At 49.2% G+C, this 133,330-nt stretch overlaps 1 protein-coding gene across 2 annotated transcripts; it reads left to right on the top strand.

Annotated features, from left to right (window-relative positions):
• The first annotated feature begins 12,605 nt into the window (after positions 1 to 12,605).
• Positions 12,606 to 96,126, top strand: twz (BTB/POZ domain-containing protein twz). 2 transcript variants are annotated; one of them, XM_075877734.1, is made up of 4 exons: positions 12,606 to 12,715; positions 70,221 to 70,307; positions 84,334 to 84,498; positions 94,946 to 96,126. In XM_075877734.1, exons 3-4 carry the CDS (start codon positions 84,341 to 84,343, stop codon positions 95,679 to 95,681), a joined length of 894 nt encoding a protein of 297 aa, XP_075733849.1. In that variant the 5' UTR covers positions 12,606 to 12,715; positions 70,221 to 70,307; positions 84,334 to 84,340; the 3' UTR covers positions 95,682 to 96,126. The 2 variants fall into 2 exon arrangements, with proteins under 2 accessions (XP_075733849.1, XP_037283677.2); XM_037427780.2 differs by lacking the exon at positions 12,606 to 12,715 and adding an exon at positions 15,110 to 15,640.
• Positions 96,127 to 133,330: the final 37,204 nt, after the last annotated feature.

The raw sequence follows: 133,330 nt of genomic DNA, 5'->3' as shown, positions 1-133,330 counted from the left end.
CCTTCAATTCCGCCTGATGAGGCTTGTCGCGCAGTGGTCAGGGTGTCGGAAGTCGCTAGAAGTGGTTTCAGTTTAAATACAAGTAGCCAAACATTTTCATTTTCTACGTAAGCGACAAAAAATAGAACATATCTATTAGCGCGATGTCGCCTCCGGAAGGGCGAAAAAAGTTCTTTTCGATATTGTCGCCATGCCTAAAACAAACGCAGCTTTTTCACTTTAGTGATTAGATGTACGTGGCCAGCGTATTTCGAAATTGTGGAAACAAGTGTTTTCAATCGACGAATTTCTCGGTGCGTGCAAAAGATAGTATAGTCTGCGTGCAGCCTGAAAAAATTCAAGCCACCCACTGTACACATATACACTATCAGAACAAGAGGTGCGTGAAAAGACAGAATTCCACGTAGTATGCTCCAGGTTTGAACGCAAGTCGGAATCGAAGAAACGGTTGCCTTTTTTCTCGCTGACGATGTAACAAGGGGCCGCAGAAAAAGGCGTGCCCGTGAAATCCGTGATTCATTTACCGGAGACCACACGTATCACAGCGTTTTCGCCGCTCGGGTGACCCGTGACCGTGGAGAGGTCGGGTCGTCGACCTGAACCACTGTTTTATCCCAGCGCCATTTCGGGTAGTCGAAGCCCAAAGGAGAGAACTGTGCAACTTCGCGGCATGCTGCTCTTCCAGTGCGAGCATTGAATATAATGCAGGAACAGTAATAATAAAATAAAGCGACCTTCGTCCCCATCACATAGATACACAAGAGTTGTAGGTGACCCAAGATGCCTAGTCAGCACGTAGAGGTCGCCCACTGTACCGCGAGACGCTTGTGAAATAAATATTTATTTCCCAACCACCAAGCAGCCTTGCCGCCTGCGTATACAAGAAATGGAAACATAATCGAAAAGAAAAACACGCCCAGCGTCGATAGGAGATGCTTTCCAGGGGATTCCGATTCCGAGGAAAAACAGCGATGCCGCCCAGCTCGCGGGGCGGCCTCCGGAAGAACAAAAGGGACACTTGATTGTGAACTCCACCTCGCAAGAAGTTGCGCCACTCCGGAAACAGTCTGAGAAACCTGCCGCGAGGTCGCTCAGAAAAAAAGCGCGCTTTTCTCTTCGGCCGTGGCGATGAAGCGCGAGGTCAAAGGCGAAAGCCCAACCCTCGACTCGTGGCAGCTGGCGCGAATTTATTTGATCACTCAGCGGAACTCGTGGCCGCATCTTTTTCAGGGAAGACCAGACGAATGCGTTCCGAGAAGCAGCGGCGACATTGCGGTGGCTGAGGCCCGATTTATTGAGCCTCAGTCCGCCAATCACTATCCCCTCCTTCACTCTCAAAACCTCACACAGACACATACACACCCCACACCTTTTTGCTGCACAGCCCCTTTCGAAGCGCCAGGTAGGGCGCTGCCGGAAGCATGCGCCAGACTTGCGCGATGTGCTCGCCGCTACAAGCTCGCTGCCGGTGAAGCCCCGAGAAACTAACGACACGGTGGAAGTGCGCGCTCACTGCGTGGAAGGGTAATGACATGCGGGTGCTGCGATGCAGCCGTCTCGCGCCGGCCACTTGACAGATATCCCGACGGCTCGCGGCCGCACCCTGCCCTCGGCGACCCCGGCCTGCGCTGCGACTAGCAATCGACGTTCGAGTTGTGGTTACAGTTATACACCGAATGGAATGGCTCCACCTGTTGGCCAAGCCTTAATAGCGGCACGTTGTGCCTTCTCACTTGGTCGCGTCCGCGGCTCATTTTGCATGCATGCCAAAACTCACGCAGCGCCTTCCCAACCTTCGGGCAGTTCTCGTTCTTTTGTTGAGTGCATATTTGATCGCCTTTGCATATGGGTTAAACGCTTTAACTTTATTTTCTCTCTGTCCTTAATCTCCTTCGTGTCAGACTTTACGCTCTCTTACAGAACATATCTGTATTTAACAGGACGTGTCTAAATATTAGTCACCACCTGCTGCATAGTGGAAAGTCCAGTTTGTCCCGGTGTTGCCTCGTGACTAAGTTGATTCATTCTTTTAATATGTATGTGTCACAACGAAGACTAGTTAGTAAACGTTACGTATACAGTCTTAATGTCTTAATGAAGTCCCGTTTAGAGTGCTGAATGTAGTCAGGAAACCAAACGTTTTTCGTATGGGTTACTGAATATAGCCAACATTTAACGAGACCTTATTAAGAGCGTAAGTAACTTTCAAAAAGCCCATTCTATCAACAACAGCACCAAAGAGAATAGTCTTGAAACAGTGTGGGCACAAGTTCGTTGATAATATTTTAGGTATCTCACAACAGGTCGAAGTCTCACTATTAACATGCAAGGAAAAGTCTCCATGATTTTGTGAACTGCGCTTCTCTGTGACTGCTTTTCACTATATGACCCCTATATTAGCACGACTTGCTCTCTAATGAATCGAAGCTACTGATATTTATGTCATGTGAGGTTCGCCTCATATATTCACCTTGGTCAAATCAGTTTCGGTCATCGGGGTATGCTGCTTATTTAATAAATATATCCTAGACGAAACGAATAAAGTTATTATCGTTGACAAAGATTCTCGCGCACGTATACCAACATGAATCAGTTCATGAGAGCGTTGTCTTTTGTTGCCCTTGCGTGCTAGTCTATTGAAATTCCACGGAGAAACGTGTAAGAGAACACATACAAGGGTTTTTAGACCACAGTAAGGTGTGCCCTAAGTGTGTCGCCAGACGCTGAACCTTTAGCATAGCATCGGAGCTCCGCCTCCGATTTAGGATTACGTCGTAACTGTCAGAAAAAAATACAAGTTCCGGTTTACTTCGTCTTGTCGTGGCTTCATGTCATGCGGCGTATGCGAACCAGACGCATACCAGCCGCATGAATGAACCGTTTTCAATGATAACAGCTTAAAACCTATTTTACTTCATTTTTAGTGATAATAAATGCAGAATACTAGGCACATATTCGCACCGACAGAGCCGCCATATTTGCATCCAGAGCGCCAATAACCGCGACATACTCCGCAGAAAAGGTAGCAACGACAAGTTCTATAATCCGCCATGCAAAAGGAACTGACAGTGGTGAGATTTGAGCTGCTAGTACACAGCTAAATAGATAATGCTAACATATATAACAACAGAAAGCTGACTGAAAAGAATTGCCAGTGCATAAGAGAACGCAATTCGAATTCACAGTCACTACAGAAAAGACGAAACGTCTTAGAGGGGTGTTCTTGTGCATATGTTTTCTCTTTTTTTTTACATGAACCTCAAAGAAAAACGCACCAGCAACGATTGTTGCAACATATAGTGCGCGAGATGCAGGTCTCATGCCAGGAATGTGTGGCCGGGATTCAACGTTTTCTGAGATAGCGCATCTGAAAGGCTGCACCTGGCTTCGATGTGTTGTACGCGCGGGGCTCAAGACATGTAAGACATTTTCACTCACTTGACTCGACCCCAGAACTGAATGTTTTTATCACAGTGACAGAAATGCAAAGCACAAGGTAACCTGCACAGTGATGCTTAGATTGTCCACGCTCCACAGCAACGTTGAGTGAAAGCAATTTTTAAAAAATCGATCCAGTGCGTAACGTTACGCTGTATTACTGCTATGCCCCTACACTTTTGAATTACAAAACGACAGTTTTTTGTTGCAGTGAAGTGTCAAGCTGTTGCGTTGGCTATTTTAGTTTGCCTCGAGGTTTGTGAACACAAGGAATAATTGTAGCCACCGGTATCGTAAGCACCGCAACTGACTCACCGCATGCCTAAATGAAAACCATTAGCTAACTTATCAATTCTTCCCTTACGTTCGTTCGGAGATCTGTCACCTTTACACTCCCCGCAAGACGCCTTGTAGTCGCCGCTCCGTAGCTATAGGTGACCAATAGGGCAAACACACGCGCGCATATCGAGATTCAAATGCGCATACTATGATATGCGTGACCTTGGATGACTTGGAGAGGAGGAGCCAGGATGCTCTACAGCAGCGCTGATGGCAAGGCGCCAGCAGCTGCGCGACCTTGGTTTAAGAAGTCTGGGCTGTCGTATTCAGCTACCGCTCTTAGCCGCCGCCACCTGCAGTCACGACTCGCTTATCCCACCGGCGCCACGCGTAGACCGAAGGCGGTCCCAACAGCCCGCCTTTTAGACCTTTGAGCTCTGAGAATCCACATGTGTTAAAGGGCCCGATTTGCTTCAGCTACGTCATTGCCGGAACAACTACAAGAGATCATGGGCTTTTAGAACCAGGATTATAGGGGTACTATCCTTCAAGCTTGAGCTTTACACACACGGACGTTCCATGTCATGTGTGTGTGTGTGTGTGTGTGTGTGTGTGTGTGTGTGTGTGTGTGTGTGTGTGTGTGTGTGTGTGTGTGTGTGTGTGTGTGTGTGTGTGTGTGTGTGTGTGTGTGTGTGTGTGTGTGTGTGTGTGTGTGTGTGTGTGTGTGTGTGTGTGTGTGTGTGTGTGTGTGTGTGTGTGTGTGTGTGTGTGTGTGTGTGTGTGTGTGTGTGTGTGTGTGTGTGTGTGTGTGTGTGTGTGTGTGTGTGTGTGTGTGCGCAAAATTGAGTTATATTCCACTCTATCTGACCGGCGCAGCAAAAACACTGTATTTCAATCCCGAAATTGACTCCGTTGATTGGTCGACCTTTGCCACCAAGCTGCGACAAATCTTCGGATGCTCATCGGGTTCTTCCGAAACCGCGCAACAAAAGCTGGCTGTGCGTGTTCAGTATGCAGACGAGTCCTACACGTCGTACATCGAGGATGTCTTGGCCCTCTGTCATGGAGCGAGCAGCGATATGACGGAAGCCTAGCGCGTTCGCCACATCCTTACAGGAATCAGCCCGATTGCATTCAACGCCATGGCTGTTAAGAATCCAACCACGGTTGAAGACATCATTTCGACATGCCAACGGATTGACCAGTTGCAGCCCCCTTCAACAAGACAGCGATCCTCTCCTCATGCCTCCCTCTGATTTACAAGCCCTTATCCGCTCAATCATCCATGAAGAACTGCGAGACTTGGAACAGCAGCAGTCCACTGTCGTCTCCCTTCCGTCTCCACCCTTCGACCGGCGGAATCTTATGAAGAGGAATGACGAAACCGACGTACGCTGTTGTGGCGTCCATGACGACACCGATAGCATATGTATTGTGAGACAACGTTCAAGCCGCCGAAATTCTTCTTTATCCACACTCGAGCCAAAGTCCCTCTGCCTAGACACAAGCGGTGATTATGGGTATTTACAGGGGAGAAGTGATTAATATGGATAGTGCTCACACTAATTGCCCCACGTGACGAAGCGGCCAACCTGGCCGCGGCTTAGAATTGTGAGATATGTCGCACAAAAAGGCTTTAGACGGGAAACATGGACTATCTCCGAACCACGAGCGACGATCGGGGGAAACATGAACGGGAGTGATACGATAGTTCACAGGGGATGTTTGTTCATTAATTATGTAGGGACCAAGGAATCGCGACTGAAAATTTACACACAATCCTGGAACACGAATATACGCGTCCAAATGAGGACTTCGCCACCAGGACGGAAAGAGACGTCACGATGAGAGATGTATAGCGCTGCTTGCGGTCGTATGGACTGGCTTCGGTACTAAGCCGAACAAGTTATCAACAGTTTGGAGTCTCGAAACAAGCTGGTCGGGTGTAGTCGAAGTGATGGTTGGTGTGCGGAAGAAGGAAGCGTCGATCGTGAATGTCGCTGAACGACCGTGAACAAGGTAGAAGAGAGTACCCAGTAGTGCGTTGGATGGCGGTGTTATAAGTGAACGTCACAATTAGTGAAATTTTGTCCCAATTGTCATGAGTTGCCCCAATATAATTGGATATCTTTTAAATTAGTGTGCGGTGGAAGCACTCTGTGATACCATTCGTTTTAGGATGGTATGCTGATGTGGTCTTGTGAACTGTGCCGCGATTTTTAAGCATCTCTTAAACTGACTGTGGACAGGAAAGTCTTGCCGCGATCGTTTAAGAGGACACGGGGCACAACGTGATGCTTCGAGAAAGAAGGTTGCTCCGTCAGACGCTGAACTGGAACGTAGAAAAGCGGTCTTCATGTGAGGTGGTCAATGGCTGTCACGATGTATCGATATTCTGCAGACGTTATTGGAAGAGGTCCGACCAGGTCTATTCCAACAACATCAAAATATTCCTCTGGACATGGCATTGGTTGCAACAAGCCAGCAGGAGGAGAAGGTGGTCGCTTGCGCCGTTGGCATAGTGCGCAAGAAGAGACGTACTTTGCAACAAAGGTGGAGAGGCCAGGCCAGAAGGAGCTCCTCTTAATGTGGCTGTACGTTTTGTTAAATCCTAAGTGGCCAGCTGTTGGGTCGTCCTGAAAGGCCTCAAGGACCCGGGGACGAGGCGAACGTGGAAGAGCGGTAACCCAACGGTGCCCATCATCATTAAAAACGTATCGGTGTATGACGTTGTTTTCAATTTTCAAGAGCCTGAGCTGTCGGTGCAGCCCATGGTATTAGGGGGTGTAGACTTGCCGCAGGCTCCTTCGGCGATGCGCTAGCAGTAGGAATCTTGCTGTTGACAGGAGGCCAACCAACAGAGTGAATCGAGTGGGAGACTGCGGCCCAGCAAGGGAGAGTTCCGATAACATTCGTTGACGCGATGCCTCATCATGATGTGACGAGGCATGAAGAGGCTTGCTCGGAGTAGATAGTAGCGGGAGAGGGCAACGAGAAAGGGCGTCGGCGTCTTGGTGTTTTGTCCCAGGTTTGTACACGACGTCAAATGTGTATTCGTGTAGCCGAAGAACCCAGTGACCGAGGCGTCTGGATAAATTCTTCAACGATGATAACGAGCACAACTCGTGGATATCCATAATTACGGTAAAATGGTGTCCGTAAAAATATGGGCGGAATTTCTGTTCGTCCCAAACTACAGAAAGGCATTCTTGTTCGGTGATCGAATAGTTTGGTTCAGGATCCGTAAGTGCGTGGCTGGCGTAGGCGATTACTCTTTCGTGACCAGTTGTGTCGCGCTGTAAGAGAACGGCACCGATGTCATGGCCCCTGGCGTCGGTTTAACAACAACCGATCTTGGAGACGGGCATTAGGTATGTCGTATTTTCCTTAAGTTTCTTCTTTTTAAAAAAATTGTGGTTCTTTTTCTGTATCCATCTTTCTATTCACTTTTATTCCCCTTATGCCCTTTCCCAAGCGCATGGTAGCCAGTCGGTCAAAATCTATAGCAAACCTCCGAGTCTTATTCATCTGTTGCTTCCTCTTGTCCTCCCCTCTGAAAGGGGAGCCCCCTCCCTCCCCTCTGTGCGACGGAAGACGATCAAGTATAGGTTTGCTCTCCACTTGAGCCGCCATCGTTGGCTGCCCTCGCATGCTTTCACTCGCGCATACAAAATACTCGAGAGGTGATGATGATGATGATAATAATAATGATAATAATATTAATACTAACTGATGTGCTTTAACTTCTCAAAACCACCATATATATTATTATGAGAGACGCCGTAGTGGACGGCTCTGAAAATTTCGAACATCTGGCGTTCTTTGTCGCGCGAAGCGTTGTCATCGCCCATGGACTTCATGCGGCATCCCATGGCGAGGCTGACGACAATGCCAAAGATGCCCCTGGAGCACCCATATAAGTGTTATTGCAGTAAAATTCTTGGAGCCCCTTAGGGAAGTGTTAGCAGCCGTAGTCATGAGGCGTAGCCAGGGCCTAGCACACTGCTGGGCCCGTCCGTTCCCTCCCCTCCCACCACCTTCGACATTTTTTCGACATTTTATATAGAGCGCAAAAGGACCATTTGCCTGCCCAGCCCCTCCATCAGATGATGAAAATGATTCACCCCCCCCCCCCGCAAAAAAAAACGAAAAAACCGCCAGGACGCGCAGCACTGTCACAGCGAAAGTTGCATGGAAGAGTGGCCTTTCAAAGCCCTTTTTTAACACTCTTTGGGTAGCTGCTGCAAGCACACTTGCCGGGTACCCCCTACGCTATAAATCATTGTGCGGAAGGCAGCCATTTACTATGCCATCTTTCGTCATTCTTCACAGAAGCGTGGTACTCGCTGCACACTTGCAAGAAATTTTGTACCATCTTTTATAATGTGACTGATGACGATGAAGAATATATCCAGGAGTTTTTGTAATCCTCCATAATCCCCCTCAGTAGGTATGCGCCTCAGTTAATATGTGAACGATATCAAGCTTTTGCAATGGGTTGGAGTATTCGACGACCCACTCGTTGTCCAATTCACATTGTGTGATGTCTGGTTGTTCCTTTCCTGTTCTATAGAACGCGGTATATACCGCGTTTTTCGTGCCGTTCGTGTATGTAGGATGCCTCGGTTTTGCTTTTCGTTGTAGGGGACACATATGTATCCCCATTTGTAGTATATATACAAATGAAAGACAACCATCAACACAATATTCTAGCATTCGTAATAAAAGAGTTTAACGCACAGGAAGTGCGAGATCGATGGAGAATGCAACTGCAAAGACGAAAATCGCCAGGGCCATTCGTGCCGGATAAAGAGAGCTTCGTGCCACTGGTCGTATGATGGATTGCTCGTGTATTGACTTGATCGCTTTGGCATCTTGTATATGTACGATTTTGAACCATTTAGGCATTACAGAACGCACGTCAAAGTGTTTGCATCGCACTCAAGTCATGCTACGCTCACAGGCAGCCCACCGAAATAACTGAAACATCTTTTTTGTGCCCACAGTTCGTTTTGGTGAGCTTCCTACTTTTCTGAAACGAGCTTGGCTTGAAAGAAGAAGTTTGCCAGGTCCTTGATTTTCCCGAAACCGCGCCTAAACACCTACTAAAGAGGAGAGCCTATTTATGACCGGCGCGACGATGGGGGCGCTGGAGGCGGCGTTTTTCGCATCGCCGCCTGGGCAGAGTCTATTCGCTGGGCAGAGCCCATTTCCTGCTGTCGCTCCCGCGTTGAAGCCCACCAAAGCGCATGCGTAGTTCGTACGTAGTCCGCGCCACGCGTTGCTCTTTTCTTTGTTCTCTTAGGAACTGCGCCGTGTCGCCTTATGGCTGATAGAAACTAGGTGCTTTTTTTCCTTCTTTAAGAATCACTAACACCAAAGTTTCTCGCCCTAAACTGCAGGTCTTTGATGGATATGAGGCTTAACGTCCCAAAACCACAATATCATTATGAGAGACGCCGTAGTGGAGGGCTCCAATATTTCGACCACCTGGGGTTTTTAACATGCACCCATATCTGAGCAAATGGCCCTACAGCATTTTTCCCTTCATCAAAAATGCAAGCAAGGACCACCACAGCTGGGATTCGATCCCATGACCTGCACGTCAGTAGCGGAGTACTTTAGCCACTAGAGCTCTGCGGTGGGTCCAGGTTGCGGGGCAACGTCCGCCACATGCCACATCATAGCCGCGCGCCGAAGAGAGGGCCGTGGCGCTTCGGTATGGTGGCGCCATCTACTTTTGCATTGACAAACTAGCTGTGGAAAATGGTCTATATGCACTAGTGTGTAAAGTGATGAGTTATGTGCGTGCGAGTTATCTCGTATAAGGGTCCGTTCATGAAGGCGATTTGACGTGGAATATTCGATAAACAATATAACTGTAGTAGGGACGTGAATTCTTTCAGTCTGAAATATAGAGCTTTCGTTCTGCGGTTATGTTTCCAGTAGGGCTCAATGAATATCCGAAAATTTTAGATAACGAATTGAATAGCGTAGGCTTGAGTTACCGTGTATTCTTCGAGTACTTTTCGAATTATCAGCACTGAAGGGAAGACCACAAAGGAATAACAAGCCTTGTCATTCCTTTGAGGAATAACAATGTTTTATTCTTCCGCTCTTTTAAGTTCAAAGAGGGAAGGATCATTTTTCTGATTTTTATTTTATGAGTGAATTACCTATATGCATGCAGTTGAATATTTTACAGAAACATAGAACATTCACTGGTAGGGGAATGAAGAATGTTTTCCGCTTTAAACTCCGATGTGCAATAAGTGAATGTGCTCTCAGTGCATCATATTGATCATACACTGTAAGCAAAAACTCTCCGAGTTTGGGGTTTTCGCGGCTCATGACCTCTGAAAACTCTCTCGCGTTTAAAATTACTACCTCGTGTAGGAGTAAAAGGTGGTACATGACATAGTTTTACCACCACCTCTCAAGCAAAAGTAAAAGGATGTCAAAATCCAGTTTTACCACGTAGGGAGTTTTCTATCACGTGATTTTTAACCTGCGTTTCAGAGTTTATTACCACGTGACTGCAAGGTGCAGCTGCTTCGGTGGCTTTTGCCCCATGCCCCCCATTATGACGCTCTCAGTGAATCATGAAGGTATATACGCGAAGACTACAGATCTTTTTTTTTTATCGCCATGCCTCAGGACTGACCTCGAGTCAACGCACTTTCACTGGAAGTGGGGGCAGCATAAGCACAACAAGCGAGAACAGCATTCTGTTCTCGCTTGTTGTGCAAAAAAAAAAATACGGGGGGGGGGGGGGAATCTCAAAAAAAGAAAAAAAAGAAAGAAAACCTGCTGTGGAAAGTTGTCCTGCATATTTTCGCAAATTGTTGGCTTTTGCTCAGCGGTGGCCTTGGAGACAGACGGTGCAAGAAGCTCGGTATCTGTGTGTCTGGTTGAGCTGATGGATCTCACGTGTTTCCTACATCATCGAGCGATTGTGCGCTTCCAAGCACCTCCGAACCTGCACGTCGCGGATGTCTCGCTTCCGAGCCAAATCGCGAAGATCTGCCAGTGGTAACAAAATCAATCTGGTGTCATCGTCCGTGCTTGCCTACTGGAGAAGCAATAAGCAAAATGCTTCACTCTGTCGTCGGCACCGAGCCGCGGCCGCCAGTGACCAGTGGGAGTGTGTCGCCGGGGCAGGTGAAAGAAGCATCGCATATACTTTGTTCCACAGTAGGCGATGTCTGCATGAGTAAAGTGCTGCCCGAATCGCCCACCTCATGCACCAACTGTTCTCAAACATGTAGCGCGAAGCCGATACGAGGCAGACGGAACCAACAAGCGGCTGCCGGTGAGCACGAAGAAAACCCGGACGGTGGTCTTTCGTTGCAAGTATGCATACACCGCCCCGTCCCCGTAAGATAGCGGTCACGTGTTCATTTGTGTCTGAAATGACGACGAAATTCGCACAAGATATGTGTTCTGTGATCGCCAGCTGTGTTTCATCGGATAGCCGTGCTCCTCGAAAAGGCCTAGTAGGCCGTAGGTAAGAAGCTTGTGTGCAGGCGTGCACCGCTCCTCTACGCCCGTTTTGATGAATACGTGCTGCTACTGTGTTTGTGCACCGTCGCTCAATGAAAATCATTGAGCTACCATGGTTTGTGCGTACTTGTGTATATTTTATGGACTTGTGCATCAGCAGTGCTAACACGCGTGGGGCCATGAGCCCGGTGTGCCAAGTAATTATTGGATACTCAAAAAGGTGAGACCGGGTAGATTTAAAATAAAAGGTCAGTGTGACATTTAGTGCCCTGCAGCCCACCTTATGTTTACGCTTGCACCTTCAACCATTGTTGTTAATCAATGCAAAAAAAGAGGTCTCCTACCGGTAATACAGGGCTGGTCAAAAAGTCATGCCTATATATACCGGATTGTCAAACTGTAGTTGAGCAACGCGTGCAGTCTGTTCTAGTGGTGTATTATTCTGAATTTGTTGTGTGTGCGTGTTTGTCGGTATGTGAATCTATGTGTCACCAATTCTGCCGTTTAATAAATTCAGTCAATTCTGCTATTTGATAAATTTGTCGACTCCAAGCGAATTCACCCGTCAATTTTTATTTCTTTACTACCGGAAATAACTCCCGGAAATCACCTCAAAAACCTTGTGAAGGCAGTAAAAATTTACTCTCTCTATACTCGCTCAAAACCTCACTGGGGTAAATAATTACTACTCTCCCTACGTTCAAAAAATCAGTTAGCACGAGAGTAAATTTTTACCTCGATAGTAGGTGGTAAAAAAAAACCCAGGAAAGGTAGTGCGCTAGAGGACAAATGGTTTACCCAGTTTTCGAGGTTATTTCAGGTCATTTTCGTTTAGTGTGTAAGCTCCGTGGTCCTTCATTATTTAAGTTGTAGGAACCAGTGTGATTTAAAAGCTGTAGTGACCAAGTACAACCTCGTACACTGAAATTACTGTTATATTGGTCCTTAAAAAAAAGAATACCTTGTAGGCATTATCGATACTGTATATGATCTTACCTCGGTTTACATAGTTGTGGTATCGTTTGTCGGTAAAAATGTTACGGTAGTGTTACTTTGTTAAATTTTGTGAATATTTATTTGAAAAAAGAAAGTGTCGCAATTATAGCTCTGTTTTTTACACGGTTGACTCGCTATTCGAAAAGTGTTCGAACAGTATTCCATTCGGTTTTAAGTTTTACTGTTCACGCGCCCCTATAGTGATAACGCCCGGTGACTAGGGCGCCTCAGAAAAAAAAAAAAGAAAATGCCTGATGCCAGCCACACATGTGTAGCTCATGAAGACACTTAGTAAGAAAATAACATATATAAAGCAAACATAAATTGGCTGCGCAGGCAGTCAAAATATGACCAGCTGCGTGCGGTACGAGTGTCGTGAGTTCGCGTCGGCGACGGGTGTGGGTTGATATGTAGAACTGCGCCATTCATGCTCATCACTATCATGGTCTTCGGCCGCAGTCCACAAGACCACCATTCGGGAAGGCTCCTCTGGGGAAAGGTAAACTGATGAACAACTTGTCGCTGCACAGATTTTTGTCTTTTAATTTCTTACATTTATTTTTCATCGCGGCTAAGTGTCATTGGACGAGCGCGCGCTGTGGTGTACCGGGTCTAAGTTTTACATATATACATAACGTGGCACAGCTGACTCTTGTTTAAGGTCGAAGGCCACGTATTCTGTCGCTATGCCTTTTCGTTCCTGCCCCACCGTGGGGTCTAGTGGCTAAGGTACTCGGCTGCTGACCCGCAGGTCGCGGGATCAATTCCCGGCTGCGGCGGCTGCATTTTCGATGGAGGCAAAAATGCAGTATGCGTGAGACAGACGTGCGATTTTCCGTGCGGTGTCGCATGGTGCTGCGTACCGCCTGCGACGTTTTTGGACACACGGCGGCGAAGGAGCTTTCAGCGGCGGGCTCCACCCCCATGCGGCTCCTCGGCATGCGCGGTCGGACGACTTTGTATCCCCGTAATTGAGCTCAAAACAAACAACATTGCACAGCCACGCTTCGTTGTTCCATAAAAATAATGAATAAAACGTCTTCGTGAATGACAAGCACGTCGCGACAGCGGTAACAGCTGATTATTGACGACTCTGACAGGTAGGCCTAAAGCGTGGCGGGCGCCGGCCGTCGCCTATACGCCATTCACACGTGAGCTCGTCATCGAGCGCTTGTTTTTGACAACACTATTAGGCATATGTAAGGCGTTTGTATACGCTATTACTTTCTCGATGCCATCGATGTGAAGAGTAAAGGTGGAAGTGAAGGTGACCATCGCAGAAACGCTGGTAGCCTTGTTTACCTGCGAAATGACCTTGCATCGCTGCTCACCATCTCCGGTCTCGCTAACGGTTTTAAAACAGGCGTTGTCGTGCAGAAGTGGCACACTTCAAACACCATTTTATTCAATCCGCAATAATATCACGTCACCAGGGAAATGTACTTGATGTTTGTCGTGATGTCAGCAAATCGGCAATGTCAGCAAATCCACGCTCTCACCGCTCCATCGACTCGCTTTAACTGGCCTTGATCACGGGTGATGGGAGCGGCTACAGAGAGATGGCGCCACTAGCGGCGTGACGTCACACGTCTGCTCGCGCTGTGATTGGCTGCTGCCATGCGGCGGTGTGATGTGGCGACGAAGATATCTGGCCGGTTTGATCATCGCACCGCACCAGCTACGCGGCGCTGCGATGATACGTCACGAAACGTCACGCAACGTCACCACTTCCAGCTGTCACATCGTCGCACCACACGCCGCATAGCACGAAAAATCGCACGTCTGTCTCGCGCTGTGAGGCCTGTGCTCAGATTTGGGTGCACATTAAGAAACGCAGGTGGTCGAAATTTCGGGAGCATTCCCCCACGGCGTCTCTCTAACCATATGGTGGTTTTGGGACGTTAAACCCCACATATCAATCAATTATCCTTTTCGTTCCGTATACCGGTGCAACGTTCTTTTTTCTAATTTTTATTGTGCATTTGGTTTTGCTTATCTATGTGCTGATCTCTTTGACCTGTGGTAGTAAATGTTTTTTCGCGCCTAAAACTTTCGCCTTGAGTACATCAATTTTCCTTGACACCGCCATGCTGCGTCGAATCAAATAACTTGTAAAGCACTCTGTGTCTGTTGAGGCAATCGCATGTCTAAGCTTCACTTGAAAGCTGACGTGTCTAGGCTTAGACGCAATCGCAGGATGCATGGGGTACCTCACGAAGTGTGTGGCACCAGACAAATAGACGAAGTCTGCCCAGGGAGGCTTTCTTGATTAAAGATCGATTCTCGAGTCTGCCGCGATCTTGCACCTTTGATCTAAAAGTTCAGCACTGACCCGCAAACAAAACCAACGAGATATTCAGAAAGCACTAGTACAGTAGTAAAAATGAGTATTTTTTTCTTTAATTGCGTTTTTTTACGGCACTACATCCATCTAAACATGTATGTCCCTCTTGTGAGCGTTTGTATAGACAATTTTAGAGTGCCTCTCAGGCGACAAATCCATTAAGACGTACTGTTACTCATTGTAAGTTACGCTAAAGGAGTAGCAATCAGTCGTGGCAGTTGCAGATACTTCAGCAGTTGGTTACCATTGTTTGATTCCACACGCCCAAAGAGGTGGTGGTAATGGTTCTAGAATGCACCTGATTTTTGTCTGCCATAAGGCGACACGGAAGACGGAGGAAGCATCCGATTCTTTTCGGTGCTGTTGAAGCGAGAGAGAAAATTGTCCCGGCGAAGGCCGGACGGCCGAAGGACGTACCCCGGAAGAGGGTGCACGGGCGAGGGGCGCACGTGGCGCGCTCCACGTGTCCGCGAGGTGGTGTGCGCAGCGGCGTGGGGGGCGGCAGGAGGAGGAGTCTCTCCCGAGGGGGAGCGCCCTATGGCGGCGGCACCGCCCGCGCCAGTCCCGCTCGGGCTGCCGGGCTGTAGCGTGCGTCGGTTGCAGTTGCTCTGCCGGTGTGGTGGCACGGCGGATTGAAGGTGGCAGGAGGAGCTGTGCGGCGGCGTGAGGACCGTCGACCTCAACGGTGGAGCCCGCGCTCTGCTACGCGCCGGCGGCGGCTCCGTGGACCTTGTCGGAGCGCGCGCGCGAACCCCTCAGCGTGCAAGTGTGCCACGATCAGGGCCGGTGGACGCCGTGGGAAGCTGTGCTGTTTTCCCGACGGGCCGAGCTGCCGTTGGCGGCCTCGGGCCGCGACGGCACCGAGCGGCCCCGGAGCGCGGTGCTGCGCGCCGAGCGCCGCCGCACTTCGCCCAGCGCCACGGCGAGCGCCGGCGAGCACGGCGCCGAGACGCTCGACCTGTCGCCTGCCGCCGCCGGCCGCAAGCGCGACGTGAACGGCGTCATGGCCGTGGCCCGCGCAGCCGGACAGCCGCCGCCGGCGTCGAGTCCCGTCTACGCTGGACGCTTCTCCGTCGCCAGGTGAGCGCGCGTCGCTGTCCACCAAGTCTGAGCAAAACGTGAACTTTTGCTCCCGCTTGGTCCGCGCGCACGTGCCACCCGCGGTCGTGCATTGACGCGCGCGAATTTCGTGAGTCCGCGACAACTCGCGCTGTTGCGTGAGCGGTGTGTATGTCAATGTAAGCGTGTTGAGCACGATTTTCATCAACCCCTTTGGGTGCATGGAGGGGAAACTTCGCTCACATGTCGTTCAGGCATCTAGAAGATGCGCGGCAATAGACGAAGTAAGTGACAGTGGATATGAAATCATGTTAGTTTAGTCGCGTCTGTGCATATGTTATTTAACATGGGATTTTGCGAACCCAGAATTTGAAGGTGCACACTGCCGGGCTTCAGAATTTGAAGGTGCACACAACGTAACCAGGCATGTGGTTTTGGGCGTCCATGTCGGTTCGCGAAATTGAAAAAAAAAAAAACAGCTCGTTACTGTATTATGGAGCGTGGCTCTTACGGTGTGAGAGAAGCACGTTGGTGCGCACGACAAACACTCATCTGTCTTTGTTTCGCGTCATCGAAAACGATGATCAAAATAGCTGCAACGAACCAGCGTGCATTTATATTATGATCTCTATAATGAATGAGAGTCCTTTGGTGGCACTTCCGTCTACTTACTATGATTGACGACTTGTTATAGTAGTAGAGTTTTGTTATAGTAGACACCCATCTTATTTGGAGCCGACAGCACAACGCTAAGTCCGCATATCTACATTGTTTCCTGTGACATGCGCAGTCCGTTGCTCGAAATACCGCTCGATTACTGCGAAAACATTCCATGGGTTTTGTTAGTCTCAGCATTGTGGAAAAAACCTGACACTGCCCTAGATGTGGTCTCATGCTCGCTTTCGCCTCCATTGTAATCCTCAAAAAGTTGCGCAGCCAGGTAACGGTAATCTGTAAATATGACACCCTCCTGTTCCCTCCCTTATAAAATAAATTATATGAGCTCACGGAAGCTTCATGTAGCTTTTGACTATTACGCATCACTATAGGAATGAGGTGCTACTTTCATATGCATTTAGCTCCCATCTGTACAAAAACTGTGAAAGATACCTCGATATTGTCGTCAGGAAATGGTTGTTAAAGAAGGACACATCCCAAGCCTCACTTAGCTAGGTGCCTTTCTAAACGAACGTATACATTATCGGTCCTTGAAAGGTTTTAAAGAAAGGTCGCTTCATCATGGCAATCACATCTGGTACGCTGGTCCACGTTGATGATCTTGTACCTCTGTTCCAAGAGTTGAGTAATGCGTGTCATCCAAGTGATTTCCTGCACGCACGTCATCTGCAATAGAAACCGCGTTTGTAACGGCATTCATGCGTAACGTGATGCAAAATTTCCTGTTTACACTGCAAAAAGCCGTTCTCCCCTCGAGAACAAAGGACATTTAAGGGTTGCAGTTAGGGCGTGTAAGTAGTTTATATGTTGGGTAGGCTGTCACGATGACAGTTACAAAGAAAAATCGAGGGGTGGGGAAGGGAGAGGAGGAGGTGGGATATGTTAAACTCAGCATCTTCGCGTTTGACATTGTATGTCACCATGAAAACTACTCTATACCTGCGAAGCGCTAAGGGCATTCTTGATCGGGCGTGGTCCGGCTCTAATAAAACTTCTTGGGCAGCTTGGTGAGATTTGGAAAAATATCATCTTGGGGCGCTAAACAGATGCGTGCAATGGACAAACACACAGATCACTTTGTGCAGTTGTGTGTGTTTCTCTTGTTTTATATACAGAAATCTACATTGAACGACTTCTACCATCGGTATGGACAAAGGGATCAGTTTATTGCTTTCTCTTTACACTGTTTCCAGAAGGCAGGTGTCTTGTGGCAAAGTTGCCTATATAGTGAAAATATTTTTCGCGTTGTCTCATTGTATTCGTTTGCCATATGCATAAAAAAGCGCGCAAACCATGAACTACCCTCCTCTAGCAGTTCTGAGCAACGTACATACACATTTTCTGAATGCTGCAGTGCCAAATAGGACAATGGTCTATGGATCGCGCATGGTATGCATGTCATCTATATAGATAAAATTTTCTTCACCCTTTTTTTCACGTAAGTTTGCACGTTTCAGACAAAAGAATTGTGTTTTACGTTCCCAGACATGGGGGAGGCTGAATTCGTGCCTTCGTATAAGGACAGGGTTATCAAACGCTCTTGTTTCACAGTGTCACTGCAATATATATAATATTGCCATACCTTTATGACCTGGCAATCGACACTCTCTATTGAGCAGTAGGCATTGGAGCACAATAGCCTTTGGCAATAGCGTCGCCCTAGTCTTATTCATCGATATCTTAGGGTTCAATCGTGTGCCTGGTTGAAGAGCTGCTGACTGTCCTTCAGCCATTTGAGCAAATGCATGACGCGGACTGAGCTTTTGTGCGGCTTTTCAAAGAACCTCGCAACGAAGACACGCATGTGCGCATCGATGCAATCACTGCATGGGCAGTTTCTTCGGTGTATACACCGCTGCAACAATCTCCTTTGCGTGACCACACGCAAAGACGGTTTCGGCCTGCCACTCCAACCTGTTCGACCGGGGTATTAGCACAACGTCGTGTGTCGCCAGACTGGAAATACTGCGTCGTCACATAGTAAAAGACATCGATCCTGTTGTATTTGTTTATATATAATTGCAACAAGCCGCGCCACTTGTGGCGAACCCCACGGCCGTGGACACGATGTTATCGATATACTCTCCAAGAACGCCGAAACGTACAAGCATCAACAGTGACTGGAATGGGCACGAGAAAGTCTGTCCCAGAAATGGACGTCAGCTCTTCTTTAGAAAATTTCCTGTTTTGTAAGAGATCACGCACATTTTTAGCATCACTGGCTATAGCGTGAGGCATGATCGGAGGCTACAGTACAAAGTTGGTTTCCCAGGAAGGAACTCAGCACTAAAGAGTGTGTACACCATGCAATCGACGCCATCGTGAGTTGTACCGAAGCAAGTGCAACAATGTCAAATAAAAAAGGAAGAAATGAGCTGTGAACAGTGACTATCAGGCATTTTCTCGCGGATGTTTTACTTTCCCATAAGCCCGCTTCACTATAGCATTCTCGGAGAGCAGCGGCGACTTTCCGACGTTTACGGTCCTCGGATAGCCGGCCGCCGCTGTCCATTCTTCAATCCACCGGCGAGTGTTTTTTTTTTTTTTTTACAAGTAGACTGAGTCAGCGCGAAACTTTTATAAATTCACTCTGACGCGCTCATGCCCATTAGTTCCGTGACCGTTGCCTCCTTCTGCGCATCGTCCTTCACTGACAAAGCCGGGGACGTACACACCCATTTCTTCGCTTCTAACGACTGAGCGAGGCAGGACCTGTGCCGGTTTAATCGCCCAACAGCCCTGGATTCTACGAAGAATTGCACAGCACCACTTATTCTTACTGCGCAAGAGTCATGAAACTTCAGTCATCTCTCGAACAGTGCCACCGAAACCAAAATAGTCATTCGCTCGGAGGATTTCAAGCTGGACGGTTGTGCCCTCGCGATCTCCGACTTCAGCGTAGCTCCCGCCGACTGGTTCGCCCTCCGCGGTCTCCTGATGCCGTGCAGCTCTCGCATTGTGGCACCCCGCCCTTGGACTGCTTCGACCGGATCCCCACTTTCCTATCTCCTTCTTTTTTCCTCTCGTTGGCTGGCGGCTTCTTCTCCGTCTATTTTCCTTCTATTCTTTTTATCCCTCCTTCATTCTCCCTATATCTTTTATTCCCCATATCCCATTCCTCTGCTGACCTGTTGAGGTGTCCTCGTAAGGAGAGACAGTTACGGGTCGGCACCTTCCTTTTCTTTTCTTCTGATATAACCACTTATATTTCTAGGCGCCCCCCCCCCCCTTCCTTTGCTCGCTCTCTCCTTTCTCTTTCCTCTCTTCGCTCAAGTCTATTATCCCCCATTCCCCTTCCCATGTGAACCACTGCTGAGGTGTCGCACTTAGCTGCAGACAGTTGCGGGGTTCACTTTTCTTTTCTTTTCCAATTTTAAGAACCACTTCCCCCCCCCCCCCCAAAATAGTATATGCCCGTTCCACAAACATTATATTGTGTGCGTGCGCCTTGTGTATTCGCATCTTTATTTTATTCCTATTTTTCTACCCCCACCTCACTTCAGTGAATAGTTGCCCTATTCACTTCATTGAATAGGGCAACTAATCATCCATATCAATCTCCCTACCTCCCTCATGACTCCCAGCTTCACCACAAAACACTTTTTCCTTCTATTATGGTGAATCATTAACAATCAATTAGCTAGGTTTTTGACGTTCTAAACTACCTGCTTATCAAACTGAAATCGATCCTGCGCTTCACCTCGTTCCAAGATCAAAAATCTGCTGCTCCGATATTGGTTGGTTGGACTATTTTCTTCGTTGAAAGCATATAACAATGCAAGCGTGCACCACTCCTTCAATTCATCGTTAAAGGCCTCTATAAAAATGTTGACTGCTATAGCAATGTCCAGCAATCATATAAAGCGCAGGTCTTAAGCTCAGCTCAGCTAGCGGGCCGCAATCAGAAAATTTATTTAGTCCGGGCCCGCATGGGTCGGGACAGAAGGTTGAAAGGAGGGGGTAAAATCCCTCAACGCTGCCTTTTGAAGCAATGCCTTTCCCCTATCTCATGCAGAGAATAATCCTGAAGGAGGTTTGGTGTGAGGCTTGGAGAAACATAACGGTGCTTTCCAAAATTGCTCAAATCAGGAGGATGGTTCTCAAATATAGAGATCTTGTTCCGAGGTATCGTTTCAACGCATGATGGCTGCGTAGAATACTTAAAAATGTTTGAGACCAGTCCCGTCTCTCTAGCTTACCCACCAGAACATTCATATTTGAAATAGGTGAGCAGGTAACGCGAATACCATTTAACTAGGTCAATGCCATTTTGTTCCCTATGCCGCGGGCCGTGTGTTGGAAACTTCCGATAGAGAGTGATTGAGGTATAAAGAACAACGTGTATAGTGCTTTCAGCTATTTGTTAGGAACCGCTCCAGTCCTGATTTGATTCCCCGCACCGCAAGTACTTTCGCGAAGAATTCGAAACTTCTAACAGCGAGGCTGTTCTAGCTCGGTGTAAATTATTGTGACCCGAAATTATGATCATCATGAGCTGGCATCGCTCTCTGTGTCGTCGTCTTCGTCTTCTGTTTCGTTCCGTGACAAATGCGCCAATTTGTCTGGCGTTATAGCAAGGGGGAAGCACAAAGCGAAGCAGTGTTTTGAGGGTGGGGAGGAGGGCGAAGAAAGAAAATGCGTCCCACTTCTTCCCACGGGGAGCAACTCGAGTAAATGCGTCACAGAGTGGTGGGAGTATCGCGTTAATGTTTCGTAAGGGGGTATGGTTTGGAAATGCTTAATTTTTATTTAGTCTTTATTACTCTTATTTATTGAATGAAGGTGCGTTGCCTTCAACGTCAAGCGAAAGCCAAGTAAAGACGCCCTTGACTGAGTTCCGAACGCGCGATTGATCCAGTGCCTATAGCTGAGGTCCGCTAGCTGAGCTGAGCTTAAGACCCGCGCTTTATGTGACTGTTGGCAATTGTTAGCGGCCAATATTTTTATAGAGGCCTTTAACGATGCTATAAAGGAGTGGTGGCCAGTGAATGGTTGTGCAGTGCCAGCAGTCGTTTTTTAAATGCAAAACGTTTCTCAGCAAACTTCGGCGGCTTTCAGATTATCTATCTATCTATCTATCTATCTATCTATCTATCTATCTATCTATCTATCTATCTATCTATCTATCTATCTATCTATCTATCTATCTATCTATCCGTGTACGTTTCGGTGCTTTCTTGGTCCCCCGCGTAACTTGGCGTGAACCAAAGTTAGCATAGGAGGATAAGATGGTTTGACGAATATGACGCGTTGGTCAAGACATGAATAATGTCTCAATCCCGTCGCGTACGTTGTCAAACACTTCCCGTCAGAGAATGGCACGTACCCACGGGCGGGTATGTGCCACAGGTGATAGACACTTTGTGTCTACCCAGGAACGACGAGAACATGCAAATTTGAACGCGTGAGCGTTAACAAAGCTCGACATGGGTATACCGACATGGGTAGCGTCTACCCGACGAATGCAGAGAATACATGTCAGGGTCCCAGCTGGAATCGAACCCAAGCATCCTGCGTGGAAATGAAGCATTCTACCACAGAGCTACGCCAGGTCTCGGAACTACTTTTCAAATAGACGATAATCTTCGTGAAACGTCAATATTGGTTGCAGTGCTGCCTACCCAATTTCATAGACATTACATATATACTCCTTTGGTACAGCCGTCACGTCGGGTTAACGTCAATCGTGGTTAGTTGTCATGCGCTGAATTTGATTTAGGCAGCAGTGTCCAGGGCCAGCATCCTCGCTATAGCATCAGCGCTTTATATCAGCTTCTAGTGTACGCATGCAAGTGCGAACTACTGGCTATATAAACATCTGCAACTCTTCAACATATGTCAGGGCGTGCAACATTTGTACATATATTTATCGTCATTTCATGACTTGTCGCTGATTTCGGCCTTGAGACGGCGCGCGTCTTGTGCGCTGGCCGCACTTGGAGTTCTACAGATACGAAACGTTGCCTCGGCTGTATACAGGTATCGACCTAGCCGGCGTGTGGGAACTAATTTAGACTACCTTTTTTTCCCCTTTTCGTTCACATTTTACATCCCTACATACAGGACAAGTACACTCACAGCCACATGTATTCATTTACGAGCTCTATTCATACATGTTTCGCCACAATGCATGACTGCATGAGACCGCTTAGCTCTATTTCGCACAACGCGTCGTGCACATAGTACAGCGATGCAAACCATGCACTCTAGTCTGGTGTAATCGTGATCGTCTGGCCAAACATTGTAGTGCTGAATAGTTTTCATCAGCAGCACTCGTTGGGCTCGATCACGTCGCAGTGGATTTGACGTGCCTGCCGGTGGTGCACTACGCGTCGAACGCGTAGCAGCGATGAGCAGTGCACTCGTGCACGCACTCATGTTTGTCTGACCATCCTAAGTGGTGCGGTGTGGCTCTGTCCGGCACCAGCTGGACTTACGGAGGGTGGTCAAGTTCATATAAATCACTTCATTTCATTTCATTTATTGCATCCTTAAAGGCCCGAGGGCATTACATAAGGGGGGGGGGGGCAAAAAATACGCTGTGAGTGTGTATAATTCAAGTTGAAGAAATTATTATAAACAATACAGTTCTAATATGGTAGTTTGGTCAAAAATGACAACAAAAATGAATCAAATAACACACAAAAGAAACGCTTTGGCTGGGAATTAGAGTACAAACAACTAGGCACAAGCAAATTATACATACAGTACGTTGGTAGAATATATTTACAGCCACGGGTTAATGGGTGGAATCAAAGTGGGATTCCAATTTTGCGCGGAATGATGTGCGGTCAGGTGTGGCAACAATGGTGTCGGGAAGGCGATTTCAAAGTGTTATTGCTTGGGGGAAAAAGGAGTCGTTCATTGCGGATGTACGGCCGTTGATTCGTGCAATGGGGTTTGAATGGTTAATGCGGGAAGAAGTTTTGTTTGGGGGCTGTACAAGTTCGTGTCTTGATTGGGGTCGGAAAAAGAAACTTCGAAGCTCACGAACAGCTTAGTACGTGGCCGCCACCCGCCTATTCTCGCCTGGTTGGGGTAAGCCTGCGCGCGTAGTGTGTGGGTGTAAATGCCCATTCCTCGCGAGTCACGCCCGGGGCGCGCGCGCTGAAGCGCTCGGGCAGCGTACGTGTGGTTCGGGCTTTAAAACACAGCCCCTTGATGACATCTGGTTTCGTCCACCGATGTGCCTTAAAGGGGCCCTTCAATACTATTGAAGCACCTATTTTTTATTTGTGGTTTGCCCAGTAGCTGGAGATAATTTTAGCGTAGGTCTAAACGCCGATATCAAATGATTAGTATTTTAACCACGAAATAAAGTCGCTACATCGCTGCCGACCACATCACCACGTAGTGGCGCTCGCTAGAACTTTGCGGGCGGAAGTGACGCTGGAAGGTTGCCGCTATATGATTGGATAAATGTAACGTTGTAAGTGATCTTAGTGTAAGATCACAACTGAGGTTACTAAGCTGTGACACCCTGGCTCCTCAGCGCGCTGCATTAACCATCAAAGCCACGCCGCTCATACTGTCTGCCTCACTAACGGCGAACTATGTATGAACCATTTACCACTGGCTTACTGTCAATTGACTTGAAAGCAACATTCTTGGACAAAGCATGTGCTCTGTTTCGACAAGACATGATTTCCCTAAACATTGACGTGTCCGACAGCTTGATCATTGTAGGGGTGGGTACACTGAAGCACATACAGTTGGATGAAAGTAACATTTCAAAACGGCTCTGGCTCCACTTTCACTCGGAAGTTTCACTCTGAAGTTTCACTCTGAAGCAACAGAAGAAATCGCTCGCATCAAGTCCAAAACTATTCGGAAAGTTGGTGGTCCTGTCGGGCCTGTGCATTTGGATCACATCGAAATGCGCACCGCCATTTTCACTTTAGACGATCAAACTGAACTCGCTGCCCCAGATGAGTTGTCGTGACGCTTGCACCGTTGAAACATCGCACGGTGTCATCGTCGCAACAGTGTACATCTCACCAAGAACCTTCGAAGACTGACGTTATGAACTTCCTGCTGCACAACTATCGTGCAGTGTGCCCACAGTATCTACCTGCGATGGTCACATGGAGACATCCACGTTAATGTACTTCGACTCGTGAAAACCAATGACTTGTCACGTTTCTCGACGCCGAGCTTGGACTTCGCCTCCTGTCGTATGTGACGCAGCCACCTATATATTCACAACACCTGTTTAGATGTGGTGGTTACTAAATTACTGTCAATTCAAGCACAATTGACCATGTTCACTACATTTCGTATTGTTTCCAAATCTCCTAGCCTTACTTCGTATAACACCCCGATGTATTGCTTTCGCATTCATTGCTTCAGCCGTGTTCCGACAATGACTTTTTCCTAATTAGTAATGAATTAGAGGCATAGCCAGAATTTTTTTTGGGAGGGGGGTTGGGTTCAAATATATCTTATGTCTGTTCGCTCATACGTCTCTATGTGTGCCTCTTTTTTGGGGGGGGAGGGGGGGAGTTGTATTCTCTCCAACACCGAAATTTTCTTGCTACGTCAGTTTAACGAGTCTACATTTCACAGAAACTGAGTGCAATTCAGCAAAGTATCAGTTCTGCTTGCATAGGAAATCTTTCATCAACCATATTCGTTCCGTGTTCTTTTAGTTCGAATCAGAGACGTGGTTCCTAAAGTGGACTTCTCATTGAGCCCGCTGTAAAACATTGCCGAGGTGCTAAAGAAAAGAACGCAACCAAAGGTATTCGCACCTTAGTAGCAGGTCTTCTATTTTTAAAAAAAAAGCTCGTTGGCCACTCTTCTCCTTGGGCGTGCGTGACAAGCAGGTCGCGGTCACAGTAAGCCGCAATTAGCTTCGCAGGAACGAAAGGGGAAAAGAAAGCGGCGATAAACTTTTCCAAGCGCAAACTTCATCAGCTGTATCCGTGACGGGGACTCGGCGGCTCGAGTTCTCGGAGGGCGCCTCGCTCTTTACTCGCGGACGCGGCGTAAAAAAAGGCAGTCCGCCTTTTGTCCTTTCCTTGTTTTGTTTTCCCTCCGCTTTGTTTCTCGTTAGCCGTGGCTCTATTTAAGCATGATTGACAGTTCTAATTACGGCACGCTTTTTAGCGTCCTTCGAATGCCCTGCCCACGGTTTCAGCGATGAGTTTTTTTTTTTTTTCGACAAGAGACCGTCATCTTCACACGTGCGTATATATAGTATTCAAGATGAAACGCCCCGGGCCTGTAATGGAGCGGCGCTGAACCGCCAATGTCGCCGCCTCGCTAGCTTCCTCTTCGTGATGATGATTCTGTCGGAAGCGTTCGAATCGGCCCCGGCGCGTTAAACGCTCGGCCCCCTTGTCAGCGTGAGGCGGAGAACGCATCAACGCCTATCACAAACCCGACATGAAGGTGCGTTCATGATGCGTCGGTAGAGCCTCCAGCAGGATCGCCTTCGCAGGCGGCACCCCTCAGAGGATAACCAGAATAAAGAAATGAGAATGTGCCCTTAGAAAGATATATCGTGCAAATCCCTTCGCAGCGTGAGCGTAGAGAAACCCGCCGATTACTGATACGCGAATTGCGTTCCGTATCTGCTCGGATGTTGGCTATACTCTTGGCAGTGTGGATGTGTACTACTATATGCTTGTTATACGCCTTCATCTCCTTTTCGATATCAAGCCTTGCAATTGTGACTGGTGAGCAAAGCGGGAGGCAACACAAAAAAAGCAAGAAATAACAGAAAGAAAAGAGGAGGGGGGTAGTTCTCCTGCGTCTTGTGCATTTTATTTCTGCTTTATTTCTTCGTTTTTTTTTAATGAATAGCATCTAGCTATGTTTCGGCCTGAACAAAGCTTGAAGGTCGACTGCCACTTATAAAGGAGTATTTCTGCACTATATGGGTGAAAAAGACGGTGAGCAGAAAGCACGTGCTTGTAATCACCTGTATATAGCTTTTTGCAGTTCTATAGGCACGTGTTACGGGAACAGGGAAGCAATGCTTTAGGGTGCTACATTGAGTATTGCGCACACGCATATCGTGGTAGGCCGATGGATAAGTTGCCTATATGCGCTTGGTGGTGTCCATCGCATTAATTCTCAAACTGAAAATATCAGCCGGTTTGCTATTTTTTCCCCCGAGTGCGGGCTCCTATCAGCCAGCTCGATAACAACGACGGAACCGCTTTCCGTTGAGCCGACTAGCTTCAAGACACACAGTAGACCTCATAAACTCAATAACCGTGGCAATTATTGCTTGTTCGTTGGGGTTTTCCGGAAGACTTGAGAAAGCGTGATCGGCTGCATCATTCGTACGTTAAACGAACATTCTGAGTGTCCAGACTGTGAAGATGAAGTGCAAACGTGAGAGACGTGGCTTTGATAGACGACTACACGTTTGCTGTAAGCAGCAGAGGGGAGTGCCGTTGCACAATGTAATAAAAATTTTGTTGGTGCAAAATCGTGATAAACTAGCAATGAGTACATCTTGCAACCATATACGATTACAAGAATTTGAACTATATATCATTCCAATTCAAGTTTGCCACAGGACTAAGAGGTTATATATATACTGCTTTCTTGTTGACCGCGCTAAGAAATGCTTCATGTACAGAAACCGCCAGTATACTGAGAGAATGGGTGAGGTGCCTGTTGTTCGACTTTTTAACAGTGGCTGTACAGCCAGGGACAAATGTTTCCAGAACGCAATTTTTTTATCATATGGTGTTTAGGTTATGTTGGCGCTTATAGGAAATGGGTGCAATTTAGGCTCTGCTAATGCATGCATGGCACCTGCAATTTCATGGCTAACTGTAGGTCGAGGGATCGAATCCCGGCTGCGGTGGCTACGTTTTTGATGGAGGTGGAGATGTTGTAGGTCCGTGTGCTCAGATTTGGGTGCACGTTAAAGAACCCCAGGTGGTCGAAATTTCCGGAGCCCTCCACTATACGGCGCCTCTCATAATCATATGGTGGCTTTGAGACGTTAATCCCCACATATCAATCAATCATGGCTAACTATATATGTTGCCAGACATTTTATGCACAGGGTGATTTTTTTTGTTAAGCATAATGTTGCCAGGGCAAACGTGAATCCGGCTTTTGCGCAAATTTCGTACCTCCTATTCATTTCTTGCTCGATGCACGTCGTATCACTGAACGCGTGCGCAAAAATGATGAAGGTCTGCTGCGCCAAGAGGTGCCCCTTATTAGTGTCTCCACAGTAAATTTATATATGCGCACACATATAGCAGGCGCGTAGCGATTCGGCTAAAGAGATCCTCCATAGATTTTGCGGATGCTGCCTTCGAGCAAGCGCCCCGACTTATGACTCGTTGTTGGTGTACGTTGACTGTTTTCTGTGCGCATCCGCGCCCGTTGATATCTTGCCGACACTTGCAGCCGGAGCAGCTGCAAAGTGAGAGCTGCACATCAGCGGGGCGCATTGCGTGTCTCGTTCTCGTGAACTGCATCCTTTCCTTTGAGTATAAATGTTCAGGAAAGCTCGCAAACAGCAAGTACTCCCATAGGTATATAACGCTATTTTCGGCAAACCAACGCGTCATATCGAACCTTGCGTAGATCAGGAAATTCAGATGGCCCGAACCATGCATTGCCTGATTGCCAGCAGGATGGGGTAAATTTTAAGCGGCAACAACGAATCAGTTCCGCAACAATGTTTCGCGCGCGTCCGTTTGTCCATGCACGCCATAACTTATTTCCTTAAAGTCTGTCAGCCCTAAACGTGGCGCGGCTCGCAAAACAGTCCTCACGCCGCATGTGTGCAGTTATTTTCTCGTGCGCCATTACATTCTCAGGCTCCAAAACGTGCCGGAGAGATGCACGAAGAGACCGGCCCGTGACGCGCGTGTGGCTTTCGATGTGGCGGCCAGTGCCAGCAGTAATTAGTGGCGGTTTCGCTGAAAAGCGTGACGAGTTTGCCTCCTCCGGTGAAAAATGGGCGAGCTCGCGGGACATCTTCGAGTAATGGCGGTTTTCAGAGCACGACAAGCTCGCGCGCCTGATCAGGGCCAGAGCGCGCGCGCGCTATCGCGTTTCCGCGCCTAACGAGCTCACCCAAGACAATGAGCCGCAATCGCCAGGGCCGCCAACAGCGGGGCACGGAGGGCCCACAGCAGCCACCGGGCGTTTTGCTAACCTCAGAGCCCGTGATGAGGGGGCACCCGTTGCCGCGATAAAGGCACCACTGCAATTTGTCCCATTGTTCGGACCACTTTTCGCCCCAAAAGCAGACGCCCCGCTCAGGAGGGGTAGTATGTGCGGAGGCCGCTCAGTTGAAGATGGGGTGAGCACGGTCACTGGAGCGAAATGGCCGCGCGATCGCTCGCTGCGGCGGCGCTCCTCTGGATGGAGCGGCAAGGACACGATCCATTTTGAGCCCCCTACTAGCCCGCTCTCTCTTACACACACATACTCACAATCATCCCATTGTGCGTATTCCACGGAGGATCGGCTGCCCCAAAACAATGCACCCGGATGCACACTGCTGCACGTGCCAGTAATGGGCGTTAAGCTTCGCGACCAATGACCTATGGAAAACGTGCTCGCGAAAGATGCGCCGCTCGGAGACGGGCGCTCGCCCATTACTCGCACCCACATTTGGACCAGAATGAGAGACCTCCTTCGGTGTGTGTTCAAGGTGTTTCCAGCGCGTAAATATAGCCGGCCGCGGCTGCTGCAGCCATGCCCGCCGAGTCTTGGACGTCGCCTTGTTCGGCTACGGTGGAACTACCGCTGAAGGTTGCAATTCCATCGGCCCAGCTCGTCAATATGTGACCACCGCTATTTTTTTCTGTCCTGCTTGCGCTCGTCTTCCTGTGGCAATGTTCGTCGGTCTAGCAGATTGCAGGCTAGTGCGAAGCACATGCGATGCTACCATAATAAAAGGCACGGACGGCTATAGTCTTGAGATCTGTAATTTGACGTCTCCGCAGCAGCATCCTTTTCGCAACTCGCAGCAGTTGGTGGTGTACATATACTGTGGCCCGCTAGCGCAGTGGTGGGTAAATAACAGTAGCCAAAAATTGTGCCCCCCCCCCCCCTCCCAACTCTATCGGTCTGCTTTCTTTCTGCTAACTGCTTCTATCGTTTATGTACACCGTGTCAAAATTTACGGATAAGTTTTGCTATCGTAGAATTTCTTGTTATAAAAACAGCGGTGGTCAAAACCTGCAAAAATGCCCTTGTGGCCCTCTATAGGTACTTGTATAAATGCACTAAAGTAAAGTTACGAGGTTCATTTCGCGTTTTCTTGTTTTACACTGGCGAAGCCTGAAAACTGGACAAGGGTATACTGGTTCCATCGTGGCAGGAAGATGCGGGGTGGAAGGATACATGTGGTACCCGACGGGTGTTGCGGACCGCAAGGTATAGAGCCGTGGTCACGGGCGGTCCCGATGGCCTCTTCTCAGCCGTCGGTGGCAGGTGTGAAAAGGCTGGCCAGCGTTGAGCGCGTAATTGCGCTCATCCATCACCGAGGAAGCGCACACAGCCGAGCCCAGAGAGTGGGCCGCCGCAGCTCGTTAGCCCGCGCGCAGGGCAGGCTCGCGGTTCTGCTGCTAAGTCCACGAGCAGTGCGGCAAAAGCGCCTCCCCTCCTCCCCTCATTGACAGCGCTATGATACGGGGACGTTGCGTGGCTGGTGTCAAAAACCCAAGTTGGAAGCGTGGATTGTTCCGGCGCGTGCTCACGTTGGCTGGGCGTTACCTAGCGAGTTTGGTGGGTGCTTCGTAATCGCCCAGAAAAAGGTCTTGGTCGGCATTCCTCTCTCTTTTCAATCTTTTAAGCTATGGACGGAAGGAAAAAAAAATGGTGTTGTTAACGCTTTCAGCGATATATTGATGTTATATAATACACTTGCTGTCTATTCAGTCAAACTTCCCTCAACTTATAAAATTCACAGAATCATGTGGACGAATGCATGAACCGGATGACCTGCAAAAACATGAATACGTTGTTAAAATGGCGAGGTTTAGAACTTGATTGCGCGGATGGGTGGGTGTGACTAATGTCAATGACACTTCATATGTATGCTGACAGAAACTCGACTTCAGTTTGTATGCATGGTGGATGATGCACGCACTTGAAATGGACATTCGAACTGTATCAGTATATATACAGCTATATACTTTACAGTACATACATACATACATACATACATACATACATACATACATACATACATACATACATACATACATACATACATACATACATACATACATACATACATACATACATACATACATACATACATACATACATACATACATACATACATACATACATACATACATACGTATGTATGTATGTATGTACTGGCGCGAGCTGCAGAAATTTTCTTATTGGCTCCACTTTGAGGTGTATACCCTCAAAATGTGGCAAGAAATAGATTGTGTGTTGCAGTTCGCGGTTCATCATACACGTCCATCTAACACTTCGCGCGAATTTTGATTACAATGCCACTGTATTTCTTGAGCACATGATAGATACCTTGACAGTATCTGTTAATATCGCAATGGAGAATTATTGGCTCGCCAATCCTCGGAACGATTTTGCCACCAGAGCGGCTTGATAGTCTTTTCACTTTTAGAAGTTGGACAAACGCAAATTCCCGAGTACCGGCCGAAAACAACGAAGCGGGTGCGGCCTTAAACGCGCTTTATGTCTGCAAAAAGACTGAACAGGTTGTTATGACATGCTTTTTTGCCAGAAAGGGAACCGCTGGTGCCTGTGCGAAATGTGCCTGACGTTTTTTGGGCTTTCTGGCACAGCTGCTTCACCTTGTCGGAGGACGTTTTCCAGAGATATCTGGGAAGGAGCCTCGTTTTTACTTGACCGCTATGACCGATTCTAGTGGCACGAGCACGCAAGAGTCAGGTAGAATTTATACGGCCAATCGAAAGGACGGCGAAACCGGAGTGGAAAACAGCAACTGCAGCTTCAAGAGAATGACAGAGGACGAGCGCCCTTGATATATGTCTCTGTTGCAATTTCTGGCCGCATTGATTTCAAGTGCGTGCTCTACTACGTTTTTATACTTTTCATCTTCATCCCTCTTCAGAGCCGTCATTGGGGTCTGGTAATGGTGCTCAGCTGCTGACCCGCAGGGATTGAATACTGGCCGTGGCGCCCGTGATGGAGGCGAAAATCCTTGAGCTCCTCGTGCTTAGATTTGATTGACTGATTGATATGTGGGGTTTAACGTCCCAAAACCATATATACACACACGGGCCTACAACATTTCCGCCTCCGTCGGAAATGCAGCCGCCGCAGCCGGGATTTGATCCCACGACCTGCGGGTCAGCAGCCGAGTACCTTAGCCACTAGACCACCGCGGCGGGGCGTGCTTTGATTGATTGATTGATTGATTGATTGATATGTGGGGTTTAACGTCCCAAAACCATACATACACGGGCCTACAATATTTCCGCCTCCATCGTAAATGCAGCCGCCGCAGCCGGGATTTCATCCCACGACCTGCGGGTCAGCAGCCGAGTACCTTAGCCACTATACCACTGCGGCGGGGCGTGCTTAGATTTGAGTGTATACGTTAAAGAAGACCATGTCGAAACTTCCGGATCCCTCCACTACGGTGTCTCTCATAAACATATGGTGGTGTTAGGACGTTAAAGCTCTGAAATGATTATTATTATTATTATTATTATTATTATTATTATTATTATTATTATTATTATTATTATTATTATTATTATTATTATTATTATTATTATTATTATTATTATTATTATTATTATTATTGTTGTAACCCTCTTGATCTTGGCCTATTCTCTGTTTTTTTTTTTTCAAGTTTTATCGCTTTTCAGGCGTCGAGCGCAGGGTCTTGACCACACTTGAGCGTCGGTGGGGCACGAGCGACTATTAATTAGGCGCAAAACGCTTCTGGCTGCTGACTGTTTCGTACACTAAAGATTTTCTCTTTTTCTCTGTAGACAGCTTCTCGCAAGGGAAGATCCCTAATATTGGCGCCAAAAGCTGTATTCCTCCCAGTAATCAGCGTGCGCTCATAACTGGGAAAAATACGCTCCCCAGAGTCCCGCGAAAAAAAAAAATGGCAACAAATTAAAGTTCTAGATTGGCTCCACCTTACAATGTCTCGTCGGTGCAAGTGCGCAATATATCTTGGCAGCTACGTAAATGACACGTACTAATCATGTACCTGCCGGGTAAACGAGATTCTCGGAATAAACTGCACAGAATATTTCATATTGCAAATACCGTACCAAATAATTCCTGTGTTTTTCGCCTTGCTCGCTTTTTTTTTCTTTTCTTCTTTCACCTCTCAGTCGGCTGTTCACTTGCGAGTCGTCGAAAGTGGAGCCTGTCCCTTCTTTTCAGTCTTTCATTCTGCCACAAATACAGTCGACCCTACCAGACCCACATTCCCTGATGCCAGCTTCTCTTCGCCATTTATGAACCGCCTTTGTTAATGATGCACGCAGCGTCAGCATAAGCTTTTTTTTTCTTTTACAAACAATGATTGACAAACGTGCCTCTCTTTTGTCCGTCCTCGTCTTCGCGACTTTGACATTTGACATCAGGTCATATATAGTCTGGTAAATGTGGACTCGGGAGTCCAGTAGCCTTTCCGATTTCGTCGTTCGTCCGTAGTCAGAGACGGGGTACGCGCGGAAGCCGTTTTATGTGTTTTGCATTGTTCTATAGGTGCTCACCGCCACGGAGTTTCTATTTGTAAGCATTCGTTAGAATGTTTATATAATGCTTTTAAATATATTTTAGCAGTTCCTATTTGTTTCGTAGTTGAGTACCTAATTCGCCGTATTGGATTAGTCGGCTCTCACTTAGCCTACGTCCCCCCCCCCCCCTGTTTTCGCATCTAAAAAATGCTAAAGCGAAGTTCGTCTATAGCGGGCTGAATTTCACCGCGTGTTGAATTGGGCTAGTTGGTGCATATATGCTGGCTTTGAATGAAGGAACAGCGCTGAAACAGGACGGAGACGAGATTGTGTCTCGTCTCTGTCCGTGTTTGTGTCTTCTCGTCTCCGTCCTGTTTCAACGTTGTTTCTTCATTCAAAGCCAGTATGAATTTCAGAGCTTTAACAGGCAATGAAGTTTATTCGCAATCGGACGCCTATTACATTTCTTTTTTTTTTTTGGTTTTTCGTCCGTGCCAAAATTTGTGGTTTTCATAAGAAACGTTCGCGGCGCGGCCCTCCTTATCAGCGGCATGAGTGGTGTAAAGCCGCCGCAGCATGTGTATTTCTCCGTTTGCTGCGACCGCGGCCTTCTATACGTGACTTACCAGCGCTCGTGTATCGCAAAGACTCCCAAGAAAGGGGGAAAAAACAGACAAATAAAGGGAAACGTTTGCGACCGTGGTGACACGTATAATGCTGCCTCCCCCCCCCCTCTTTTTTTTTTTTTTTTTACGTCGCGGGCCAGCATGGCACACAGAGCGCGCGCGCCCGATTCCCACGCACCGATTTCGGGCGACAGGGGCGGCGCCGGCTCTTCAATTCTTTTTTTAATTCCTCCGCGTCGGTGGGAAGGAAAACAAGATCGAGCTCGGAAACTTGGTTCGTTCGGTATCGCTGGAACGCCGCGAAAAAGAAAAAAAAACAAAAACTGCGCAGCGTGTTTTTTTGTACACTCGGCGGGTGATTAAACCTCCATCGATCTGAAAATGGATTAAACGCCGGCGAAAAAGAGCCGTCTCGCGCTCCTTTCGACGCCCTCGTGCCTCTCTCCTTCATAGTGCGCCTCCTGCTCTGTGTGCGCGTCCAGGGGCTTTTTTTTTTTTTTTAATTTTCTTTCCTCTCCTTTTCGGAGACTGCACCGAGCAATTTGCGCCGAGAAAGAAACACGCCAATTGCAAGCGTGTATGGAAGCGCGAAATCATCCGCGCGCTGCGCAAGAAGCTTTCCCTTTTTTATTAATACTATTTCATCACATTTTCGATCATTTTTTATCCTCGCTTTCGTGTTATTGCTTGTATTTGCGGACCGCGTAACCGTTTCGCTTCACGCGCCATTTATCGACACAAAGCCCATCGCGCTGTGTCCTTTCTCCGGTGTTGTGAGCGCGCGTATGCTTAAAAGCGGGGCTTCCAAAGAAGCGCATCTTTCTTCGATCAGCGTCGACCGGTCTGAAAGTGACAACTGTAATTACAATGCACAAATGGTTTGGGAGGATTGCGAGTTTCCAACCGTGCTGGTTTTGCGCGAGGTAAACTTTTCTTTCTTTTTTTTCCGTTTACATTTGTCTCATTCGAACCCTTTCGCTCGGCCAATAACGAAAAGGCTGGGATGTCTTCGCCGATTCTGACAGAACTGACAGCACTGTTTCTGCATCGCAATTATTCAAAATTATATGTGACGTATTCATGCACTGCTTCATGCACGAACTGGAAATGATACGAAACAAAAGGCAAATCTTTCGATGTGTCCAACCATGTGCTCGGAGAGAATCGTGACGTTCGTTAAAGTGGTGCGAGAAAGCATTCCGCATATATATCGCCGACTTCACCGTACCGACGTTTGACCATTTTCCGCTGTAGCATTTAAGATATATCGACTTGACATTATTATTATGCACCGAAGATATATTACATCCTATTCCAGTGTCCAGTTCCGACCTGGCGTATAACTCGCCAGTTGCAATATATTGCTGTTTTAGTCTTAATGGTTGACGGTCGCGTTTACGTATGCATTACGAGGTCGCAATGTGGCGTTCTTCTCTGCACTACCTGTGCTGAGCCTTGTCCTACTTTCCGTGTTTATGCATATTCCACACGCATTAAAGAACCAATTACTTGGGATTAGGACAAACGTATTTCCCATCAGATGTATACGAATGCATTTGCATCTGAATGTTATGGCTGTAGAGCATCACATTTTACTAGCAGATTTAACGTATAATGCTGAAATTAATTGCGATAGTAGCAAACTCGTGCATTTTCACGAGTTTGCTACCAGTCAATCGCAGTGCTCGATATTCTAATCATTGTTATTAACACAAAAAAAAACGGTCAGCCAATGCTAAACAGCCCTGTTACTTGCGAAAAGCTTCGTTAAATTTGGCCCCAGTGTCCGATCTTCAACGTGTTTTTAAACGGTTGCGTGAACACGACAGGCTTTAAGATCACGTTGCCTTCTAACGTACGCGCTGTTTTTTGTCTGTGCACCCGCCTGCCTATTGCGTGCCAACTCGTGAGTGGGCCCTCATCGGTATGAGTTGGAGAATCCTGATGGCAGCTACATCCGGTACAAGTCATTCGCATTGTGTTGAGACGATAGAAACGGTAACTGCTTTCACGACGATGGACCAGTAGTTTGTAAGCAATCATTGGGGTTATCGAAATGTCTCAAGAAGACATCGTGATGTTCATAAGAGGGCGCACCGTTACCCGTTCAATGGGGAGGGGGCAGCCTGTTTGTAGAGTACGAGAGAAAAAATCTTGTATGCTAAAATGAAAAGGAATCGATAACGTGCTTCTCATGGCCTGTCATTGCTCATCGGCTTTCCGGAGACTAAGCGGCCGCGGAATGCAACGTCAGCTGACTTTATTGTCGGAAAAATTTGTGAGGCCTTGTCACTGAACTTGAAAATTTGGCGCCCTCCTTGGGCGGTTACGGGGGTCGCCAGGCAGTTTCTTTCGGTTGGGCTAAAGGGACGTCAAAGTATAGGTGCTTATCAGTGATATTTTTTGTGTGTACACAGGCCTTGCCTTATATTTCCTGTGGCCAGCATACAAACATTAATCGCTCGCCATCTCCACCGTTTACAGTGTGAGAAAGTCACACAGTACGCCGCTGTTGTGTGTACATGGTGCTTTTGATTGCTTCTTTTGTTCCTTTCTTTTCTTCTTTGTTGATTCGGCATCATTCTGGTTCATCCCATTCCAGCAGCAGCAGCAGCCGTCACATTTCTATGAAGGCATAATGCAGCAGATCAATATACTATCAGCGTGAAATGAAACCCTAGCAGCGGCAAGCCTTCGAGATGGTATAGTGCGCACCGTTCAGTTATCACGATTGACAGACGCGCGCATCCCATTCGGTGGCTCTGTGCATATATAGGCGTACCGGCCCATAGTGATAAGTGAATGGCGCGCACCATACTATATCGCGAAGTCTTGACGCTGTTCGGGTTTCATTTGATGCAGATAGTACTTAGATTTATTTGTACCTTAAAGAACCCCGGGTGGTCGAAATTTTCCGGGACCTTCCACTACGACATTCCAGGGTATCATATCGTATCTTTAGCACCTAACTTCTTGTAATTCTTATTCGATATCAGTTTCATGACGTAGTGATAACCAGCTCTAACCGAATTTATCTTCCCGGACTTTCACGTTTCAATAAACAGAGGCAGACGCAACAGTCCATTCGATCGTAAATTCTGCCCCTGCACCCGCAACTCAAGAGCACCGATAAACAAATGCGAAGCGCTGCTTCGTGACTGCACTCGAAACCTGTCTTATCAGCAATAACGCGTCGCAACAGTCATCGATGCAGGTGCTGCGCCTGCGCACTTTCCTGCCTGATAATACGCGCGCACGCATGTCAAAGCACGTCCATGAAGCGCGCGCCTTCAAAATCGAAGCCATGCATGCATGCAGGTGCGAGTCGTGAAAAAGATACAGCGGCGGCCAATTTCAGCGGATGTTTCGACAGATGCGGCAGCGATTTGTCGAGCGCAGTCCCAGCTCGGGGGCCCGCGGCAGAAAACCTTCCAGGTGCTGGCAGATTACAGTCCGCCTAATTGGCTGCGACCGGACGGGTGTCGTTATAGGACGCAGCTGGGCATATCATTATCCCGTGTCCGGGCGTGATGATGTGATTGTGGAGGTGTTGGTGCGCAATGTGAGCTCCATCGACAGTTTCAAGCGTAGACCGGCACCTCATTATTCGAGCGCACATATCGCGCCACGTTGCCGAGGCCCGCCCCAAACGCCACGCGACGTGGAGTAACCGCTAAACGGCAAAAGTGGTAGCGCCACCTTGCGTCCGCTGTTTCAAAAGTGCCCGGGCGGCACCAGCGCTTCTCGCCGACCGACGCTCCAAGCGAAACGTGCCGCGGCAATCAAAGAAACGAGACTCATTTGTGGCCGGGATCCCTTCATTGCGCTCAGCTTCTTCTACGGCGTCCGCTGTCAGCGCGGGGAAGCCGGCCTGCCGCGGTGCGGGCGTTCTTCGCGTTCCCCTGGGCGACTCTGCCCGCGACCTTTCCCTGTCGGATTGTCAGGGTACGGTGGGATTGCGAAAGTGATAGAATCTACTGTGGCTAGCCGTAGCATATAACAGTGCGAGGTTCGTGAGTTCACAACAGAAGACTGGAGTGTTCTCATTTTAGGATTTGGTTCCCGCCGGAATTACGAAATAATTGCAAAGATGTTGCGTCTCGTTTGTTAGGGCCCCGCCGCGGTGGTCTAGTGGCTAAGGTACTTGGCTGCTGACCCGCAGGTCGCGGGTTCGATTCCCGGCTGCGGCGGCTGCATTTCCAATGGAGGCGGAAATGTTGTAGGCCCGTGTGCTCAGATTTGGGCGCACGTTAAAGAACCCCAGGTGGTCGAAATTTCCGGAGCCCTCCACTACGGCGTCTCTCATAATCACGTTAAACCCCACAAATCAATCAATCATCGTTTGTTAGGCAAACGTGCTTCTCTAAAGATGTGAAACCGCGTTTGTCTATTTTCTTTTTCCGCAAACGCTGCAGACCAAAGCTTCTGGCACGTGACCCGACGCCGGCCTAACAGGATGACCTGTCCGCTGTAGATATACTGGTGTGCCGTTAAATATATTTTAGACCCTTTTCATCTTGCAAACCACTTCATGGAAGCGATGGTTCACCGATGATTACCAAAGGGTGACATGGTCCTACGTTTGCCAGCAGTCATGCCTGTAGAAGCGTGGAATGAGGCGCCTGCATCACCCAAGACAACCCAGCCTAAACAGTCGCCTTCGATGCTATTCGACACTCGCGGTTACTGTTGTGGTTACGTGGGGCAACAAACGACATTCAGGTGTATTCGTGCTGTGCGTCTTCGGCACCTACGCTGAACTGTGGTCGTGTAGCTGATATCTGTGCATCATGCTAGCGAAACGATGAGCACCTTTAGATAAAGTGTGCTGCAGAGCGCTGTTTCTGCTGCTTCCAGTCTGCACCGAATTCACTTTCAATGCCTCCAATGTTCGCTGCGGGCACCACCTGCGCCTTCTGGCATCCCTGAGCGCATTTGTGAGTCCGGCTGCTGGTGCGTCGCTGTCTTCTAGCCGCCGGCACGCCAGGAGCCTGGCCGCGTCACGACGGCCACCTATCCCATCTTCCTGCTCCCCTTGAATGGATGGGGCGTGCGTGAAATGGGCCAGGGCACTCGACCCGATGGATGGCGTGAGCGTGCGATACTGACCCCCCTCCCTCTTTTGATTTATGGTGTGACAGGCAGTGGTCGTGTCTCGGAACGCACGGTTCTCGTCTTGTCGGGTGCATTGCCAGCGAGAAAGCCAGAGCGCAGTGACGCATAAAACCCGGATAGCGCGCATGTTAACTTGCATAGTTTATACCGGTAGCAGTTCGCAGCCGTGCCCTTTGAACTATGTGGATGTTGCCTTCAAATTGTGTAGCGCTCCTGTTAAAACGACTTCAGAAGACGCCATGGTCCACCGCGGTGGTGCAGCAGTCACGCTCCTCAGCGGCCCACCCGAAGGGCGTAGGTTATATCCATGCCGTGGTGGTCGCATTTTGATGCAGGTGAAATGCTAGACGCCTGTGTGTTGTGCGCTGCCGGTGCATGTTCAAGAACTCCAAATGGTAAAACACTTACGGAGCTCTCTACTATAAACCGCGTCCCTCATAATCATATCGTATGTGTTCAGACGTAAAACCCTAGCTATTTTTAAAACGGCTATGGTTTGTCCGACGTTGTATCTTTTAATGGCATTTCTTTTAGACTGTCCAGCTTTGCCAACGAAGTATTCGCAAAGAATCCAGAAATTCCATGTGGTTGTGGCATTTGAAATAGTTTAAAGATTGATTTATTAATATGTGGGGTTTAACGTCCCAAAACCAGCATATGGTTGGTTATGAGAGATGCCGTAGGGGAGGGCTGCGGAAATTTCGATTACCTGTGGTTCTTCAACTTGCACCCAAACGTGGGCACACGGACAAACAGCATTTTCGCCCCCATCGAAAAATGCAGCCGCCACAGCCGGGATTCGATCCCGCGATCTGCGGGTCATCAGCCGAGTACTTTAACCACTAGACCAGCGCTGCGGGGCAAATAGTTTAGAGATATAAAATGGGCTGAGACTTCGCTGCTAACGGTATGGTTGACGATCTCTTGTATATGTGGCGCATGACCAGAAAGAGTGCTTGGCTATGTAGTGTGCTCGAGGATGTGAGTTAGGTTCCCGACCATGGCAGCCGCATTCCGATGGCCGAGAAACGAACACCCGTGCATGCATAGGTGAACCGTAAAGCCTGCACCTGATCAAAATCTATGAGCAGTTCCCCGCTGTTATGATTTTGTTGCATATAAGATCTGTGAATTTAATTATGCTTGCATTATATATATTGATATAGACTGAGTTGTGTATCGATATGCGTTGAAACGCGCGAATTTTCGTCGACGTATAATTATCTGAAAATCAACTGGGTGGGAAACTGAGGCACACTCTTTTCGCCCGGAGAAACATACGAAAGACTACAAAGGTATAAAGCTAACATATTGTTACGAGGCAGTGGGCTTGACCCAGCCGTCGCTGCAGACGAATCGACGAAGGCCGACTCGCCGCGCGCTGGCAGCCTTTGAGTGACACAGCTACTTGTAAATGTTGTAAATATACTCGCTTTGGTCTTCCGTGCATTCGTGATCCGCGTGACAATATACCATTTTCCCCAGGTACGTCTGTGTATTATATGCGGTCGCTTGCGTAGCCGATGCTTTGTTTCGACTCAATGGAACTCGACTCTTTCATAGTACCGCATGTAGAAGGGATCGTCGCAACTGGGCCCGTCCCCGGATACGGCATCGATCAGCTTCGCATTGCCTTGCGGGTCGCCACTTCGCAGTACATGTAGTACGCGGGAGCAAATCGGTATGCATCCGCACTGCGCAGCTGCCGTCTCCTGGTTCTAATCGCCCATGCGTTAGGCGCATAGTAAGCAGAGAACTATGCGACCTTTGAAAAAGAACGGCGAGCATGAAAAGTTCGGCTCTGATTGCCGACGCAGGCGAGAACGAGCGGCCCGCGAAAGCCCGGTGCCATGCGCACGGAACCGACGATTCCGTCTCGATTTATTCCCGCCTACCCAATCACTCATCGCGCTGGGACAGAGAGAAATGCGCCCGCAGAGGCGTACACAGCAGACTGCGCGCTTTTCTTTTCTCTCTCCCTCTTCGCTAATTCCCGAAATGGATTGATGCCCAACGGAGATCGTGCATGGCGCGCTCGATCCAGATTTCAGTCACGCATCTGGAATTGATTGGCTCGCTCTCTTTAAGGAGACAGTGGTTGCACAAGGGGCGATAAGGGATTTGGCCCCATCGCTTCTACCTGCCGCTCGTGGCTCGTATCGCTGGAGACGGACGTGAGAGTATCGAAAACAGCAACTTAAATGCGAGATTTGTGCCCCGTGATCGTACACGATACGCGTCGCTTCGTCGGAGCACAACTTAAGCGCCGAAAAAGAAGAAAAGCTTTTCCTTCGTCTTCGGGCAGATAACTGGAGCGATTGGTGTAACAGGACTTTTTTTTTTTTTTAGCAACCGCGTACTCACGCTGGCGATCCTGTCACCTAACCTCACTGGCCGATCTTCGTTTCGTCCGATCAAGAGAGTCAAATCTGCTCGCCTTTTCCCGGCATGCCCAGCCCCTTCTGCGCGTGACACCATTCCATCCATTCAAATGCCCATTACAAGCCGGATTACTCTATTATACGGCTCGCCTAACGCAGCTGGCAGAGCACTTGCGAATGCTGGCTTTTATGTTCGCATTGCAACCTATTCGTCTTACTTCGTTACAATGACTTTCTGTTTGGTCCGAAAGGCGTGGAGACTAAACGGCCGGATTTTAGGACGGGCTCGTTGCTTATTCACCACCAACTAAATTAGCGGTAGTGAGAGCAGGGAAGGAGGGGGGGGGGACGCCGATCGCTTTTATGATATGGCCGTATTCTTGGGACTGTAAATATCGATAGCTTCTAAGCGCACGTAAATGCGAAAATTTTGGCTGGCGCCGAAAATGAACGGGCGCGGCTGGTGATCTGTGCGCGGTCGTATGCAGCGGAGGCCGCGGGGAATCCGAAACAAAGGGTGGCACTCTGTGCACGTGCGTGGCGTGTGTTCAGTGGTGCGGAAAATCAAAGAATAGCCGGTGTGTATATACGTGGCGACGAAGCGAGGCTCCTTTTTTTTTTTTTTTTTTTTGCAGATAGGCAGCCGGCGTTCTTTTGAATGCCTCGCTATACAGAGTGAGCCCTCGTCACCTGGGGCACGGCCGAGTACGCGAGCTCGAGGGACCGAGATGAGCGCCGGGCGGCTTATCGCGCCCGTTGTAGCCTCGCGATGCCAGGATCTCATTCGGCAAGCACGCAAAAAGCCTCCGCGCTTCGTGTCGGCTCTTCTTCCCTTAACCTAGCTTCCGCACGTCCCGCTGGCCGTCGTCGTTTTGGCGGCAGATGCTGGTCAAAGCGGCGCGATGTGGCCGGCCCGCATTGCTTGAGTGCATTGTACGCTCGCAAAAGAAGAAGCTAACGAAACGGCCCGGCTACCGCAGCCGATAGAGGCAGATAAGAAGAGAAAGAATAGGGGCGATTCCGCGCTGATCGTGAGGGGGGTCGAGTATACCCAATAATGCCGTTTGACCCTCTATGGTGTGGGGCAATGACTGAATAAGGCAATTGCGGTTCTATTTGGGCAGTTATTTCGCGCTAATCTGTCCGAATTTACGGCTCGCTTTCCTACTCGCGCACTGGTTGCAGCCGTCTATCTATTGTTTGCCACGGCACGATTCGCTGTGGCTAGTTCGATAGAATCAATACCTTTCAGGTTTCGTAAGTGGAATTTTTTTCTTTCATCGCGATAGCGTTAAAGAGCTCAATTCGCAGAAATGGCGGTGTCGGCGTCGTTTTTGGCGAACAATAAATCAGCGTTGTCCGTGATCGAAAAATCGAGAAAGACGACAAATACGTAATTCCAATGTTCGAGTGAGAATTGGCCCCAGGCCTTGTGCTTGTGAAGCAGGCATTCTGCTGCAGAGGCGGGCGATCACTTAAAACTGCTTAGGAAAATAAACACTATGTATGGCTGTCATGCAGTGAGGTGGGGGGGGGGGGTCTTTTTAACGCATGCAATACTGCGTGGCAGGAGCGTGAAATGGCGCCATGCGTCAAAACATGTAAATTGCGATACGAGTGTGTGTTTCAAAGGCCCACCCAATACGAGACGCTCTAATATATTTATAATCATCACAGCAAAAGCATGAAAGAAGTAAAGAGCTGCGTATATAGGTTCATGTGTTGCCTGACAGACGCGTAATGGGCCATTCTTTGATGTGCAGAAGGAAGGACCATGGCTTATAGTGGGAACGGCTGAACTGCACATGGACATTCAAGTATAGTTTGAAAGGGCCAATGACCCAAGCAGAGATAGTCGTTTTTTGCGGCACAATGAGGTGCGCACGCACCGAGAACTGAAGCGAGAAATTGGTACGGCGATGTCGATTACACTATCGCGTTTATACCGTTGAAGGCGAAGCTCAAGTTTCGTCCAAGTTTTTGTTTTTAGGTGCATAAAGTATCATGACTAAACACGTCAGCGAAATTTATATTTATTGTTAACGGAACGATCAGACACGTCATTGCTGAAGGCTCGAAAGTGAGAATAAAAGCCTGACCGGCACTTGTTCATGCAATGTCACTGCAAAGAAACATCGCAGGCAGGGCTACAACTTATATTCCATGGAGAAATTCAGCTAAGTGCACTTCCTCCATCATCATACTGTGCGCCTCTGGACATAACGTACATAGCGGGCAAGTCATTGCTCCGTGGAAGACAATGATCCTTGCGCATATATATAGCATAAAACAAGGGTTAACACGTTTCTGGGCAGCTTGCCCCCCTGCTCTTGCTATTTTTATTACTATAGCGATACCATCTTCTCACTGCCACTCTTTGCAGCAACAATGAACTTCGAATGAGCTGCAGCAACCAATAGCGCTTTGTTGCAACGTGAACGAGAAAGAGAGGCGTCGGCGGTTCGGCATGGGCTGTGGCCAACACGGAGGCATATCTATAGAAGACAGCCCACGCGGGACGCAGACGGTGCTCCCATGAATATGATCTCGAGCGTGACTGCGCCAAGCGGAACCTGCCGAGCGTTCTTCTCGCGGGCGTGTTCACCGCTGGCCGTTTGCTTTTGAACTTGTTCCGGAGATTAATGAGTCCCCGGTGGTCGAGCCTCGGCGCATGCGGCGGCCGAAGAAGCTGCCCGTAAGACATTAAGAACTCAACGTGGCCAATTACTCTCGACTTGGCTCTTTCTCTATCTTCATCAGCCCGACGTGCGAACAGAGGCGTTGGTTTGGGAACTGGGTGTCGATTCGAAAACGATGCCACTCCAAGGCGGTGGTGGGTCGGCAATCAAATAGCTCCTTAGCAAAGAGAAAATCATTCGCGCCTCCGCGGTCTTTGGCGCTGTTTGTCGACTACCCCTGTTTGCCGACCCTCGCTTTACCACTTGATGGGGGTCGAGTGTCATTTGTATACTGCCGCGAAGCTTGCCGTGGCACCTTTGCACGATGAGCGGCTCGTTTTCTGAGCGTGGCGCAATGGCCGCTGGCCTGCCTGTCATATATATGCGTACTTGAATTCTCGTCATTTGGAGCTCATATTACACGGCCGCATGCGTTTCAATCTCATCTGGCAGATGGCGCTGACTCTTCTTCATTCATTAGACGGATGATTGGTTCAATTATTCAATATGTTTTAAAAAGGGGGTCACGCGTCATTTATTTAGAAATCCGCACATGCGATTTATCGCCTTTTGATTAATGAAAATACGTCAACCACATTATATCACCTTAGCTAAAACGGCCGCTTGGGCGAGCTGATTATTTTTCTTACTTAAGCGTTATATGAGCAAATTACAAATGAAAGCTCTATGAATACGAGATTTGAAATTTCGTCTACTGGACTGACTCCGAGTCAAAATTACCAAAACATTACTCATCTGGACTAGCACAGACTCAGACTCATGGCCCAATCAGAATCCGAGTGAGTCTGAGTGAATGGACTCATGATCGAGGGAGTTTTCCTATCTATAGTATATGAGTCGAGGTATGATACGCCGCGCCTGATGGAACCTCAGGATGAGCTTCGTGTGGTGATGGAGTAAGTGCTCCTGCATCTCCTTTCAAGCTCTCCCACGAATGCGTCGCGCATGGGAAAACACATGTAGAGAAGTATAATAGGATTGTCGCTTGTCCCTTTTGGGGGCCTCACGTTTTTCGCCTTTTCTATTAACGTGTTCATTTGGCTGATGCCCCCCCCGGCCGGATGATTTCTTCTCTCAACGGGAGTCAACTCCCCGCAGCCGCGCACGTGCATGGCCTGCGGCGATGGCGCCCCGCTGCCCCGACGCCAAATCCAGGTGACCAAAGTGGCCATCGGAAGACTGCTTGACCTTCAACGAGATAGCCGACTCGTCTTCAGTTCTGAGGCCTATGCGCTAGAAGGAAAGGGACGTTTCGCTGAAAATTGCGCCCCAGCGGAATGCGGCTTCCGGGCTGCCACATGACAACAAGTGTCTTCACTCGCCCACCCTGGTCCAGGCACCGGAGGGGTTTCGTCATTTCGCGCTCCCCGCGGCGCGTTCGTAAACGCTTTCGCAAATGGAAGCGCCTCCGCGGGGGAGGAAAGGCAGTGTTTCTTTTTTCATTTCTTTATTATCATTGGTTCACTACCCGCGGCGGGGAGCACCAGCAGTGCGACTGCGACGAGCCCCCATGCCATGTCCTCATCATCCGACTGGTCCAGGTAAGAGGGACGCCCGGTCTTTTTGTCACGATTCTGCTCGCCTGCCTCGCCTCGTATATGCTCGACGGCCTCGGCTTTTCGGGGCCCCGATTCGAAGAAGCGGCATTCAGGGCTCGCTCGTGGTTATTATCGTTTTGGTGCTTTTGCGCGCATGCGTATTACACGTATGTTACCGCTGGGGCGTATTTTATTTGGCCGGAGCGCTCGCATTTACCCGTGGGATCCGCAGGAGTCGGCGCCTCTACTCGGCCTGTCGTTAACTGCCAAGCGGGCCAGCCTTGCTGCACCCGGATAATCCGATCATGCCGGGCGACGCCGTCGCCTTATCGTAACCGGAAGGTTATTCGGAGCCGCGGCGACATTGAGGCGTGGATCGTGTCCGATAAGAGCCCTTTTTTTCCCCTCGGACCTCCACGCAATGTTATCGACCAGCGATCCGCCCTAATGCATGTAAGAGCCGCGGCATTTGCGTTTATGTATACAACCACCTGTTGCTTGTTTGCCTCTATGAATCCGGATTCATGCAGAACGTCGCACAGTTTCGAGGCTTGCATGCACCCCGAGTTCTACCCGATGCATTCCAAAGCTTGCTTTTGGCCGCAGCTACTGTATCCTCCGGGCGTGCCTCCCGCAATGTTTTTCAGTGCACGCGCAAGCGTGGGATGGAGCCACTCTTTGTATAAGCGACCTCTCGGACGACCGACCGCACGCGTTATGGCTAAAGGCCTCGGGCCTTGTTTTCGGCTGCGCAAGATGGTCACAAAAGACGCTATTTGCTTCACTCTTTCCCGGTAAAAGCAAAATATTCCAGCGATCACCCCATTGGAACCTTATATATGATTACCAGAAAGAAGCGCTTCAGAAAAGCGCCAGCTATTCGCAGTGGTCGACGCGCTTCCTTACCTTTTATATTGCTGCAAGCATCGCGCTTTGCTGGAGACGTCAGTGGGGGAGCCGACGTTCATAGTTAACCCGGCGCAGTAACTTCTCGTGCGTGATTTCTCCGTCGGCCCCGCGGCTATAGCAACTCGAGTTGTCAGTGTACTGAATTATAACCAACGTGTATAGCGTATACGTGAAATTTCCTTGCTGTATGCCTTTATTTCGAGTAGCACTAAACAGGCGAATAAGCTTAAATTGTTAACATTCTACCGTACATGAAAAAAAAAAATGCCAGGCCTGCGCGGTATGCGCTCAGCGCAGTCACAGCGAAAGCTATAGAAGAGCGGCCTTTCAGAGCCTTTTCAAAACACTCATTGGGTAACTACTGCAAGCACACTTGCTTGATACCCACTAGCGTATTACTAATAAACTTTTGGGTAGTAGGTTAGCACTCGCTATGCTATTTTTTTCGTCATTCTTTTGAGAAGCGTAGTATCCGCCAAACGCTTGCAAGGAATTTTGTGCCAACTGTCCATGCAGTGGCTGACGACGATGAGGAATCATGACTGAAGTGGGTATGCGCCACAGTTAATAGGGGAGCAAGAACAAGCTTTTGTGATGGTTTGGAGCATTGGACGGCCCACTCGTTATACGCTATTCGCAACTGGTTGTTCTTTCGCTGTTGCAAAACGCTTTGTAAGGCGCATTAACGCGATTGCTTTCCCGACATCAAGCCAACCTAAGGCAAGTTTGACAACAAGTCACAAGAACAGGTGTAGCTCAGTAAACCTAGGTTCGAGCCCCACTGGGCCATTGGTACTCGGTCATGCCTGCCTAAGGCAAGTTTGACAGCAAGTTAGAAGCACCGGCGCAATCTCAGTGCTAAAATATTAGGCTGGCACCCAGTGGACCAGGGTTCAAGCCCCACTGTGTCATTGGTGCAGGGTTTTTTTTTTCGCGCAATGTGGTTACGGACACCGGCGGTGGCGGCGGCGGACAACAACTGTGCGTGACCCTAAAAGTGATCTCACAACAGCTTTCGCTGTAAAATAAAGAAACTATGCAGTTTTTTTTTTCTCACGTGTAGTTTCCTTTATATTGTGTTCCGTTTCGGAAATAAACATCAGTTCAGCGCTCGTCTATGTTTCTTCCTAGTCCCTCATCTCTTCGCAGTGCTCTGTTTTCAATATAACGGACCACCAACTTGCTCAAAGATGTGCACTGATAAACCGGTGCAAATTCACAACGTAGACAACAACACTACATACCTGTGGTGGTGTCTATTCTTTCTCAATGTCGCTCAAAGAAGCGCTAAATTTTCATTCGGTCGTTTGCGACAGCATAAGCCATTGCAGATAGGCGTGTCCAGCTTTCTGTTCGTGCGTTTATTTACATGATTCCGCAGCACGTATTAATAGGTAAATCATAAATAGTATAGTCTGGGTGTGGCACTAGTACTTCTACCTAATATAAATATGAGCGTCTCGCTTGTCTTAATTTTTTCTTACAGCAAATTTTTATCACTAATTTGTATTTTCTGTTACAACGGTGAACGGACGGCACAAACAGCGCTTCGTGGACGGTGTGCCTCTTCTGCGTTCCGCCGCTTTGGCGCCGCTTTTGTTGTCAAAAACCCCTCGATTAGCTATTTCCTCTCTTTCTTTCTTTCTTTCTTTCTTTCTTTCTTTCTTTCTTTCTTTCTTTCTTTCTTTCTGTCTAGTTTTTCCGTCGTTGTCGACGTCAGAAAAATTGCGAATCTGCGAGGAGACATCTTATATCGTTTATTGTGCATAACGCTCGCTCGACGAGCTATTATAGTATACCAACATGCAACTTTCACCAATTTCTTCAACCAACTTGTGTTTCCCAATCCAAAAAACTGGGGATATCATCGCGTTCTCGCCGCTTTTTGCTCTCTGAATCAGTGGACGTTTTTGCAGGAACTTCGCAACTGCTCTCAACCACAGACTATACCATCTTTTCTTTTAAACATACTGCTGTAGCGCTACTTGGCCGTCTTCGTGGCATGTTTATATATAACGTTTTCTTTTTTCACTGCACATCTTTTCTCTGTATAAGTCTACATAGTTTTTCTGCAGCCATTCCTCCTATCTTGTTCAATAAGCAGCGAGAAATGATCAGTGAGTTTATATAGGTTTATATATGTTCCTTAAGTTTCCAAGAATTACGTTTCAAAGTCGCATTTCGCTTGCTCCGTTCGAGCTAACGTTGCGGTCCACGATTAGTGCCGGCATGCCCGAAATAGCCAGCAAGGCGCGCTCTGCAGTTGACAAGAGAAGCTTTGCGACACGGCCGCCACTTCGTGTTTCTCTATTTTTCTTCCTGTGCGGGTTTTGCCTTATTGAAATGCGCGGCCGGAGGACGGCTGCCGTCAAGACACCCCGAGGCGCGGCAAACACAACCGCGGCAAGCAAACCCCGTCGCGGCAAATGTGGTGCCTGCGGCCGTGCGGTTTCTCCGCCGGGCCGCCTCCGCAGTCGGGGTTTTCAACCCGCGGGCGTCGGAGTCCCATCCTGGCGGGTCTCCATGGAAACGGCTCAAGTGCCGCCTCGAGCTATTTGTTCGCCGGCGCTGCTGGCTTGGCACTCCGAGAGCATCTCTTGCCGCCCCCGGCCCGTTTCAGTCATTTCCAGCCCCGGCCGAACGCGCGAGCTGTCCGACGTGAGGAGCCCCCTGCTGGCTGCGACAGCGCGCGCAACCAGTTGCTGGCCGCTGGGGGGAACACTGGCGTCACAGCGCCGTGGGTCCTCGGGTTGGAGGGAAATGCGTCACACACTCTTTTTCAGGTCACTCTCGACGCGTGAACTCCTCTGGGATGTGCCGCTAGAGGCGGCCTGCAGCCACCCAAGTTCGCGGTCGCAGCGGTTTGAGTCGTCCGCGAACTTGTTGTCGGCCCGCTGCCAGTTTCTATCGCGATCCCTCATAATTTTCCGTGGTGAACAAAGCAGTACAAATTGAATCTACGCTTTTCCCGTAGCTCGTGGTCATTGTTTAATGGCATGGCTGCCGCCGGCCGAAGCGTAAATGACGCCAGCAGAGTCGCTGATCGTCATCCTGAATGTCCGGAAGAAGATTAACCGGGCCGTGGGGGTCGCCTCCTATTGTTGGAGCTCCGCTTAACGACTCTCGCGCCGTTGTTGCGCGGGAACGCCATCCGTCTGGCTAAAAGGCCCCATCTTCCCAGGCGACAGCGCGGGAGCCACCTGACCCAGTCTAATTCGAATCGACACCGAGGTCGTGCCCTTGGCGGCGACTCTGGAGTGCCGGCCAGTGCGTGAGTTGTTCCTCGGCACGTGACGCCGACTCGCTGTCCGGGCGGCTGAATCGCTAAGAGGTCCATTCATCGTCATGACTCCGGGGCAACGGCATCCGCCGAGCGAAGAAACTGACCCAGTTTGCACTGGGAACACCAGCACGCAGAAGACACCGGACAATTATTCACTGGCCATGTTGCTCCGTGGAGCCAAGCGTCGTTTCGTTGTCGTCGCGGCTCGTCTTAGCTACGGTCGATGACACTGCGCAGCAGCGTAGCCTAATTCGCTTCACTGGAAAGACAATTGCCGCGTGCGCTCATTTATGAAGGCAGCTCCAGTCACGGCATAAGGCCCGCGGGCAACGGGGACGGAAACGGTTAACCGGGTGCTCTATCCCTATAGCACTAGTTTGACTGGAACGAAGCCGGAGTGGAACTTCACTGGGTTGTTGGGCCTATTCATTCTTAGCTTTGCGGCGGCGTGTTTAGGATGACGCAGCGGAAAGGAACCACATAACTAACCATGTGCTGAGTTCTAAGTAATGTCTATAATAAAACATTTAGCGAGTATATATCTCGCAAACAATATTTGACTCATTGACACACCCGCCTTGTTCATTAAACTGCATAGTTCGACTTTAGCTGCTGTCCTATACTGAAAGTTTTTGCCTATATGTTGTTACATTTGTTGTTTACGTGATTTGTTAGTGAAGCTAGAAGATTTTTCGTGGGGGAGTTGAACTATACTTTATGTTTGTACATGCATTTGTACGTGTGCGAGTATATACATGTATGTGAAACTACTTTTTGGAAGAGGGGGTGGGGGGTGTCATGCCCCCTTCCTCTTTCTGGCAATACGTCACTGGCGTGATTTACCGATTTGTCTATATCCTGCCTTATCGGGCACCTGTTCAGTTCTGTTGATCGTAGGCTACGACGAGGCTATGGACAGAAGTCCTGCTTATTTCCGACAGCGGAGCCAAAAATGCTGTACATAACGCATCCCTTTTTTCTCCGAGTGGTTACGTGAATCATTTCATACCAACATGGCGTACGCTCATGACACCTCAGACAGCGTCGCTGTTCCACTTCTGTTCTTCTACCACATGCACAGGCCATTCCTTCTTTCGCGATGTTTGAGTACATAAAAAAATAATTTAAAGTGAAAAAAAAAAGAATGGAGAGGAGTTCCATCTTACGCGTGGAAGGCGCATTTCTTTTTAGTCCACACCTTCCTGCCATCAGGAACGGCAGGAAAATTCCGCATTCTGTTGCATCGTGACGCAGCGCTCGCGCATAAACGCAGCGGTGTTTGCTTACACCGTCAGAAACAGGCGACGCATGCGGCTTTATATGCGGGGAGTGATTGTTTCGCCTTCAAACGTTCATATGAAAAAGCATGCAAACTCGGTGTTAGAGTCCAACACCCGTAAAGCATAAAGCGCATTTCTGGGCGGGGCTTTGCGCGGTTATCAGCGCTTGTGTTTATTGAGAGAAACTGCCCTCTCCGTTTCAGCCGTGACGTATTACACCACGTTGTCAACTGATAAAAGATATCGCAAGGCGCGTAATTTGCTACAAGAAAAAGTGTTAGCTCAGGTTTCGTCTTTCGCGTGCTGAGCTATAGCTTGTATAGCAGACATATATTTAGGCACCCACTAATTATGTCTCGAGTCTTACGTGCCAGAGCAACTATATGATTAGGAGAAACGCCGTAGTGAACGGCTCTGGAATTTTTGGTTTCCTCGAATCATTTAAAGTGCATAGCAAATTACACGCCTATTTTAGTTCGCCACCATCGATAAGCAGCGGCCGCTGCCGGAATCGACCTCGCGTCTCATGGGGCAGCGAAGCACTGAAAGCAGTGCAGCCAATATATACCACCGCGGCTGCCATTTACGTATGCCCATGAAAAAGGTATTTTCTGTCGTGTGTGTGTGTGGAGGTAGCTACAGCTTGATAAGCAATAAATGATTTCCTTCGTCTTATTCAAGATAATCAATCATAAATGAGTTACAGAGTACACACTGACATGTAAGGGACAGAGCAGGCAAAAAGGATAATTAATTCCTGACCAGGTACCGTCACCCGTCCCAGTCAATAAGGCACACGGGGAGCTGGAATGTACATGCGTTAAAACACTATTAAACAGACAAGTAGTGACAGTTTCACACTTTTCATATGAGCTCATGAAACATTGTGAGCAAAACACTGATGCTTTGAGACCTGTTGGTGAGACCTAATTTGTAGTAAAGGTATAGTTCAATATTTTTTTTCAGACAATAAAACAAGAAATGTGTAGAAATACCCAGACTTCTTAAATAACAACATGCAATTACATCTCACCAAAGTAAAATGCAACGATATTTATACACGTCAATTTCAACAAAAAAATACACCTTGTGTGGTTTCGTAGGTAGAGGAAATTTTTAAAGCATTATTAGATATGCGTGTATTTTCTTCATAAACGCAATTACAGAGCGGCTCTATTTTAATATATGGTGGTAATTGCGGAATGTGCATTCAACAGTTCTCGGATCATATGCTGTAGCCTTTGTGTACCGTAGTTTGTTCGTATTCTTTTGCTGCAGTATGTTATGCGTCTAAAGTTGTATGTATTCTGTCTTCGAGAATATGTGTCGTGAAATGCGACAGTGTTAGATTTTAATTTATCATATGTGATCGTCGATATCTTTTTTTTTTTGCTTAGGACGTTCTCGAACGTTAATATTCTGTGTTTGTGAAAGAGTGGGGCAGAATGCGTTCTAGAATGAACCCCTTCAATTATTGGTACTACTTTTATTTGTAGTTTATGAATGCATGCTTTGTTTGTCTTGGTAGCATTACTCCATATTAATAAACAATAATGAATACGTGAATATACTAAATAATAATACAGTTTCTTCGTTACCCAAATAGGTAAAGAACATATGAATTTTTCCGATTAGCCCAATTGAGCGGGAAAGACTAGTGCGAAATTTGTTTGCGTGATATGCTCAGTCGAGTGTTTTCATGAAAAATAACACCAAGAAACTTTTAGCACGTGATCATTTCAATCAAATCCTCTCGAAATTTTACTTCAATGACATGGGGTATAAATTCATATTTTTGGCCGCAGAATAACATATTTTTTCGTTGTTTTTTGTTGTTGTTTAGTTCAAGCCTATCTGATAATAACCATACACTAGCTTGAGCCACCCGTTTGCTTGTTCTTCCAAGCTGTCATTGTCTCACGTACAACCGACATCACACAGCGGTGGCCGTTTCCGACCGACGAGTGATGCCACGGCAAATGAGGCTTCGCGGCAGCAGAGGCTGGCCGCGTCATCGCTATTTCATCTTTGCGCGAGAGGCGCGTGTCGTTGAGGCGCGGCGACCTTGGCAGCGGGTCACGGCGACCGTCTCTCGTTGAGATGACAGGCGCGCCTGCTGGCGACGGCTTGAGTGGCACGCCGTGGGGTCGCCACCTGGTCGGTTCTCAGGGAGCTGACGTCGTCGCACTACGCCTCTGCTTGGATGCGGATCCTCTACGAGCGAGCGTTATGTTTGTATGCGCGCTCCCTCAATGACTGAGCATTTGCTCGGAAGCGTGGTGTCGGGTTTCTTTGGCGATTCGGCGCATTTTTAACGGCTCATTGAAGCTGATATATATCAGGTCATGAGTGCAGCGCGATGTAACAACTGTAGATCTCAGGAAGCGGGCACAAAATGAGACGGTTCTTGCCGGAAACGTTCAAAATTTGGTCCAAATATCCAGGAAAATTATCAAGGCACATCACGAGTCGAAAAATACGTCGTCGGCAGCACGAACGTCACCAATAATACATCACACTACGGAAACAATGGCATCATTTTGTGATGCCATAAGGACCACCAAAATGTGTGATGTCATCATTTACGCGTCTCCTGCTCCTCTGCACCAGACATTGTCGCTTGATTGATTGATTGATTGATTAATTAATTGATTGATTGATTGATTGATATGTCGGGTTTAACGTACCACTATATGATTATGAGAGACACCGTAGTGGAGGGCTCCGGAAATTTCGGTCGCCTGAGGTTCTTTAACGTGCACCCAAATCTGAGTACACGGGCCTACAACATTTCCGCCTCCATCGGAAATGCAGCCGCCGCAGCCGGGATTCGTTCCCGCGACCTGCAGGTCAGCAGCCGAGTGTACCCTTAGCCATTAGACCACCGCGGATGGATGGACGGACGAACGGATGGACGCACGGACGGACGCACGGACGGACGGACGGACGGACGGATGGATGGATGGATGGATGGATGGATGGATGGATGGATGGATGGATGGATGGATGGATGGATGGATGGATGGATGGAATACAGAAAGAAAAACTCAGGAAAATCAGTGAACATACAGAAACGTGAGAAACGTGTTGCGACACAAGAATTCGCCGAGGTGGTTGGAAATGTTCAAGACGTGCTATAGGGATTTGTCAGCACTGTCAGAGTTTCGACGGGACTGAAAAAGCTGGACGCCGATTACAGTGGCAAAATATCTCGCTTGCTCTTAGTGCCGACCAACTGCGTGTGGGAACGTAACATCTTTGCCCGCTTTGAACCAAACAACTGTAGTTGGCAATCGATGACTCCATAACGTTTAATCAAACAGTGCAAAACAAATTATCTTCTACCAGTAGCTTTCTCCGTGCCCCACCTTATTGACTATACGTACCATTGTCAGAAGAAGAGAAACTCATTGCCTTCATCGCTTCATTCAGTGTTGGTTATTATTATTATTATTATTATTATTATTATTATTATTATTATTATTTCGCGTTTTACGTCATAAAAGCGCGATATATGGTTATGAGGTACGCCGTAATGGAGGAAATTTTGACCAGTTCTTTAACAAGCCCTGACATCGCGCAGTCCATAATTTGCGTGGCCGGGATCGTACCGGTGACCTTCGGGTCAGCAGCTGGGCACCATAACCACTGATGTACAGCGGCAGACTTCAATCACTGCCTGTTCGTCGGCAGGCTGAAGTTGCATTACGCCGCGCTCGTACAAGTACACTGGATGTTGTACGTCCAGTACTTTCAAGCTCTCAGCAGGCTCCATGACTCGACGATCTTCCGTGGAGCGTGTTATATCTGACCTCTTGCGTCCACTGCAGTCGAACACAGCGCTGTGTAAACTCGCGTGTATCTTTTTGTATGCTCCCTTCTTTCTTCCATCTCCCTGTCTTTTTATCCCTCAATATTCTTCCCCCAGTGTAGGATGGCAAACCGGAAGCTCGTATGGTTGACCTTCCTGCCTTTACTTCCTCCTCCTCCGCTATTAATGCGAAATGTCAAATATTGGGCGTTATCGCTAGCGCAAAACATACGCGCTCGCAAGATTGGGAGGATCGATCCGTGTCCTTTTGCCATTCAATGCATATCGAAGCATGCCTATTACGAAACTTGATGATGTCGCCCTTAACGCTGCGATTTCCCATTTATCCCTGCATCTAGACAACCGCAGTTTGTATTCCCAACTTGCTTCTTTTTTTTTTCTTCTGGAAGTACGCTCTAAAGCTTCGCGCTTTCCCCACTCGGTGTTCGAGCCTTGAGCAGCCCACACCCGTGCGTCCACATGCAGCAACTGCTACAAAGGCAATGAGGCAGTTTCGCATCTCGTATATCGAACCGGACTCGAGGCCCGAGGAGCAAGGGACGTCACGATAGGCCGAGGTCAACTACGGAGCAAGCGCTCGTAAGCACGGATGGGTCGCTCTGCGTCCGAAAGCGTCGATCAACACCGGCTAATGGCTGGGTTTTACAGATGCCAGTGAGCGTGTCTCAGCGACTGCCTTTCCGTTTTGCGGACGGTGTGTGCTCGCGGTGAACAAGTCGACTGCATGCGTCTTGCCGAGCTGGCTGGACGTGGCGACGCTCTCCCCAGCGTGGCGTCCTTTTTTTTCTCGTTGCCGCCGGCATTTGTGCGGCGGTGATCCGGTTGATGTATGGCGGCGGGTCAGCGGCGAACCACTCGGCGCCGCCGCGCGCACCCATCCGCCACGCCCGAGTCCGCCTGGCAGCGCGCGTTGAAAAACGCGCGGCGGAAGACTGCTCCCACCGCTGCATCCATAAAGCGCGCACCCCGCTGGCACCTCGTCTCAACGCGCGTCCTCTTGCTTTACGGTTATGCGAGAAAGGAGGCTGAGATCGCGACATTACTTACGTTGACGCGTCAGTCCGCATAAACTACAGGCGGCGCTTATTTTGCGCGCCCTTTGATCGGCGCCCCCTGGGAAGACCACCGCGTTATGGACGAGCCTCTGGCCAGGCTTTATTATGCCTTTTTTTTTTTTGTTCGCGCTTGCGCTGTAAAAAACTCGTTGGTACGGGTAGGAGGGTTCTTGAGATTTTTCGTGTGGCTGACAGGTGTGATAACAGAGGGGAAGGCGCGAGCTGTGCTGGTCGCGTGACCCAGTTCTAAAAATACGCAATTTCTAGCACCCTGTCAACCTTAGAGAACGCCCAGACCTTATTAATTCGTAGCCCACTTGTGTCTCGGTATTCAGGCGCGTGTATCTCACAAGACTATGGGGACACTCCCTTGCTCTGCGAAGAGTTCCGTCCTATACTGAGGCTCTTTTCTTCCCTATACAAAAGCACGTTTATGGGTACCCACTTGGCAACTGCAATTGTTGCCAACTCGGCATGCACAGAATCCACGGTGCTCATAATATAAGTGTTGTAATAGTTCATATTCTTTCCTGGCTGTATGTCGAAGTCTATACTGCTGGCCGTGTTATTGAGGGGCTCAAATATCACGGGAGCTCCCCTTCGTCGGGTTGTTTATATATAGTTACGCTCTACATAATCGCTTTCACGCCAGACTTCAGCTCGGTTGCGGCAAGCATTATACAAGTGGCCTCCGTGAATTTGCGGCATTCGCGCATCACTTTGTCCATCGCCACTTGTGTTGTTTCGTTTTCCGCGGGCCCGGACATACGGCACCAAAAGGTTTCACTGTACAGACTCGCGCGTGCTACCTATGCCTCCATCGCAAAGCGTATGCTGTACTGCCGCAGAAATATTCTTTCCTGTGTCCATATGGAGAGTAGTCTGGAGTGGGCAGGGCAGACGAGCGGGAAAAAGCTTTACGGGGCACACAGCCTCCCAGGAAGTGGCAGCGCATGGCCGCAGGCAGGCCTGTCTGCATGACTCCCGCCACGTCTAGCCGGTGCCACCGCGTCTGAAGACAGTATATAATACACGCTCGCTTCCCTCGGTGCCACGACGTAATCCGGTGCGGCCGGTGTATAGGAGTAGCTGTCACGCGCGACAGAGCATGCTTGCTGCCCGCTCTTCCACGGGCAGCGACAGATTCCCTCTCGGGTGCGCCGTCACGTACTGAAAAGATCACCTGATGCATTCCTGGAAAACGGTGATTCAAGGGCCACTTGGGCTGAGGAGCAGGATGCTTGTTGGAGAACTTCACCTGGCCAAGTCAGGTGGCCTGCGCTACTTTTTCGGCCTAAACTCGCGGCTTTTTTTCTCTTGGCCCTGTCGATGGACGGCCGCGGTGAGGGCACGCCCGTGCGATGAGCACGCCCTGTGCAGCCTCGTCAAGCGCGTGCCGGCCGAGCCCGTACGACCACCAACAGCGCCGCAGGCAGCGCGTATTTCAGCGCTCCTGCGGTCCCGGATGTGGGCGCCCCAGGGCTCCCCGCAGGGCCTCCGCCTCGGGCTCTCGACGGCATCTTTACGGTCGCGAGTCTAGATTGTCATCTGCTGTGGCCGGACCGTGACGTCTTTAGAGTGCCGCTCGTGGTCGGCGCTTTATTTACGGCGCAGGCACTCACCAGTGTCTCCTTGCGACCTGAGACGAATCCGTGTCCGGCTAGACCGGCAGAAACACGGCATTGTTGCGTTTTCAGAAAGGACGACCGATGAAATCTTTTTGTCCACAAAATGCATTTGTGTCAAGACCATCCGATTTGTCGTATACAATGGATGATCCTGCTGTTGAACATTATACCAACAACACAAAGAAGTCAGAACAATAATTTGTTCCGACGCATCTTCTGACAAATTAGGCCTGTCTGTTCAGGACGTTGTAAGTCGTTTGAATTTAGGCTAAGTCATCTCATTTTGTTTATTAGGTTTTATGGTTGGCCTGCAAATTCTCACCACCTTGCCGTATAGTACCAGTAGAACTCCAGATGGCGGTGCCTGTAAGTTGGATGCCTTTAAGGGGATTAAACTTGTTTCTGCTTCTTTTTTCGTTGTTGTTTCGTGGGCCCTCGGGAAGGAGCGTATATGATTGGAATAGGCACAATTCATTTCTTCTGATCCACGTGTTAGCGTAATATTATGCAGCTCTTCAGCTGGGAGGTGCGGAACGCGGGTACACTTCATCGCGGAAACCACGTGGGAAAACCGAACAGATACTGCGGTGACTAGCACGGCTGCGCGAAGATCGTTCAGTGCCGCGAAATAGATATTTTCGGCGCCTGTCTAGAGGCTGCTCCTCAGCTACGCGTCTTTTGTTCTTGGAATCTCGTTTCCCAGACGAAGCGACCGCCGCAGGCGGCGTCGGCCGAGACGCTCTCCGAGACCCCGCGGCTTCTGCGGCGCCTGCACGACTCGAAGCGCCCGCGGCGGTGGTTTAGCTGTATCGACTCGGCGTGTTCTCCGGGCACGCGCGCATGTTTCGCCGCAGAGTACTACAGGAAAAAAAACTTTCCAGCGCTCCAAATTGTGTCCCGCAGGCAGCTGTCCCGCGGCGGACGTGCGTGCTCGCCCTCCCCGGTATAAACTAGCCCAACATGACACACGGCGCCAGGGGGGTGGCACTCGCGCCGTGGCGTCGCCTGCGTTGCCCGGGGGCAGTCGTCAGAATGATCTCCCCTTCGCCTCCCCCAACTGCGGGAGCCCCGCGGGTAAAGACACGGCTCGCTATAACCAAACGCCGTATATACACTCGGCTGTCTTCTTCTTGCGACGTCTCGCACTCCTTATTTCGTGCAACGATCGCCCGCGGCCCACCGCAGAATTCTGGAAAAGAGTGAGAGGCGACTGAGCCCTTGGGCGTCCGTTGCCGATAGCCCCGGGTGCGTTCCCGGCTAATGGACGCCGGAGGCGCTGCAGCCCCCTTCGAACGACACGGCTAATTGCGAGAAATGGCCCGCGTGTCGCGTCTCATCCGGGGACGCCTTGGAGGGCTTTAATTGGGAGCGTGTCTCCTTTGTGCGCCTCGAACGCTGGCTCCGATCCTGAGAAAGCGCTCCCTTATCGCTCCGTCTCATCTCGCGCCGAGTGTCGCGCTCTTCGGGACTCGTCCACGTATTAGCATAATCTGTTCATAAGGATCCCCGAGCCCTGGGTGGTTCTTTTTTACTACCGCCCGCCGCGCTGCTCCTTCAGACCGGCGCGCGCTGTATGGCATAGCGAGGTGCGCGCCTTCGTGCTTTGCCCGAGACGCGGCGAATGTGCCACTCGGGAGACAATGTCTGCGCCGTCTCCGGGCAAGCTTGGTCGAAGTGGTGGACCGCAGACATTGTGACCGGGGTATATATATATATATATATATATCTAGTTCCTCCGTGAGCGGTCACAACGTGGTTTATATTGACGTTTCGGCCTAGAGTCTGGCCTTCAACAGGATCAGATATATATATATATATATATATATATATATATATATATATATATATATATATATATATATATATATATATATATATATATATATTGTAGGCATCTATTATTATTATAATGGACCCAATCTAGTCGAAGCTCAGGGGAACGCTATCCGCCCTTTTGCTCTTTGTACTGCTCGTGTGTTTATTGATGACATTTTGCATTACATCGAGTTCACTGTGCTTACCCAGCACCTCCGCCACGTATGACGACTCGGTTGTAACGAGGTTTATTCGTCGTGAACTCGGGAACGAACAAGCGCAACGGACCCGACAAAGAAGCGCTCGTGCCAAGAAGGTGATGATTGACTGCTGTTCAGATGAGGATGAAGCGCATAATAGATGCCTACAATATATATATATATATATATATATATATATATATATATATATATATATATATATATATATATATATATATATATATATATATATATATACACACTTGCATCGTATTTGTCTACAAAGGGGCAAAGGGGTTAGAAAAACTCATGATGAAAGCGTTAAATAATAATCAGGCCGCATGCTAGTAGACACTAAATTGTGAGTAGAAAAGTGTTGATCACGAAATTTTATCTCGATGTCTAAAAAGGGCAGACTATATTTCCAGCATTCACGAGTGCATGCATTGTAAATAAGGGTTTTCCGCAGAGCACCGACTAAGCAGCTAAGAAATTCTGGCAGTGCAGTGCCGTATAGGCGCGGTCGGCTGATATGCGAATAGGGTTCGGTTGCTCTAAGCAACCCTTGAAAACTACAATTCCCCGGATGCCTCCCGATGTATATGCTATATATAGGCCGACTTGCTACACTCCGAAACAAGGGTGTGCGGTTCAGAGCGTATATCTTGCAGTACGTGTATGGGACTCTGAGGGGCTTTCCGCCGGCGCTGTATCTTAGCGCCCAGGAGAAACTTGTCAGACAGGCCGTCGGCGGCTATTGGCCGCGTTATTTTGTATATCGTGTTGCATTCATTTTGTGCGCGTTGTTTTCGTCGCCTAACTTTTGGTGTGCGATAAACGAAGTGAGAGTGCTCAGTCGTGGACCTATATCGTTCATTTTCGCGCTGAGAAGTGATACAGCTCACCATTCCTTCACCTTCATGACCAGCGACAACTTGCGAGTATAGGGCGAGGCAAGCAGCCAGGTCAAATGGTCACCTGCTTTGTTTTTTAGAGGCGTCCATGTGAACGACACCTCGGTGATTTGAGACGGAGTTATCCTTTGACTGCGGTGAGTCAATGACTAGAGGGTACGACTCAAAGCGGAACGGTTCTTGGCTGAATCCTAGCGCCGCCTTGCATCCACCTGTTTTTGACACTGAAGAGAAAGTTGCTACGGTCTGCAGCTCGGTGTTGTTGGTACGCGTTTCCAGCGAACTTGGCTTCTCTATAAACTCTTATTGCATTCCCCTTTCCACAACGACGCTGTGCCGTACTATTGCAACTACCTGTACTACGGTAGTCAGTGTAGTAGTAGTAGTAGTAGTAGTAGTAGTAGTCGACTTCATTCAGCATTCCTATTACCCTTATGTCGCCTCATGTTTATATTCATTCTCCCTGCCCACACATCAATGCCGTAGCGTTCATATACGCAGGGGTGTAAGTGCTGCACCAATTGCGCCATTCTGCTTCAATCTGACCTCCTGCGCCTAAAGGGCAATTTACGCGTGTGACGCGAAATTCAACCGGGTCTTATGATTGCCGGAGCAAAACACGTTGGATACACAAATCTGTTTTCCCGGCCAAGCGATCAATGCAATAGCAACAAATTGCGATGACGCACTGGTACTGCCGCAGGTGCCCCTTTCTTTATATTTTTGTTACTGCCCCATTATATGTGTCACGCTACCTTGCGCGAACCGCGCCCGGATGACTGGGAACCATCTAGATAGTCTTCTGTTGAGAGTACGCGTACAACGCGCACATCAGTTTGTTCTGGAACTTACGCGGCCGCTAGCGATAACGCCTGAATCTTCGATGGCGTGCCGAAACGCTTCATTGCTTGGCAGATTATTGACGGCCGACGCTCTATGTTCCCTGCTATCACTCTGTACAACGTGTATTGCTTGTAGAGTGACGTTTCGTTTTACAGGCTCAGGTTCGCCCAAATAAAAAGTCATGACAGTCATAAAAACGGCGACTACTGCCTTCGTCAACGTGACGGCCCCGTTAAAATACGAAGCTGACAGGTTACTCTTTTTGACGCGAAATCGCGTAACTTTACAAAACGCTGCTGTAAGAGAGCATACCCACGTAAGCCTACCCACGGAGTGAATGACGATGAGGGAAGCCAAGCTTCGGAGGGTTTTATCGGTTAACCGTGAATTCCCCCTCCGTCCGTCTGTCGGACTGCCTGCCTGTCTGTCTGTCCATCTGTCTGTCTGTTCGTCCGCCCGTCTGTGTCTGTCCGTCCGTCTGCACCTGCTGAGTGAGTCATAGAACTAGGCGGTCACGTACCAAGAGAGACATGCATGTACAGACCCACGGCTTGAGGAGCTTCGTTCCTAAAAGTGCGGTTGCTCCATTGAGAGATGCTCTTTTCGCACAATGAGTGGATGAATGCTATGAATGACCCCTCTATAACGGGGCGGTGACATTTGTTCCACCAGGCTTGCAACATAAAAGGAAAACTTTCTTTTTATGGTGGCTTTATGCCTTACCTACTTCAAATAAATCGATCTTAATGTAACAAAGAAAATATGCACTCATGGTTCATCCCTCTGCCTCTTCAGGCAGAGTTACTTAATTGTTTCAAGTATTTCCGTCCTTTATCTCTACTTTTCTGCCACGAATACCCAACCAGTTGTATATACGAGCTCCAAGCAGGCAGTTCGAGAGTTTCGAAAAGTGACCAGCTCCCTGGATATAGCATCTTATACCTGTGTCACACGGGCGCGCAAAAAGTCTTTTAAGTAAGCGGTCTTTTACGAAGTTGAAAGACTTTTAACAAAGAGGTGTTTGCGGCGCAGACACACGGCAGCAACGATCTCCTTTTAGTGTTTTCGTTCGAAGACGCTAGCGAAAGCGTGGCGCTAGCAGTTAAAAAAGAAGCAATGAAAGTTAAACGATGTATCACGATGTACAAATTAAAGACTTGTTGCACTGCTCGTTTCTTCAAATAAGTTTAAGAATAAGAGATGAAGAAACACCATTGTGAATGTTTTCTGCACTAGATAAGGGAGCATTCCCATAACTAGCGACGTGCACAAGTCCGTCTGGCACCACTGTGCTTTTATTTAATGTATTTGTTTTTCGCTGCTCTCGACTGCTCTCGACACGTTATGGGCGACCGTACGGGAGAAAAAGCGAGGATCGCAAGCCTCACGGCCTGCCTTCTCGCTCTGGAAAGCAAGGCAGACGCTGCAAAAGCCGCCAAGGAGAGGATAAAGCAGCGCAAGACCGAGCGTCACCACGTGATATTGCCGACGCGTTGTAGCCGCTTGCGAGACTAGAAAAGGAAATAACCATTAAAAGAGTTCATTACACCTTCTGCAGGATATGAAATTTGTTTTTACGAAAAGTTTTGATGCCAGAAAAATTAGCATTTTCTCTTTTTTTTCCCACCACTCGAAAATTGCTGGTGCCCACTGGTTTCGAGGCTACTCATTCGGAGCCGTAAAAGAGATCGACGAACGCCGTTTACGAAAAAGACCGCTTCTGAAAATGAGTTCGCTCTGTGCTGTGTGTCTGCTGTCAGGAACTCCTTTTCGGAAAAAGACCGCTTACTTAAAAGACTTTTAAGTGCCCGTGTGACAGGGGTATTATATACACCGACTGATTCACTCATGCGCCTGTCCTGTCCGCGTACTGTGGACCCACCGGTCTGCACCGGCTCAATTGGAAGCAGATGCCGCTTGCCATCCAGCGGCTGTTCAACACCCACTGCCTCTACTTCGCTTGTCCTCAAAGGACAGCTTGCTTGCGCACAAAGAAACTCTCCGGCGCTCCACGCGTGCACTCGTTCCTCCACGTGGATCAGACCTTCCCGGTGGCTTAACTCGCCGAGAGGAGGCTGCGCCCAGGAGGATTCGTGTGGGCGCCGCCTTGACTCCTGCAATCCGGGCTACATGGGCACTCAGTACATAGCCTCCCCCAACGACATGCCAATTCTGCGTTGCCCCAGCCACAGAGGCAACGCTCCATCACCTATTGGGAACTTGTCCGGGCCTTTACTAGGCTCGCACTCGCCACTTAAGCGGCCTTCACCACCACCCCGGCCGACCACCTGACTTGACGCGCTGGACGCGCGGTCCACTGCAACGACCGCTTCTGGCCTTCATACAGGAAACAGAACTATTTATTTAAGTGATGCCATATGGCATACTGGCGCCAATAAAAAAATGGTTGTCCCTAAAACCCAAGGCCTCATGTATAAGCTCGTATCCACACGTACCTGGGTGGATATCGCCACATTAAATCAGAACATGTTCCATCGTTTCCCTAGTTCCCCCAGAGCATGTACAGTGTTCTTTTTCTTTATTGACTCTTTCTTTATGACTACGCGTTCTAAGGCAACCCGACCTCGCTTCGAACAGTAGAGCGCTTCCCCTTGAATTATCATAAAACCTCTCCCTCGTTATTTTGTTTTTGCCCTTTCGGTAGTTACCATCTCTTCCCGTTGAAAGTGCACCACGTGGAAGGGTGTAAAAGCCGTGCTCTGAAGCTGCCCAGATAGCGCTCGCGCCCCTTGAAATCAAGTTCACAGCAGCTACTCGACCGATCCCCGCTCCCCTCCTCCGCATCTTATCATCCTCGTTCAAGACCGGTGGTGTGCTCAGCATTTCACCGCAGGCGTAAGCGACGGAGATCGGCCGCCTCGTTGCTTGAGCAGCGCTCGTCTCCCTCGCTCGCGTGAGTTTACCAGTGCCTAAAACATACGATGCCCGGAGAATGTCTCACCAACTTGGAGTTTACGTGGCACATGACGACTCTCTCTCTCTCTCTCTCTCTCTCTCTCTCTCTATATATATATATATATATATATATATATATATATATATATATATATATATATATATATATATATATATATATATATAATCAATTTGTGTCAAGTCTGGTTGCGTCATCAGCATTGTATGTTTAGTTAAAAAAAACACTGAATTTTTTTCGGCCTACAAGAAAGCGAAGACTGACAGTAATGTTTCAGCCTAGAAATCTCCCCCAAAACTAAATTTCATTGCTTCAAAACACACCTTTTACTGCTCCAAAGCTGCTGCAAAACCACTTTATTCCTGCTCCCTGAGCTGCTCCAAGAGACTGAAGCCCGCTTCCACCCCTATATGCACCAGCTCAATATCATTTGAACAGATGCGTGAGTTACGAATAGGGAGGTTTCTTCTGCCCCCACCCCACCCCCCCTCCTCGTTTTCTTTCAAACGAAGGCCTTGTGAAAAACTATCTCATGTGAGTCATCACTTTCCATTAAAATGTCCTTAGTGGATTTCAACCACTTATAAGCTCGTACAATCATCAATGTGCATATCGGGGCACTGAAGTCTAGAACCTATATGCTATAGTGTTGACATGGCCGCTACAACTTCGTTGTCATTGTAAAGTAAGAAGAGTGGTTTTTTTTTTTTGGCTAAATAAGTTGTAAATGTGGCAGAGTGCGCTTTAGATTACATTTTCGAATCTCCGCGCAGTTGTCTCCTTTCATTCTTTTGTATAAATGTGGGGCGCTGAATACAGAGGGAGATTACCGTAATGGTCAGAGCAGAGGAAGTAGTTTGGTCGTCCTTCTGGCCGGTGGTCCTCTTAGTCCGAAGACCTGGTTGGCCTTTCTCACCACCCGTCGATGGTCATCCAGGTAGAGGCTGGTGAGCTGGACCTCCCATTCGTCAAGTACTAGATAGAGAAAGTGGGATGGTATGTGGGCGCATTTTTATACCGCGTGCACCAGGTTGTGTGGTTTGTGGAAGAACTTGCAGCCGTAATCACGAAGTGATGTCGGCCGAATTAGGTGACAATTTGTACGTTGTTGGTCAGTGTTTGTAACTTTCTAAAGTTATCATGTCCGCTGGAAAGACAAAAAATAAATCGAAATCATGATTGCATTGCCTTGCGCAAAATAACCCCAAATTGGCAATGCCATGCTAGAGCGACAGTGCATGGTCGGCTGCTGACCCGCAGGTCGCGGGTTCAAATCCCGGCTGCGGCGGCTGCATTTCCGATGGAGGCGGAAATGTTGCAGGCCCGTGTACTCAGATTTTGGTGCACGTTAAAGAACCCCAGGTGGGCGAAATTTCCGGAGCCCTCCACTACGGCGTCTCTCATAATCATATGGTGGTTCTGGGACGTTAAACCCCACATATCAATCAATCAATCAAGTGACAGTGCATGGGTGTGTTGTGCTCTTCTTTTATATACTCACGAATTCATTCACCCACGTAATGCTTACGCGGTCACACGTAGGTCCTAATTCCATATATATATATATATATATATATATATATATATATATATAAAGCAGGGTTGCCAAGACAATAGCGTGTGACGCATGTGCAATTACGACAAACGTTCGCAATAAATTGCGTACGCTGTTCTAATACTGTCGAATATCGAAGCACAGGTTGCACACGTTCATAGCATTCAGCCGCTACCGTCCTGCGGCTGCAGCATCGATGTGTTGACTCTGCGCAGTATGCAGCAGGATATCTCTTCAGCGAACTCTGCCGAATATCACCCCGTACACTATTGGTGCACCGCGGGTATACTGGTCCTGTTAAGAAGTGGATGTGCCCTTACTTGTTTGCTTTCCTCTCTTCGCGCCCCTCTCGCATACGGCATGACGCGCGGGGGAGGCTTTGCGCACTCCGGAAGCTGAGATGGGCGGCTGCGGTGGGTCTTTTAATTACAGCCGTCGGCGGGACGCTTCGTTGGTGAAGCGGAAAACCGTCTTCATCGGCTTCCTTTGTACACGGCCGTCTCATGGTCTACTTTCGCGCGAATAATGGACGCCCTGGGCGACAAAGAGCGCAAACGAGCGGACGCACTGATGAAAGCGTCGTCGCCCCTCGGGCCCCCGTGGCCGATTCGCTGATTGCACGCGCCGGACTTTCATTAGCTTCCCAAGGAACGGTGTACTGCTTGTGGGAGAATCTTCCGCTCGCGTCGACTCCCGTTTGATTTTTTTACGTGTTTTTTTTTTTTCTTTTCAGCTTACTCGGCACACCGCGTCGTGACGGGAGGGCGGGGGGAATGTGTGAGAAGCTGACGTCTATTGGGTCGACCCTCAAAAACTCTATTCGAGAGCGTTGCGTCAAATGGGGGATGGTGATCGTTTTGCAGCGCAACGCTCTCGATTTTGCAGGTGGTGCCTCTTTATCGGCGCGTCTGTGCTTGAGCGCGCGCACGCTTGCCACACCGCGCGAAGGTGTTTGCTTTCGACTGCTCAGGCCTCTGAAGGCGCCTACGAGTGGCTGTGGGGAAAGGAGAGGTGGACCTGCTGGTGAGATTGTGGAACGTTTCCTGCTCCATAGAGCGACTCAGTGCATGACACTGAATCGGGACTTTTTGAGAGGTTATTAATTTTTTCTCGCCGTAGACCTGCACTGGTCCGCTGAGCGTATGGGCTGACACAAACCCCTGTATTATATAGTGTTTCTTAACTTAAACACTCCGTCTGTACTCGAGAGAAGTTGATAGCCGCGCCACCCCGTGGTGAAAGCAGTCAGTCACGACAGTACGGGAAAAGCGTCTTTTGACAGTGAAGCTTTTTCAGCTATTGGTAGCTCGTACTCCGTCGTTCGAAACCCCGAAGGTGGTTTATGCGCCACAGGAATTGGGTAAGTCCCGCTACGGAGTACAGCAGGTGCGATCGTTTTACGAAAACTGCTCAGTGAAGTGGAACACATCAAAGAGAGAGAGAAAGAGATTGAAAGAAATAGATGGACAAATAAGATATATAAAAAAGAAAGAAAGAGAGAAAAAGCCAAGGAAGTAATGGGATTGAAACAAAAATAAAGAGAAAGGTGCAAATCGAAACGTTCAGTGCAGTGCTCAAAACAAAAAAACGCACGAAAAAGAGCACACACAGGACGAGCTCACAACGTTCTGCAGCTCAACATTCAACGCGGCTACGCAAACTTAAAGGACGCGCGAAACGTATACGAACAAGTATACACAGTATGAACGCGAACTAAGTAGTGTCACAGTTGTCACATCGCTGTGTTTGAAAAGCGTGCTTTTTTCGTAAGCGGGGATCCTGTAGCGAGCGAAGTGACCTTCGTCTACTTTTTTACTAAACGCAGTCGTCTTGGTGAAAGCCCAAGACGTACACTGATTGATTGATTGATTGATTGATTGATTGATTGATTGATCGATTGATTGATATGTGGTGTTTACCGTCCCAAAATCACTATATGATTATGAGAGACGCCGTAGTGGAGGGCTCCGGAAATTTTGACCACCTGGTGTTCTTTAACGTGCACCCAAATCTGAGCACACGGGCCCACAACATTTCCGCCTCCATCGGAAATGCAGCCGCCGCAGCCGGGATTCGATCCCGCGACCTGCGGGTCAGCAGCCGAGTACCTTAGGCACTAGATCACCGCGGTGGCGCAGACGTACACTGTCGATGTATACGAAAAGAAACATGGAAGCGCCAGGACTGCGTGCTCCGGTTGCTGCTGGTTGCGCATTCAAGTGCGAGAGCAACTACCGTCTCTTTTAGCCTCATCTCGGGGTGAGCAAAACAAGCAGTCATTGATGATATGGAACCGCTGGCAAGATTGCAACCCCCTCTGCTTCAAGGCGATTACGCAAGAGGCTGGTAATCACCGGGGTGTGTGGATGAGCTACCTTGCTTCGAAAGCCCGCCAACAGGACACACTTTCGGACACTTGCAGCGTGCTGCAAGGACACGCACAGCTACGACACGTGTAATTTCGCGGAGGTCGTAATTCTGGCACGTAGGATTGACCGCACTGCTGGAAATGCGAATTAGATTATGGGTGCACCTTCTCGTCGTATACTTTCCTTACACCCCAACAATCGGACGTGAGGATGCTCTTTTTCCCGAAAGCGTTTACTGGCCTGCACTGCCAAGCTCGAGAAATCAACGGATGGAACAGGTGCTTCGTGTCACCGAAACTTACGGCAACGTCTCACACGATTGCTTTGGTCAATAAAGGTCTCCACGGTGCGGTGGAAACTTCTATCGAAATGCATGCATCTTGTCGAGTCCTCGCGCAGCGCATACGCACGAGGATAGACGTTCTCTGGGCTACCACCATGCGTGCGCCTCTCGTGTGCAGCCATTACTTGTGCGGCGGTGAAAGGAAAACGCGCGCCGCTGGCCGACCCGATCTGGTCAAAGAAAGGTGCGCCGGTCTCCTCGCGGCCGAGCCGTAAAACACGGTCAGTTCCCCCTCCTTTCCTTCGGGGGAAGCTGCTCCGGAACAGGACGCTGCTGTGGCCGCGGGAGCGGACCACGATGAAATATGGACTGCGCTGGCTGTTCCGCTCTTCGAGGATGTGCACCTTCGACGCTGGCCCGAGAGGCGCGTGCTGAACGGCCCCGTCCTTCAATGGCAACGCGGATATTGCCGTTTTTACACCTCTCGATTTTGCCTTCTTTTTCTTCGTTTCTCAAGATGCTCTCACAGTGAGAGCTATACTACAGATGGAGGGCGCATGCGAAGTTAAATATATGCGCGCGTTGCAATTGCTGTTGTGCGTCACCACCGCGCGATGGTGAGTGCGGTAATATGCCAATAGCGTCAGCTACAGTCACGGTGGCTGCAATGCTGCCTCGCGAATCTGGTGCCCTAATTGGCCTGGCTCGGCTGCGCATCTTCGGTTCACAGAACAGCGCGGAAGACGGGACGATAAGCACACATGGACGTAGCGCTGATTTTCAAGCTTTGTTCGAAGTCAGTGGAGTGTCCTGTGCGCTCATTGTCCCCTTTTCTGCGCTGTTCTGCCGCGAACTTCTTGTAAAGTTTTCTCGCTTACAGCGCCTCTTGTCATCAACCAACACGCTTGTCATTCACAAAATGTCATTCAAGAGTGACTTGATATTCACATTCCGTTGTTCCTTTGATGTATCGTCCAGGGGGCCATGTTGCTGCTACAAGTCACGCATATATGGCCGCAGAGCGCATCGCAAAACGGTGCAGCTTCAATTAGTTTTTTTTTTTGGTATGTACCTATACAAACACGCCGACAAAACAGAGGTCTTTCAAGATGGTTTAAAAATGAAGCTGCAAGAACAGCTTTCAGATTTTGTTGCTGTACACGCCACTGACTCCGAACAGATGCCCCCTCCACAGCGTCTGCGTAATCATCGTGACCACAAGTTGGACGAATGACACGGTTGTCGCCGTGTGGAAGGCTGTCGTCGTTCCCGCCATACACGAATGGCGGCCGTGGTGTTGTGACAGTCGGCCGTGGCGAAGGGGCGTGCCTCAAGTCTCCGGCCAGGTGCTCGCGCGGACGTTGTACTATACGCGCGTCGTGAGGGTCTTCCTCTTGTCCTGATAGTTCGGCGATAATCCGCGATGGCAGCTGACCTTCGCGCACTTTCGGTCTCCTCGCAAGGCGTGTCGATTTGCCTCCTCCGAGCGCCATGGAGACGAGACAGCGCCGCGCAATAGAATTTGTTTGGCGGTGAGCGAATCTTTCTTCCTCGAAATTTCGCACAAAAAAAAAGGAACTGCTTATGAGCAAAATGTGTTGCACAGAGTGCTGCAGTTGCCGGGTTAGAGGAGATTATTTGACAGCGCAATACCGATATCGTATTCTGCAAGCTGCAAGTCAGCTTCCGCCTTGAATTTGCGGGAAGTTTGTTGAAGTGTTTGTGTCATTGCCACTTTAATGCGCGTGACGCTTTCAAAACTTCTTTTTTTATGTTTCACTTTGATGTGGCTGTTGAATGAAATGGTGCCGTGAGTAACACCAAAAGTCTACCGAGTGGCGATGTTGGCCTCCTCGTATTCGATAGAATATATGGGAGATTTGAATGAGCTGACCATTATGAGGTTCGTGTAAAGGTTGTCTGTATTCGTGCAATTTCAACTGGCTTCGCCAAGCGAAAATTCATTTTTAACACCTGGCGTTTTTGTCTCTTTCGATTTTCGCAGCCCCCTCCAGGACGTTCCTAAAGATGGGCTTACAGACTTCATTCCAAAAAAGAGCCTGAGGAGAAGCGTTGCAAACGAAAGTCCAAGGTGAGAATCTGTCTTCTGTCTCAAGCATTTATCCTGTGACGCGTGAACACTGCTCACATTTTGTTGCTCTATATCTGAAAAAGAAGCCAAGAGTAAAGGCCAACTAGCCTTCATTCAAAAAGCCTTTTCTCCGGACTCTTTGTATAAAATGTAACAGGTTGAGCAGAAACAGAAGCACTTAATTCTAATGTTTTAGTCTTCGAGCATCGCGTCAGTGCCACTTCGTCCGGGATACCTCAGTGCAAACGCGTGCACTGATTTAAATTATGTTTTTTGCAGTGTGGCCGTTACGACTTAAGTAAATGTTCTCGAAGTTTTCTCTGTACAGCTTGACCCGATTAAAGTACAGCAAATATCGAAAGAAAAAAAAACAGACCTTAACCGAAGTCATAAAATTCTATGACGTCATGGTGACTTGCAGTGTATCAGGGATGGCAGCAGTATCATAATGAAGATTTTGTTCTTGCTTTTCTGGCTGCGCCTTGTCACAGTAAGAGTGTGTGTGTGTGTGTGTGTGTGTGTGTGTGTGTGTGTGTGTGTGTGTGTGTGCGTGTGCGTGTGCGTGTGCGTGTGCGTGTGCGTGCGTGTGTGTGTGTGTGTGTGTGTGTGTGTGTGTGTGTGTGTGTGTGTGTGTGTGTGTGTGTGTGTGTGTGTGTGTGTGTGTGTGTGTGTGTGTGCTGAGGAAACGTTATTTTTACTAATACAGTTTTGGTGTCTCATTAAAAAGGCATTCGCCGAACACGTTCGATTGGTACCAAATACGTGCAGCAACAATCGCCGCATGTTTCACGAACGGACGCACGAGAGCACTCATTAATCGATGGTGTGGATAGCGCATGCTTGGTCCCTGTCGAGGTTAGCGTCAGCAGTTCGGCCGATAGCGGCCTAAATGTAGACAGCCAAGCCCACGCTCAGCTCCATCATTCCACACCACTGGCCACGAGGATGCGTATAGCTATTTCTTTTTTCGTGGCAGGGACAAACGGTTCCGCCAGCAGTCGGATGAAAATAGCCGCGATGGTTTGCCGCCCGGTGCGCGAAAAGGCGCCGCCCTCCGCCCCGAGGTGCGCCGCCGTCGCTGCAGGTGATAGCGGGAAAGGCTTGACGGAGGACCCGTCCGGAACAAGGAGAACTGGACCCGGGGGCGACGGCTTGTGGGAGGGTGCCGCCTTGAGCAACTCTTCTCGGCCCGGGCGCGGCTAATAGGCGGTTTCTCGGCGCGTCGTTGCCTCGGTGATCGACCGCGCGGGCCGCTTCGCTTTTGGCCAGATCCAGTTCATTAGAGAGAGCGGCCGACCAAAAAAACGGCCAGCGGCCACTCGGCAAGTCTATACAAACACCCCTCGTTTATCGGCCATTGCTGAAATTGCGGCTTCCTTTCGCCGCTATAGGCGAGGCGGTCCAGGAAGAGCGTGCCCATAGAACTTGCGCTGTTTAAAGTTCACGCGAGGAAGATTCGTATTGGTCCTTGTATTTGTTTTCTTTGTTTCTGAGTCCGCTACAACTTCTCCGCTGCGTCCCTTGGTGAACCAACAAAATACACGCGTTCGTATACGTACTAACCGAATGACAATAGCGACTTACAAATGTTTTAGCGCCCGCCTCGGTGGATCAGTGGTAAGGACGCTCGCTGCTGACACGAAGCTCGCGAGTTTCGATGCCGGCCACGGCGGTCGCGTTTCGACGGAGGGGAAACAGTAGAGGCCCGTGTGTGATGTCACTGCACGTTAAATAACTACAGACGGTAACAATTTCCGGAGCCACCCACTGCGGCGTCTCTCATAATCAGATCTTGGTTTTTGGACGTGAAGCTCCAAATAATATGAGATGCGAAATGTTTTAGGGGGCTGCCTGCATCAGCAAACGTAATCCTGCTTTTGCCAGAACATTAGTCGGTGACCGGTGATCATCCATGCTGATTTAACCGTCTCTTCTTCGCAAAGACGCGGCGTCAAAACTATAGGACAGCCGGTGGAACGAGCGCAAACCCGTGACAACGATACGCACGCCTCCAGGTGTTTGGAAAGACAGTGTTTCAACCGGGGGCGATGAGCGCTTCACTGGTGCTTCGTGGGCGTCGCATGGCCGTTGGCCGCGAATGAACCATCGCGATACAAGCGTGGGAGGGATGGCTGCGGTGAATGCAGATGTGTGGCCGGCATCGCAGCCCTCCACAACTTCGGTATGCAACTCGGCGAGGAGCTCACTTCGCGCTCTAATCAGTGCCGCGCGCACGGCCGCTTACTTCGCGCCGCTCCTGATATGCATGCATGCATCGCCCACGACCGCTGGCACGGGCTGCTCGAAGGCCCCTGATTTCGGTAGCTAGCGGTGTGGTATTTCCTCTGGCTGGTGCTGGCGAGACCGTCCTTATCGCATTTTGCTGGGCCAAACAATGGCGGTTCACTTGTAGGTCAAGTCGCCAGTGTCGGTTCGCGAAGTTACGGCAACTGTAGCGTTGCATGCAGATGTGTTCGCGATTTTGGGGGAATCTAGCGGGCGTGCATGGCATCAATTACGTAAGCAAAATAGTCTGCCTCATGGCGAGCGCGTGGGGGCTGACACCTTGCCTATAATATACGGGAGTGTGGTTGCACAGGGTCAGCCCATGATATAATTGTCGGGGTTTTTCGTCTCCAAAACCGCGACACGATTATAAGAGACGCCATAGCCGAGCGCTCCGGAAAATTTCCACTCCCGGAGGTTCTCTAGCGTGCACCTAATTAAAAACACATGGTCCTCAAGCTTTTCGCCTCCGTCGAAAATGCGGCCGGGAGTCGACCCCGCGACCTGCGATCAGGGTCAGCCCACGTACATACTTGTCTGCTACTGTGTACCTCACTTGTCCCTTAAATGCCCGACTTTATGCGTGGGTCAAATAGATGGGTGAATAGTCCTCAGGCGCGCGATTCGGGGCGCAGTGGACCGCTCCCTTAAATATCGGACAGTCAGGCCAAGTGCGACAGCTCCATCGTGGTTTAATAACAGATACACTATTCAGGTGCTCGAGCCGTGTTCTGTACAATGTGTACTATTGCAGGCGCGAAGGGTTGAGACGTGGAGGGGCACCTCCTCGCTGCCCGAGCGGACGTCAGCATCGGCCTAATTGTTTTCTCTCCGCGGAGGTCGCCGTCTCGCCCGATGTCTCGCCCGTGCGTGAAGCGGCGGCGCGATGCCCAGACGACTTCCCGCGGTGGGCGGAAAGGGGGGTCGTCTGGGGCCGCCGGGGCGCCACAGAGGCGTCCATGCTGCTGATAAGGGGACAACCCGGTGGGACTTGACCTGCGACCAAAGAATGATCGCGTACGCTGACTGCGCTTCGCCGCTTGCTGTTGGCCCATCCAGCGGACGCCCACCGCGCATAGAGTCGTGTATACCGGGAACCGTTAAGTTGGCGAACCGGCACAGATAAGCCATCTATATATATTTTACTAACTTGGGGGAATGATTTTATTTTTTTTCTAGTTCGAATAGACCCGAAAGGCTTCAGATGTGCGCGGTTAATTTTAAAATTTTGTATAGCTTGTACAACTTCCAAGCCGAGAAGCGTGTAGGAAGTGCACTGCGTCGAACATTCATGTCTCACTTTTTAGCGCACCAACGGACCAGGACGAAAATCGACGCGGACACATCCCTTTTCATCGTCGTCAGTTTGTGCGCTAAGGAGTTAGACATGTTACCAATATGCTCAAGCAAAGGCTCTTTCAAATGAACATTCGTAGTGTGGTGATACATGGCCACAATTTCAACTGACTTGCATAATGCCATTGTGATAGTCATGACGATGATTACTGTAATGATTCATAGGTATTCTTCGCGGAGGGGCCACTTTTGGCCAAAGAGCTCCAGGCACATGGTGGGAATGAGCTTACTGCAATATGACACGTTAGTGTATTAATGGCTGAATAATTAGGTCTAAAATCGCTCGGCTAGTAAAACATAACATATAAAAATGCATTAGAATGATGCAGTTGGTGAGTGAGTGTCGCCATCATAGTAAAATGGACGTGACAATAATCAAGACAAGCATAATTTGTAAGTATAAATGCGCCTTTATAAGCAGCTCTAACGCCTCGTTTGCGCCCTTGAAAGCAAGGGTCGGGAGGTAATTGCCGTAATGATCAGAGTCGCCGTGGCAGTACCTTTAAAGACGTGGTGATATAGATCTCTTTGAAGTAATTTTAGCAAAAAGAGCGCATCATCCAGAAACCCAACTTATCTCATGCCTTAGAACTGACATAGTCTGTCGTTTTTCTTCACACACTGCATTTCACAATCGTATGCGTAATACTAGAAGCATATAGCATATGCAGTGCATAAAACCGAATTATTTGACGGGACAGATAAAAAATACCTACCAATTGTGCACTTCAGTATCGACGTCATTCGTCAAAAGATTGATGTGGTGATCTAAACATTTAAGAGCCTAATAGGATGCTAACTGGAAAACAATTTAGACCGAAGGCTGCGTGTTATTTCGCAACGAGAACTCGTGCAGATATGTCAGATGCTCATGTCGTAGAACGACGTGGCTCTTCAAATGGCTGAAATATTGTGTAGAAGAACCCGCCCGTTGGTCTAGTGGCTAAGATACTTGGCTGCTGACCCGCAGGTCGCGGGTTCGAATCCCGGCTGCGGCGGCTGCATTTCCGATGGAGGCGGAAATGTTGTAGGCCCGTGTGCTCAGATTTGGGTGCACGTTACAGAACCCCAGGTGGTCAAAATTTCCGGAGCCCTTTACTACGGCGTCACTCATAATCATATGGTAGTTTTAAGACGTTAAACTTCACATATCAATCAATACCGTGTCGAAGATCAATTCAACACCGTTGTTTTATACTTGTTTTATAGTGATTCGTGTGTCACACTGGCGGAACACCCATACAGTGCTTGACGTCGTGCATTCGTCCCTTCTGGCATAAATCTAATAGGAAGTGTTTGTTCGGCACTGAGGACCGCTTCGCGGGCTCTGTTCTCCTGTATAGCTTTATTCCCCGCAGACAGTTGCGCCATTTCGTGGAGCAAAAACAAATTCGAGTGCTCGCAGTGGCGGCGCGCCCCTCAAGCTTCCGACTGATGAAGGATAACGCGGCCGCCAAAAGTGACGTGTTAATTAGAGAGAGCGAGGTTTGTTTTCGAGGTAATGAAGAAAAACAAGAGGATCTGTAGAGGTTAGCCCTACCCAGCAGATTCTCGGTTGAAAGTGCAGTTGATGAAGCAGCGATGAAGTGAATGGAGAGACAGGGCAAAGGGAAAAGAGTGGCTATGTATACGCGCGTGCGCGCCCTTCTACGAAGTCCTCCAAGCAGGGCGTCGCATCACAATCCCCGCACTTGAGGACTTACGTGGCAATCATGAAGTCTTATGAAGCAAAAAAGAAAATATCGGGCTTATATTTAAGGCACCCTACGAATATGAAGCGTGCCGTAGAGGGGAAATCCGGAACAGTTGCAACCACTTGGGTTTATTTAACTTGCTTCTAAATTAGGTGCACGGGTGTCTTTTTGCAATTCGCTGGCACTGAAACGCGGCCGTTGTGCCACCGGCAATCGAACCCGCGTCCTCCAGCTTAGCAGAAAAAATATCTTATCTGATAGGCTATACGATATGAGATATTATGTCACACGAAATTAAGCTAATTAAGACTGATAAGGTTTCGTGAATAAATTCAAGCAATAACTTTTTTAAAGTGTACGTCAAACCGGTATAAATCGGCAAATCCCATAGAAATGTTTATGTCGGGACGAGAGCGCGTCCACGCACTTTATAAAAACGCGACTGCCAGTAGCGCCCGCCTTGAGGCAGCGGGTTAAGCAACGCAGCAATTAGAATTTTGCAATACTTAAAAAAGCATTAGTGCATCATCTTTATCAACGTGGACATGACTTTTCGGCAACGAAGGTGGTCCACCCACCCCTCAGCTATTCTCGGAGCTGTCCCTCTCAAAAACTGAGTGAGCCGAAATGGAGGACTAGCTTCAACCATGTAGCAGAGCCGGTGTAATCAGTATTACATGACCAAATACCGACGGCAAAAGATTGCGCCGTCTGTCAGCGTTAACGTCAGTCTTTTTCGGCATTACGTTATTGCCGGCTCCTCCTGAAAGACTGTGAGCATGCGCTGGTTGATAAAAGCAAAGATGACACTTCGCATTCCCGTGAATTTGTTTAGACGCTTATAGTTGTAAGCATTTTACCCACGCTTCACAGTATACTATAGAACAATGGGGCACGTACCGCCTGCATGGGACATGACATTATGCCCTCATCGTCACCTGTTCGCTCATCGTGGCGAGCTATGTTGGACTTCAAACATGAACGTTTATTCTGCCCTCTAATTGACCTTTTCATATATTCAAACAGGCCCAGTTCTTTCTCCCCACGCCCCACAAAGCACTGCCTCGGCGCTCTGCGTTTCTTTCAAGTCGGCCTTTCCTATCCGCAAGGGGCTGCCCCGTGGATATCTTCATCGGTTCTTTTTCGCCTTTTTTTTTCATCGTTCGCCGTTCCATCCCGGCCCGCAGCACAATTTACGAGAGGGAGGCAAAAGCAGCCCACGAGCGATGGCCGCGCGCCGATTGCGTGGTCGCAAGCCTGCTCGAGAGCGTAAAAGCGAATCTGCCCTCGGGCGGCCGACATACGCTTGCATTCCGCGCCGGGGCCGCCCGGGGCGCATTCCGAGTCGGCCGAAGCGAACAAACATGCTCCGGCCGACGCGCCCCGGGGCGGGCAACTGCCGACCGGCTGTGCCTCCGAGCAAGGGTTTCATTTGCGGGCCGCCCGCCGAATAGTGCGTCTCATGTCCGCGGGACCCCCGCGAGCCGGAGGCGCACTTTCTCCCCCCGCCGGCTCTGTACGACGGGGTCGCAGCGGAGAGGCCTGTTTTTGGCAGCATATGGGTTCGAAACCGCTCTCGACCCCCGACGATGACCAAGGCTACGAAGGGCCAGCGAACCCGGGACCGCACGCCGTATACCCTCTCTCGGAGTGGGCGACTCCCATTCTCGTTATATAGTGGCGTGGGCGAGCAGAGAAGCGCGTCGCCTAACCAGCTCTCAACAGAGGCTCGTCTGATGGTATCATGCGGAGGCAGTAAGGCCCTTGTTACGCCGGGCGACGTCCCTCCCCATGCTATGGGTTGGAGTGGTTCTTACGATGACGAGCACAGAAGTGGCCGTTGGCTTGGTAGCTGACGTTACGCTTGTAAAGTCGCGGAAGTGGTTAGAACCCTAGGGCAATTAATGCTCTTCTAGAATTTCTCGACTGCCGGAAACTTGGCGAATGGTTCCCATCCGTGTGCCTGCGAAGTTTATTTTGACTGTGGTATCGCCGGGCCATGCTATTCGGGTTAGACTTTCATAAAGTGGAGCAGTGATAAATAAATAGGAGAGTGTAGTCGGGCCCCGCCGAGGTGGTTTGTTTAGTGGCGAAGGTACTCAGGTGCGGACTCGCAGGTCGCGGGATCGAATCCCGGCTGCAGTGGCTGCACTTCCGATGGAATTGAAAATGCTGTCGGCCCGTGTGCTCAGATTTTGGTGCACTTTAAAGAATCCCAGGTGGTCTAAATTTCCGGAGCTCTCCACTGCGGCGTCTCTCATAATCATATGGTGGTTTTGGGACGTTAAACCGTATATCAATCAATGAGTGCAGTCGGAATAAATTGTGGTTGGTATAAAAAAGAGCAGCGTAGATCAGAAAAGGAAACGGCAATGGGAACTATACATGGCACGGACAATGACAAACACTTGCACACACTTTGGCGTATACACTTCTGAACCTGGTAACTAGAACTTTTTTCTTCTTTTTCATCCCCAAAAGACAAGTGTACACGTGTGACGTAGAAATATGCTTCGCATCTAAAACGCTCAAGCCGATGTAGGTTGTAATCGGCGTCCAACAATTCTCTTCTCCTGTTCGGTTGCCGAAAGCGTCCAGCGCGGTGCATCAACAGTCTCCTTCACTCGCTGAAGCGATGGCAAGCACGGAGCAACGATATTCGCCACCAATGTGGAGATGCTTCTCAAGGGATAGAACGCGATAGGCAAACACATCATGCCTTCGGGACGCGTGAAAATGGACCACACGAAGCTCTATCGATCAGCTCCGTCTTTACAAACCCGCTTTCCACGCGTTGGCAACAGTGGTGTGAACGGATCATTCGATTCGTTACGTCTGCTTAGCCGAACCCTCTGCACGGCATAAAGCAATTTATCCGCCCTAGGTATAGGACGTGTCGCAATGATGGTGATTGTTCAAATGGTCCTGTCAACTATCGTTGCCACTTATTGTGAGTATTTTTGAAAGCTAAGCTCCTCTCGCTTAGCACAACGCTAAAACCTAGCCCCATTTTAGACCAATCACTGAAACAAAACGTAGGAAAGGGTAAATTTGAGGGCTCGTTTTCGTTGTTAGAAGCTGTATTAATGAGTTCTCATGAAACAAATGGTAAATTTTTTGGGGACTTGAACTGCTGACTTCATTGAGGCAGATTTCAAACGAGCTATCTCAGTTCGTCTTCATAAAATTTATAGTTATATCGAATCGCAGTCTTTGCATCAAGGAAAGACATCTAGTCAGACGTATCTGTACAGACATCAATGTATCTTTCACTGTTCCTTTGTGGTCATATATCAGAATGTCGGTCTTGGCCTCGCGTTTTTCGCTTTGCGCGCGACTATGTTCGTTACTGCTAATGTTCGTCACTCTGTTTTCATTGTCTTTTAACCATATTTTATATACTTGCGAACAATCGAATTCACCCGCCGTTCATTTCATTTATCTGCTACCACTGTTCGTCAGGTCGAGTGACTGTTCCCAGTTAAAACGGCTCGTGAAGAGTCATCTTGAATGAATGTCCTACAAAATGAGGAATGAAAAGTGTATCTCCATAATACCACCAGGAGGTCACATTTACCTCATTTTAAATCGAAGCAGCGCAAACAGCAAAGACGCAGACGGACGCAACACACCGTACTTTTCCCGTTGAATGCTTTACCATTTATGTTTTTGCGCATGAAATATTGCGATGCTAGCGATGTCGTAGCGATGTCGTGTACTCGTTTCGCGGAAGAAAAATGCGTGTATTTCTCGAGATAGCGTGCGTGTAAGCGTTCGGCTTTGACGTCGAGAACTCTATCAAATCCGTAGAATGGAGTGTGTATACACGTATAATAAGATTCGTTCCTGCCGTAAACGGCAAGGTATGCAGTGACGGACGGGGCAAGAGAACGGCTACATCCGCGTCTCGTGCAACCCCGTACACGTTTCTCGCTGTCCCCCTTTCTTGGTAACAGCATGCGGTGGCGAACTGAAAAGCTTCAGGCGTGCCCATACTCTTCCGTGCCGGATTACGATTGCAGATCGGAGTGTTAGGGCGCGTGGTGTGCACAAGAAAGCCCCGACTTGTCTTCAGTTTTCTTTTCTTTCTCTCTGTCTTCGTGCAGTGTCGTTTCCTGCCACCTCCTTGCCCGAATCGTCGAAGAATGTTTATCGCTGCTTATGCAGAGCAAGACGAATGCGACATTTCTCGGAACGAAAAGCCAGCTCGCACGAACGCGCTGTCTGACGGCGTGCGCAGCGGAGGCTGTTCGTGAGAGCCCCGAGAACGGGGCCGACGGGCGGGACTACGATTTCTTTTTTTATTCTTGGCCGTCGACGATACTGTACGCGATCTCGCGCCGCACAACAGCAGCACGTCTTGAAATCAGGGTTTCGCAGAGTTCCGTGAAACCGCGACATCGGTCAGGCGTGTGTGCATGCTGCAGTTTGTTCGCGACGGAAAAGATCAAGAGAAAAAAAAAGAGCAGCAAGAGAAACCTGTTTTCGTACTCGGCGTCTCACCCCCGTCAGCCGCATCCATCTTCGAGCCATTATGCATACAGAGGGAAAGCGGCGAGTGATCGTCACCGAGCACACACGGTCTTCGAGGCGCGTGCGAAATCCCGCCGACGCGGCCTCGTCGTCGACCGGCTCATTCGTCAAGGCGCCCGTCGCTATTCTTCGTCATGATTAGCGATACTCTATCCAAAACAAGGCTTCCGCGCGCACGCAATGGTGACTTACGCCTGACTTCGCATCCGCCTGGCGGCGACCCCGCAGTGAGTAGTCGACGCCGCTGTATACACACACCGCAGCGGCTTCGCCGAGACGAGCTGCCACGAATCTTTTACGCTGATTGCGGCATTGTCTGCTGCTCGCTATGCCTCTCCGGGTACGCGTTTTCGCGCGCCAGAAAAAAGAAAACAGAAGGAAAGCTACTTTCGCTTCCCTAAGCTGCGTATCGCTTGCATCGCGCTGTGACCATGAAGGGATCGAGTCTGTACACTGTATGCGGTGCTTGTAGGCGCTGCCGTGCAACAAGCAAAAGTCGTTAATCTGTTTCCACTGTTCACTTTTATACTCGGGACATAACAAATGAATATTCGCATGGTTCGTGGAACGTGTGGTATTAACCTGACGTTGCTCATCGCCTATAAGAAACTATGCAGGTTTTTTGTGCGCCGGTCACGTGGTGATAATCAGTCAGGCAGCAAGAGATAATATTTGGGTTTTTACGTCCCAAGACTACAATATTGTGGGCATTCGTTATGAGCTTCTTCTCATATACGCATTATTATAATCATCATCCGTCTGGGTCCCTGTCCTCATCTTCACTGGGTGTCACCACAATCATCATCGTGTGTGTGCTATGCTCGGTCTCAGACTGCCCGTTCGCTGCTGAGCCCTTGGCTGAATAAATGCTGTCTCAACCCAGTTGCCTTACGTGGTGGAGGGTCTTCTCATAATATGATTATTAGAGACGCAGCAGTGGAGGGTCCCGGAAATGTGGACTATCTGCTGTTCTTTAAAGTGCCCTGATATCGCACAGTCCGCGGGCCTCTACCATTTCGCCTCCTTTGAAATCCGACCGCCGGAATCGAACCCATGACCTTCGCGTCCGCAGCCGAGCACTCTTGCCACTGATCCACTGATGATGATGATATGTGGGGCCTAACGTCCCAAAATCACCATATGCTTATGAGAGACGCCGTAGTGGAGGGCTCCGCAAATTTCGACCACCGCAAATTTCGACCACCTGGGGTTCTTTAACGTGCACCCAAATCTGAGCACACGGGCCTACAGCGTTTTCGCCTCCATCGATAATGCAGCCGCCGCAGCTGGGATTCGATCCCGCGACCTGCGGGTCAGCAGCCGAGTATTTTAGCCACTAGACCACCGTGGCGAGGCACTGATACACTGAGGCGGCAGACATTGCGGAACCTGACAATAAGGACTGGTTCCCGTCGTTTGTCAGAGACAACCTTGCAGTTGCATGACACAGCGATTCTAATTGACCACCGACGCGGTAAAAAAAAAATCATGTTCGCATTCGGTCTAAGCCTCGGGTGTAGCGAGAGGGGTCGCGGGAACTATCACGGTGTACCACAGCGACCGCAAAGCTGGCGCAAGTATTCACTTCCGCGGGAACGGGATGAACATTTGTGAAAACTTATCGTTCCGTGATGACGTCATGAAACGACGTAATCATGACGTCACAGATGTGCCACGCTTGTGACGTAATCACATGAAATGGTCCCTTGGTAAAAGATGTGGCGATCACGGAGGCCATGCCAAACCACGTAAGGTGCACAAAGCTTTCGGAGTGTGAAGGCGGGGGAGTATTAGTTCATCAAGAGAGGAAAAAAAAAGAACAAGATGGTTTACGCTTTAAAGGCTTCTTAGACAAATGAATTTAAGGGACCCTGAGACTTCTAATTATGTGATCTATCTATTTTAACAACCTACGCCTCACAACCTTGGCCAATCTCTCGCTGGCTTTTGGCATTGTGATCCTGTTGGTCGAAGCGACCGCCCTTGACTCCTGAGTTCTTCACAGCACCAGAAGAGGTTCATACATATATGGACATTGTCAGAGGTGTACGGTATGGCTAAATAGCATATTGAAAATCAAACTTTTGACTCTCCAAAGTGAAAGGATTTACGTTTCCAGCAGAGGCTCTGTGATGAAGAACACAATGCTAAAGGGGTAAAAAGTTTGAATGGGTTGGCGATATTTGCCTCCAAGAAATGACGGATTATAAATTAATATGCTGCAATTTTCTTCAGCCCCAAGTGGGCGAAGCAAGCGTGTAGATCCAAAAACCAATTGGGCTTAAAAGCCGTCTCGGAGAGATTAATATGCAAGCAATAGATATAGTCGGGACAAGGTAGGATGATTGATAAAGAATGATTGGAGCAGAAACCGTTAAGGCTAGCAATGTAATTTTTTTTTTGTTTTTTCGTGTAGGATATATATATATATATACACTGAGGGGCTGTCCAGTACCTGTTGCCGGAGCATTTTTTTTAATTGGGCACCTTATTAGCGCAACGTTACAAGCGCCGCTTTGAAGGCTGCTCAACTTAAACGTGCTAGACCTACGTGTAGAGATATTCTTGGGTAGTCTGTCCGCCCGTTACAACTTCTCTGAAAAATATCTACACGAGCAAGGACCTTGCAGGTAATTTGCCTGGAGGTCGACTTTGCTGCTGACAAGTGAGTCGTGCGGAGAAAGACGCACTGTGGCAATAAAGGCATACTAAAGAGAAACAATGACTTGGTTGAGATTGAAAAACCGCACTCCGAGATTTATAATGCCGTAAGTTTCACTATCATGAGTTTATTATGAGTGGATAAAATCTAGGTTGAAGTTTTATTGTTAAATACCGTGCCGAAATCTCCGATTGTGACGTCAAAAATTTTAAAATATATATTTTTTTTATTTTCGGGACATTGGCTCGATGAAATTTTCGGAAACTTCGTATGAGAGGTCCATGACATGTACTTCATCTTAATCGATTAGAAGCTACGTGGGACTCAGTAGACGTTTTCAAAATTTATGACGTCATTAATCTCAAGGTGGCGTCCGAATTTTCTCTTCGCGCGTTTTCTCGCTTTCGAAGCGTCATCTCAGGGTAATTCGGGATTGCGAAGGTGTACTTTGCTAATACATGAAAAATCGTTTTTCTCTTTATTGTCCCTTTAGGACGCCGAGATGAATGGCGAGCACGGCCGTCGCAGCACGCGTTCTCCTTCGAAAGGAAGCGTCAACAGTAGTTGCATGCATTGATTCAGACCTAAAATAAAAGTTATTCTGCATTTTTCCCTCGCTGAATGAAAGGGGGGGGCGGGGAGATGTGCAAGGGTCAGAGCTAAGTGCTGTTGCATTAGCAGATCGACGAGGCCACATCTTCTTCGGCATTGAAATATGCAAAACACACATGCTGAGCATCGGGGCATTGTTATAACTGAACGCTGGTCAGTGACATAGCGCTGTAAGTTTGGCGTTCAGTCTTTTCGCGTGGCCGGCGGCTTTCTACAGCAATTGCTCGCGCATCAAACAAGCGCACGGACTTATGGATGATAAATGACTCAATTATGATCAACTTGTTAATTCTCACGAGTTACAGAAACCACAGGTATTGCCACTGAATGTGGTGATTAACAAGTCACCCGACGTGGTAGCCATGGTGTCGCGCTGCTAAGATCGAGGGTGCGGGTTCGATTCCTGGCCTTGACGGTCACACTCCCATGGGGTAGTTAAAAATAGAACTGCTCATTTACTTGGATTTCGATGCGTCTTAAGCAAATCCAGGTGGTGGAAACTAATTAGGAGTATCGCTGCACTACAGTGTGCGTGCCGCATTATCATATCTTGGTTTTCACGTGAGAAACTTCGGAATTGATTTTAGTAACTAATCGAACTATAATAGTCAGTATCGCTACGCAAGCGACACGAGAAGCGCGCAATAAGGAAGCGCACTGACGCAAGTACGCCATCATCTAAATGTCGCTGGCTCGAAATGATGGCGGCTAACGTAATACCAAGGTCTTGGCGTGACCATTCCTTTCACGGCATCAGTCGATTTTCTCGAGCAAATGACCTACCGTCGCTGCCAGGGAGATCATGCGGTGTACTATATATACATGCTTGCGCCTGTTCTCGGAAGCGTGTGCCAAGCCCTTTTGTGCGGTCACTTTTGTGCAGGAGTTGGATGGACCCGAAGCTGATGCTGTCCGCCTCGCCGGACACCAACTTCAGTCCCAAGATTTCCGGCATTCCTTGCGTCGCCGCGGCGTCTCGCTACACGGCGCCCGTGCACATCGATGTCGGGGGCACCATCTACACCTCGTCGCTGGAGACGCTCACAAAGTACGCTTTTTTTTTTTTTTCCTTCGTGATGACAGACCGCTGCGGTCTGTCATCTACTACAGGGAACTAACTGTCTCCAAAACCTCATTGCGAACGAAGAAAATTTAGTTACGTACCGTGGCAGGTTTTTTTAGGAGAAGCGGAAGCACAAATCAGGAGGATATGTGCACCTATCAACCATGTCAAGCTATTTTAAAAAAAAATTAAGAAAACAAACAGCTCCCATTTAGTGTGCGAAAGAGTGATGAAAGCGGGAAGGAAGGAAAATATATTTATTGTAATTAAACTGAGTTGTAAAACACTTGTCATTCACTTGCCAATTTTTCGTTTTTCTTGTTTTTTTTCTTCAGTAAGTCTTACGTGTTTGGTTGATTTTTTTTACGTATCATGGGTGCTCATGATTGAAACTATCCTGCTACATCTCGCAGTAGGTTTTGTTTGTTTGTTTGTTTGTTTGTTTGTTTGTTTGTTTGTTTGTTTGTTTGTTTGTTTGTTTGTGTATAACGCTGTGTGTGTAAAATAACACTCGATGTTTTGTGTTTTCACCGTAAGAGAACACGCAAGCATAAAGCACATTCTTGTCGATTTTGCACGGCGGCTTGCCACATGACGGGTACCGTGATGAATGCCAAATTCTAACGGTGATTAGGAATCGTTCAATAAAGAGGTTCCTACTATGACTTCGTATATATCTTTATCCATTGAAAATGAATCGTTCCCATAGCGGCTGCATGTGCAAAGACGACAAAAGTATGCGTACTAGCGTCACGGGCAATGACGGCACGAGGTCATGGTTGCGTGATGCCTTCACTCCTCCAAGAGGTGTGACGCAATAAGCTGAGTGACAAATGCCCTGCATTTTTAAAAAGAAAAATAACAAATGTCTTCCCGATTTCGGTCTTAATAAAAAAAAGGTTGCGTGCAATCTGCTTGCGTTTGTTTTTGGTTGTTTATCAGTTTTTTTTGTTCGCTTTGTTTGTCTTTCTGTTTTCTCAGCCTTTGCATGCACTTTGCATTCCCGAGTAAATATTTTCGTTTATTGTGTGTGTACGCATGCATCAAAATGCTATTGACAAACGCAACGTACAGTACAGGAGAGTTGTAGCAGTCATGACGACACAGTATGTCAAAGTAACAAGAACGGCGAAATGCCTACAGGGAAAAGGGCGCTATACGACAGCTACAGCAGTGTGAGGAGAAAATGGTGGCACCGCCCGCGTTTGAACTGAGAGAGCGAGGTTTTATCTCTCCTCCACTCATGACAGGCAATCTCATCACAGGCCGCCGTAGACGGCAGACGGGGTCACAAACTTTCGTCGGAGTGAAGGGTCGCCCCTGGTCAGCTCGGACAGATGAGTTCGATTACGTGCGGTGGAACGTTTGAACCGGCTTTGACAAACGAGCGATCATCAGGGCAGAGTTCAGGGTCGCCCGAGAATTATCAATGAATAGCTCAGGCCACTGCGAGGTAAGAGGAAAAAGAGTCGCGCCTGGTCGCTCCGGGGCGAAGCCGCATACCATGTCTTCCATTCTGCATTAACACGAGGCAAATAAAAAAGTGGGCTTGCTTTCGCGGCGATGGTGGCAGCCCCTCGAACTCGGCAGCCCCCAGGGCGAGCCGCAGAGGCCGACCGCATTCATTAACAGCAGCGCAGCTCCGATTGCCGCGGGCGAAGCGGCCGTCGCCCGCCAGGACCGGATTAGGAGATGTCTCCGCGGGGTGTCTCCACCAGCGCCGCTTTGATCCCGCGGCGGCTGGGACCACGAGGTGTTCTCAACCCCGGCCCACATTTCCTTCCGGTGACCGTATGCCGGTGCCGCTGTGTATGCCCCCTGTCTGACTCGTCCGTGCCTCGGAGCTTGCAAGACGCGGTTCACGTTTCACAATGGATTCGACAGAGGCGAAGCTGTCGTAACCACCGGTAGCGCAGTACGAAAAGAAAAATTTTTTTTTCTTCGAAAGAAATGGCATTGTTCTTCCATCCGGTCTCCTTTTTTTTAATTCTGTCTTTCTTTATTTACCATGTGGGCGTGTTTCTCTTCCTTCCACGTGTTCCCGCCCTGTAGCGCTTCCCCCAGATGCAAATTATGCGCGAGGCATTGGCCGCTTGCGCAACAGCCAGGGACGCTTGTCGACCGCTCGTACACTTCCTGTGTGCTGGCTTCAGGGGGATCATTTGGACTTCGCATAAAGGACGGGCCTCATTCTTATCGCGATGGAGAACTTTTGAGCTGATCTTGAGTTATGAAATTTGGTAATTGAGAAGGTGGGAGGGTTTTCATTCCGTGGGAATGTAAGATCGCTGCGAAATGTGAATCTCAATCTAAAGAGGACAGGCTCGTATATATGGAAATCACGCGCCGAAGTTCAGACAGTTGGGGGATGTAGGTATAGTCCTTCCTGATTCTAAATATTTTCGGCTACTGATTGAATGATCTCGCACGTTTGTGTATCAAAGCAACATGGGTGATCGTGGGGCTGAAGTCAATTCTGAAATATTTGGATCACTGTAGGTTCTTTGTTGTGCAGGTAAGCTCTTTGTGTACGCAGGTACGCTGTTGTGCAGCACGAGATCTTTTTCCGCATATTCCTTATTTAAATTAATTAAACCATCAATGTATTCAAAGGTCCTGAACGCTGTATATCTCTTGTCACAATCCGTTCAGCTTTCACGGGCTTCGTGCTTTTAACATGGCACATTAAATGGTCGTACTGCGCGCAGCCCGTACTGACGGTGCGTTCAGTATTTTGATCTCGTATACATTGCTAACGAGCTATTGTACAGCGCTACCGTGCTATCTCAGACTACAGTTACTTTAGCGACGAGGGTGCTTAATCGAACCCGCAGCTTAGCACTTTTTTTTATGTTACAGTTCGCATGCATGCGTAGATGTGGCATCTGACGGCTAATGCGTGAACGACTAAACTGAGTTACAATCCTCCAGCAGCACTTGAACCTGGCTCCTAATTCTCTTTTTCGTTCTCTTTGCTGACGATTTTTACAGAATTTATTTAGCACTAATCGTTTGGCACCGTTCCGACGCGTAAGGGTCGATTCTACGCAATGCCATCGCCTCGAGGTATACCATTTTTCTCCATCCAAGCGCTTTCTCTGTGATTACCGATTTAACCGAACAGCCACGTGATCCCAACATCAGACGTGATAATAGCCTCGCTATCATCACGCTGCGTAAAATCGACGCGCAGACTCCACACGACTCGCCGAAGATGCGTCGTAAATGCGCGCCCATATGGATGCCCGTTTCGAGCGTGCTTCAGGGGTGCGGATCGAGCTGCCAGCAGCAGCAGCCTGGTGGCGCGTGCTGGGCAGCAGCAGACCGCCCATCTTTGAAAGGCTGCAATCAGCCGCGGCGCTCCGAAAGCGGTCATGATCGCTCGCGCGCGCACCCTGTCGCGGGCCGCGCTCTCTTTCACGCACCGAAGAGCGCCGACGTTGCGCGGCCGGTCGCCGGGGCAATTGCCTTCGCCACCTGACAACCGTGTCCCGACGGGCGAGCCAGTCGTCACCTTGCCCCACTCCTGGCTGTATAGAATGTAACTTCCTATACGACAAAATAAAGCGCGAGCACGCGTTGCGTGTGCGGGAGGTTAGAAAGGGTATATTTCTCTCCACTAATGGCGAACCTTTTTGTGTCGATATAGCTTTAGATGCGAAGCAGCTTAGGGTCGAGCTCGATCCAGGGTGCGGCGTGGCCACCCATTCTGCGAGTCCGCTCCCCCCTTTTTCTTCACCTACGCTGCCCCTCTTTCACTTCGCAAGGCCGACGCAGCAAACGCTTGCTACCCTACACTCGCTCTCACCTCTCTCTCCTCTGAGCATCCCTCCACGCGGCAGTTACCCCTACATTTCGCCTCTCTTCTACGCTGCCCCCTCTCTCGCCTCGCAACGCCGACGCAAGCAGTGTCTGCTAGCAAGTTTCTTGATTGAAAGACCAACTGCTCGCGCTGCGCAACCGTTCAATAAGCAACCCCGCATACGTAGGCACTGAATCTTGGTTGATCATCATCATCATCATCATCCTGACTGCGTTCACTGCAGGACAAAGGCCTCTCCCATGTTCTGCATATATCACCCTACATATCAACCAAGATGTCGGAACATCTTGGTTGGTATGTGGGGTTTAATCCCAAAACCAGCATATGATTATGAGAGACGCCATAGTGGAGGGCTCCGGAAATTTCGACCACCTGGCGTTCTTTAACGTGCACCCAAATCTGAGCACATGGGCCTACAACATTTCCGCCTCCATCAGAAACGCAGCCGCCGCAACCGGGATTCGATCCCGTGACCCGCGGGTCAGCAGCCGAGTACCTTAGCCACCAGACCACCGCGGTGGGGCTAGGCACTGAATTTTGGCATTCAAGGTAGTGCCGGTGGAAGGTCTCTCTTGTGTGTTGTTAAACAATAAAAAAATCGCAGCGTGTGCGTCAACTAAAAGCGGACTGCGCGTCTCTCTGTCTAACCGGAGTGTTCTGTCTCTCATTGCCCATCAGCAGCGATTGGCATGTTCTAGTAGGAAACAGTGGCCCATCACTGCGTGCTTTGCGCCTCCCCAGGTTTCTCTCTTGGGCGACACCGCGATGAGCGCTAGCGTCAGCGTCACTGTCAGTGTAAGCGTTAGTTCCCGCTGCTTCACATGTAGCGGAGGATGGTGTAACGTTTGTTTTGTTTTTTAAGAAGGAGGGGGACGAGAATAAGGAGAACAGAAAGGCCCATGATCAGCCAGGGCTGAGCCCCGGTAGGCTACCCTGCACTGAGGAAGAGGAAGAAAAGTTGGAGGAGAGAAAAGTCACGTTTGCCGCCGACGTAACAGTTCCGCGTATGATATCATAGACGTTGAATCAGGCTGGTGTCTTTAGGAAAACGCAGTAGCCTTTTTGTTGCCTTGCAGAACTACGATGGGGAGTCTCGTAATCCAGCTGGCCTTTCTATTTAGTGGTCTTCTGAAGCATGTCCTTCGTGTTAATCGAAGAAACGTATACCGTGTATGTTTAGGGGCATTTTGTCTCAATTCCGTGTCATTTCTGAAGCCTGGAAAGTTCTCAGAAGGCGATCGAAGCCCGGTGAGCTGAAGTGATCTGTCACGCACGCTTCCTGTGGCGCGTATGCACGGCAGCCTTGACATCTTGAGATACGGGCCACACGCCTCGGGCAGGGTCGTAGCGCTGCAATTGAGCGGTTCGAATGATCGACGACAAGGCGACTGGCATGCCCGCGTGGCAGAGACGGGTGCGGTCAATCTCTGATCATCGCGCGAGCTGGGTCCGTCGCTGCAGGCGCCGGCTTTCGTCGTGCGCCGCCGTTGTACGCAGCGCGGCAGCTCGACTGCGTGTCTCAAGGGCGCACAGGGCACGTGACGTTGCAATCGCCGCACCTTGACTTTTGAACGCCGAGAGACCACTTCGCTATGTAGCTACGACCACGAAATATTCGTTGCGACAATAGTCTCCTTTCGCGAGCATTATCGCCTGGTTTGCACATAGACGTCCGTGCAAGTGGAGTTGATAAATGTTAAAATAGACGCTATGCTGCTTCTTCCATGACTGCTGGACGTGGTTTGTTCTAAACCCACTGCCTGATAGCGATCGCCCATTGGGTATGGCAACCACCGCTCCATCGCAGGAAATTGACAGTTGTGTTCTACAGCCCGTTTCGGCGGTTCAGTCTCTCTTCTGATCTCCTCATTACTCTCATGCACAATAATATAATCTTTTATTCATAATTACGGGGCTTAACTCGCGCGTAACCCCTTTTTTGAAACTATACCAATTCAAACTCCGTTGTGGCCCAAATCATGTTTTCCCCGAAGCGCCGTCGCAGTGATACGTGGTATCACACCTAAGGCATTGCCAGCTAATTTGAGGGCTACACGCGCCAGTTCGAAAAGCGCGCCATCCGCCGCAGTCGGGTGCTGCATGCGGCCGCATCTGTGAACGCTTCGCACCAGGCTAATTACTTAATAGGCGTCCTATTGCGCGCGCAAGCTCCGGCAGCCCGGCGAGATTAATGGCGGCCATTTTGCTTGTCTCGCCATTCCTCGGCGGGATCCACGTGTCCGGCCGGCGCCCTGAGACGCGCCCGAGGCGCGCCAGTGTGGTTGGGGTGCCCCTTCGCGCCGGAGAAATTTCGTGATGATGACCGGGGCCATCGGAAGATGACTTTCCGCGACTCCACGGGTGCGAGCCCTCCAGCGGACGTTTCCATCGTGACGAATGCAGTGCGAAAGCGTAGAATGAAAGTAATGCAATCTTCAACGCAACGACAGCACTGCGTTCTTTTGCCTTTCCGTTCGCGTGCGCTGTTTTTGTTCCAACTGACCATGCACCGTAACCAGCCCAACAACGAAAGACGTACAGTTCATTTCTACAACAGGCCTCCTATCACTTACGTGTGTTCGGGACTTTCCATTCCATGTCCTTTAATGAATGCACACTTGCAATTTGCGATCAATAGGGTCAACTTCCTGTGACGTCCTCGTTAGTGTTCGGTGATTTTGATCTAATGACTTTGTATACGTAAATGGCAATATCCCCCGAAGCCTTTCCGGGTTCTCTTCAGTCCATGTCTGTGTCGTGCGTGACTAACACGGAGAAGAGCGAGTGATGCTTGGGTGGCACTCAGCTTCCACTTGGTCGCCTTTGAGAGTGAGCGCTTTCACGCCGCTCATTGCTAACTTGTAGGAGGACGGAAGTAGACAATATCTTCCTTTCAAATGTCGCGCCAACTAGTTCCATAATGCGTTTGACTTGAGTTCACTCATTGCTAGTTCATCGTTCATGAATAACGTGCTGAGTAACTAAGTGCTGAAACGGGCTTCCCATCGAGAGACTTCCTCGAAGTTGCGCATCTGAGCAGTAGGCCATTACAATAGCTCCGTCAAAGGAGTTACAATAGGATTATCGTAAACGTATGAGCGGTCATGTGATTTACCTGCAGCAAAACAGATAGTTAAGCTAGTTGGTTTGCGTCGATATTGGAACAGCGCAAAGACAAAGCACAAAGAAAGACTAGACAGCACGAGAGCTGACACAACTGGTTGCTTTTTTCTTATTTGAGTGTAACAGAAAAAGAAAGGGAAGAAAGAACAACACATGCGCACGCAACCTATTCTGCACGTGACAAAAACTACACACGTATGTCTTCCTTAAGTAACTCACAATCAAGTATAACTCAATCGATGGTGCGCTAACACACGCGTCATTATTTTCGCAAATGGCAAAGGCTTTAGCTATCTCTCTATATAATGCGAGGATCCGTGTGTCTATAAACGGCGGTCAGACTGCAGAATTATCCGAAGGGGGCGCCGTTCTCCCACTTGTCTGCCCACTGTGCCGTCTGCGGTTGCATTCCAGAATTCTTCCGCGTGACCACCGTTTATAGACACAAGGACTCTCGCATAAGAGAAATAGCTGAAGCTGATTTGATTGATGGTGTTTAACGTCTCAACACCATCATATGATTATGAAGACGCCGTAGTGGAATGCTCCGGAAATTTCTACCTACTGGGGTTCTTTAACGTGCACCCAAATCTGAGCACATGGGCCTACAGAATTTTCGCCGTCATCGAAAATGCGGCCGCCGCAGCTGCGATTCGATCCCGCGACCTACGGGTCAGCAGCCGAGTACCTTGGCCACTAGACCACCACGGCGGGGCAGATAGATCAAGCCTTTGCTATCTGCAAAATTGGTGACCTTACAAAAGCACTATCGTTTTTGACATATCGCAGTGTGACGTCATGGAGAGACAGAAACTCGTAAAAGGTCTGTCATCCGTTCGTGGGGCACGACGAATGAATTACTGCCAAGTGGCCCTGAGAGTGATTTCTGTGATGTATATATGCTGCAAGCCTGCATGCAGGACCCACTGTGTTTGCAAACTTCGTGGAACTGCGTTGACTGGTTGGGATGATGTTCATAGTGGTTCATATGCTGCGACGAAAAAATTAGCATTGTAGTAAAATGTTTTGTACGTGTTGCCGGCACCAGTGCGTGGAGAGTGTCAGCGTTGCATGCCGAGGAAACCAAAAAAGGTGTCCCTCTTACGGTGTCTCAAAACCACGTCACTACTCCTTCAAGCCACCAAGTTGTACGCGACTGACCTGTCCTGCGTACAACTTCCTCTCGTATGCGCACATGTTTCCGTCTTCTCCTTACTCGTTTGAGATAAACACCACTCACAATAAAGCATTAGATGTACTTTACCACAAAAACCTGCATAAACTTTCCGGTAGCCGCCACGGTGGTCTATACTAGTTCTGTTACTCGACTGCCGACCCGCAGATCGTGGAATCGAGTTCCGGTCGCGGCGGCCGTATTTTCGATGGACGCGAAAATACTCGAGGCCCGAGCGCTTAGATTTAGGTGAACGCTACAAAACCTCGGGTGGTCGAAATTTCCGGAGCCCTCCACGACGGCATCTATCATAATCATGCTTTGCACGTTAATCGCCATCAATCATTACTATAAATGTTCTCGCTTTTTCGCTAGCTTTTAATAAAAATCAATTTATGTGTAATTTGTACGCTGTGTACGTTCAACCAGAAATCTTTAAACAACGTTCTTCCAGGCTGAAAAAGTTTAACTGAAAAACGTCAGGCCTGCGCGAAAAACACGCCACAGTCTCAGCGAAAGCTGGAGGAGAAGGCCTCTCTAGAGGCCCGTTGTAAGCTCTCTTGTGGGGTTTACAGCAGGTAATGTTGCAAGGAAGCAGATAAACCGACCCTAACGGAGAGATAACAAGGCTTCGGTATTCATTTTGGAAGTGGTTCGGCGCCGTAATGAAGTCCAATCGGTGCTTCAGAGCATCTGTGCAGCGATGAATCCACAATATTGGAAAGTTTACGGGCACAAATGCTTCAACTGCACACGCGGAGCTCCAGCATGCTTAGCTACGCAAAATTGAGTGGAGGTGTCACAGTCGATATTACTGCGAACAGGTATCAAGCACGAGCCCCGTTTTTTTTTTTTTTTTTTCATCAGTCCATTTTCAACGCTTCCTGACGCTTTGCACATCGTGTTACTGGGTACCGCAGTAGCCCCGCCGCGGTGGTCTAGTGGCTAAGGTACTCGGCTGCTGACCCGCAGGTCGCGGGTTCAAATCCCGGCTGCGGCGGCTGCATTTCCGATGGAGGCGGAAATGTCGAGGCCCGTGTGCTCAGATTTGGGTGCACGTTAAAGAACCCCAGGTGGTCAAAATTTCCGGAGCCCTTCACTACGGCGTCTCTCATAATCATATGGTGGTTTTGGGACGTTAAACCCCACAAATCAATCATGGGTACCGCAGTATAGTTGACTATATATACTGACAATTGTTCTCTTCCGTAATCTCCAAAAACACCCTAAATTAATACGCCGGGACCAAACGAAAAATGAAAACGCGTCCAGATTTTGTGCTCTGCCTTGCGGCTTTTATTGTTTTGACGCGTGCGGCTGATGAACGCGGCACTAATGTGCCGTGCTGTCGTTCCCATGCTCTGCTATTGCGAAAAGCGACGTGGGTAGCCGTCTCTCGAGGCTAACGCTTCCCAAGTCTCACGTTTGTTCGTTGCAAGCTTCTCGTTTAAACATTATCGCGTCACAGGGAGAAACTAGTGTCGCAAACTATCTCGCCCCTTTTATTTTCTTTTTCTGTGCCTCTTTCGCTGGAGTGAAGTCCTTTTTAATAGCCATCTGGCGTCTCACGCGGTCCGCAGAAGAGGAGTGGCAAGCGCGCTCGATGCATGCTGAGCGGGGCCATACCGAATTCTCGTGCGCCGTTTAACGTCTTGTTTTTTTGTTCTTAGGGTAAATCGCTGCTACGACTCATTAATAGAGCTTGCTAATTTGGACTCATGGCAAGGCCAGCAGCATCGTGTGTAAGGCGGCGCTTCCCATGCACCCGCTCATTACGCGATCGTCGACGCGCCAGTCCCTAGCGGAATTCGCTGCTCCGAACGGCAGCATCCCCCCTGAACCCCGTGGGAACGGCAGAGCCCGCCTTGGTCAGACTCTCTCGAGAATGCCCAGCGGTGACACAGGCCCCCATTTCAGATACAAAAGCCGTCAGTGAACGAGCAGGGGCCCTCAGCGAGACTAGCACAGCCGGTATTGTCGTCTAGCTATGAAGCAGTAAAGTTCGTGATATAGTACATCGGTTTACCGCTGCGCAGAGTCATGAAAAAGCGGCAATCAATGACCTAACATGAAGCATAAAACAATTAAGAGATGTGATGCTGCGTGTGTATTCGTTGTCCGCAAAGTTGGATGATTGTCTGCAAGGTTGGATGATAAAAATTGAGCGTTCCGCAATCGTGTCCGTGAATAAGTTTGTAGACAAGCCCGTTTTTCATTGCATTTTAGTAGGCGTAGCCTTTTTTTCCTCCTTGAGGAGGTAGGAGATGTGGGCGTCGTGAGTAATAATGAACGTATACTCCTTGCGCTTGCAGGCACCCGGAGTCCCGACTGGCGCGTATGTTCAACGGCAGCATCCCAATCGTGTTGGACAGTCTGAAGCAGCACTACTTCATCGACCGGGACGGCAAGATGTTCCGGCACGTGCTCAACTTCCTGCGCACCAACACGCTGGCCGTGCCGGACAACTTCGCCGAGCTCGAGCTGTTGTACGAGGAGGCACGCTACTACGACATCCCGGCTCTGACGCGGCAGCTGGAGGCGCTGCGCGCCCAGCGGCAGCGGCGCGCCGCCCAGCAGCAGCCGCCGGGTGGTGCCGTGGCCAGCACGACGAGCACGTCACCGTCGCAGCTGAGTCCGGCGTCGGCACAGCCCAGGCGGCCCGACCAGACGAACCACTGCGACGGCCTGGTGGCACCCTCGGAACCAGACGCCGAGCGCTTCCACGACTCGGCCTTCCAGTGCCTGGCGCTCAACATCAGCCCCGAAATGGGCGAGCGCATCGTGATCAGCGGCGAGCGGTCGCTCGTCGAGCACGTCTTCCCCGAGATCTCGCAGGCACTGATGGACGTGCGCAGCGGAGTCGCCTGGAACCAGGACACCAAGCACGTGATCCGGTTCCCGCTCAACGGCTACTGCAAGCTCAACTCGCTGCAGACCATCACGAGGCTGCTGAACGCCGGCTTCCGCGTGATGGCCTCCAACGGCGGCGGGGTTGAAGGACAGCAGTTCAGCGAGTACCTCTTTGTGCGCAAGAACCTGCCCGCCTGACGAGTGCGCGAAAGAACGGGGACGCTGCCGCCGGCCGGCGCCCCGGCCTAGTGAACTGTTCCGATGGCTTTTACTTTCTACCCGCGCCTGAAAAAAAGAAAGGGGTTCTCGTGGGAGCGGTGTGCCTCTCTGTGCCACACACACATACACACACACACATACGCACCCTGGCCGCTCTCCGCGGGCTTCGGGTGCACGCGCTCTATATTACATGCTTCATCGCTGGAACACATGCCTGTGTATCTTCGCTGTCATATGGCGGGCCACTCTGCAATAAAGATCTCAGACCGCATCACCTGGATTCGCAAGTGGTATGCATCGGAGGTGAGCCTCCCGGAAAGTGGCGCGGGTAGGGCACCTTAATGAGGTACATTTTCACCTGCTATTAAGTATATGTACTCATTGCATCTGTGTACATAAATAAAATGGCGGTTGTAAAGATGTATGAGCGGACTTGGTTTGAAAAAAACACGAGCAATTATATTCTTCACATGGCAGCATTATTTCGGGTGTGAAGCAGTACAAAGCCAGTATTATGGCTTTGTGCTCCGCTTAGTCAAACCCCTCAAATCTCAAGAGGAAAAGTCGACAGAATGGGAGACTGTAAACATACCGAGAACAGCTGCAGACTCAATGCAACATTTTAAATTGCCGCTGTTCGAAGGACTTCTGTACAGCAGACCTATTCCATGATTGTAAACCCATCGTCATACTAAGGCGCTTGTAGCAACGTCATCGCACGCGTGCTGCGCGCAGCCCACAGCTCGCCACCGCCCTCTATAATCCCTTGACAACTGGCACAATAGCTGCAAAGTTGCCTTTGAGCAGAGTGCAAAGCTACCTCCGACGCGCTGTGCTCAGAAGCAGCTTTGCAGCTGTTATGCCCGTTTTCAAATGAGCAAGCAGCCCGCGCGCTGTGATGTCGATACAAGCACTTCAGTATGGCGACGGCGTCTACAAACATAGAATAAATAGGTTCATAAGATTGTATCGTCGCATGTCATGTGCCAGGTTACATAGTGCTTCTGTGGGGTGGAAGTAAACTTGAAATGTATCGTTCCTCCAGTTAATGATTTTCCGGATAATGATTTTCTAGTTCTAAACAATCACTGGAACATCAACGCCTTTTTCCCCACCATTGTGTTCGGGAGAGGGTTGCTAAGGGAACATCCCAGCTGTTCGCGTTACTTCATTACTGATATGTCATTCCATGGTTGGCACATGCGCCACATAACGCTTACAAGTATACCTGCTTATTAACTAACGCCTCATTCAGATTTGCCACTAGTAATGTCTCGCTTTCTCAAGCAGTCTGGCTGACGTGACGGAATTTCGCTATCTATACCACCAAGCGATAAGTGAGTTCCCACATTCTACGGTGTTTGCAAGGAGAAATGTTTTGGGAAACCAGCAGCAACCTAGCCACCTGTATAGTGTTAGCCGTCGGCTGAAGCTTGATCTGCGGTGGAGCGGACGAAAAATGCTGGTGAAAGATGATGAGCCATATTGGGCGAAGTGAGATACAGGGCAACCTTCTAGGTATTTTGCATTTTGAGTGTGCGCATTGCAGAATTTCCCCGCTCTTATTGAACGGCCATTGGGGTCCGGTGCTGCGGCTCATGTGAAACGATTAGGATATCGTATGGTCTTTTCTTTTACCGCATTCTTGCCGCCAGTGTTAGCTCTACATTAGCTGTGACCTGTCCCCGTGCTGGCAACGTCGATGGAGTAGTAAGACGCGCGGTTCTTTTAAAGTCGGACGCGAGAGCAAATGAATGTGACAGCAACATTATGATGGAGGCCTGAGCGGAATCCCTGACCGGCTACGCAACGTTGACCTGCAAAAACGGAGAAAGGCTTGAGCGGGTGAGCATAAACTTAGTGTTCTAATGGGCATGACCGCCAAAAATACTTGGGAAGCTCAAATGTATCCATGTTATGGAGAACACTTTCGTGCGGGAATTCGGCGCCATGCCCTTCTCGATGAATCACGGTGGCTACAAGTTTATAACGTCTGGCCAATTAGGGTTAAGGAACTTTTTGGGCTAAGGTTGATTGTTTAGCTTCGACACAAGCTGTTAAACGGAGAGGCGCCACACACGCGTTCCGTACCCAGACGTATGTCATGAGTCTCGCACTCTGGAATGAGAACGACCGATGATATGTAGGTACCGAAGAGCGGCGCACAGGCGGACACCCAGGCGCTGGGGAAGGAGGATGAACTCTTGCGAGGCTTCTTGCTCACATAAAGGACAAACGATTTATTTACATATTTACAGAACTTGATAGGCGACCAGACGCGCCTTTACATGATCAACGCCATGATACACGACTGGCCGTAACGAAGGCCAGAGAGAGAGAGCGGTTTGGGGTGGTGCTCGCTCTACTTTTTAGTGTAGAGCGAGCACCGCCCCTAACCGTAATCCGCGGAGCAGATGCGCGTTACCTTCTTTGATGGCGGTTGTTAATTTCACTTATGTGTGGCTTGAACACGTGAGAATGGCTTCGATGGTGACTCGGCTGCACTTAGTATTTCCGTCGGTGTCTCGCAATAATCACATTCTTGGAGTTGACATACGATGTAGTGGAGGGTCCCAAAAAGTTTGATCATCTGGTGTTCTTTAACGTGCACCCAAATAGAAGTGCACGGGCCTCCAGTATTTTGCTTCCCTCGGATGATGTCCGCCGGGGCGGCCGGGATTCGATCCCGCGACCTTCGAGCACCATAACTACTAGACTAACGGAATGTATAGCAGTGTCTTGTCGATAAAATTGAATAGTCGCGGGTCAGCCTTGCCTTATTTCGCGAGCTTTTTTGTGCCTTAACCGGAGTGTATACTACGGTAAAGAAGAGGTCTCAGTGGTGAACGTAATAGCAATACTATGATTTTGGCTACAGCGTAACGCTGTTGACGATCAACATGTGCATTCTGAGACGGCCAGTTGATCGTATCTATGAACCTGGTATACAGTTACTGCGGTTCGCGTCTATATGGCCAGCACATAAATATGCGGAGCAACGGCCTGAAAGTTCAATACAGAGCTATATACTTCTCGCTAATTATGGCGCGCATTCCTATCGTATATATGAGAGTATATATGCTTGACAGCATATTCCTTAACTGATTTGGAATATTCGTACACAAAATCTGCTAGGCAGCACATAATATGAATAGTTTAGTCGGCATACTATACGCTTGCCGATAGAAAACTAAAGTAGAATACCAACATATCTAGCTGGAAGTATCGTGACGGAGTTGATTCATCTTGTAGAGGGCTGGTTGCGTGTACGCCAATGTATGAGATCTAACAGGGTAAATGCATTCATCCATGTGACTAATTCCTAATCTTCACAATTATCGTACGAGTTTTGGCGTCAGCGACAGCTGTAAATGTGTGCCAGTAATGATTATGGCTCTGCGCTGAATTCCCCTCAGAAGTGGTCATCGCTGCAATGCCTCACGTATGCATCCATGATTTCACTCAATGGCGCGAAAGAACGCGTGGAAAATCAACATGGACGCTAAAGGTATTTTGCACGTGCGCACACGTAACGTGTGGTGGTCGGCGCTTTGTCGTAATGCCTGTGCTATAAGCTGCATTCATTTTTTTTTTTTGATGCTGTGCACAGAACATTGCGCACCCTGTGACAGTATCGTCACTGCATCCAAAGAAAGCTAAGTGGCCAAACTACTTTATAGAGCGCTCCAAAAAGCACGGTAGCCGTTTATGAAATATATTAATGATAACACTGTTCTTTATTCACTTTACCATCTACAACGTTTACGGCAGACTTCAGACTGTTGAGTCCAGCGTGTTAAAAGCGATATAGCTTATTGCGACAAAATTCTTAGGGTGGAACTCTAGATAAATTACTTACACGAGCAGTTTCTTTTTCTCCTATTACTTTTTTCGCTTCATCCAAATGGTGTCGCCACTGCTGATATTGAACCCACAGAGAGACCTTGAAGATCAGCAGCACAGAGAACATGGCCACTGGTCTAACGCGGCGAGCAACCGGAACATAAGTTGCACCACACGCGGTGTCCAAGATATCACCCAGAATTATTGAAAAGAAAGAGGAACGTCGTTAGCTTAACACACATCGAGGGCATACTGTTCACAGTACACTGGGAACAATATGCTACGACGTCCAAGTGGCTCACGTTCCGACACGAAAGCTCCGAGGCCGTCTTACAAATGTCAAAGATAAGTTGGACAGATATGACTTTCCCGGCGTGGTGTATAAAATTCCCTGCAAAGACTGTGAATACGGATACATTGGCGAAACGGGTAATTACAAAAGAAGGCTCCGGGAACATTTCAATGACGTCAAGAACAAGAAAGTAGCTTCTAATGCCCTCGCAGAACATGTTGCGTTTACTGGGCACGCTATCGACTGGGATAAAGCCTGCATCATTGCCACGGAAAGAAAGTTGTTACCACGATTGCACATGGAATCTCTGGCCATTCAAACTACTGCGCTTACGTTGAACAGAAATATTGGGACACTCCCGCCTGTTTACGCGCGATGTCTGCAACACGTGATGAAACATGCATAAGAAGAGCGCACTACGCCATTTGCCGTCACTGTGAACAAGGCTCCCGTGTGGGGAGCCGAAACGTCTCTAAGTTTTTGTGTATTTCACCTTGGTCGGCGTTTTTTTTATTTGCACTATGTTTGTCCCCGACCAGACGGGATTCCATCGGACTCTTGACAAAATATGAATGATGCATAAAAACAAGATCACTGTGAGGTAGCAAACATAACACTACGCTCCCACCTTTTTCGGGTGGGAGGGTATAGTTACGTGCTAATCTTCATATTTCGGATGCTTTCTTTACCACCTAGTACGGTAAAATGAGCACGTCATCAGTACGTTGCTGAAAATAGCGCAGTTAGATGTCATTTTAGCATGCTTACATGTGCGTCATTGACATCTTAATGATTACGTGAGCACTTGTCGACTTAGAAGCATAATTATGACTGATCAACTAAACCTAATTAACCCAAATTAACATTAGTGGCTAATACAGTATACAGGGAACAATATTCACAAGGTGTACTTCGTGTAACGGCGCTCCTGTTTTTGTTAATCATGCTGAATGACATTTGGGACACCCTGTATAGAACACTCGTGTTTTTCGCCCCGCCGCGGTGGTCTAGTGGCTAAGGTACTCGGCTCCTGACCCGCAGGGCGCGGGTTCGAATCCCGGCTGCGGCGGCTGCATTTCCGATGGAGGCGGAAATGTTGTAGGCCCGTGTACTCAGATTTGGGTGCACGTTAAAGAACCCCAGGTGGTCGAAATTTCCGGAGCCCTCCACTACGGCGTCTCTCATAATCATATAGTGGTTTTGGGACGTTAAACCCCACATATCAATCAAGAACACTCGTGTTTGAGAGGGGTTTCAAAACTAAATTGGTAGGAAAGAAGGTTATCCGCGTGGCGTCACTGATGACACCAGGATTAGTTGCCATCTATAGAGTAGTTACTATTAGTAGCGATCTTTTGAGGCACCCGCATGCAGGACACCCGCGAGTGAGGCGAGAGGCGAGTTAAGTATGGCACTGACTGGTAGAGCGCGTGCTTAAGGTATCGCAACGGGATTGCCAGCAGAGAAGCGGAAATTCGAGTGGAAGCAACGAGCCACAACTCGAAGATGTCCCGAGGCCTTCCTGGAGCGACTGCACGCGCGCCGTCTGCGTGGAGGAAGATTCTCTTCTCCGCGGCGGAGGTTATATGAACAAGTGGCAAAGTTGCCCACGCCTCCGATTACTTGGATCAGTGTTGCGGAAACGCCGTGGGCCTCGTTGGCAGAGTCTTCACCTCTCTGCTGGCGGGCTCGGGGCTCCGACGGTGTTGCTGCGCGACCTGCACAACAGCCCGCCGCGCAGCGATGCAGACACCGAGCGAGCGGCGTTTCCCGTCTGGGCCCGTGGGCGGCCGGGCAAAAGCGGCCGACGCCTAATTAACGCTCGGGGTCTCGGCAACAGCCCTCCCGGATGACCCCGGGCGGCCCCCGAGGGTGGGCGGGAGCCTCAATCAGCGGCACGGTGCCGCCGTGGGGCGCGGGTAGCGCCTCATGCACGTCGGCTGCGTGATGATTCCCCTGGTGGCGGCCGAAGAGGCGGTCACGAGTGTCAGAAAGAGGATTCATGCGCATATATTTAAGGCACGAGCCCCGTACTATCGGGTCGAAATGAAATGCGAATGATTACGCCCAGCGGAACACGCACGTTGACCGACTGCGGCCATCGGCGCGGTCGACGTCCCGACCTAAAGGCTTCGTGCGAATTCTAGGAGCGCTTACGCATACATTCCGCCACACCAAACGCGAGTAGTAGCACGTAATATCGTCTTTCTTGCCAATACGACCCATAAGTGCATCGTCAAATTCTACGTCCTCCATTTAGAGGAGTTCCGAGTGTGAGCCTGATATGCCGTCCTGTTGTTTGGTCACGGAAATGCCACGGTAGTTTCAAAGCTAAGGGATGTGTTGGTGCTTTAATCAGATGCGTGCATTCATTATTTGTGCATGGCCGTTCCAAGTTTCAAGAGTTCATGCTTTTCTAGGTTTTATCACAGTGAGAGGACAGCTAGGGGGCGTTTCCCACCACTGCTGCAGCTCACGTTGGCTCCGCGAACTTTCGGCGTTCACGCTGGTACTTCACGCTGTATCCAGATAATTGTCTCGTGAATGGGTAGAACAAACTTTCAGGATCATTTCAATACCAGTTTTGTTCTGATCCTCTTTTGGGGTGGCCCAGAAGAGCCTTCGGAAATCCCAACCGAGCCACGTGCCAACGTAGGCCTACTCAAGCCTATAGCTTGAGTGTAGGCTCCTACCACTTCATCGCCACTCGTCTCCTGTCTGCCCACTACCATGGAGTACGCTCTCAACAGACAAGAAGTGTCTCCCGAAGAACTATCGGGCGGTACTTCAAGTCACCAGGCCTTCGCACTCAAGAGCAACGCCACGCAGCATTGCGCCACGCCGCTGCCACGAAAACTACGCCCATCAACATGTCAGCCGCCTCACCACCATCTTCGTCACAATTGAACTTACCAGTGCTTCACCACCATGGCCTCTCCGTCATGCTCCGATTTCTCGCCTCCCAGCCGGCACCAACCATGTTGTTGGCCATCCTAAAACGTATGTAGACCCTAACAAGCTTCAGCCTTAGGACTTATATTCCGCCTTACTGCAAGCAGCGAACTTGCAGGATTTCCCATCCGCATCTCGGCACACTGTGAATCCACCGTGTCAACAATACTCTCACGCTCAGCGTCGCAGACTCGGCTCGAGCCCGAGTCTATACCTCCGCATCACATCTCTCACGGTGTCCGGCACTAACTTCACTGTGCACCTTTACGCTCCGACACTGGACGACGTCCTGCGAGGCATTCTATACCATGCGTTCGACAACTGGACGGGTGAAGTCATCCTCGCCGATTTACAGGCTAGTAACCTTATTCTTGTTATTGTGGCAAGCCACCGAATGGACAAAACTCCCCATATTCTTGTCGCGCTCACCGAAACCAAGGTACTGTGGCGGAGTTTCTACCATGATGTCCAGCTTCGCCTTCTTCCTTTCCGCAACAAGGTGGAAGCTTGTTTCAAATTTCGCTCGACCGGCCACCTAACCGACGTGTGCCCCATGCTACGAAAGGATAGGTACCACCGTTGCCGTGCGACACATCCCCCGCTCCCCGAGAACTCACCACCCACATGCACACTTCGCTGCATCGTGCGTAACGGGGATCAATCAACGCACAGCTCTAAGTGCAAGCATCGCTATGGACAGAGGCCACAACGCTGGAAGACCCTGCCACCGACTTATTGCTCCTCGCCCCAGCAGCCCGAAGAGCCGCCACTCAGCCCACTCACTCAGCACAGTGCGTTCCCGCTGCCCCACCATGCGCTCCCCTCGTCGCAGGTCGCCGCACTGCAACAGGAAAACGCCTCTCTCTGTGACAGCAACTCGCCTCTCAAGGTTCTCTGCTAGGCACAGACGGCCAAAATCAAGTCTCTGCAAGCCCAGCTGAGCATGCTTGAACAGAAGCTCGAGGCGGTCCTCGACCGCTTATCTGCTTTTCCCTCATCTACCCTCCGCTTCGCACATGGACACTGAACATGTCGACGGGTGTATCGGCAAGCGGAAAAGGCACACCACACCGCCCAAGTATCTACACCTTTCTGGGGAGATCCAAACAGCCATTAAAATGGCCCAAGTGGATTTCGAGAAGCAGCTAGATAGCCACTTCAACTCAGTTCACCAGCAACTAACGACACAGCACGAGGCTCTCAACACATTTCGCATGGACCTTGCTTCCTTTCTCTCAACAACGTCCCTTCAATCACTTCAGGAGGCAGTCGACACCCTGCACGCTTTCATGCTCGAGAGCGTCCGAGCAAAGCCACCACTTCACACCCGCGTTTCACACACCACCTCCACTACCCGGCCCTCGCAATCGTGAGCTTAGGAAACCTCTGTTAATTATAATCATTGCTGACCGGTATAGTTAACTATTTGGCAGTGGAACTGCCGTGGTTTTCACTCCAAGCGCAGCCGCATACTCTTACACCTTCAACAACTTGACCCTTCGGATACACCTGACGCCCTCATCCTCCAAGAAACGAATATGATTGTTTCCCTGCCGGGCTACGTTGCCCACGATCAAGAGGCTCATCATCCCGTTACGTCCATCCCCATCCGGCGTACGCTCACTGTCAACCACATCAACTTGCCCTTTCCTGCGGTCCATCACGTTTTTGTTGATATTCTACTTCAGAAACCGGAAGATACTTCGCTCTTCATACTGAATGGCTGCAAACCTCCCCGTGTTACCGAAGATTAATCTCTTATCGCCATACTACGAACCGCAGTAGTGAAAGCTGCTAAATCTTCTTTCCTAGTACTCGGTGACTTCAACGTCAAACACCTGTATTCGGATTACGTAGCCAAGGCTGACGCCCCGGCCATGAGGCTTTGGCCACTTGCTCATGACCTTCGTCTCTCAATGCTCACTGATTCAATGCAACCTACGCGCGTTTCAACAGCGTGTGCCTCGAAACCACCCCACATCTCAGCTACTGCTGTTACGTGCGAGATGCAAGCTGGTTCAACACACACTAATCCTTTCGCAGCGACCACTATACACTCACCATGCAAGTCCCCACGTCACCGTGCACTGCGCCACACGGACTGGGACTCATGTCGTGCGCGTCCCCAGAACTCTGTCACTCTCGACGTCGACGACCTTTCGCAGCAGACTGACCAGCTACTGATGGTGGACCTCGACGGGGTCATGGCCTCGATCAACACTACGACAAACCGTCCGGTGACCACTTTGCCTTGCTCACTTGCTCACCATCCGGTGACTTCCGCCTTGCTCACTTGCTGGCCCCTCATTCAAGCCTTATCAACCGCTAAAAATGCAATTCGGCGTCGAAGACGCCGAATCGCATACTTTGACCGCGAAATCTAAACGCACACCACTGCCCTTGCTCGCCAGCAATGGGAACAGCTTTGCTCGGGTCTTCCCAGTCAGCTGAGCTGTAAGCAGTCATGGCATTTCCTACATCATCTTTCGACCCTGCGTCTGCGAAGTCTCACCTAGCATCTGTTGCAAGGGAAGATTCGGGCCTATCCCGGCGACATGTCATCGCTCATGGAAGACCTAGCTGCCAAGTAACTCCAACTCCTGCCCTCTGATGGTCCCTCCGCCCCTCTTGTGTGCTATTCTGGGTCTCCCAACCCCGAAGTAGTCGCCGACATCATGAAAGCGGAGCATGCACGCGTAGCTTTCATTCAAAAAAGCTCATGTCGAAAACCTCCAGCCCATCTTTTTTACGCCGTGCGTTGGCAAGCTCATGGAACACGTCATTCTTGCTCACTTGCAAACACACACTCACACCCACAGGCTACTACCCCGTACTATACTTGGTTTCTGCCCTGGCCTCTCAAGCCAAGACGTTCTCTTGCAGCTTCACCACGACCTCCTGAGCTCATGCACTTTCTCAAATACGAAGGCCCTCCTCAGCCTCGATCTTCATTAGGCGCTTGACCAAGTTTCTCATTCGGCTATCTTCACTGAACTTGGAGCCGTAAACCCTGGCGCTCGACTCTTCAACTATGTTCGCTCCTTCCTTACTGATAGCATGCACGGCCTAATTCATCATGGGAGTTGTGTTCCACGTGCATTCTTGGCTCTCGTGGTACATCGCAAGGTTCAGTCTTGTCACTTTTTCTTTTTAACCACGCCCTCCGCTCGCTGCCCGTAAAGTTCTACTGCAACACAGGCCTAAAACACGCCCTATATTCGCATGACCTGTCTTCTTGAGTCACTAGGGTCACTTCAAGTTCTGATGGGCACATTGAACAAACCTTGCAACGCGCCACCCATGTTGTTATGAGCCAATTGCACGAGACTGGTCTCACCTGCTCGGCACCCAGATCAGCTCTTCTCCTCATACGGCTCCTACATTGCCACCGCCACAAGACACCCCATCCCACCATCGTGGTTTACGGCAACTCCACCCCTGTTCCCGTCGTCTCGAATCCCCGCGTGCTGGGGTCAGGGCCGTACCCAGAAATCCTTTTTCAGGCGGAGGGGGGGGGGCGGGAGCACCTTTATTATTACGGGGAAGGAACCCTTTTATAATCGTCATGTTCCACTCTCTATGCCATGGCGGAAAAAATTGGGGGGGGGGGGGGGCACGGGCGCGTTGTGCCATCCCCTGGCTACGCCCTTGGCTGGGGTTGGTCTTGCATTCGAACCATCGCAACACTCACACGAAGCTCTCGCTTTCTGTTTCTGCAGACTCGCTTTCTATTTCTGCAGTGTTCAAAAGCAGAGCGATAATACTCCGCCTAATTGACGCTTTCGTCATTACCCGCCTCACCTACGGCCTGCTTTACGCTCACCTCCTCAAATCCAAACGTGACAAGATTGACGTGCTCATCCGTCGAACATACAGGACTGCCTTTGGTCTTCTCATCAACGCGTCAACAGAACGCTTTCTCCGCCTATAGGGGTAGAGCGTAAACGATGTGGGGTGAAGTATCAATATGTACAAGTTTGAAGTGCGGGACCTCTTTGAAATTTGCGAAGCGTTAGTGCTTGCGGTTGACTCTGCTAAGCGGAAACAGCACATCATCGTGTCATGGAGATAGAGAAAGTGACTGCCGAGGAAGCCCAGGAAGCTAATGAGGATATTCAAGATAGACGAAAGAAGGAGGCTCAGGAGGAAAGAGATAGAAAAGAACATGAACAGAAACTAAGAGAGTTTTATTTCAGAATATTAGCAGCGAGGCGTATTTCCGCTATGAGCAAGCCGAAAACAACTGACTTTTTCAGCCGTGCGAACGTGCATATATGCAGGATTCTTCTTCGAAAGTTGGCCAGACAAATGTCTAGCATTTCTGCCCGGTGATGTCGCCACTGTACCAGCCAGAATTAGTAGAGAAGATGCTGATGAGTATGACAAGGTCAAAAAGGCGCTATTGCGCAGATATGGCTTTCCAATCAAATCAGTCCGATGTTCTAGGCATTCGCACATCGCTGGGGAACCGGATAGGTGCACGCATAAGAGAAGAGGATTGAAGAGTTCCTGGCACGTTGGAGTTGTAGCTTTAATGTCAAAGAGCTTGTAATTGCCGCCATTTACTGAATTTGCTTAAAATGAGGCACATCTTGAAGCGCTAGAGGCTGAAGCAAGTCGTACAGAAGTTGAGAATGACGCGCGCCGCGAAGTGAAATACGAGGCACGTCGTAAAGCCTAGAGGCTGAGGCGCGTCGGAACTTGAGAATGACACTTGCCGCTAAGCGGAAGATTAGACACGTCGTAAAGGGCTAGAGGCTGAGGCGTATTGTAGAGAACTTGAGAACAACGCGCGCCGCTATGCGCGAGAAGATGAGGCGCACCGTAAAGTGCTAGTGGCTAAGGCCCGTCGTAAAGAGGATGAGAACGACGCGTGCCGCAGAACGCGAGAAGACGGTGCGCACCGTAAAGCGATGGAGGCTGAGGCGCCTCGTAAAGAACTTGAGAACGACGCGCGCCGCTAAGGACGAGAAGATGAGGCGCGTCGTAAAGAATATGAGAACAACGCGCGCCACGAAGCGCGAGATGAGGCGCGTCGTGAAGACGTTAAGAACGACGTGCTCCACAGAGCGCGAGCAGACGATGCGCACTGTAAAGCGATGTTTGCTGAGGCACGCCGTAAAGAGGTTGAGAACGACGCGTGCCGCAGAGCGCGAAAACATGGTGAACACCATAAAGCGCTGGAGGCTGAGGCACCTCGTACAGAACTTGAGAACGACGCGCACCGCTAAGCGCGAGAAGATGATGCGCATCGTAAAGAAGCTTAAAACGACGTGCTTTACCGAGCGCGAGAAGGCGATGCGCACTGTGAAGTGATGCATGGTGAGGCGCGTCGTAAAGAAATTAAGAACAACGTGCTCCACAGAGCGCGAGAATACGATACACACCGTAAAGTGATGGAGGCTGAGGCGCCTTATGAAGAACTTGAGAACGACGCGCGCCGCTAAGCGCGAGAAGCTGAGGCGTGTCGTAAAGAACTTGAGAATGATGCGCGCGGATAAGCGCGAGGAGATGAGGCGTGTCGTAAAGAACTTGAGAATGATGCGCGCGGATAAGCGCGAGAAGATGAGGCGTGTCGTAAAGAAGAACGACGCCTTCCACAGAGCGCGAGGGGATGACCCGCACCGTAAAGCGATGGAGTCTGAGGTGCTCCGTAAAGAACTGCGTGCGCCGCACGCGGATAAGTGCGAGAAGCTGAGGCGCGTCGTAAGGAACTTGAGAACGACGCGCGCGGCTAAGCGCGAGAAGATGAGGCGCGTCGTAAAGAAGTTAAGAACGACGCCTTCCACAGAGTGCGAGGGGATGACCCGCACCGTAAAGTGATGGAGTCTGAGGTGCACCGTAAAGAACTTGAAAACGACGCGCGCGGATAAGTGCGAGAAGCTGAGGCGCGTCGTAAGGAACTTGAGAACGACGCGCGCGGCTAAGCGCGAGAAGATGAGGCTCGTCGTAAAGAAGTTACGAACGACGCCTTCCACAGAGTGCGAGGGGATGACCCGCACCGTAAAGCGATGGAGTCGGAGGTGCACCGTAAAGAACTTGAGAACGACGCGCGCGGATAAGTGCGAGAAGCTGAGGCGCGTCGTAAGGAACTTGAGAACGACGCGCGCGGCTAAGCGCGAGAAGATGAGGCGCGTCGTAAAGAAGTTAAGAACTACGTGCTTCACAGAGTGCGAGGGGGTGATCCGCACCGTAAAGCAATGGAGGCTGAGGTGCCTCCTAAAGAACTTGAGAACTACGCGCGCCACTAAGCGCGAGAAGATGAGGCTCGTCGTAAAGACCTTGAGAACGACGTGCGCCGCTAAGCGCGAGAAGCTGAGACGCGTTGTAAAGAAGTTACGAACGACATTTTCCACAGAGCGCGAGGATATGATCCGCATCGTAAAGCGATAGAGTCTGAGGTGCTTCGTAAAAAATTTGAGAACGACGTGCGCCGCTAAGCGCGAGAAGCTGAGGCGTGTCGTAAAGAAGTTAAGCACGACGACTTCCACAGAGCGCGAGGGGATGATCCACACCGTAAAGCGATGGAGTCTGAGGTGTTTCGTAAAAAACTTGAGAACGACGTGCGCTGCTAAGCGCGAGAAGCTAAGGCTAGTCGTAAAGACCTTGAGAACGACGCACGCCGCTAAGCGCGAGAAGCTGAGGCGTGTCGTAAAGAAGTTACGAACGACGCCTTCCACAGAGCGCGAGAATATGATCCGCATCGTAAAGCGATGGAGTCTGAGGTGTTTCGTAAAGAACTTCAGAACGACGTGCGCTGCTAAGCGCGAGAAGCTAAGGCTAGTCGTAAAGACCTTGAGAACGACGCACGCCGCTAAGTGCGAGAAGCTGAGGCGTGTCGTAAAGAAGTTACGAACGACGCCTTCCACAGAGCGCGAGGGAATGACCCGCACCGTAAAGCGATGGAGTCTGAGGTGTTTCGTAAAGAACTTAAGAACGACGTGCGCCGCTAAGCGCGAGAAGATGAGGCTTGTCGTAAAGACCTTGAGAATGACGAGCGCCGCTAAGCGCGAGAAGATGAGACGCGTTGTAAGGAAGTCAAGAACGACAGGATGATCCGCACCGTAAAGAGATGGAGTCTGAGGCACGCTGTAAAGAGGTTGAGAACGACGCGTGCCGCAGAGCGCGAAAACACGGTGAACACCGTAATACGCTGGAGGCTGAGGCGCCTCGTAAAGAACTTGAGAACGACGCGCACCGCTAAGCGCGAGAAGATTACTCGCGTCGTAAAGAAGATAAAAATGGCGCGCTCCACAAAGCGCGAGAAGACGATGCACACCGTAAAGCGATGGAGGCTGAGGCGCCTCGTAAAGAACTTGAGAACGACGCGAGCCGCTAAGCGCGAGAAGATAAGGCGCGTCGTAAAGAAGTTTAAAACAACGTGCTTTACCGAGCGCGAGAAGGCGATGCGCATTGTGAAATGATGGATGCTGAGGTGCGTCGTAAAGAATTTAAGAACAACGTGCTCCACAGAGCGCGAGAATACAATGCACACCGTAAAGTGATGGAGGCTGAGGCGCCTCGTAAAGAACTTGAGAACGGCGCGCGCCGCTAAGCGCGAGAAGCTGAGGCGTGTCGTAAAGAACTTGAGAACGACGCGCGTCGCTAAGCGCGAGAAGCTGGGGCGCGTCGTAAAGAACTTGAGAACGACGCGCGCCGCTAAGCGCGAGAAGCTGAGGCATGTCGTAAAGAAGTTACGAACGACGCCTTCCACAGATCGCGAGGAGATGACCCGCACCGTAAAGCGATAAAGTCTGAGGTGCTTCGCAAAGAACTTGAGAACGACGTGCGCCGCTAAGCGCGAGAAGCTGAGGCTCGTCGTAAAAACCTTGAGAATGACGCGCTCCGCTAAGCACGAGAAGCTGAGGCGCGTCGTGAAGAAGTTACGAACGACGCCTTCCACACAGCGCGAGGGGATGATCCGCACCGTAAAACGATGGAGGCTGAGGTGCCTCGTAAAGAACTTGAAAACGACGTGCGCCGCTAAGGGCGAGAAGCTGAGGCACGTCGTAAATAAATTAAGAACGACGTGCTCCACAGAGCGCGAAGGGATGATCCGCACCGTAAAGCGATCGAGGCTGAGGCGCATCGTACTTGAGAACGACGCGCGCCGCTAAGCGCGAGAAGCTGAGGTGCGTCATAAAGAAGTTAAGAACGACGCGCCCCATAGAGCGCGAGGGGATGATCCGCACCGTAAAACGATGGAGTCTGAGGTGCCTCGTAGAGAACTTGAGAACGACGCACGCCGCTAAGCGCGAGAAGCTGAGGTGCGTCGTAAAGAAGGTAAGAACGACGCGCCCCATAGAGCGCGAGGGGATGATCCGCACCGTAAAGCGATGGAGTCTGAGGTGCTTCGTAAGGAACTTGAGAACGACTTGCGCCGCTAAGTGCGAGAAGCTCATGCGCGTCGTAAAGAACTTGAGAACGACGCGCGCCGCTAAGCGCGAGAAGCTGAGGTGCGTCATAAAGAAGTTAAGAACGACGCGCCCCATAGAGCGCGAGGGGATGATCCGCACCGTAAAACGATGGAGTCTGAGGTGCCTCGTAGAGAACTTGAGAACGACGCACGCCGCTAAGCGCGAGAAGCTGAGGTGCGTCGTAAAGAAGGTAAGAACGACGCGCCCCATAGAGCGCGAGGGGATGATCCGCACCGTAAAGCGATGGAGTCTGAGGTGCTTCGTAAGGAACTTGAGAACGACTTGCGCCGCTAAGTGCGAGAAGCTCATGCGCGTCGTAAAGAACTTGAGAACGACGCGCGCCGCTAAGCGCGAGAAGCTGAGGTGCGTCATAAAGAAGTTAAGAACGACGCGCCCCATAGAGCGCGAGGGGATGATCCGCACCGTAAAGCGATGGAGTATGAGGTACCTCGTAAAGAACTTGAGAACGACGCGCGCCGCTAAGCGCGAGAAGGTGAGGCGCGCCGCTAAGCACGAGAAGCTGAGGCGCGTCGTAAAGAAGTTTAAAACGACGCACTCCAGAGAGCGTGAGTAGACAATGCGCACTGTACAGCACTGGATGCTGAGGCGCATTGTAAAGAAGTTCAAAACGATGCGTGCCACAGAGAGCAAGAAGAGGCTGAGACGCGTCATAAAGAAGACAATGACGCGCGCTGTAAAGGGCAAGACGCCGATATGCGTTGTAGGGACAGGACGTTAAAGTGCGTCGCAGAGAGCTAAACGCCGAGGCGTGCATCGCGAGGCGTTAGAAGCCGAGGTCTAACGCCAAGCTCAGGACGCTGATGTACGTCAAGGAGCGCTGGAGACTGATGCTCGTCGGTTAGCGCTAGAGGAGCAGGTGCATAGAAGGGCACACGAAGAGGCGGAGGCGCACCGCCAGGCGAAAGACGACGAGGTAAGTCGCCAGCCAGTTGAAGATGACGCGCGCCGCCAAGAACAAGAGGCCAAAACCCTTCACGAGGCGCTAGAGGCTGAGACCCATCGAAAAAAGTAAAACGTTGAAGCGTTAGAGGAAGAGGAGCAGGAAGTAGAGAAAGGAAAGGCTGGAAGTTCAACCAAGCGAGCGTCCGGATTGGGGGATGAGAAGAAAGAGATAGAAAGAAGAGAACATAAAAACACCCATATTGAGGTCGGTTCTTGCTTTTCACCACGCGATAGGCACTTCTCTCCGTTGTAATTGAGTGCAGGAGTCTTAGTCATTAGGTTTTATGTTTTTTTTTTAGTCGGGTGGGGCATTGCGAGGGGTGCACAGATGGCGGTTGCAGCTTAGGTGTTGTTTGACAATGGTTGTCTTGTCGAGTTTGTCGTATCCACGGGAGACATGGGTCCGTGCGAGAGACCTGATCGTGTGGAATGCCTGTAGAGACAGTAATGGTCCGACGGGTTTCGCACTGAGACCCATGAAGAAGCCATGGTGTCCGGCCGCATCGATTCAGCCAACCCACGTGCGGCAGCTCGTCCTCATGATGCATTGTTTGGTGGCGGGGGTGCTGTTGTGCCGTGGCCTTGCAGGTCGCTGCAGAAAATGTTTGTATTGTGTAAAGCGACATTCCAAAACAGCTTCAAAACAGTAGCGGTGCGGTGAATTCTGCTGGGCTGTGGGCTTGCCGACCGAAAACTCTTTAGACACGCCTGACAGATGGAGTGCCCGAAAGGAGGATTACAGTCTGAGCTGTCCCCTACTTGCGTTACTTGGGTCCTCGAGTCACACCGGACAATGGGCCGATCATCTGGGCTTGATCCGCGAGAACGTTTTTCACATTCCTTGGTCAGCGGCCGTGCCTTGGTGAATTCTATTTTTCTCGACCTGCCAGGTGCTATCAGCCTTGGATGAGTAAAGCGTGAATCTTGTCAACAGGATGAGTCGGCTTTACCCGTAGAGTTCTTGGTCATCGCACGTTGCGAGTTGTGCCGTATCGCCCCTCCCTGTGCAACGAGGTGTGCTTCCTCTGTTTAATTTTGTTTGACATTACACTAAACATGTAAACACTGTACATAAACGCTTATTTTTGTGTCAGGACATTCCACTCCATCATGGACGTGGTGGGATGTCTCGACATCTCATTCGTCACAGCGCTAACGCTTACACTGGCGATGGCGTTGACGCTTGCACTCATCCCGGTGTTGCGCAAGAGAGGAACCTGGGGAGGCACAAAACACGCTGTTATGGACTGGTGTTTCCTACTGGAACATGCCAATCACTGCTAATTGGCAATGAGAGACAGCAGGCTGCGATTGGGCACAGAGACCCGCAGTCTGCTTTCAGCGAACGCGCACGCTGCGAATTTTTACTGTTCAACAACGCACAAAAGAAATCTCCATCCTGCACTACCTTGGAGGTCAAGATAATGTTCCTATATGTGTATACTGGGTGGCTAATGAACGCTTGTGCACCGCAAGCAGTCAATTTTTCAATCAACAAACTGGCTAGCAGACGCTCCTGCGTCGGTGTTGCGAGGCAAGAGAATGGGAGAATAGGAGAGGACATAGAGGGCGAAGGGGCGCAGATACGCAGTAAGGGCGGTCACGCCGCACACAGGATCGAGCTCAACCCTAAGATCCTTCGAATCTAAGTTTTATTTAGGCGAATTCCCTCGCGTCTAAATCGACTGATCTTCCTTGTTCCTTAATAGCAAAATAAACCAAACTTGCCTTAGCACTCTGTTCGTAGAGTTTTCTGGCTAGATTGAAAACTGTTGTGTTCGTTGTTGTAACTTTGCTAACCAGACTGGAGTAAACGTGGAATCGTTAAACAAGGTCGCTTTGCCTCAGCGCACACTGAACGTCCCGCGCTATCGTGCGGCGACGTTCACTCGCAATAGACGCTCCTGGTTTTCACCAGGTGTCGGGAGGCCCTTATGGGTATTGAATGCTCGCACACGAACTAACACAGACTGCCGCAGGCCCACAAGCGTTGCGCCGGTATTTATTGATACTAATGGCAGCGGGCGTGGTTCCAGCGGTGGCATCAGGTGCGGCGCGTACTGCGGCGCGCCCTGACCCGCGGCCGGTGTCCAAATCAATCAGCTCATCTCGAGCGCTGCTCGGAGAATGCGCTCAGCGGGTGCGCGCATTGCCCACGGATAAAGGAAGGCGAGGGGGTCACGCGCACTCGCCTGCGGCTCTGGTGGGCGCCGAGGCAGTGGAGCCCCCGGGGGATGCCGTCTGTTTGGCCCTGAGGGGGCTCCAAGGACACCTGCGGACACTCCTTGCCCCTTCTCCTCCCCCGCGCGCGCCCCAGGGAACCTGCTCGCTGCCGGAGGTCCGCGAACCCTGCCGGCGCCTGGGGCCTCGAAGCCATCCCTTCGCCATACCACGAGTAATTGGCTGCCGCCAGAGACAAGCGCACCCATCCTTCTGTTTTTATTTTCAATGACGACCCTGTCAGTGCGGCAGGGGCAAAGCGCCCCCTCCTCCACTTCATTCGCTCTCTATTGTCGCTTCGGGCACCCCGGAGTGAGCGACGCGCTGGGTGCTCTCTCGGCGAACTGGTTCCCTTGGAATAAGTTGGAGCGAAACAGACCGAAGGAACGCGTGCCTTCCCGCTGTCGACAGGCCCTCTCTGCGGGAGGCACCGTGGCCCGCAGCGACGGCTCTTCGCTCATGCGAAGCCTGAGAGAAACAATGCGCTAGATCTCGCTCACACGCCCAAACTTTGACAGCCAGAAACTTATTGCTTCAGTATCTCTTCGCAGGTGTGCACCTTTCAAAACATGCCATGGACTTCGAGCCTACCAGTGTGTCACTGGAGAGCAACGCGTGCGATATCATGAGTATATACTGTTGCATATAACTCAGCTACGCGAGTTGACAAACGCCACTAATTCTTTTACAACCGAAAATTTCCTTAATTTATATTCGAGAAACTTTTAGGCGCCCCTTCTCAACAATGTGTAACTCTTCAAGATTTAACAAAAAAAAGGCCAGGCCTGTGTGGAAGGCGCGGCGCAGTCACAGCGAAAGCTGGAAGAGCGGCCTTTCAGAGCCTCTTCTTAACACTCTTTGGGTAGCTGCTGCAAGCACACTTGCTTGATACCCACTAGGACATTAATAAGAAATGTTTTGGGTAGTAGGCCGGCATTCGCTATGCTACCTTTCGCCTTTCGTCATTCTTCTGAGAAGCATGGTATCCGCTAAACATTTGCAAGGAATTTTGTGCCAAATTGTTCATGCAGTGGCTGACAACCATGAGAAATTGTGGCTGAAGTGGGTATGCGCCACAGTTAATGGGGGAACAAGAACAAGCTTCTGTAATGGGTTGTAGCATTGGCCGGCAGACTCGTTACGCTATTCGCGTTGTGCGACGACTGGTTGTTCTTTCACTGTTTTAAAACGCTTTATAAGTCGTATTAACGCGATTGCTTTCCTGACATCAAGCCTGCCTAAGTGAAGTTTGCCATTAACTCAAAGGCAGCGGTGTAGCTCAGTGGTAGATACTGGGATGACACCCAGTGGACCCGGTTTCAAACCCCATTGGTGCTAGCGTTTTTTTTTTCTAATTTCGCGCAATGTGCTTACGGATACCGTCGGCAGCGGCGGACAACTGCGCGTGACCCGAGTTGTGATCTCATAACAGTTTTCACTGTAATATTTCCTGTTCGGCCTTTCATGGCAGACTAGCAGACTACTTCACCTAAGCACACCGAGTCAACAGTTCAGCACTGTCGCTGATGTCTGTCTTTCATATTCGTTTGTCAGGTAAGGCTATTTTTCTAATGACTTCATCGTAAATCGTTGCTTTTGCCTCACTCACAAAAAGCTTCCAACTTGAAAGTTGTATTTATCCCTTGTTTCACAAAGGTCGTGTACAATGCATGGGCAAACGTTACAAAAAAATAATAGCTAAGGTAGCGTACCGAACGAGTACTCACGTTGCATAATGCGACTGGTTAATAATAAGACGAGCTCTCAGGACGACAGCATCTGTCAAAATAACGTATCGTTAAACAAATGAAGCTATAGTGCTTTTTTCTGTACTCGTATGATAGTGCAAAATATAGTGTGTTGAAATGCTCTCCATCGATAGTATTGGTCCTGTAAACAAAGTACATGCTTCGCACAATGTAGTGCAAGAAGGGATTGTCACTCTTTGAACGGTACCGAAGCGTACCGTATTAAGATGTCATTTCGACACAGCCTCAACCTGCATACAGGGAAATTGTGATGATTAGAAGCCTATAAGCCAAGCACGATTTCTAATCACTCATCTGGCCGTCAACCTTTCGGCTATAAAACTATATTGCCCAGGCGCACAGTCCTTGTGGCTCTAAGGCCGTTGTTAAGCGTCGTTCTAATTTGTCTACTACGCGGAAACTCCCCTGCTCTCTCTTGTCAGTGGGATGGCATTATGAGTATTGTTACTGAATAGGTACTAAGGGAAGGGGAGTGCAGGTCGAAAGGAGAGAATTTGGCGGTGAGACGAAATCGGGAAGAATGGGCATTTCTTCCGACGGCACGGAGAGCTATATCACCGCATAACTGCCGCTATAGGCCGATTTAGTGACGGCGCATGATCGCCAAAAAGGCGTTGCTCACTCTTCTTAAATTCCTACTACCATGATGATCACACGCCGTATGAACCTGCGCCGCAACAGCTGCCGCGTGGTCAATTATAATAAAACTAACATCTGGTGTTTCACGTCTCAAAACCGCGATATGATTTCGAAAGACGCTATACAGTGGGAGGTTCAGGAAATTTCGAACATCTGGTGTTCTTTAAAGAAGCACGGACATCAAATTTTAAGATCTAGATGTGCCCATCATTCAATCGCTTGGTATGCATAGGGATTCTTGGCCGAATTTGAACGGCATCCGTCGCGTGGAAGTTATTTTAATTCAATGTCAAACAGCGTAGAAAAGCTAAGTAGAAAAAACGAAAAATGGACTGCCCTGCGACATCGACACTAGTGCTACTTGTTCGGTGTGGTACATGCCACAAATATCATACTGAGTGACGATTCCCTAGTAGCAATGACGTGTATGATCCGAGTGTTTTTATCGTGGCGCTGACTGGCGCCGACGGGCAGAAACGCACTCACTCGTCGCATCTGAGCTTCGTCACATCTGTTTGAATGATTTCGTGAAATTATCAAGATAAAAACCACCTTTAAAAGAAAGGCGAAAGAAAAGAGCATATATAAACGTGTGCTTTGGTCAGCATGTCGGGGAATCATTGTGAGCTGCAGGTGAGTTGCAGTCGACTAGTTCGAAGCCCGGAAAAAGCGCAATGAGGGTGCTTTTCATATGACGTATGTGTTGCACATCAACACGACCATAACCTATCAAAAGTGGAACATCGTGTAGTCCAATATCATCACTAACAAGTGCCCCGCCGCGGTGGTCTAGTGGCTAAGGTACTCGGCTGCTGACCCGCAGGTAGCGGGTTTGTATCCCGGCTGCGGCGGCTGCATTTCCGATGGAGGCGAAAATGTTGTAGGCCCGTGTGCTCAGATTTGGGTGCACGTTAAAGAACCACAGGTGGTCGAAATTTCCGGAGCCCTTCACTACGGCGTCTCTCAAAATCATATGGCGGGTTTGGGCGGTTAAACCCCACATATCAATGAATCAATCATCACTAACAAGTAACACACAGGTATCGTTGAATTTTAATTCATCTGTAGATTTCGGGTCCGCGTAAAAGGGGTAATACCACAGAACACCTATACACTACCACTTGTAATACCGTGTTAACCGCGAGAGGTTGGATAGGTTAGGCCATCTGGAGGTGCATAAAAAAACCTGACAAGCAGGAAACGTATTCTATTTCTACGCTGATGCTCATTCGCGATAGCTATATTAAGTGTGAATACACTTTATAAGCGACCCCAAACCATCCACCGCCGTCGGCGGCGTCCGCAGTCTTCTCTATATCTTTAAAAGAAAGAGGACTTGGCGGGCCGCAGCGCGACGCTCTACCGAATAAGCCACGGACGCGACGCTGATATCGGTGTCAGTAACGCGCCTTATATCTTTAACGCCGCTGCGCGCGTCCCCCTTCCCTTCGCTCGCTCCTCCACTCTCCTCGCTCGCTGCAGCCGGCGCGCCCCTCTCTCTCGCGCGCCCGCCTTCTCTCTCAGTCTCCCGTCGAGAGAGGGTCGTGCGATGGATGTCCCGGAGGCAACGCTACCATCAACAACGAATGCAGTACAACCGAATGCCAGCACTGCACCCGTCGTTGGAGGTGACGGTACCGCGGTGGTTTCGCCGACGTTGGAAGACAAGGCGGCGCTGCGAAGGGCTCGTGAGACCGAACGTAAGCGGGCGAAGCGTGCAGCGGATGCCGAACTGCGTGCTCGCGAGGCCGAGTGCAAGCGGGCGAAGCGTGCAGCGGATGCCGAACTGCGCGCTCGCGAGGCCGAGGACAAGCGGGCGAAGCGTGCAGAGGATGCCGAACTTCGCGCTCGCGAGGCCGAGGACAAGCGAGCGAAGCGTGCAGCGGATGGTGAAATGCGCGCTCGCGAGGCCGAGATGAGGCGTCAGCATCGAGCCGCGAACGCGGCCCAAGAAGCGGAACGACAACGCAAGCGTCAGGCGGAGAAGGGCGATGAAGGCCGGCGTCAAGACGACGGATTTTAACTTTACTCCCCCTCATAGCATCACCCCGTGCATTCGCACTTAACCATGTTCACCCTCGGGGAAATGCTTGGAAGTTTTTTTTCATTGACCCCTCTGCGTATACCTCAATACTTTGCACGCCAAAACACACCAATATTGCTAACTGAGACACGAGCGAACATGGCTGAAGCGCACATTCTCGGGAACCTCTGCAGTGCTACTTGGAACGGCGTCTATTTCGGAATCAATCTTCTGCAAAAAGATGATCGAAGCAAAAATAATTCGCGACGTCGCGAATCGCCGGGATTCCAAGCTCCAGACTATCGTTTTGAACCCGAGTCGACACTTTGTAGGGCGACGACAGATATGCAGGTGACAATGCATGACTGAATGTGTCCGCCTAGCAGACGAAATGTTTGCGGAGCAGCTGAGCCTGACGTCACTCTTTTCTGTGAAGTGGTCAGCTGTGACGTGATCTAGAGGTGACCGCGAGGTAGCACCACTGCCGGTGCTCCCAGCGCTAAAAATGGCGGGATTGCCGGCCGTTTTTTTAATAGTGCTAGAACCCAGTAATATAAATCAATAGAAGTGATAGTTATTCATCCCTCAGTTGCGTTTTAGGTCGTGAATCGCTGCTTCGGGGTCTATAGCTACTCGCTGACGCAAAAATCTTGGCATGAGTAAACATGATGTCAGTGCTCCTTTAACGGGCACTGGCATCGCGCATTACTTGGGCCTCTTGCATTTCGCCACCATCGCGGCCAGAATCGAACTCACGACCTTCGGGTCTGCACACGAGCACCGTAACCATCTACTTATTGTTTGCGTTTTGTATCGTACGTGCCAGTCCACCCAAATGGCATATGCATCCGTATGTAGAATAGCACCTGAATGTTTGGTGTTATTGCAGAGCAGTGCCCATCTTGCTCATCTGGGCGTTGGCGTAAGCCTTACGGCCACGCCTTTTGAATACTTGGCGACGCTACGCCACTACGAAAAAGGCCAGTGTTGATCGAAGCCCGCCAAAACGCCGCACGAAGCTTCACTGCCGACAGCACGCTTGTTCTGAGACTGAGAAAGCGCGTGCGAATACAGAGCTCTTAGAATCATCACCGAGCATACATAGGGTTCCAAATGAGCATCACTGTCGACAATGGCTGTTAGGGCGCAAAGAGCAGCCGGGCTGTCAGTCACGCTATGCCTGCTGGCCAGCAATGGATGTCACTGTACTCATGCCCATGCCGATGAAGCCTGCACGACTACGCCCCCTGTCATCTTCAGCTGTGGTTTAACGACGGGTCTGGTGGGACGTTTTCTGCAGGCCGCCAAGCTTGGACGTGTTTGCTTCCACTGACCGGTTTCGACTGCCCGGATGGCACAGGAAAGTATGATTAACCACTCCACCACCCACGGCGTGATTGCGATGTTCGCGCAGTAAAAATTACCTCCGGAATATATACTTCAGTCACACTTATACGAACTTATGATTCGCAGCGTACGCAAAACGTTGTACACCACTGTATTCATTGAATAAGTAAACGAAGTAAATCAAGAAATGTCATTCCACGTTTTCTTGAATACCCTGAATATCACAAATCTTTGCACGGCTGACAGTGCGACCAAAATAGTGGGAAAGTACGCACGACGTTTGACGTGGACTCCTGCAGCCGGTATACCGTGAAGGGAGATGAAAAAATGAAAGCTATATAAGTTAATGAGAACAAATACTCGATTTGCTACTCTATACTGACTTTCTAGGGGAGGCGTAACTAAATTTTCAATAGGGAACGAGAGAAAGCACATAAACGCAACAGTGCTGTTCCCAGCGAGGCTGATCATAATCGGTACTTGGGCTGTTCATGCCGGTATGTTGTTTGAAACAACCGAATAACGCATTCGTGGCCCTGTGTTTATGGGTCCTATAGCTCCCAAAAGGTCAGTGGTGTGTCGTCAATGTGCTCTATAGTGCGGTGGCGAGCGTTTGTTATGAAAACGCTCTACCGAGGGCAGTCGCAAAAAAAAACACGCTCAACATCTATTCGAGGAGGTAGTATAGTTTTTGTGGGCAGCATTGTCAGAGATTGCAAGGCGTAATGCAACAGATTATGTAAAGCCTCATTCATCGCCGGCATAGCTAGTTTCTATAAGGTACAGGCTCCCTAATGTTACAGCGAAAGCTGTTTTGAGATCGCAACAGCCGTTTTTGGTGTCGGAGCTGTGCGTCCCCGCCGATGTCCTTAACCACTGTCGCGCGAAATTAAAAAAAAAAATTAGGATCAGATGCGATTTGAACCCAGGGCATCTGGGGGGCAGTGGAGCATTGTGCTGGGAGCATGAACATTCCAAATATGTTTACGCACAGCTACAAAAATAAACTGGGGATAAGTGAAGCATCTCCTTCTTAACCTTCTCAATCGTCTTCTGAGTCGTCCTTACTTGCCCGGTTTCAGTGTCCTATACGGCATGATGGGAAAAGTGTTTCAGCTCCACTATCGTGAAATCTGCAGGGGGAGCAGCGGTGTATGCAGTGTTTTTTCTTCATCTTTTTTAAGTGTCTTCTTTTTATTCTTTTTCTTAATCTTCTTGTTCTCAATCTTCTTCTTCCCTACATGCCTGGTTTCAGAGTCCTATACAGCATGCAGGAAAGAGTGTTTAAGTTCCATTAACGTGAAACCTGGGGAGCATCAGAGTATGGAGCGTTTATTCTTGTTCGTATTATTTTTAAGCGTCTCCTTCTTCTTAGTCTTTTTCTCAATCTTCTTATTCTTCTGCTTGTTCCCTACATGCCCTGTTTCTGTGCCCTATCGCTTGTAGGGAAGAGTGTTTCAGCTCAATCAACGTGAAACCTGGGGAGAAGTGTAGTATGTAGCGTTTCTTCTTCTTCTTAAGCGTCTTCCTCTTTGTCTTCTTCTCAACCTTCTCCTTCTCAACCTTATTCTTGTTCTTCCCTAAATTCCCGGCTTCAGTGTCCTATACAGCATGCACGGAAGAGTGTTGCTTCTTTTTCTTAAGCGTATTCTTTTTCTTAAACTTCTTCTTAACCTTCTTCTACTCAATCTTCTTCTTCCCTACATGCTCGGCTTCAGTGTCCTATACAGCATGCAGAAAAGAGTGTTGCTTCTTCTTAAGTGTCTTCTTCTCTATCTTCTTCCTAACCTTCTGTTTCTCAATCTTCTCTTGTTCTTCCATGCATGCCCGGTTTCAGTGTCCTATACGGCATGCAGGGAAGAGTGTTTCTTCTTCTTCTTCTTCTTAATCGTCTTCTTCTTAACCTTCTTCTTAACCGTCTCCTTCTCAATCTTCATTGTTTCAGAAGGACCAGAGAGACCGCAGAACCGATAGGTCTTCGGTTTATTGTTGACAGAACAGGAAAATAAAAAAATATGCAGAGCGTGCCCCTGGCTACTTCTTCTTCCTCGTCTCCGAGCTCCATCTTCAATCTGTTTTCTACATCTTCCCACCGGCTAGATTCAACCGAAGCAACCTTCGAGCGAATACAACAGTTGAATCGGCCTCTCGATTAATTTTCATTCAGGTGTACGAAGCAAGCATGTTCTCACTAGTCCATCCTTGCCCATGGGAAAATCTTTTCGACCTTGCAGAGTTTCCACTGAGTTCTTTTTCGCGCTTCTCCAATCAGAAGTACATCTCCTTCTTGTAATTTTGTGGGACGCTCTGTTTTTCTGCTGGCACACTTAAGCTCCTTCAGGTACTCCTTTTTCCATCTGGTCCACCATGTTATCATTGCCCGTTTTCTTGCACTCCAGTAATTTAGCAAACTCTATTCTCCGAGTCTGTTTTATTCCTGCTTGTTCATTGCTTGCCTGCCTCCTATAACGTCCTCCGATGTGATGGGTTGTGGCTCGTTAGGATCGTCATACACATAGGTAAGAGGCCGGTTTTTAAGTACTCCTTCTGCTTCAACAAGCATAGTCCGTAGTTCTTCTTCATCCAAAAGTCGAGCACCTATAGTTTTTGCCATGGATCTCTTAAAGCTTCTGATCAGTCTTTCATAAAATCCTCCCCACCATGGAGCTAACTCTACAATAAACTTCCATTTTATTTTCAGGTTAGTGGTATACTGTTGAACCCTTTCATCTTCCATCTTTATTATCTTGTTCATCTCTTTCTCAGATTTCTTGAATGCTCTTGCATTATCACTGTAAATAGTTGTACACAATCCTCTTCTAGCTACGAATCTTCGGAATGCTTGTATAAACGCTTCTGATGACATCCTCTTGACCAACTCCAGTTGTATGGCTTTTGTTACTGCACACGTAAATATCACAATGTAAAACTTTGTAATTTTTTCGCCTTTCTCCTCTCGATCATTTAGCGGTCCAGCAAAGTCTATGCCAACTGTGTCGAATGGCCTCGTCTGTGTTATCCTGTCAGCTGGTGGTAGTGGTGGAATTTCTTGTGCCATTGGTCTAGAATTGAATCTCCTACATGTGATGCATTTCTTTATCACATATTTCACCATCTGTTGGGCACGCGGAATCCAAAACTTCGTTCTTAGATGTGTCAATGTTGCCGCAACGCCACCGTACATTGTTACTTGATGCGCGTTCAGAACTAGGAGTTCTGAAAAGTGACTTTCTCTTGGTAAAATAATAGGATGCTTCTCATGAAAGCTCAAATCACTCCACTGAAACCTCCCTTTTACTCTTAGGACACCTTGATCATCTTCGAAGAAGTTCGTGCCGTACAGATTCATGTTGTCATATATTCGTGTCACTGCATTTTGTAGCGTTTTCTGCTCCTGCTTTATCAGCACAAACTCTGCCTTGTCCAATTCTTCTCCTGTCAGCGAACCTGTTTTCCTTTCTTTTCGTCGGTTTCCTATATAACACATCACCCACGCAGCAACTCGTAACGCTTTCTTGTATTATCCAAACCTGCTCACATCAATTATCTTTTCTTCACTCGTGGTGGTAGTTAAGCTTGCCATGGTCTTTTTTTCGTCTTTGTTGTCATCACTGTCCAATTCTTGCGTGATGTCATAATCAGGCCTTCGTTTTTCATTCTTGATCCACGTGGGGCCTTTCCACCATAATTCACTGTCCAGCAAACGTTTCATCTTCATCCCCCTTGTCATCAAATCCGCAGGATTTTCATCACTTTTAACATAACCCCATTGACTCTCATTGGACTTGCTCTTAATTTCTGCTGCGCGGTTGCGAACAAAAAGATCTTTCGCCTTGTTAGACTTTATCCAGCACAATACAATTTGAGAGTCGGTCCAGCATTTCACATTCCTTAGCTTCCTGATGAAATTCTCAGTTATATGACTGGCCAATCTGACTGATATTGTGGCCACCAACAACTCCAATCTTGCTAGTGTAATCTTTTTGATTGGAGTGACTCTACCCTTTGCAATGATTAAATTGGTTTCATTGCTTCCATCGGAGTATTTTGTTACAATGTATGCTGCTGCTCCATACGCCATTGGACTCGCATTGGAGAACACGTGTCGATGCTTTCACTTCAGCTTGCATGTTGTCGTAGCATCTGTTAACGGTGAAGTCATCTAAGTGCTGAAGCTCCTCCGACCAGTCCTTCCAAGCTGATCTATGCTGGCTTGGTAACGGGTCATCCCATTTCAGTTTATCCATCCAAATTTTTTGCAGCAATATTTTTGCTCTAACTGAAAATGGTGTCAAAAAACCTGAAAGGTCATATAGCTTTGCCGTGGCCTGCAAAACCTGTCTTTTTGAGAGTTGTCTCATGCCCTTGTCATTTCGCCATGTAGTGTCGGGAAAGCTCAACACGTCGTCTAAGAAATTCCATTTCAGTCCCAAAATCTTGATTTATCCCTGTTTTGTTCTCCCTTGGTCCAGATCCTCTCCTTCTTCATCAAAGAGTTTTCTTAGCTCGGCGTCATTTGAAATCCATTTTCTTAAATTCATTCCCGCATTGCGAAAAATATCTCGTGCTTCTTTGTATATCTTTGTCGATGTCGAGTATTCGTCGGCTCCTAGTAAAACGTCATCGACGTAGATTCTTTTCCGGAGTTGCGCCACAACTGCAGAATATTTTTCTTCGAATTTATCTAAATGTTGATGAATCGTAGCCGCTTGAAGGAAGCTACTTGGTGTAGTTCCGAAAGGAACCGTCGTCATCCTCCACGTTTTTATCTTCGGGGTTGGCATATCTTCGCTGGGTATTCTTTCCCACCACATGAATCGCAGTGCATCTCGGTCATTTTCATGTATCTTGATCTGCAAGAATGCTTTTTCCACGTCGGCTGACATAGCGATCTTGTGATGTCGAAGGTTCATCAGCAAGCTTGTGATGTCAGGGTTTAGGTTTGGCCCCTTTTCCAAGTTGTCATTCAAGGATTCACCTGGATTCTGGCTTGACGATGCGTCAAAGACGATCCGTATTTTTGTCGTTGTTCAGTCTTTCTTAATTACTGCTTGATGCGGCATGTAGTATAGAAATTTGTTCTGTATATCGGATCCAGCATCTTTTTCGACGTTTTCCGCTGTTTCTTGCTCGAAGTACTCTCGAATAGCTTTGTCATAGGCTAGGAGCTCATCTTTATCCTTGCATAATTTTTTGGTCACCTGGATAAGCCTCTTCTCTGCAATGGTGTTGTTGTCGTCCAATGTCACGTTTTCCTTTCATGGTAGCCGCACTTGGTATCTTCCTGCCTTGAACTTCATTGTTTGTCGGACGTAGTCTAGCACATGTGCATCGTTCATCTTTTTTGCTGGTTTCTCCTTGATGCCCATGTTTTCCAAGTCCCAGAATCTCTGCAGTTCGTCCACAGTCGTGTCCGACTTGGCACTGACCTTGAGTACCATAACCGTCGATGATTTCATCGGCACACAATGAAGTCCTACAGGACCTTGGACCGTCCATCCCAATATTGTTTCTATTGCCATTACTTTTGGATGAATCTCGCAAATGCGACCAGTGACTACAGTCCAGTAATAATCTGCTCCAAATAATATAGAAGTTTCCATTTTTTTTTCTTTCTTTTTCCGTCTTCTCGTTGTCATCAGCCAAACAAACTCCCATCGATCTTGCTCTTTCGTGTATTGTCAACGGTGGCGACGGTAGCACGTCACAGGATATAACTTCTATCTCAAGTGCCTCAATCGTGACTGGCTCCGAGATGGGATCCTTCCTCACGCTGACCTCGACGACTTTTATGTATAGTTCCATCTCTTCTCCTCCAAATAATCCTACAGTAATCCTTTCGGATCTTTTTACCTTGCACGCTAGTTTTCTTGACAATCTTTTAAGGATGAATGTCCTCTGACTCCCGTTGTCCAGCAGAATCCGTGCGTAGCACCCGCTGTCTTCTCCCTCGGTCCACGAAAAGGCTGTCTGCAGTAGTATGCACTTGTGTTCATCAGACTGCTGTGTGTGCATGTTGCAGGACTTGCTGGTGTCTAACCGGTCAGGTTGCGCGCTTTTACGCACTTGCTCAACATCATTACCGCTTTGCTGCTGTGCTGACTTTCCTGCAGGCGTATGTGGTCGACACATGGATGTCGCGTGCCTTCCCTTGCATGTTTTGCAGCGTACGTTAGCACGGCATATCTTCGCCGTGTGGTGAGGTCTGGTGCATCTGAAGCACCTTCGTTCCCATTGCAAGGCTTCTTTCTTCTGTTGCATACTAATGCATCTTCTGCAATCTTCCGTGTAGTGTCCAGTCATCTCACAGAAGATGCATTTTTTAATCGATATGCTTTGAAGCGTAGATGTTCTAGTCCGCCTCATGCTGTGCGGTGACTGGGTCACGTCGTATTTTTCCTCTCGAGTTTCTTCTCTGCTGCGTATATATAAGTTTAAAAACTGCATAATTTCTTTCAAACTGCTCGTGCTGTCTCTTGACGCTGAGTTCGATTCCGTAGTTGCTGGTCTGTTGTCACCTTTCTCTATTTCCTTCATCTTCATCTCAATCCTCATATCCACCAGTAGCGCAGATTTTACAACAGGAGCTATCACTGTGGCATAACTATCCCTTTCCACTCCTAACGACTGCAGTGCTCGTGTGTTCACTTGCAACTTTTGGAAGAGTTTCTTCAACCCATCTACATCTTTAGGACTCTTCACTGCTTCCAAGTTTGCAAGCTCTTTTTTGTAGGTCTCTCTCAAATTATCTTCTCGTCCGAAGGTTTCTTTCAGAAGAGCGACTGCATGCTCGTAATTCTGATCAGAAAACTGCAAACCTTCTATGAGAAACGCAGCCTCTCCGCTGAGAGACGCCAGAGGGTAATTAAATTTTTGATTCTTCGGCATGTTCGCTCTGTTATGCACTGATGTCTCGAACTGATGCCAAAACCTTGGCCATGCTGTTTTTTTCCATCAAACTTGATCATTTCAAGGCGTGGCAACTTAACAAGCTCTTGCGTCTCCGAGATTTGGTTAGTACCTTGCACTGAGCTCGCCTGTTCTGTGACTATTCTCCTAGTCAGTTGCGTCGCTTGTTCCAACTCGCGTAATTGCTCCTCTATTTTTGTCGTCGCAGCAACAATCTTCATCTCATAATGCAAAACTCTTTAAAATTCTGCCTCCGCGTCGTCTTCTTCAATGAACGGTTCAATCTGTTCGTTAACTTGTCTTAGCGTCTGTGACACGCTCTTCATCTGGTTCAGAAGCGTCATAAGTTGCGCTCGATCGGCGTCTTCTTCTATCTTCTTATCGATTTCGCTCGTAAGCGTCGTCACATTTGCTCGAAGCGTCTTCCGCTTCTTCGATAGGACCTCTTTATTCATGCTTAAAACTTGTTGAAAGAGCTCTTGCCTGTTTATGTGCGTCGCCAACAGTCGTCGGTCGTGGTCCTTCTCTCGACGGTTCGTCCTTGAGCCAGACGCCGCTGCTTCGTTCTTCAGCCCGTTGTTGCGAATGGGGTTGAAGTCTGTGCGTCTGTCTTCAGATCCTCCTGGTCACGGCACCATGTTTCAGAAGGACCAGAGAGACCGCAGAACCGATACGTCTTCGATTTATTGTTGACAGAACAGGAAAATAAAAAAATATGCAGAGCCTGCCCCTGGATACTTCTTCTTCCTCGCCTCCGAGCGCCATCTTCAATCTGTTTTCTACACTCATCTCTCTCTTTTCTACATGCCCGGTTTACTTGTCCTATATAGCATGCAGGGAAGAGTGTTTTTTTCTTCTACTTCAGCGCCTGCTCCTTACTAATCCTCTTCTTAACCTTCTTCTTCCCAATCTTCTTCATCCCTACATGCCCAGTTTCAGTGTCCCATACAGCATGCAGGTAAGAGCGTGTCTTCTTCTTCTTAAGCGTCTTCTTTCTTCTTAATCTTCTTCTTAAGCGTCTTCTTCTCAAACTTCTTCCTCTTCTTCCCTATAAATGCCCGGTTTCAGTGTCCTATAAGGCATGCACAAAAGAGTGTTTCAGCTCCACTAACGTGAAACCTAGAAAGCAGCGGAGTATGCAGAGTTCGTTACTCTTCGTCTTCTTAAGCGTCTTTTTCTAAACTTTCTTCATTACCTTCTTCCCTACATGCCTGGTTTCAGTGTCCTATATGACATTCTGGGAAGAGTGTTTCAGCTCCACTAACGTGAAACCTTGAGAGAAGCGTAGTATGCAGCGCTTCTTCTTGTTCTCTCTATTCTTCTCCTTCTTTACTTTTTTACTTCTTCTTCTTGACCTTCTTCTTAACCTTCTTCTTAAACTCTTCTTTTTGTTCGTCTTCTTCTTGACCTTCTTTGTTCTTCTTAGCACCATTATACTAGAGGATCAAAAAGAGGAGCTTCTTGATCTTCTTCTTCTTAATATTCTTCTTAATGTTCTTCCTAATCCTCTGCTACTTAAACTTCTTAATCTTCCTAATGTTTTGCTGTACCTCCTCCTTCTCTTCCTTCTTCTTCTTCTTCTTCTTCTTCTTCTTCTTCTTCTTCCCCACATGTCCGGTTTCAGTGCCTTATACGGCATGCAGGGAGGAGTGTTTCAGCTCCACTAACGTCATCAGCTGTTGGGCTAACTCTTGCCTTCATATTTAGTAGACCGGTAGGTCTATTTAGTAGACTTACCCATTTTTGTGGCGCATACTCGTTTAGCCGTTTGACGCACACGAGCGACACCAGGCGCCGAGAAGCGGAAACACTAAGGTGCTTCGCCACGTCAGGATCACGTCCAGAGTGCGCCACAAATTTTGCCGACCCTGTGTTGTCATGGTGTCATGATAGAATGACGTCATCATGTGAAGCTAACATTCTGATGGACCGTGGCTGCATGATACACCATGGCGATTGCAGCAGACGCCGACAAGCCGAGCCCTATAAGGTGGACCCTATACCGGCGTCATATCACTTCAACATATATGTATAGCGTGTCAGAAGAGTAAAGTGACAACTATGTGCCACACAACGCGAATTGTGCAATGAGTGCGTCGGTTAAAGCTTCCCACCCCCTACAAATAGTTCAGCTCTAGCCCTAATTCTCTACCGTCATCAGCAACAGTATCATCAAAGTACCTTAAGGATGTGTAGCGAGTACCTTGCATTTCCGCACAATGACGAATAATTGCATAGTGTGTGCTTCTCTTCCTCCCAAAAATTATGATTTATGAGTGTATTTGTATTAGCTGCCCCAAGAGAGTTTACAACGGGCTCTAGAAAAGCCGATGAGCTTTCGCTGTGACTGTGCTGCGTGTTCTGCGCAGGCCTAGCGTTGTTTTTTTTTTGTTTTTTTTCTAAAATTGCGCTCGTCTGTCAATCAGTAAGGTATGTCTGTGACTGATGGCATTCTCTCTCTAAATATTTGCCGGTATGCTTCAGTTTCAACCACCAACTTAATCGGATATCTATACAGGCCCCTGAATGCTATATCTGTGGTTCAGTATTTTTCTGTCACACGCATCACCTTTCACTTATAAACTCAATAAAGCTCCTAGTAAGGTGTTAACATTACTTCAACATAGATAAATTCTTGACGAACTACCATAATTTCATACTAAAGAAATACACAAGCGGCTTCACCGCGGTTACCAAAACATAGGAAATATCACCCAGTCCAGTCGCTTGAATGAATGACTGCACATTTCAGCGCGCGCGCGCGCGCGCGCGTGTGTGTGTGTGTGTGTGTGTGTGTGTGTGTGTGTGTGTGTGTGTGTGTGCCTGTGCGTGTGCGTGTGCGTGTGCGTGTGTGTGTGTGTGTGCGTGTGCGTGCGTGTGTGCGTGTGCGTGCCTGTGTGCGTGTGCGTGTGTGTGTGCGTGTGCGTGTGTGTATGTGCGTGTGCGTGTGCGTGCGTGTGTGCGTGTGCGTGCGTGTGTGCGTGTGCGTGTGTGTGCCTGTGTGTGTGTGTGCCTGTGTGTGCCTGTGCGTGCGTGTGTGCCTGTGTGTTCGTGTGTGTGTGCGTGCGTGTGTGTGTGTGTGTGTGTGTGTGTGCGGTGCGTGTGCGTGCGTGTGTGTGTGCGTGCGTGTGTGCGTGTGTGTGCGTGTGCGTGCGTGTGCGTGCGTGTGCGTGTGTGTGTGTGTGCGCGTGTGCGTGTGCGTGCGCGTGTGCGTGCGTGTGTGCCTGTGTGTGCATGTGTGTGCGTGCGTGTGTGCCTGTGCGTGCCTGTGCGTGCCTGTGTGTGTGTGTGTGTGTTATTTTTTTTATTTCGCGCTTGTATTGTGAACTCCGAAGTAGTCATGAATTCTCTCCTCTTCCATTATCCTGTCGGTTTTCCTCTACCAGCACCGGGTATAGTGAATCGGATATCGCGATCAGCATGTGTAACCACTCGGCTTTTTCATTGATTCCACTCTCCTCTCTCTTTCCGCAAGCATGTTCACTTAAGCACAAATTGGAGTGATTTGCGATAGATCCCTTAACTGGAAACCGCACGTTGATTATATGGCTTCAAGAGCTCCACGCGCAATCCGCTGAAGCGCACCATAAAGGAAGCAACCCAAATAATATTATAATAATACCTGGGGTTTTACATCTCAAAACCAGGATATATGATTATGAGAGACACCGTAATGAAGGACTCCGCAAATTTCGACCATCTGGTGTTTTTCAACGTGCACTGGCATCGTACAGCACACGTACTTCAACCATTTTACCTCTACCGAAAACGAACGCCGCAGCCGGGATCGAACCTGAGACCTTCGGGGCAACAGCAGAGCACCGCAGCCAGTGGTGGTGGACGATGCAGGGCCCTTCAGACTTACTATCCCCGTTTTAGTGCATTGATTGATATGTGGGGTTTAACGTCCCAAAACCACCATTTGATTATGAGAGACGCCGTAGGGGAGGGCTCCGGAAATTTTGACCACCTGGGGTTCTTTAACGTGCACCCAAATCTGAGCACACGGGCCTACAACATTTCCGCCTCCATAAAGAATGCAGCCGCCGCAGCCGGGATTCGAGCCCGCGACCTGCGGGTCAGCAGCCGAGTACCTTAGCCACTAGACCACCGTGGCGGGGCCCCGTTTTAGTGCAAGACTGTTACATATTCTCGAGGTTTGTAATGTGTCGCAGGTAGAAAATTATCATCATCATGAAATGCCACATGCTCTCTTACATCCTCGTCCTTTTTTTTTGCTTCGCTCCCGAAATATGTGGGCCCGTTTGTGCCATGAGTGAGAAAAAGAGCACCGAGAAAGAGAAAGACAGAAAAAGAATTTTGGGTGATGCGAAGTTCGAACCCGCGTACCCACAATCTGAAAGCAAGAGGCGTAACCACGAGGTAACCCAGGGATGATCTATCTATACACTGCGCGGTTAAGTGCATGGACGACAAATAAACTGGTGCAAGCGCAGTCTATCAACTGGAGGCTCATTTTTCGCATGCGATTGTCTCTACCGCTCGTGCATGTTCTCTACCGCGCAGCATACATCAATTATAAATCGCCAGCGGCTCCACTCGTCCACTGTAATAAGCCAGGCAATCTAGCAGCGCGCATCAGAGCCTCGTATAGACTAGTAGACAATGGGGCGAAAAAGGGAAACGAAAGTGTGAAATAGGAAAGAACCAGTACAGAGACGGATAGAAAAAAATTGAGGAAAGAGATTGATTAATTGATTGATTTGTGGGGTTTAACGTCCCAAAACCACCATATGATTATGAGAGACGCCGTAGTGGAGGCTCCGGAAATTTCGACCATCTGGTGTTCTTTAACGTGCACGCAAATCTGAGCACACGGGCCTACAGCATTTCCGCCTCCATCGCAAATGCAGCCGCCGCAGCCGGAATTCGATCCCACGACCTGCGGGTCAGCAGCCGAGTACCTTAGCCACTAGACCACCACGGCGAGGCAAGAAAAGAAGAGAAAAAAAAAAGATTGAAGGTGAGAGAACAACACGCAATTTGAAGGTTGCAGGTTCAGCGGCAAGTTATCTTTTCGTCCACTTTACTTTTTTCACGTGAATATTACAATTACTGCAGATAAAATCCCCCATACATTTTTGGCATGATAATCTGTTAGTTGTCACTATTATTGAGTCTAGTAAAGAATAACGAGCCCTTGACAGGGCCAGAACACCCAATTTTCTTTCATAATCTGTGTTATGCGGGTTAGCCGTTGGGTGTTCGCAAACAAGCTGGCGAAATTTCGACGCATTTGGTCGAGCATATAATTAATAACGAGTATTTTAGAAACACGCGAGTGGCCTGAGTCAGACAACACTGGCGCATTTGTGAGCCATGACGTAACAATCCGCTTGTTTTGCGAGCGTCTGTATGCCACTCCTCGGAGGATTCGCGGTATCACCGAAAAACCTCGGGAGCTTCACCCACCTCATCATCATTCATTCCGTGGAGATGCTGCAATTTGCTTTGGTGAACGATTTGCAGTGGCTGAAACTTTTGCCGACGAAAACAGCTTCGCTACATAAAGCACATGACGTCCCATCCACTGTGGCAAAATGGTGGTTGGTGGTGATCGGTGGGCGCGATTTCTCAGCATCATTTTGAAATGAAATATTCTTTTGCATACCGCCCATTTTTCATACATGTACAGGCACAATAGACCCTCCACTTCTATTTTTCACTGAAAACCGCAATCTGGTGGGTGACGATGTCATGACCCCTTTAAAATTCCCCTTTTTTTCACACGGGGAGAAAGAGAGAAGACATATTCCCATATTCACAACCCAACCTTGGCCTTACCTCACATTCTCCTCAAGTTCCTGCACTCTCTATGTGCGTTACAATGGCACAGAAATGGTACCAGGGTAAAAGATAAGAACAAGATTGGTTCATGCATACTTGTCTAGTTTGTCCGTCAAGTGCTATAAAAGCGTAAACCCGAAAAGCAAAACACGAGGTAAAGTTGACGTGGATTTGTAAATATGGGCCATAGAAAGAAAAAAAAGAATAGACAGAAAAAAAGGAAGAAAAAATTGATGCAATGAAAGAGATTTGTAGACAGGAAAATTGATAGAAAGAAGCAGGCGACACGTATAAACAAAGAGAACAAGCATAGCCATGTATACTAGTATAACAAGGTGGGCGAAAGAGAGGTGAGAGGGTAAAATCTAAGCCAGGATCACTGCAGCTATAGGTGCCCACCAGCTCTGCTCTGACCCAGCCTTGCGCGAATGAGTTTAAGCTGCGCT

The sequence above is a fragment of the Rhipicephalus microplus genome, chromosome X, assembly GCF_043290135.1.
Source record: "Rhipicephalus microplus isolate Deutch F79 chromosome X, USDA_Rmic, whole genome shotgun sequence".
Classification (NCBI taxonomy): Eukaryota; Metazoa; Arthropoda; class Arachnida; order Ixodida; family Ixodidae; genus Rhipicephalus; species Rhipicephalus microplus.
The sequence above is the reverse complement of the archived record's forward strand: the minus strand, read 5'-3'. Positions and strand labels throughout refer to the sequence as shown.

Coding starts and splice junctions, on each gene's coding strand:
- twz (XM_037427780.2), top strand. CDS start 15,564: ATGGCCGTGGCCCGCGCAGCCGGACAGCCGCCGCCGGCGTCGAGTCCC. Junction 70,308..84,333: donor GTTGCAAACGAAAGTCCAAG/GTGAGAATCTGT, acceptor ACTTTTGTGCAG/GAGTTGGATGGACCCGAAGC. Junction 84,499..94,945: donor TCGCTGGAGACGCTCACAAA/GTACGCTTTTTT, acceptor TTGCGCTTGCAG/GCACCCGGAGTCCCGACTGG.